Genomic DNA, 108,057 nt, shown 5'->3' on the forward strand with positions numbered 1-108,057 from the left:
TCAACTTGCAAAATTTCTACAGTAGGAGAACAAAACGCACCGTGCGCAGTTCGAATTCAATGATTCACGTTATTGTGTTAATCTTACTTTTAACATTTCTAGCTACCCTTATTCAATCCTATTGGTTTAAATACGACAATTCTAAGCATGGGACACAATTTAATTTCGGTTTGATATGGTGTGTTTGGATTAGGGTATAAATTTTGGAGACTAGATTTGAATTGATTTATAGGTGAAGATTATTGTTTGAATTAAGAAAAAGATAATGTGATTTAAGTTAAATTGAATGAAAAGTTTATGAAAAATTATGTATGATATAATTAGTAAAATTTATCTTATTTTTAATTTTAATAGATTAAATTATATGATTCCAATTTCATTCTTCATAATAAATGTGATGTAAATTTAAATGTAAATTAGAGAAATAATGTTAAAATAAAATTAATGTTATTATTTAAAATTAGAAAATTATAATTTATTATTAATGTTGTTATTATATGTTTATTAGCATTATTACTATTACAATTATAATATTATCATTATTCATTGGAGAATGTTGTTATTATTGTTATAATGAGAAGTATTATTAAGTTTTGTAATCAATAATATAAAAATACAATAACGGATCCAAACACAACACGAAGGAGAGTTAATGAACCATCAGATTCAATATAGTTGATAATGGAAAAGTTTGAAAGAGAAATCATTTGCGAAAAATGAAAAATCACAAACACTTGTGATTATACCATAAGTTTGAATAGTTTAAAACGAGGAGTTCCTTTTTGCAATAAAAAGAAGAAATAATGTTATAAATTAAAAAATCTTTTGATTTTGAGGTGGAGAGTTAAAATTGAAAAAAATAAGAATTCACATGTAAGATCTTCAGTGATCTCTCTCGAACAGGGAAAGGATATTGGAATAGATTAGAAGGTGAAAAGAATCTTCAATTTTTACAAACACCATTTTCTTTTGTCGTGGTAAAAGAAATCATTTATACCTGCCACTTCACGAAAAGAAAAAATTCAAATGTAGCAGGACATGAAAAGACTTCACATTCTGAATAGTTTTTGGTTCTAAAAGAACAAGAGGAAATGACAAATGCTACTATTTAATTTGTCAAACGAAAATATAAAGAAATAATAGAAGAAGAAAAAAGCAGCTTGATGTTAAAATTATTTACTTTGAATAGTATTTTTTATTTTTCGTTTATTAAATTTGATTTTTGGTTGACACTTCAAAATATCGGTCACAATGCAAACAGTGTCTGAAAAGAAACCTATTGAGAATAAAATGTCTACAAAACAAGAAGTGAGATTGGTGAGTGGGGATTACTTTGAAGAGTAATTTATAATGATTCGATTTATTATATTGGAATTTTGGTGAAAATTTTATGTGACTTACAGAAGAAATGAACGGAGGAAAAAGCTATGAATAGGCGAGTTATGCTTCTGTTCAGTGAGTACGTGGTTGAATTGATAATTGATGAGAAGGGCCCTAAGGAGTTAAAATTTATATTGAAGATTGCCACAGGCAAAGAAATCTAATGAGATGTAATATTAATAAAAGGGAAAATAACTGATTGAAAATAAAGTAAAAAATAGAGGGAAATTTATTTCATATTTTAATTTTAATTCTCTATTATTTATATTCATTGTAACATCTAAAAGACATTTATATTTTTTTTTATATTTTACAATTTTTTCATAATTCCTATTTTTATCCATTTCATAATACAAAACACTTATTTATGTTCTTAATTCTTTTAGAGGACTTACACAAAGTTTACAAGTATTGACTACTTTTCACTCAGTTAAATAAGATATCAATTGAAAGGAACTATGAATCTTCTCTTTCTATTAGTTAAAAAAAAAAAAGATAAAAACAGGAACAAAACACAGCTGTAATAACCCAGATTATACAATTAGGATGAAGATACTCTTATGCTCTTAAGAAGCTGTTCAATAGGTATTCTTACCCATCCCTGTCAGTCTCCCACCCACCAGCAAGTACACAAATTCATAGAGGAAATAATTGTGTGTTTGATTTGGATGTGGATCACGTGTTCATATTTAATTTTACCTTCATCCGACATCAAACCAAATTAATAAGACTGGTGAGCATCTGAAAGTAAAGATCCACAGAGATGAGAAATAAAAAAATAACCAATTGAAATCTTTGACAACGAGATGTAACAGGACCAGGAAAAAAAAGAAGAGAAAAATAGTGAGGAAATCATAACTCATTCATAATCTTAATCTCAGATTAACTTAGAATTAGCTGTCATTGACATTGGCATTGAGAAATTTTTGTTATGGATAGTTTGGTTAACATAATATGGTAGGTGAAGGCAGTATTACATAGGCATGTTATACAAAATGTAATGGTTACTTTCTAAGATGCGGAAAACAAGCATAGAGATCAGCCTTGGGATGCTTGGCTTCAGCATGTTCCCGGCACTTAACCTCTGAAGTGGTACAAATGAATGTCTGCATGCACACCTTGCACTGCACTCGTTACCCATTGTCCCCGAGATTCATCAATTTCAACAGCCACCAACAACACCGCCCACAGAAGTCATCACACAGGTAAACGGATTCAATAATTTGTCTACAAAAGAGTATACTCCTAATACACCTTTTTTATAAACACTCACTCTTGTTGAAATATATTAAGCTACTTGAGTGCATGTTTGTATATATACACATGTAGAATTAATTTTGTAGAGTCGATTTTAACCAAAGGTGAATCCTGTTTTTGTTTGGACAGCAGATGATAAAAAAATTGGTTTTAACAATTTTGTTCAGAAATTTGCAATCAAAGTTGTTTTGGTTATGTGATTCGAAAGACGTGTTCTGTCTTACTCTTCATCAAACAAACATAAACTTCAATTCAGGGGTGGATTTGGAACAAATACAAGACTTTATTTTAGTGTTATGCAAAGCTACTTCCAAATGCTTCAATGAGACCGACTCCACAACACTTGGTTCAAGTTTAATTTGAACAAGTACCAAACAAATTTCAGAGAGTGAGGACAAATAAAGTAGAGTAGAATAAGCAGATATGATTAGGAGAGGCAATTAGGGACACAATTTGCAGAACCAAAGTCCTTAAGCTTATCATAATCATGATTGTATCTACTAGAAAAGTGAATTGAAATAGAAAAAAAAAATAAAGAAAGAAAGAATGGGATTGGGTGGGGGTGAAGGGAGTAGGTACCTGGATGTTCATGGCCTTCTTGTTGGTCTCTAACTGGCTTCCTACAGAATCAGAAAATAGAAAGACAGATCTAAAAGGAGAGAAGGAAACAACGAGAATTTGAAGAGAAAAAAAAAGAAGAAATACCTTTGGAGGATTTACTTTTCTCCATGTTTCTCTCACGCGCCATCTTGGATTTCTGGCCATTGCCTCCTCCCATGGCTGTTCTGTTATGATCGGAAAAACACAGAACAAACAATGGATTGATGAAAGTGAGAAGAAAGGAAGGAGTGAAGTGAAAGTAGCTTAATTATGAAGCTTTTTTTTTTTTATCACTGTCAATGCTGTGACCTGGAATTTAAATAATCCCCCATGCCACCTCACCGACCGTTCTAGAACTATCCTCTATATAATTAATAATTTTTATCTAGATGAAATAATACTAAAATATATAATAAATGGGTGGTAGTGAGTGGTTTCCTTGGAATGGAGAAAAAAATTAGCAAAATTTTGCAATACATAATTTCTAAGAAAAAAAATATTAGAATGGTCAAATGACAAAAAGATTATAAAATTGTAAAGTCCAGCTTCAAAAATAGGACTTTTTGTTCTCTTATTTTTTTTTTAAAAAAAATACGTTTTACAATTATTTCAATCTTTTGATTTTTTTTACAGAATATGAAAATCGTATTTAATATATACGACATATAATTTTTTTGTATTTAAAGTGATATTCATCAACACAACTCTGCTATAAAGAAGAAGAAAAAAATAATAGAGATAGTGAAATTAAAAGAAAAAGAAGTAAAAGCTACTCACAATTTAATTACGAATATCGTATAATATCAAACACAGGTCCTGTATTAAAATGTTGAAATCGTATTTCTTAAGTAAAATTAACTCAAATTTGTAATATTTATAAGTCCACTTTAATAATCTTTTTGAAGAAACTATATTAAAATAGTAAATTTTTTGAAGAAAAAGATAGACAAGATTCTAATCCTATCTTTCTTTCTTCTTTTTTTTCATTTTCTGCTTTCCATTGATCAAATAATCAGAGTCATAAAAATTCAAAACATACTTTTAGTTGGCTCCTTTTCAAATAATTGTGTAAAGACAATATTTCTGCATTGCCATATTTAATACAGGACAGACTTACAAAATCCTGGGACAAAATATTGACTAAGTTGCTCACATTTTTTATAATTTTGTTGACTTCTCTGTCAATGCAGAGGATGAAATCAAACAAAAGGGACGACTATGAGATGGATCAAACAACATGTCGGAAGCTGAAGTACAATTGCCAAATACATGAAGTATTAGCACATTTTTATCAACAAGGATGAATGAATTATACGAAATATTGCAATCAAAATGTTTTCATTGCTTGCTTCTGTTCCTCCTCTTCGGCTTTAATCCAGGCAGCCTAAAAATTACCAAGCAAAGCAGATTGGGCAGAGTCAATAACTTTTTGCAACTGTCAATGTAAAAATGAAAAAGCATGAAAGGAATTTAGAGTTACACCACTAGATAGGACTAACCTTTTCTCGTTCAAGCTTAGAGACACGAGGTTTAATGGAGTTTCCTAGGCTCAGTCCTCCCCAAGCTTCTTGCAACTCTCTCTCCCTTGCTTCACGACGAGACACTGAAAGACTAACCGAGTTCTCTGGCTGCTGAGCAGCAACCATCTTTTCTCCCTCAAGTCTGGATTTATTTTTTACCGACACTTGGTTCAGACCACCTTCATATGTTTCCAAATGGAAGTTTCCTAAGCTCAATCCTCCCCATGTTTCTTGCAACTCTCTCTCCTTTGCTTCACGACGAGTCATTGAACGACTAACTGAGGCCTCTGGCTGCTGTGCAGCAACCATCTTTTCTTGCTCCAGTCTGGATTTATGCTTAACCAACACCTGATCCAGACCGCCTTCATTTGTTTCTAAATGGATGTTTCTGTGGCTTTTCTTAACTTGGCCCCATTCTTCCTCCAGATTGCTCCTTGTTTTCTCCTTCTCTAGTCTAGAGACGTGCTTTACTAAAACTTTATCCAAGCTCTCACAATCTGGAACATTTGTTGCCTCATGATTCATTTTTTGTTTGTAGTTTTCGCGGCTTCCCAATGACAAAGCATGCAGCTTCTCTCTTTCCAATCTGTGCACTGGCCTTACCAGTATTTTCTCCAACCCATCTTTGTTTTCCCCTGAATTGAACCCTATATTCGAATTTATGTTTTCTTTCTTATACAATGTTTCATCAGAATAGAAAGTTGAATCCAGTTCACCAGATGTATCTGGATAAAATTCTTTCTTCAAACTTTTATTCTCGTTGATTCTTCTGTTTTTTGCTTCTTGGACTTCCTTTTCAAGTCTTGAGACATGTTTCACTAAGACCTTATCTAAGCTTGGTACTTCTATTTGATCCTTTTGCCTGTTTGGCATGCTGTTTAGAACTGTTGACATCTCCTTTCCGGACTTAATTTTTGCATCCTTGATGTCTTTCTCTAATTTTGAATAACTCTTCACTAGAATACTTCCCAAATCAGGTACATTCTCTGCTGGAGTTTCATCAACAGAACTACGAGAGCTATCCCTGACTGGTTCTGTCTCAATCTTTCGGGCCTGTTTGGCTTCCCAAACCTCTCTTTCAAGTTTTGTCACGTGCTTAACTAAAAACTTGTCTAGGCTTGGTACTTCTGGCCCAATTTGCTTCTTTCTTGTCACATCCAAGGCTAACTTTCCCAATACCACCGATGACATTCTTCTCGCTGGAAAATTAGTCGCTGAAGAGGATGAATACTCAGTTGAAGAGTCTAGATTGAGCAGTTTGGCATTCTGCACTTCAGCCAAGGAAGCATTCAAACCATAAGTTGCAACTATGGTGGCAAGAGAAGAAAGTTCATCTTCTTGAAAACATTTTAACCTCTCTATCATCATATCCAAGAGTTTTATTCTGTTCTCAAGAGACTGTCTCCTCCTCCCCCTGCTTTTCCCAAGAAAAGGCTTCTTGGAATCTAACTCTGGGGAGTTCAAGTCACTCTTTTGAGAGGCTGACCCGGACTCAGATTCATACTCTGAACAGAACTCAGCCAGGTCCTGATTACTTTCACCCGTATCTGGGTTTTCACTAATTTTTCTTAGCAGTTCTTTGAATTCACCTTTACTAAATGAAGTGCACTTTGCAAGCCTAATAAGTGCAGTTTTGACTGCGGCAGCCACTTCTCTGTCCACCTCAAAGGCAGTTTCAAAAGATGCAGTAACACCATGGGTATATGACCCTTCTCCATGAACAGAGGATGTCTCTGTTTGGCAAAGCTTCCTAGGGCAGTTTGGCAAGTCAAACATAATAACACCCATGGCCTGGGCTGTCCCAAAAGCTTCTTCCGCACTTTTTTCTGCCTTTAAGAGTTGAGCCTCGGCCTCATCACTAGGAATCCTGAAAACAACAATACCAAAAACAGACATTAAACCCAATATAAAATTAGATATCGACAATGATCAGCAAGGCTGTTTCCCGAAAACTTTACCTGGCACCACTTAAAATACAGTATACAAATTAGAATTCAGCAACGCTAACTACAGCTTGCAGAAAAATTTTACCTGGCAGAACGTAAAATACGACACCAAGAGGCTTCCACTAATGCAGCTCTTCGGGTCTCCATTGCCTTATGCGCCGCTTCTCTAGCTGCCATTTTCTCTCTCAGCACTCTTGAATAATGTGGGTTAGAACTGCCTAGAGTCTGATCAAGCGTCAAATTTATACCATCTACTTCCTGAAAAGGTCAAATGTGTGTTAGCATAGGAATTCAGAAATAATAAACGAAATACTATTAGTAACAAATATATGTGTTTATGGCAAAACCTGAAGCATCTTAATTTTCCTATTCATGTAGGTATCCCCTTTTTTGCGTGGGAACCAGTTAACAGGCGAAGTTTTACGACGAGGAGGCTTTCTAATTTGTGATTTGCACTTGTTAAGAGCACTTGATATAGATTGACCGGACTCCCTGCTAAATTTATTCTGCACCATTCAGTAAAAGAAAACACAGTTCAGCCAAACAATTTATTTACAGTACAAATAGATAAATAACAAATAAATCAATAAATAGAGCTGCAAAACATGAAAATTATTTATTGAACTCTTCTAGAAAATAATGTCATAATCAGCCTGAATTATCAAATTATTTGATGATAGCTGTGCGTACTTCTTCAAATGAAACTACTTCATTGAAGCAAGTTTCCAAGGTGGCGTTACTCCTCTTTAACAGATGACTTCACACGGCTACTTAGTGTATGTTCGCAAAACTGATTTTGGTTAAAAAAAATATATTTTGAAGTGATAGGATAATGCAACACGTATCTAACTAGGCACTTAAATTATCCTGATTGATGTAATTGTCGTTTCTAACATGAATTTGCTAGATATTTTCAAACCCTGGGGTTCGTTCTTTCAGATCATCCTAAGTCTCCCAATTTCAAACATTATACTGGATAAAAGAAACTCCTCATTAAGATCAGTTCTAAAACAACACTGATCTCTGGAATTACTGGAGTCTAAATTGTTAGTTTCCACCTGGATATTAGGTAATTCTACGACCTACAAGGCCCTCCCTGTTACTAGGGCTTCGCAAAGAACTAGTCTTGGATCAGTGGCTCAACCAGGTTAGTGTTTTGAATCAGTAAACACCAATCAGAAACAAGGAATGTAGAAAATTATAAAAACAAAAAGACAACCGATTTGCATATCGAAATGGAAGACGAAAAGGTTTGAAAGCTTACCTTTCCGATCTTGGAATTGACGGAGGCGGTAGGAGAATTAAGAGGAGGAGCAGAGGCATTGGGGGAGTGATTCTCTGAGCCGGAGTTGCACCCAACTTCCATCACATCAGAACTCTTGAACACTACCTGTTTAGTCTTTACTTTCACTCTCAGATTCGCAGAACTCTATCAGATGCACGGAACTTCTGAGTTTCAGATTCGACTAAACTAAGAATAAGATGAAGTAACGTTTAGTTTTCCCGCAATGAAACCCTCCTTTTACTTCAGAGAATGGCACATAGAAAACTAGCCGTTGCCTTGATCTATAACGGCCATTTAAATTATTAATTATTTTCCTTTTCTATCCTTACAATTATTTCAACATATTTATATTTAAATTAACTTGAACATTATATTCCTAGATTATACTGTGCAATATCTTTATGGAAACACATAAGCTACAAATTTTCTCCTTTTTTTATTACTTTATTCTTATAATTAGTGGAAATTTAATATTTATATTAATTTTATGAATTTTAAATTTAAAAAAGTACATCACATATCACCAGGGGTTGGATTTCCCTATTGTAGTTTCACTTTATCATACCTTATCTCATTCTTTTTCTTCCTTTTTTTTACACATCACATAAGTTTACAATGATTTTTTATATAAAATGACAAAATCTCATTGTATATTACTTTAAATAAGTCAATATAATTATGTTTTTTTTTATTTCATAATTTCTTTTTAAGAATTTGAAATTTGCCTGACATGGAAAATCAAATTGTTATTTGTAGAAACTTTTAAGAGGAGAAAACATTGCATTTATTTCATTCCTGCTTAGAAACGAAAGCAAATTTATTGCATATAAATCCATGCCCACTCACTGCTAGTTGGTGGTTTTGAAAGAAATACACAGTTATCAATAGATGGTGTCACATATTCGCTTGAACAATAGTTTTTATATTAATTGTTTGAACAATAATTGGTTAGGTGCACCCTTTCATGTTGTTATTTATTTCTTGAATTTTTTTAAATAAAATATTTTTTTACTTAATTATATTCATATTTTATAATTTTTTATATTAAATTAATATCTATTTTTCCTGAATTAATTCTCTATTAAAACTAAGTTCTTTAACTATTTTAACTAGTATTAAAATATCGAGATTAAAAATAAGATTCTATTAATTAAATTTCTTAAGATAGCAAGTTTTAATCACTTCCATATTTCAATAGATAATTTTATTAGTAATATAGCTCGAATACATTTACATTTATTTGTTTGTTCACATTTGGCTTATATTTTTGGATACACACCACTTACACATTTCACGTAAACTATGGCGAAATCCTTCCAAAACATAAACCATATTAGATGAATCAGTTATACTGTATTAACATGGTTCCAATGTGGATGAACAAATAACAAAATCGTTCTACTACATACAAGGGAACTCGTAAAGCTTTTCTCTCGAAGGGTTAAGAATAAAGGGTGGAGAATGCAGAAACTTTTTTTAACATTATCCTATTCACCACAGATACAACATGAATACTACTATAGTGAGAACGATATTCAGAAAAGGATCTTGTAGTAGTAAGCTATGATATAAAAGTTCACTATATAAACGTATACCTGATTATACAGATCGTTCTAATGGACACCTTCTGGTTATCATGAAAAGTAACTGTTCCGATCACAAGCCAACACCTCAAATGTAAAACTGAATATCTTCTTTCTCATCATACTAGCACGGGATTTCGTGACATCCTCTCACTCCAATTTGAGAACAGTTGATTTCCCCACTTTTGTGCCATCAGAAACAAAGACAAGGCAGAAAGCAAGAGATTTTTACTCATTCATATATTCATTGGAGACAGACTTTGGAGCTCATGCCTAACCTAGATTATAATGGGCAACTTCTTCAATGTACAATACAGGATGCTGAAATGTTGTCAAGATGTGAGGTGAACAAAAACTTCAGTTGTTAATGTAGTTAAAGAAACTATGTACAGACTGTTGTATCAAGACAACGAAGTGCCCATGTTCCTCCAATCGTCTTTTCAGTCACCACATAGAAACTTGACGGCCTCTAAGGAAACTATCATATCAGTGAAGAGAAAAAAATCTAAGTATTTCTTGAACTGTTGCCATGAAACTGGGGATCAGGTTCATCCTGCAATCAAGGTTATGTGATAAAGACAGTGAAAACAAAGCATAAATTATTTTATTCCATAGTATATGGAGATAGTACTGTATGTATATGGGCTAGTTCGTACGCAAACCTGAAGGCTATATCCAAAAGTAGTTGCTGGACGAAATTCCAATTGCCCTCCCTACATGATCCAACAAAAATTAGCTAACTTTCATCATGTTGAAGTTAATCGAGTAATTTGACTTCCCAACATTGCATTAAAAAAAAGTACTCTACCAGTCCATGAATTCCTTGCTGTGTTCCAAAAAACCCATCATGGCTTGGAGCCATGGAATTCAAAGGACCCTACGAAGATACGAATATCAATTTATATTTCTTCTGTTAAAATACAATTATATATGACAAACTCGTATCTGCAAATTATAATCATCATTAGGACAACTTACCAGGCCTTGCATGCTCTGTTGATTAACATAGTAACCATCATGAGGCGGCTCCATTAAGTTCAATTGTACCTGCTACAAAAACCAAAATTATTAATCATGGCATTGACTCTTAAAGTACATGATATATATGTAATCATTTATTCACCGACAAGTATAATATACCAGTCCTTGCACATTCTGCTGGGTACCATAATATCCATTAAGGGTCATTGCATCCGAGCTGAGATTATCCTAAAAGAATGAAAGCACGAGTTACAAGAAGCATAACAATTTTCAACGTATCAAATGCACTCTGGATTTGTAAAAACTAAAATAGATCAGGATTGAAACGTAAATAACACAAACCATTTGCTGCAGGCTATCTTGAGCATTAACAAGTATAACATCCTGCTCTAATTGTGCCTATAAAAGAGATTTTCAAATCAATTTCCCGATCTTCACGAAAGCCAAAATAACATATATGCAGATCAACCACAAAAATCAGAACGGACCTTTCTTTTCCTAGCTGCGTTCCTCTTTTTATTTGGTTTCAAAGCGAGAGGACCCTGATTCTCTTCTGCTTCACGAAGGCCATAGGCATTATTGCTAGTTTCTGCACCGTTGTTATTGGAATTATTCACCAGCACACAGTTCTTCAAGGCGTCAACAAGTGCACGAAAAACAACATTGTAATTCTCTTCAGATAATGATCCTTCTTCACTTAAATCGATAGCTCGTTTACACAAGTCATTATATCGCTGCACCCTAGTTTGTATCCTTCTTGTCCTATCAGCCATTGATTCCTTAATTTTGGCATCTTTCGTCCACCTCTTCAAGATATACTGAGATGGAACACTTGAACAACCACAACGTTGAAGAACACTCAAAGCATGCCTGCAGAGGAAACCTTTATATTCAAACAATCGACAAAAGCAAGAGACCTCTGAGCTCATTTCATTCCAAGTTACCAAAAACTCTTCATCCTTCTCATAATCTTGAACTATGAACTTTGCAAGAGTTCCATCTTCAACCTCTATCCTAGATTGACAACCAGCTACACCCAGAACTTCAACTTGAAATTTCTTAAATATTGCATGTGTATAAATTGTTGACATTTGCTTTTCCCAAGGTGAAGGAGATTTAAGTGCTGGCTGCTTGTGCAATGATTCAAAATCCGCAATGGCTTCTTCATCATACCTATTCTGCAGAATTATCCCATACTGTTTTACAAACTCCTTAAGGGTAATTTTCTTGTGAATATATTTGTCAAAGAAAGAGCTCGTACTTTCAGAGCGCTGAGGTGTAGACATTCCAGCTAAAAAGGTATCCCCCATGTAAGTCGGCACCCACTTTTTCCGGTCCTCATACAATGACTGAAACCAAATATCATCTTGGAGTTCACATATACTGACCATTTTCCACCATCTCATGTCAAACTGTTCATCTGTCCATGATTTAAAAATGCACTTGTTAAATTTTTGTAAGAAGTTGTTGTGTTGTTTGATCACAAAAGAGAGATTTTCTGGTATCCTCTCTAGTATGTGGCAAAGAGAAAAACAATGACGTACATTCGGAAAGACTTCTTCAATAGCTGCCTTCAAGGCTTTGTCTTGATCGGTGATTATAACCTTGGGAGCTTGCCCACCCATAGCTCTAAGCCATGTCTTCATTAACCAAACAAATGTCGGTTTAGTCTCATCAGCAACCAATGCACATCCAAGCAAAATAGGCTGCGAGTGGTGGTTCACTCCAACAAAAGGTGCAAACGGCAACTTGTCATTGCTTTTTATGTAAGTGGTATCAAATGAAACCACATCATTAAAGCTGAGATAATCATTGATACTTTTTGCATCAATCCAAAATAGATTTCTTAAGCGCTGCTCTTCATTTAAATCTATAGAATAGAAGAAGTTGGGACTCTCCTTCTGCACATGCTTAAAATACTCAAGCATAATTTGGGCATCTCCCTCTTCCAAAGCCAAATACTGGCCTCTGTCAAACTGATAGTTTATATCACTCACATAAGACCCGATGTTTTGACAGCCTCCAGATTGCCTTGACATTTCAACATACATCTTTTTTGTGCGTTCACTAACAGCATGCAAGATATCAATATTATTCTTTTCAGCTAATTTCACATTTCTATGAATCCGAAAATGATATGCCAAAGCTGGTAAAAGTTCATGATTATGTTCCTTTATAAATTCGTGAATGATCCATTTTCCATCTGGCTTTCTCTTCACGTGCATGCAAGCTTTGCAGTCTGTTTTCTTTACGCTTGGTCTTCGACTGCTGCCACCGTCAGACTCAGGCGTAACTCCATACCTAGAGCATGCAAATTTAGCATCAATAAATTCTTTTGTTTTCTTTGAGCGTCTGCTGTTTTTTATTGAAGTAGTGAATCCCATAGATTTGGCATATTCCTGATAAAATAAATATGCTGCTTCATGGGATTCAAATTCAATGCCATTGTGCGGCTCAAAATCCTTGTCTCCTTCAAATAATGCAATGTCCCTCTTGGGAGAAGAATCGAGTACACCACCCCTGTGCTGCACTTCATTCAGTGCATCACCCATATTTTCACTTACGGCACTACCATGCACTGCTTCCTGAATACCTGCTACACTATAAATTGCACTTTGGATGCTACCTGTCTCTGAAAAATACAAATAAAAAAGTTTTTTATCACAGAAAAATGTAGTCATCCAAATATTAAATTTACAGTGATTCTTGACAGGATAGGGGATGCACACATTGCAATATAAGCATGTCACAAGTGAAATTGTAGGTAACTTAAACTAACTCAGATAACAATGTCACAAGTGAGATTGTAGGTAATTCAAGGACTGGTGTTATAAAATAAAAATTGACTTTAGACAAGTAAGAAAATACAAAGGTTCTAGATGTTTCCAGGTCTGGGCACCCTTTCCAAGAAGTGTGCAAAATCATAGAACAAGAAATTGTTTTTTATCCTCTGAAACATTACTACTTTAGATATCATGAAATACTCAGTGTGAACACCCCCTTTCAGTAGAAATTCAAACATTGTTAATCACGCAGAGGGAGCCTAGTCCATTATATTAAATCCCAACCCCAATGACACTAGAGAACAAGAGTTGAAACAAATCAACTACGCAAGAAAGTCACAACTAAACGAACAATCCAAACTACAGCACCAGTAACACTAAATTCCCGTAGGAAAATAGATAATAGAAGAAGCTAAGCCAGCTACTGCTGTAGCTAAACTGAAAAACTTGTTTACCAGTGAGCACAGAATGATCATTCGACAGAAAACAAACGACGCATTGAGTGAGTATAGTTTGATAGTGACAACTGAGAGAGCAAAACGCAGTTTCCAGCTCTTCGTTGAGAAATCACATTTTACCCAAGCTTTGTAGGTTTGGGTGGGTCTACTTTTCTTAGACTACAAGTATATATTTTCTCAGTGAATTTAGAACTTTTATGTGAGAAATGTGCGTGAAGTGAATGGAATTAGAAAACCTACATGTGTTTGAGCAAGTAGGTTTAGTACGTGAGCATTGACAGAACATAAAAAACTTTGGTAGAAAAAATCACAGAAAATTGAAAAGGGGAGGGATAAGCAGAAGGGAAGAGGGAGAAGGGAAAAACCTTAAGAGCGGGAGATCACGAGGCGCGAGTGGGTAAAAGCGCGAGTGGGAAAGCTAGGGTTTTGAAATTTGGGGAAAACAGTTGAATTGTGGATGGGATCGGAGAGCAACTCAACTCGCTTGGTTCACTCGCTCGTCTCTCACTCTGCACTCACGGCGCGTCTTATTGCCACTTTCTCTTTTTCTTATTTCTTTTTTCTATTGTTTTGTCTTCCTTGCCCACACGCGTCCCTCGCTCTATCTTTCTCATCCATACGACGACGTAGCGCGTGACACACGCTCGATCTCTTCATATTTCTGTGTACAAACTTCTCCTCCCCACTCTGCACGACATTGCGTTTAGCTCACTCACTCTTTGTCCTCTCTTCCGTCTCTCTTTCACTTATCTCTATTAATCTATTAATTAAAACTAAACTAATTTAAAAAAATTCTTTATATTCAAAAAAATATGTAAAGTAATTTAAAAAATAATATAATGAGTAAGATTTAAATACAATGAAGACGAGAGAGAATAAGAATATTTTAAAATCAGTTTTATAATTTTTTTATTGAAAACGAACATAAAAGTAAATCAAAATTGAGTAAAAGAAACTATTTCAATTATTAGAAATCACTACCCTGATCTTTGCTATGCAGTTCAAAAAATAAAAGGTGCGTAATAAGAATAATATGTAAAGTTATATTTGTACGTTAATTCTATTCTTTTATTTTCGTGTTACTTATTGTATTTACATTGTTTTTTTACGTTGGAAATCTCATAGATAAAATCAATTTTACTTTAAAATTAGTTATACAAGATTGAGCTAAATTTTAAGTTATTTTTTAACATGAAATCAAAATCATAAATTAGAGTCTATTTTAAGAAAATTTGTAATTTATTTAACCTATTATTTTATTTTTTATGAAACTATTAATTAATCTCTATTTTCATGCTCGGTAAATATATTATTTGACGTGATAAAATGTATTAAAAGTCTTCCATCAATTATAAATATGGGAAAAATATGTTTTTGTCCCTTAAGTTTGATCCAAATTTGGAAATGATCCCTGGTCAAAACTTGGTTACTATTTGGTTCCTGTACTTTCAAAATCATTGTTTTTAGTCTCTATTTTTGGATGGAGTTAAAAATAACAAACGACATGCCACGTGTTATTTAATTTTTTTATAAAAAAAAAAACTAGCGTCGGCTAGGCCGACGCTTTTCACAAAAATTGAAAAAAATATGTTTTTGATTTCTGAAGTTTAAACTTAATTTGAAAATGGTCACTGGTTGGAACTTGATCATTGTTTAATCCCTGTACATTAAATAATAATTATATAATAATAGTAATATTACATAATAATAATAATAATAATAATAATATATAATTATTAATAGTATTATTATATAATAACAATAAAACTAAGTTAAAACTTTTTCTCTCACCACTTTAGTTTTTCTATTTCCTTTTAATCTTTCTTTTTCATCAAGTGGCATCGAAAACGGATTTCCTCCAAATGTAATCCTTATTGATATTTTATCCTGGTCCATTTTTAATTTGTTTGCAGCTTAAATGTTTTTCAGGTTTCGAAAATATTATTGTTTTTAGTTTAGTTCTTAGAAAAACTTATTCGGTGTATAAACAAATAATATGGTTTTAATCTTCTATTAGAGACTAAAAATGCAAATGGTATAAGAGAAAAAATATGGATTAGAATAAAAAACAACTTGATTCACTATATTTAATTATATTTTATGACATAACTACTCCAAATGTCGTGAATGTTTATGAAAATAGTGTTTTATGGGACAGGTCCTTAAAAATTTATTCTTAAGCTTACAATATGAGGAAAAAAATCTAAAAAATCGAATGTGGTTACAAAGTTGTTGGTAACTTTTATGAAATTTAGACATATTTCTGTTTTTGGATTGAAAGGTAAAAACTTGCTTCAAGAATTTTAGTTTTTTTAAAGTATTTACAAAGACATTTTAATGTTCAAGTCACTTTAGAACTTTTACTTCATTTTAAGTGAGATTCATTATACTACATATTTTTAAACAATGCATGTTATATTTTTACAAGTTTTCAATACGTAATTTCTATAAACATCTTTTATTACTAATAATTTATTATTTAACTTGAATTATAACATCTCGGTAATCTTTATTAAATAAAATCAAATGGGTATTACATTTATAGTAAGAGACATTGCTAGAATTAATTAACAAATTAATTCTATTATGTGCCTCATCTGAAATATTATGATGTGTCTAATTGGGATTTAATAAAATATAAAGATCTATTGGTTATTGTGAAAAGTCTAAATAAAATAAAATAAAGTTTAGTCCAACTTGATGGATGTTGACTTATAAAAAGATATTAGGGTTCTGTCTCTGGTCATAAGGTTCTCTCACAATAAGTCTGGGGTCATAAGATTCTCTCACAATAAGCCATCAAGAAAGAGAGTGTAAGAGGAGTAAAGAAGGCAAAGAGATAGATTTGATAGATTGGAAAAATGAGGTTAAAGAACAGAGATTGAAGAACGCACTATTATTAGATCTATCATGGATCAAGATTAATATCCTATTATGATTTATAGGCATGTGTGTGATTTGTGATCATGTGCGTGAATGTGTGATTATGTGTGTGAACATGTGAGAATCATGAATCTTAAGATTCTATAATGAAGTATTATTGCACGGAAGCTATAAAATAATTTAGTGACATATCATGATAAAGACACTATACAAATGAGACAAACTAAGGTAATTTAGTGTACATAAACAATATTTTTATTCAAAAGTAACATAACTATGACCAAATTATAATATTCATTAAATATTAAAATACAAATATTGAAAAATTTAGAAGATATGAATTTCAATACCCAATTTACGCAATATTTAGATCATAGTATTTCACTGCTCTTTATCATCAATCCACTTTGTTGCCACCCATTTCTCTCCCTTAATCACCGGACAACTTCCATGTAGAGAAGTCTGCAGAAATATCCAGAAAACCAGAAGTGGGTTTGACAACAAAATAACAACTTTGCACTAAGTTCTGAAAATTACTACATTTCTAAGTTTTTGCATGTATTTGATTTTCCTTTAGCTTAATGAAAATTTCTATGTCCATGCGTATTGTAAAAGTAACGCCAATCATATTCATACATCTGAAAATGAAAGATTACCTTATCAATTTCCCCGTTTGCTAACAGTGAATAAAATAAAAGTCCATCGCCCTGTCGTGGTTTAACCTTCAAACCAATGCATTTTCGGTAATCATAATCCGTATCAATATGCAGACCACCCTGCAAATTTGAATACTTAAACGATTACTTAAAATCAAGTCAAGATTTGACAGTGTAATATATTAGAGTTAGTGACAGTAATTAATTTCCAAATCCACCTCATAAGGGAACATTGTTTCTCCTCCAGCTTCAACATTTGATAGGTATAACAGAAAGGAAGCCATCTGCATGATAAACCAGTAAAGTCACACATTCAGAAAAGAATAAAACATATAGCCAACATTACTGAGCAAGTTCCACAAATTGTTTTCCATACTCATCATAGAGAGATCCAGCAGACAAGGGAATTGCTGAAATGACATGATAAATTTATACTTGCATATTCCTATGAAAACATACGAACGAAGTGTTTGACAAGTTGTACTCATTAAGAACTTAGTATACCCTTTGGCTCTTAACAGTGCCGTATTCATCTGGGTTGAACGCATCATAATGAGAATCATATTTCTGGCCAACCTCATACTTCAATATATTGAATTTCTGCAAAATTGTGACAGCATTCCGGCTTTACTCATACATGAACATTTACAGTGCTGTGGAAGGTCACAAAAATACTTAGGAAAGTGACATACTTCCCCATGGCTCCTTGGAATCATTGTAACTTTAGCAATTTTCCTCTCTAACATGTCTAAGATGCCAGATTTGTCTCCTGATGCGCTGATAAATGTGCCTGAACTGTTGCCAGGGAAAAATTAGCATATAGCAGCAACACAAATGTCTCACCTTCATCGTCAATGTGTATCTACTCTAACATATGTAACATTCTTAACTTTATTATGTATCAGAAGTTATTTACCAAAAATTGAGTTAAGCGGTTTCTAAAGCATTTATTTACAATATAACTACGAGCAATATGTAAATATGTATGATATAAAAATATAGAAACATCGAATCTTTAAGAGGGAACTGTTTAACAATGAGATTGATAATGTCACATGTAAATAATAAAAAATAGTTCATAATTTTTATTTCAGTAATGTTTAGAAGAAATATTCTTAATTTGAATTTACACAATAACACTTGTATATTTAGTATGTTTTATGGATTTTCATACAAACTTAAATATGGATTCTGTGTAGGTATCAAACTGTAAATTTGTATCAGATATGTATTTTCTCCTATTCACGTATCAATCCATCCATGTATCATAGGTTAGGCCATCTTTCTCACTGTGAGAGGTCCAAAAAGTTGCTCCACATATATTACAATAGATGATAGGAAAAAGGTTTGCTCAAAACAGTACCTTGTTCTAGTGTCTTTTGTGCTCTCAGCAGTTTCTCCTGTCCGCAAAGCCAGTTTTGATGGTTCAAGTTTTGGCTTTGCCATTTCAATTATTTGCCCACATGCTTCCACACTAGTGAAGTTTGGAAAGTAAAGTGCCCGTGGTCTCCAACTTAAAATCTGCAAAAGAAAAAAAGGGAATCACACTGAAACAAATGAAGTGACGATCATAAGCAGAATTGAGTACAAACTACATAAAACAGCAATTTCTATTTGGAATCTTTATGTCAAATAGATGCCATCCACTTTTAAACCAGTGATGAGTTAATTAATCAAATGTACCTTGGATGGCTTTTACTAACGCCATGTACAATCCAGCAATTGCTAATCCTATTCCACAAAGCCGATATATCTTCACATTTGCAATGTCCAACAAGTTAACGTATCTTCCTATTTTTGTAAGAGATTTTAACAAAACCTTTCCCGAAAAAGTGCCTCCAACAACTGATGAGTTACTGCTAAATTGTTAATGATATCACAAGTGCAGAAAAATTGACGAACAAAGGCACTAATGACAATCCAGAAACATCAGTAATTAATGGCCAATTATTCATTAAAAAACATATGAATTATGAACCATCATGCATTATCATATCATCAAAACCTTAATCAGGTAAATTCATCAGATAACATACATCAAATTATGACTAAACCAAAATCCACTGATCCAACCCCAGAGGAAAGAAAACAAAGGGAATTCACCTGAAAAGGGATTGAATCAAAAAAGGATTCCCCAGATTCACCATGCTCAACAGGTTCACATACTTTCTTCTCAGATTCTTGGAGTATTCTTGACTTTGATCCCACATCGTCCAAATCCTGAAATCGTTGCTAGTGAATAATGAAAGCACAAGAACCCAAGAAAGAAAGAGCAATATAGAAACCTGAAATAGGAGAGGAGATACAAAGAAGCCAGCAACGAAGAAAAGGGAGCAAAGGAAGGAAAGTGCAGGTATCCCCAACTTCAGTTTGGAACTCTTCATTTTGCCTTTCATCGTTTCTCGTCACAGAAAAAATAAATAATTAATTAAAACAATGCAAGCTTCTTCTTCTTCTTGTCCTTTTCTCTGTACTTTTTCTCCTCAAGCGATTCTGCAACTACCCATTGGGGTGTGAAGGAAGACATAACTGTGAAGATTACTAAAGATTTTGGCTTTGGTAGCAGGTCTTTGTTTCTACGCAACATGTCACCAAATGCAACTATGGCGGGAGGTTTTTTTTTTTCTTTTTTTTTTGTTCTGTTTCGACATTCAGAAACATTTTTGTTTTTGTTTAAAACATATAAACAAGATAATGTGTAGGTTGATTCTGGTTTAGATGGATCCATATCACTTAAAGGACTGATTAAAAGTTTTTATATCTGTCCTGCATAAAAAATAATATAGTAAAACTCAAGGCTATTTTTAACCATTTTTTTTCACTGAACTAAAAAACTAATTTTATTATTTTTCTTCTCTTCAATTTCTTGTTGATCAAATAAATTCAAAATAAAATTTATATTTTGTAACGATCAAAAATATTCCTTACAGTCGTATTTGAAAAAAAAAAAATCTTAAGAACAAATTATTTTTTAAGTTTTGTTAATCGAACCTTTTTATATTTTCAATCTATTAAAGAATAATGATTAATAATTATTATGAAGGTGTTAGTAATTTTACTTCTAAGGTCCATTTTATTTTTTGCCTTTAATTAGAAGGGATGTCCCAAATCTGTTGGGTCTAAGGGCTGACCTATAAGGTGTCAAGGTCCTACAGTAGTCAAGAGTCCCCTCTTACTCTCATTTGCACACTTTTCCCTCTCATACACTCATTCTTCCTTTCGGAACGTTCTGCTAGGGTTACTCACGGCTCTTGGTCAAGCTAGCTCTAAGCTCAGTCGCCCGTCCCAATTCTTAGATATGCTCTTGGAGCTGTTGGTTCCGTTGGTTTCAGACTCGAAGCCCGATATTAGCCCTTTTCCAGGTAAGGGAAGTTAGGGTTTCATTAAAGCTTTGGTTTTCATGATTTCTCTGATGATATTTCGTGATTCGTTTGATTGTTTACTACTTTGAGCTTATAAAATGTCGTATTGTGTTGATTGGGCTATGTTGTTGGACTGTTGCACGAGAGAACAGTGGTGGGCATTGGTTTTCTCGCCCAAGCGAGCATGTCTCGCCTATGCGAGATCAACATAGGCTCGCCCAAGCTACTTTACGCGCATAGTCGCTCAGGTGACCTACGCTGTTTTGAGCGAGCGAACGTCTCGCTCAGGCGAGAGGGATCTCGCCTAAGCGAGATCCCCCGCGTAAGGTTACTGTTCCCCTTTTCGAGCCCTCGCCTAGGCGAAGGGGGCTCGCCTGAGCGAGAGTCTCTCACCTGAGCGAGGAGCTAGGCGAGGGTAGTGCGTTGTTTGGTTGTTTCTTCGATCTTGAATGGTTACTACTCGCTTGAATTTAATTATTATGTTAAAAGCATGAGACAAATGATTATGCATGAGCGATGTGATTCATGGATTGTAAATGATAGGTTTTGGTATGAACTTGGCATGTGATTTAAATAAGATGGTTGGTATCAAATAGACATGGTAATGATATGAAATACAAATCTATATTCATGGTTTGGGAAGGATGATTTGGTATTAATTCAACATTTGGATATGAATGAGGATGATTTATAAATGTTGGCATGAGATTCATATGCATGATGGATATTACTTGACTGCTTTTGTATGACTGGTATGTGGTCAGTACGTAATTCCTTGAGCTCTGTAGGTGAGATTTCAGGATCGTACATCAGTGGTCAGAACGTAATTCCATGATCTCTGTTAGTGGGTGTTAGTGGGTGTTCATGGTGGTGTCCATCTATATAATTTGGTAAGGATTCAAAGTAAGGTTGTCTCCTGACACTCTAAGGAGTCAGTTAGTCTCACTTAGAGCGGACTTACTCTTGTGGTGAGAGTAGCATGAGGCCTGAAACTCATTAAGGACTAACTTTGTGTGTGAGGGATTGAAACATTGTAACACTTAGCTCGGGGGTGAGCATGGTAATCCACCACAAGTGCAAGCATCCGTTGAATCCGACCAAATTATATGTATCCGGGATGAGTTGAGTTAGAGTATAGTGTATTGCTTGAGAAAGTTGTTTGGATGATATATAAATACTGCTTGGATTGGATAATAGTATGTGACTGCATGATAATTTGTTGTCTACTCTAACTTACCATTTGCTTGTTTGATTGCTTGTATGTTGTTCTTCTATTTTTGTGATGATCATCAATTTATTGATGGGAGCATATGCGAGAGGTACTCGAGGTCAACAGGGAAGAGATGATTCTGCTGCATAGTCTACTTGGGCTGGACCTCATATTTTAATTGGGTTTTTCTTTAAGGCTATGGCCCATGTACTAGTTTGTCCTTTAAATTCCTATATGATACTGTTAAACTTTATGTCTTGTTTTTTTTTGTAGCATCATGGTATGCCTTGGTTACTCTACGAAGTTGTATTTGTACTCCAGGACTGCATTACTATATTACTCTATGCGACGTTTCCTTCTAATTTTAGATTATTAATTAAATGGGACGTTACATTACCGTGTATAAGTTAATTATATTAATTTTTTAACTATCAAAATATTAATTCTTATTTTTGTTTGTGTGTTATTTTAGAAATTCGATCAAGTAATTATTCTTTTTATCTTTTTATTTACACAATTTTTTACTAATTTACATATATTTATTTATCACGGCGTAAAAAGTAATAAAGACAAAAAAAATACAGTCTATAAATATTTTATTAAATTTTTAAAAAAATCTTAAAAATATCAAGGACACTAAAAAAGAAATAAAAAGTGTATAAAATCTTTTCAATTATTTAATTTTTATTTCCAAAAATAATTACTAGACATTTTTATTGAATAAATGTCAAAGTGTATTAGGGTATCAATTTGGACAATCACTTTGCATTGATAAGGTAAGGGGTCGTTTAGGGTCGACCCGTCCTTTGATTTATAAAATGTGGGTCGATTGATTTGTCCCGAATTTTTAATAAAGATCGAAAATTTATTCCGCATAAGAGTGAGTTTGCAGGTCAATTTATTTTTTTATTTTTTATTTATAAAGTTTTTAATGTTTAACAAATTGGAAAACTTTAACAAGTTCACAAAATTAAGCAAAGAATAACAAGTTTACAAAATTAAGCAAACATTTTGAAAAGTTAGATGATAAATTTATAATTGAACATTTTTTTATGGGGGTTACCATTACCAAGCCGGACCATGCAGGTTGCTGGCTTTTACAAATCAGCGCACTCAATGTCATGGGTCGTCTCATGTTTTTTTGGCAGGTCGACTCGTTTGCCCAAATCCATATTGTCACCCTTAAGGTATTTTTCACATTTTGCGGTCTGAATCCCGTCAAGGTTTTGTCTTTAAAAAGCATTTTGAATGATTAAAGGATGAAAGAGTATTTAAATTGTTTTTGACAATGACTCCTAAGTGATGTGGGATCATAGAACCTACCAGAACAAATATAATTCTCTAAACATAAGAAGAAATTTAATTGTTTACTTAAAATTGGGTAGAAAGTTTTTCACAAGTTTTATTGAAGACTCGCCAAATTGTTATATTCTTGGATCTATATTTTATCATTTGATCAAAAGTTATTATTATAATCGATAGTTAGGATATAAATATTTATACTTAAAATTGAAATTCAAACACCATATTTTGTTTGTGACGTAATCCACATTGATTTTCATCACAAAAACAATTGATATCACTTGCAATATAAACCAATTTGTTTCAAATAAACATATTTAATGCTTAGACATGAGCTTATTAACGGGACATTAAAATTTGGGAAACACAACAAGAATAAGACATGAGCTCAACCCACACATAAGAGATTCACGCAATTTTCAACCAAAAAACTTAAAATAATAGATTTTCATCTTTTATATTGGTACTTAAGTTTCTTATTTTTATCTAATATGAGACTTAGACTCATAATTATATTCTCGACCATTGTTAATCTAATTATATCTCAGTGATTCATGTTACAACTAAAAGTTTCCACTAACGCATATCGATCTAAATATGCTCTTAATCGTCCACGTTTGACTTACAATGTGGAAAATGAACTTTTGATGTTAAACAACATATTCGTATACCCAAGGTAGGTGCATGTACATGTTTTATTCTTGTAAGATTTTTATTTATTCTGGTAAAGTTCATGTTCATTCATCAGATTGTAAACTGCATAGATTTTTTTAAACAACTATATCCTTCAAGAAACTGTTAATTTTGGTCGCGTCACAGTGAATAACGCCACTTGATCCATTAATTTAACTTCTCACTCAACGATTATTACATATTAATTTTTGAGGAGAAAGTAAAATTAAAGAAGTGTGTGAATAATAAGAGCAGCTACAAACTAAATCTGCTTTCTAATGCACTCACCCACCCACTTGTTCATTTCCACTTTTATAAGTAGCTCAACTCTTTTATGCTACGCGCTTAACTCATTGATGGTGTTAAATTGGTGCATTGAAAAAGAAGAACAAAACACGAGACTCGTCGTAGCATTTATTCTCACACGGAGTACCCACGATTCAATGGAACAATAATTAAATATTAAAAACCCTTTTTCCAAGTACAATGCCACAACACAACTCCATATCCTCCTGCAGATAGGAGATCAAATAATTGGAAGAAAAATTCCACAATTTTAGAACTCCCTCCTATTTCTAGAAACGTTTTGTATCCAAAGCAAGGTTTTATAGCCGCAGATTCATTTCCACACCACAATTATACACAAACAAACCTTTTCGCCTTTCACATCTTAAATCTCTCTGTTTCGTGCCTCACACGTGCAATGGAACTTATTCCACACTATTATATTACTGTCATTATAAATACCCTCATAGCCTCTCCACACTTTGAAAAGCCTAAACCTTCACACATTAGTTTTTTTGTACCATAATTCACTTATTACTTATTCCGTTTCTTGCAGCTAATGGTTAGAGGAGGCATCACCAAATCAAACTTGTTGCTTCTGGGGTAAGTTTTCGAACCTCGAACATAGTTTTTACCATTTTTCAACATCATAGTCTTTCTGTCTGCTCTTTCAGATTTTTGTTCTTCTTTTTTGTTTTTGCGGAGAAATTGAAAGATCAAGCCTTTATCTGCAGGGGAGCTAAGAGAGCAAAGAGTGGACTCAGCAAATTCTCTGCTACTGCACGAGCTTCTGCTGCAGAAAGCTCTGGAGAAATCTCAAAGAGTGGTGGTGGGAGGGTAGAGGATTCAGCGTGGTGGGTCCCACACCCACGCACAGGAATTTACTTCCCCAAAGGACATGAGTGGGTGATGGAAGATGTTCCAGAGGATGCAGCTCGTTTAAACCAGACATTTTGGTTCAGAAACGTTGATGGTGTTGACATCCCCAAACACCAACCTTAATCACTGTCCCACAACAACATTCTACTGATCTCGTATCATGTAGTCGTGTCGTGTCACACATTGTTAATTAACCCTTCTCCTAGAAAGGATAAGAATATATTATTATAGTCAGAATAACAACATGTAATAATTTCTCGTGGTTGAGGGCAACACGGTCGTGTTCTTACACTTCCCGACCATGCATGATGCTTATATGTATCATAACAAGTTTATTATTATTAAACTATATATATGTATCTGCAAAAGTCTGGTATCGTACCCTTTTTTTTTTGGTCTGTTTGGTAATGGTACAGTTACGGAGTACGAACGAAGAGTCCACATAGTTGTGAGCACTTGATAAAGGAGGCAATATTGATCACTAAAAGTTCATGATCGCATCCAGATATGATTCTAGTTTTCGTTTTACATCACCAACTTTTGTGCTATAAAATTGTCCTGAAGGAATCATATGAAAGCCTCGTTTGTGGTGCAGCTTGGGCTTTGTGTTGCCCCATTACATGAGGCGATTGTTTCTGAAGCCGGAGTGTGGAATATTGAATGTAACAGGAAAAATGCGTCTTTAATCATCAAAGCATTTATGCTAGATTCCATTGTTATCTATCTCACACTACATTTCTTCTGGTGTAGTGAAGAAAACAGATGATGAATATTAGCTCATTATTACGCAGTCATTTTTGTCCCATCTATTGCTATGCTTCTATTTATCTCACTTCATTCAAAGGAGACTAAAGAAGAAAAAGGCCAAAGATAATTTACTTGTAACAGTTTTATTTTATTATATTTTTCAGAACGGCCCTCTCAGAGGCAAGAAAATTACCATTTAGTGCGTGAGATGACAAATCAAATCAGTTTATTTAACTTGTCACTTCAGTTAGAAACAGATTATTTAATTTTATCATAAGTGATTTGTGAACAAACTTTCATTATAAACTTGATATAACTTTATATTTTGATTACTAAATTATTTGATGATTTTTTTTTTCAAATTTAAGGATGAACTATATATATATATATATATATATATATATATATATATATATATATATATATATTACATATTTTTAGTTAATTAACAACATAAAACGATTCCCATTTTTATAGTCTCTCTTGCGTTTTAAATGTAATAATATTTATTAAAATATTATAATAAATTTGTAATGAAAATTTTAAGTATAAGATTATGTTATTTATTTACGAATACCATGTCAAGTTTAAATAATGAATACGATAAATATATAAGTGTATATTGTATCAAATCGGAATTAAATCAATGGTAAATAATTAATTTCACTATTTTTTAGCAACAATTAAAGGTTAAGTCCAGTACGTGTATTTTCTTTTTCTAAATCCATATTTTAACAAATGAAAGAAAATATATATATATATATATATATATATATATATATATATATATATATATATATATATATATATATATATATATATATATATATATATATACTCTACAACAAAAACAATGATTAATAAAATATTTTCCTTTAAAATAAGCAAATTAGCTAACTTAATATAAAGAGTTATCACGAAGTTGAAGTTGTTTTTAATTTAATAGTATATGTTTTCTCTTTTTTTAAATGAGGTAAATAACAATAAAATATTTACATTCATTCTGTATTTCCTCAAAATATAATTTATTCCATTCACTTTTTTTTATCAATACCAACAAAATAAAAATATACCACCTTATGCATTTTATCAACCGTTATCGTAGTAAATACTAATAAAAATTATGAAACACTTTTTTATAAAAACAAAATATTCTATAACATGTACTTTAAAAAATATTATTATATATTTTTTCGAAACTAATTCTGATTCTCCAAACTAGTCATTAACATTTATAAGGACATAATGGGAAGAGGATTTCTTTGTCTGTAATGTGTAGGCAAGTTTGGCGTAATTGATCGTTCAGTCATGATTAATGCCATAAACGTCTTTCCTTTTTCATTTAAAAAAAATAAAGAAATCAAGACTAAAGAGTCAATTCTCTATCTCTTTGTCAACAGATAAAAGCCGGTTATTTAATTCAAGAAAATAAATTATATTTTAATAAATACCGACCACTTTATTAAAAATACAAGAAATTAGATATATTCATTTATAAAAAATTATACTATGATTCTATTTTTTTAAAGTGATTTAGTATAGACCATTAATTAATATATCAATATTTCCTTAAAAAATTAATGAACCATATTAAATCGTTAGAAAAAATAAATAATAAAAGTCAAAAAACGAATATCATACCATCATTTTTCTTATTTAAAACGTGAATACACATCTTTTGAACTGCGTCATTCACTTGTTTACTGTACAAAAACTCAAATCCTGTAGCTACTGTTTGATTGATCCTCTCACTATTCCCACATAATATAATAAATGATGAATAAGTAATATTGATATTAAATAATAATACTGTAAGAAGTAAGATAAGTAATACGAAAATAATAAGCGATAATATTATTTATTTATTTTGATTAATTTTATTTATCCAATATTATTCCTTTATCCTATCCGATATAATTAAATTTACTCCGAATTTCTTGTCAGGGATACGTTTTTTTTTCAGCGTAGCCACACCGGCTAAGAGAGATATGTTGTTGAAACTCGAAAGCTTTATGTTATCAAATATTCGAAATTGTATTGTCGTTTCGTAATGTCATATCAGGCCAGTTTTATCGACACGCAGCGCAGGTGTTTCGGACAATTTTTCCCGGTTTTGACTTAAATAGTGATTAACACTAAAAATGAAGGCTTATCTTCTGTCAACATTTCTACAACCTTATCCTCTTCCTCTAAGTCTAATACTCCATATGATGATGTTAAATAAAGTGAAGGAGGAAAAAATTAAAATGGAAATATTTTTATGAATTAAAATAAAATACAAAAAAAATTATATTGTATTTAAATTATTTATATTATTTGATATATTTTTGTTTTAATGTTAAATTAAATATTATTATAAAATATGTTTGAAATGTTAAATAAATTTAACAAAATTTGATTAAAATAATTAAATTTATGTATTTTAAAAGATAAAAAACGAAATCAGTCAAAAATTTTAAAATAAATTAATTTTAAAATTTATTGAGAGTTAAGAGAAAAAATATATTTAACCCTTATTATTATAATAAAAAAATCATTATTGATAATCAATTTTAAAATTAGTATATTGTATTATGTAAGATAATATTTCAAAGCATTTATTATTTTAACATCGAAACGATTATACTGAATTGATGGTTAATAGCCCAACTGATTGGAACAAAACAACAAATATATGATTACAAATTAATTACATCTACCATTTCCATTATCATACAAGTACTTTTTTATGCAATTTATTCCTTTTTTCTGTTTTTTTTTTGGCGTCCTTTGAATTGAAATATTTTCTTAATAATATTTTTTATGATCTAATACATTTATAGATTAGTTTTAATCCAATTTTATAGACTTACGTGATGCTTAAAAGGTGTTAATTATTTAAAAATAAAATTGTAAGAAAATCATATACACAAAAATTAGTTGTGAATTGTGAAAAGTATAAGAACTATATATACATTAGGGTAAATATATTCATTTATTTTATTTTAATTAGCAACTTTGTAATTAAACCAGTACTGTAATAATTAAATGATTTAATTTAATAACATGGTTTTTGGTGGTTTGACGTGACCGTTTAAACTATTATACCTCGCTGTTATCCACGACCACGAGTCATCAATAGTAAATTTTAATATTAATACATGGTCTTTCGATCAATAATAACTTTTAGATTTTTATATATATTATAAATTTATAATAATATACATTAACATTATAGTTGCAAAAAAATAAAAATTACTTAAAATAATAGTAAAACAATATTCGAAAGTAAAATTAAAACAGTTTTTGATAAATACGTTGCAGTTGTCTATCATTCTCGTTCTTTCAAATGGCCCAATCCTTAACTATAACAATATCTTAGTGTCTGACAAGTTACATTACAAAGTATTATTATTAGACAAAATCATTAAAATATCTTTTTTTTTTTTTTAGTTTCTCTATTTAATCGACGATTTCAATTTCTGTGAACTTTCTTGGAAAAAAAGAGATTGGATGAGCGAAGAATCGCAGACTGTTCCGCTTCTTCATCGAACTTGCCATTGCCTTTGACCCTTCTATCTCTCCCTTTCCCTTTTCTCCATATCTTCATAACTCTTCATTCGCTCGTCGAATCAGGAACACTGAATCGTGATTCGCTGTGTATGACGAGCGCTTCAGAGCTATTCCACACCAGAAGGCATCGATTGGGACGAAATGCTATCGATCTAGGGTTCGACACAGAACTCCAAGCCGCCGATTCTTTCCGCCGTCGCCACCACGTGCGCCGCCTCCGTCATCACCCGGTATATTCATTTTCCTTTTGTTCTTGCCCAATCCCACAGATCAGTTACCGCAATTGAAAGTTGAAATTCCTGAAGATTTGTATGCATAGTATCTGTCGAATTGTTATTAGGAGCGGCAAGTTGATATGATATTAGTGTTGTGGCTGTGACGATTAGATTTTTTATGAGGTGAATTTTTTGGTCGTTAGGAGCGTGCATCTGATAGAGTCGGTGGGCGGTATCGACGGTCTTTCATAAATGATAGCGTTGATTCTGAAGAAACCGTAAGAGGCAGTCTTGGAGGAAGTACCAGTGAGAGGCTACCCGTGGGCGTTGTTCTTGCACGGGCCAGACTCCTTCAGAGGTTGAGAGGGGAACCTCTGTCTAGAAACAGGTGTGCTTTGACCTCTATGTATGTTAATGTATCTATCTATCTACATTATGTTATTGCCCCACCCTGAAAAAAATATATTAATTGTTTGGTACGGAAAATTTTTATTTATTTTCTTTTTTTTTTATTTGGAAGTTTTTAAAATGGGACATTATCATGTAACCTTGTAAGCATGCTTTTCATCTATTTGCTGATATGGATATTGGATGACATTGTATTAGTCTGTCTTCATTAATCGTGGTCGTGATTTTACTTGTTAAATGAGTTCTGTTATCCCCGTGACACTAAGATCAAGTTAAATTCTGTGTTGAGATTATCTCTTTACCGAACATTATCTTATCTGATTATTTAATATTGATAAGTGTGGCTATGGTGTTAATGTGACAATTCTTTCTTGATGTCGTTGCTTAAATGTCCAGTTAACAACCTCTTGGGCATACATTAACTTATTTCCTTTGATGCAAAACAATCCTTTGGGAAAAAAAGAAAATCCTTAATTGCATATGGACAGTTGGTTTTGTTGTCTTCGATGCATTATCGTGATATGTGTGCAAACCATGTTCTACGTATTTTCTCTAATACAGAACATGTGGAGACTACTCTTTTGGTCAATGTGTTGATGCCTATTTTGCACACTGAGCCGATTACTCTGGATTCAATTTTATGTTTAGGGAACTAATCGATGGTAATTTTGCTATTCAAATGAATACATGCAATTATTTGTCTCTTGGTTATTAGCTAAGGGTATGGCATTAGTTGAGCTTCTCATAGCACACAATTGCTTCATGTAGAACTTATCATTCATGTAATAAGAAGATTTTTTTATCTTCTTTCATAGACCGATGTATTGTGATAGATGCTCCAATTGATGTCGCCGTCGAAGTTCTTAGTGTATTCTTGATTATTATTGTTGAAAAGATCAACAGATCAACCCTTGCCCTTTAATTGGCTGATGGAATTATGTTTGATTTGTTTCCTTAGGCAACATGGTATAGATTCATTAGGTGAGGATCGGGAAAGTGAATCATCAAATGAAGTTGCAACTGGGGCCACTCTAGTTACTGACTTGACTTCACAGATGGGAAGGTCCCAGTTCTTGCAGGAACTAAACAAAAAACCACCTGGACTTACTCAGGAGGCCATGGACTGTTTGAATCAGGAAGTTTTTAGCAGCAGCGAGATAGGATTGGATTCCAAGGTAATGCAGGACTGTAGTATATGCTTGGAAACTTTCACAGATGGAGATGAGCTGATACGTCTGCCATGTGGCCATAAATTCCACTCTGTTTGCTTGGATCCATGGATTCGCTGCTGTGGAGACTGCCCATATTGTCGAAGACCTGTAGTTCTTAATACTCACTTATCATAATACGACCATGACTGATTGCTTTTTGAATTAATTTACTTTGTCTTTTTTTTTTTTTCGTTCTTGTATGAAAGGATAAGAATACTGTAATGGAGCTGTTTTTTTGTAACCATGTCGTATCTTATCACGAAATTATGTAGTTTTTCTTTCTTTCCTGGTGACAATGGGAAAGATATGGGTATCTAAACCTATTGTAAGACGTGTTCTTGTAACCACTCCCGTACATAGTAATTTTAATATTTGTATTCCTGACCAGAAAGTTTCTTATTCATTTGTTTAAATATTCATTTATCAGGTTTAGTTATTTGTATACGGTTTATTGTAACATGTAACATGTTTGTTTGACGAGTTAATAAAAATGAATGTTGTTTAAACCATTTCATTGAAAAAATTATCAAGTGCCAATAATTTGTTGTAAGCATATGTTGAATATGGATCCAAAATGTGGAAATTGAAATTTCATAAATATAGCCTAGTCATAGCCCAATAATATGTATGTACCTTGCTCTCAACATGGACTGGACTTATCGTTAGTAAGTAAACGGAAGTTTTCGAGATGGGGGTTTCTTCCTACACCCCTGAAGATTCTTCTGTATTTTCAAAAATGACATTATTGACCCTAATAATTTTTTATCTGTCTCAGTTGTTGGGATAATTAAAGTGAATTTACTGCAGTTGATATTTATTGCAGTGTTGCACCTCCAATCCCTCACATCCAGTTATTCTGTGTTGTCTGAGTGGTCCCAACTTTCCATCTCTCTCATTTGAAAGTGCTATTTCCAGTGCTAGTGGTCCTTGTTTTTCTGAAGTTGTAGCAGTGGTCCTCCTTCCTTCAGCTGCTCCTAAGTCATTGCTCCAAGGTCATCCACACGTGACCCGTTTCAAGAAAAAGCGAAATGGATTTCAAAATTCGTTTGGTATTTTTTAATTTTTTTCCAGAAACGGAATTCGCGATCCGTTTCAGAAAAGTATGAAAAGGATCTCGAAACCTGTTTCATAAGTTTTCATGTTTTGTTTATGAAACGAATTATGAAACGGATCCCAAAATTCGTTTCATAGTTTTATGAAACGGATTACGAATTCCGTTTCACAAATTTTAAATTTTTTTCCATAAACGAAATTTGTGATCCGTTTCAGAAAAGTATGAAACGGATTTCGAAATCCGTTTCATAAGTTTCCATGTTTTTTTTTATAAAACGAATCTCAAAATTCGTTTCATAGTTTTATGAAATGGATTACGAATTCTGTTTCACAAATTTAAATTTTTTTTTCAGAAACGGAATTCGTAATCCATTTCAGAAAAGTATGAAACGGATTTCGAAATCCGTTTCATAAGTTTCCATATTTTTTTTTTCTGACACGAATTATGAATTTCGTTTCACAATCATAATAAAGCTATGTTGTAATGTAATCAAAAGAGAAAAATATAAAAATAAAATAAATGTAGACAAAATCAATGTCTAAAGCGCGACATTGGTTTGTTTAATATTCGCATGTCTGTAATCTGGCGATATCACCACTACGTATCCAAATAAAGCGTGAAAAAATTGTGCATGGAGACTAGAACTTGTAGTGAAGTTAATTCTGGGTCCACTATGCCCTTATCCTCTCTACTGCTTATACTAATTCTGGTTTCGCACCAGCGGAGGTGGGGCTTCTGGTGGTGCGTTCACAGGACGCCACAACCTGAAATGTCAAAATAAATAAAAAAAACGAAACAGATTTCATGAAAGCAAATTTTGTCAAGAAACGGATTGATATCCGTTTCATACTCTAGTGAGAGAATTCAGAGTGACAAAGAGTTTAAAAGTAGTTATTATAATGGTTTCTAATTGGCTTCCTGAACCCGTAACCGTGGCACCTCCGGTGACCGACTAACACCATTGGCGCGCAGGAGGTTCTTCTCCACCACTGCATGAGCCTTTATCGTTGTGGACTGTAACAGTTTCCTCTCCGGCTTCGAAAACCAACTTGGAAACGCTTCTTTGTGAGCTGTTTCGGTGTAATGGTCGTGTTTCATAAAGTCCATGTTGATGGCCAAGCTGTTCCTTATCATCTCCGTCACATTGTTGTTGTTGTTGGGAGCCTTTAAATCTTCAACACCTAGTTCGATGGTTCCGTCTTGACATGTTTGAAGTATATATGGTGTATAGTGGTTAAAGAAGTAGAGATGAGGAATGATGAAGGTGTTGGTTGTGCAGGCATTATCGAATGGGAGATACAAAAGTTGCATGCATGGGGCAGCGGTTAACAAGTACAAGGAGAGGAAGTCGTTGGCGTTCTTTCAGTGCCCCAAAGAATACAAGGTGTTGAGAGCCCCGGATGAAGTTGTTAGCATGGATGGGACGAAACAATATCCAGATTTTACTTGGTCACATTTCCTTCACTTCACGCAAAACCACTACAGAGCAGACCAAGCTACTCTGCCAAACTTCATCAACTGGTTCCTATCTTTCAAAACCACAAACTAGCTACTTTTCTCTAACCTACAAATCCATTATGATACAAACTGTGGATGAAGTTGGAAGAAAGAATGAGTATCCGTTTCTTATCTTTTTATTTTTTCTGTTTGGGATCAGTTTAACAAAGTTCAGAAGAAAGAAGAAAGAAGAGAGAATGAGCCAGGTCAATGGTTTCAAAATATTGGGGGTGCACTGCATGAGCAAACAGAAGAGAGAAATAATAGTTTCAAAATATTAAAGCTGCAGGAGGTGGAATGTTGGAAGAGAAGAAATTTACTGTTTAATATTTACTTTTTTTTAGTGCAAGGATAAAACTGGAATTAAAAAGAATTTTGGGGGTATATATAGTGTTTCGAGTGAGAAAATGTAAGATGATCGTATTTTATAAATAAATTTATCTCACATTTACTGATATACTATATTTTTAAATTAGATATATAATACGTTAACGTAAAATTCTTATTTTTATTTTCAAAAAGTATGAGAAGGTGCAAAATAAAAAGAAAATACAAGCATTTGAAGGAATCGAACAGTTTATTTGATCTATATTACTTTTTTATTTACGCATATGGATGTTATCATTATCACAAGAATTTGATACCATTATTGAAAAATGATAAATTGAGGAAGTTGTTATTTTAGAAGAAAAAAAAAACATGTGATGTTCATAAGACAAATTTTAAATGAAAATTAGAAAGACACTTATTAAAAATTAAAAATATGATTCGTATTAAGATAAGTAAGAAATTCCTTTCAATGTTTTAGTCGGGTGACGATTTTTCTAATGAATAAGGTTGTTTTAAAATTAGGAACGCCTGTATAAAAAATCAATATTAATGATTGAGGTTATACTAAAATTGTCTTAATAAGATAAATTTAAACACTCAGCTTAATCGAGCATTTATTGTTAAAAGAAATTATCCAATAATAATTCACGTCATAATTTTAAATAGAAAACGTATAGAAAATGTTAACGTCTTATTTTAGCGAATTTACTCAAAATATATTAGAGTAAATTTAAATTATAAAATCATAAATAATTCTTACAAATATAAATGAAGTCAATGAAAAATCTTCTAACGTCCCCTATCAAATGCAACTCAAATTACGTGAAGAAGGAAGTCATTATGCTGTGATGTGATGTGCACCTTATCAAGATACACCGTCCAATTCACGTCAAACAGCTATTTTTCAAAATTTATTAGAAAAGTAATATTTTGAAAATTTGACAATTTTTTTTATAATATTATATAATATTTTTTAAATGATTTATTAGTTTTTCATTTTCTCAATCTCAATATTCTAAAACTATCTAAAAAATAACACCTCATATTATAAGATAAAGTTATTAAAATTTAATAGTTAAAATATCATTGTTTAATTTTATATCAAATTTTAAAATATAAAAACCGTACTTATATAAGTTACATTTCAAGTTAAAATTTGACAACTTGCAATGTGTAATGTTCAACAAATTAAAAAATATGTAATGAGTCATATCCCGATATTTAAAAACATTACATCTAATATTTAATATGTGAGATTTGATGTGATTATTTGATTACAATATTTGAAAGCTACCTGCGAGTTTCACACTTCAAACAGCTTTTAACTTTTCTAGATATACACGTGTGTGTTTTTCTCGCAATGTTTGCAAAATAGCAAACAAAAAAATAGTTTACAATAAAAAAAATAAAATATTTTTATAGAATTTAAAAGTACAAATAACCATCTACTATGGTAGGGTTGCATACACGGGAACAGAAAATGTTGTCGGCAAATAGATTGAGTTATAGTTGTCATCTCCGAAACCTAAACAAAAACAAAACCTAATTCCATTTGCTCAAATAATTTATGTCTTTCCAAACTTCAATCCCAACAAACAGCAATAATCATTATTCCTAGTCGTGTCTACCGCTTATCTCATTCTTTCTGCAAACATATAACTGATTGCTCCAATAAACTACAACATAACAACTATTTTCAATTTCTTTGGGAGAAATAGAAAATAACGTTAAATCCCTAGATTAAAGATATAGTTATATGGTTTTCCCTCCTTTGTTTAATGGAGATACTATCAGGAATAAAAAAAATTAAGTAGCAAACATTTTTGAAGAAAATAAACTCCGTTTAAAAAGTTACATAATTTTGAATTTTGTGTTTATTTTAAATTACTTATCACCTTAAAAAATTAAAAAAAAAAATAGGTACTTCTTCCACTCAGTTGTACCAGTGTCGTATAACTATAAGGAAAAAATAAGTCACGAAAAAAAGTATTTTTCTAACTTAAAATCCACAATAATATCTCTAATTAATATTATTTTATACTTTTAAGGTAATCTTAATAAAATAATAACCTTTGCAAAAAAAAAATATTATCAGTAATAATGTGAATCTTATGGAATTATTATTTTGTTTACATATTATTTTTAATCAATGTAAAAAAAAATCTTAAAAATACACTTTTTGACAGTAAACACTCATTTAAGTCTGCATTTTAATCTTCAAAGTTTAATACGGATTTAATTGGGATGTGAACTTATAAAATTTTAAAAGTCATATTATAATATGAAATATTACGGATCATATAATTACAATATGGAATATAAATATAATGGGTGTTGGAAATTTGTAGGGAGTGTGAAAGATGAGAGATATGATAGATATAAAATATATGTTACCGGATGAACTTTTTATTTTATTCATATACTCTATATATATAACAAAATATAAAATATGAATACTTGGTTTGCACGAAGTTGAAGTTGACCAACACGATGTTATCTTCAAACCATTAGAAAGTACTATCTATCTTAATGTTAATGAGTGAGTTGAAAGATTTTCCTTATTTATTTATCATAAGTTAAATCAAGCTAAGAGTGCACTCTTTGCCCTTCGTGGGATTTTACAACATGATCAACTGAGTGAATGAATCTAAAAAATAGTCGTCAAATGACTTTATGTGATTTTTCAGAAAATAAAATTACAAAATTATTGATCTAAGAATTTTGCCTTCTCAAATGCGAATTTATGCGGGATGCATACTTAAATGAGTATGAACTTAAGCGAATGTCTACTCTACTATATATCAAGTGAAATACGATAATAAAAACATAAATAATTACAAATAATTACTAAATAAATGTTAGTATTTTAACTATTATATTTTCAGGAAAGATATACACGGACTTTAGTGAATTTTGTCTATTTTATTATTTGTAATAATTAGGAATATTTAATGATCTTGTAGCACTTTACACGAAAAAAAAAATTTAACAAGCGTTAAATGATACATAATAAAAATTAAAAAATAAATATTTTTTATGATTTTTTTATGTTGTTAATATAATTTTTAATAATTTTAGCATGTATCTAAATAAATAAATAAGAAAATATATGAGGCATTTAATTAATGGAACGCGGGATCGTGTTTCCCATTCCAAGTTTGTAGTATAGACGGAAGTGTTTGTGGATTACGCGTTAGGAAGGAAAGACAAAAGCTAAAGATGAAGTCAACCTGTGTGTTGTTTACATCTAATTAATGAAACCACAGACATTCTAAAGTAACTAAACCAACAAACCAAATCATTCCTCAACTTTCAGCTACATTATGAACTACATTACAAACTAAATTATTTCCCACATCTACCTACTTTTTCCATCATTTATTATATATTTTATCTGTTTTTTTTAATACAAGTTATCACTATTTTGTATGTTTTATGTTGTATCTTCAATAATTCACATCTTACAATTTTAAAACAAATCAAAATAGATTATTTTATGACTTAGCTTATTTTATTTTAGTAGAATATGCTAATTGTTATAAAATAAAATAAAATTAATATCAAATTGTGAAACTTTAGAAAATTGATTAAGAGTAGAACATATTTTAATATCAGATATTTTATTGTTACAGAGTCAATTTATAAATAGAATTTTGATAAACTGAATTTCATTTTATAAGAATTTCACCTCTTTACAATATTTTCTCTAAACTCCCTCTATATTAAGTTTCTAACCTCACATTTCATATTTTTAAGATTCGATTATATCTTAGGACTACTAGTATTAAGGACAACACATATATTCATATATATGATGAAATTTGTAAATAGAAAAAGTTTTTTTTCTTCTATTCTTGTTGAGCAAATCTTTGGTCCTATTTCAAGTGATATTTATAGAGTTTACATATGATTTTAGGTAGCTCAACTTGAATCTCTAATGGTTATTAGGATGTTTTTAGATCATTAATTTAAATATTCTTTGTATAGTTAGAGTTACCTGTTCTTTGTGTAATTAGAGTTACTTATTTTGTGTGTAGTTAAATTATTCATTTAAATGTTTTTTGTGTAGTTGTGCATGCCACCGTTTAGCGTCCTAAAGCTAAAATGCTCTCAGACTTGTAGTAGTCACCAACGCTCAATGCCACTTGGTCAACGCTCAACACTAAATCACTTGTAAACTTGGCGCTCAACAATATAAATTGGCACTCAATGTCCTGGGGCTAAAATGCTCCTAGACCTGCACAACAAGGCTAGTGCTCAATGCTAGTTCACCATCACTCAATGTTGTATCAGATTACAACAAAGGTACTTTGTGATTATGAAGGAACTTATACTTCAATTGATTAATTTGGTACTTTTCTCTTAGTGCATTGATTCATAACAGATTTAAAACATTTGATCTTATACCAATTTGCTAAATTGCTCATATTCTAAATTATTCGTTCTCAATCACAAAAATCAACACAAAATCACATAAGCATGAAATCAATCTTTCAACTTAAGCCTAACATACACACTAAACATATTCATCATAATAGTCCAAATCCATTCTCAAAATAAAACAATCATGAACATGCCAACCATCAAATTTATCAGACTCACGCACACAAAAACAAGTAGTTACCTAACTTGACAAAACGGCTCCACATATTCAAACACCTCTAAGAATACTAAAACACTTATAACTCCACATGATATTCTATATATACATAGAAATATCACAAGAACGTTTAGGACATACTAATATGATCAGTGATCAACCAAAATTCGTATAGAAAATTAAAATATCACATCAAACGAAAAAAAGTCTCACATGCAACAAAAAACATAAAAGACCAAAAAAATGGTTGAAATTTAACTTACACGAACGAGAAATTGATTGGTCCAGATTGAAAATATCGTCGTGAGAATCACTTATACAATCTCATATCTTCAAAGTCGAACAAAGGAATCCCTTAGAGAGAAGTTATCGAACTCTGAAAAAGTTAATTCCTAAAGATATTGTGTATTTAAAAATAACAAAACTTGTTTATAATAATTTTATTTATACTAAAACCTTATAATATTTGAATAATCGAATTTTACTATTTTTACTACTACCACTTTTAAAACATCACTTAAAAATATATAAACTATTTAGTTCTTAAAACTATTTTTGTATTATGTTAATCTTTTTACTTTTTTTTTTTCAATAACAAATTAATACTCTTTTTATTAAGAGTTTACTTGCTCTTTAGTTAACTTAAATGTTTGGCTGATATGATTTCTTTAGATGTCCTTAATGTTGGCATGGCTTTACTTTAGATGATAGTACTTTTTACACTCAACCACTAGTATAAAATATCACCATTATCGTTGCTAACGAAATTATAAATAATTATGCTAACGTTTAGTGAATTTATCTTCATTATTTTTTTTTTAATTTTACGGTAATATTCTTAATCATTTGAAATGGATTGAATCGATATTTCCAATACCCTTAACTTTTATTCTTATAGACAATTTTTTTTAATTACACGTATGAATGATTTGTTTATTTAAATGATTGACTCTGTGCTACGAATCATATAAAGTAACGTTTAACAGTAAGTTTCGTATGAAGGTAATCCCAGATAAATTATTTTAACTTAATGAGACTAATAAATGTTTGACCGTTAAATATGTTAGTTTTCAAATGTCCAATGTCCAATGTTTTGAAATAGGTTTCAAAGAACACCAACCACCAAAAAAATCTTAATCAAATAGGCTTAAAATTTGCGTTCAACACCATGAAGTGAAAAACATTAAAAAGAAAAAAACATAGTTACCCGTCATATCCATTTTACACAAGAATTGTCCTCACCAAAGTCAACAAAACATGTAAGAGAAATATATCAAATGACATTTAAATTTTTTGAAAATTATAATTCAACATTACTCATTGTTATATTTTTTCCACTAAGTTAGCGTACTTAGAGAAAAAACCATATTTAGCATTTAACCAATATAGCGTAAATTACTTAGAAAAAAACATAATTAGCCTTTAACCAATATACATTAAGTTTGATATAATCTTTTTATTATAAGAAGGATTTGAAATTTTTGAAATGATTTAACTTTAACAACTTAGATTGTAAATCATAATTAAATAAAGTAAAACGTTTTTGTCGACTCATATACTCATTTGTTTTCAATGCACATACACTTTTAAATATAATTTATAAGATTATCATGAATATGTAGGAACCTATGCAAGTAAAAATATAAACATATAAAAAGTGTTATTGTTTTGTTTCCGTTACTGCGGAGTATTTAAAATTTTATTGATAATTATTGTTTCACTATAAACTACTTTTATTGTAACCTCGTATGTTTAATATTTGTTTATTGTATTGAGATGAATTACTTATCGTTGATTTTTTTTTTATGAAATTCAAAATTTAGACTTTACATAAAAATAATGCAAGCCTTGAATCGATGTTACGTGGTTAAAGTATTATAAGTTGAATTCACATTTATATTTATATTAAATCTTAATTAAAACTGTAGTCAATGATAATGCCCACAGGAAAGGCCTAAACTATCATTACTTGACTATGCACGTTATGTATGGTTTTGTTAAGATAAGAACAGATTAAGATGGGTCCCAACATATGAGTTAATTTTAAACCATTTATCAAAAAAGACTTAAATAGTTGTAATTTTCTCAAAAATATTTGAAAATTTATTTTGGTCTCTGTCAATGTTATTATTTTATATTTATTACATATAAAAAAATTGGTCGCTAAAATTTATTCTTTTAAAATTCAAAATATGCGTACTCTGCACGTGTTGATTCGTCAAATAATGTTTACGTTGAATTTCTAAAAACGAAAGGGTTTATTCAAAACTTTATTTCATAAAAATACTATAAACTTATACTAATAATAATAATATTATTATTATTATTATTATGAAGAAAACCTTATTTTTGAATGAGGTGTATAGTAAAAAGGGAAAAAGAAAAAGTAATTAATTTAGGTAAAGAAAAAGTGAAAATTGAAAGCAGAGTGGAAGAAAAAGGATGTGTGTAATTGTAATATTGTGTAGTATACGCGTCAACTCAACCAACAAGAACGACAACAATAAGCATATCAAAATCAATATCATATCATATCTTTCCTTCAACCTTCTCTCCACTCTTCCTCTTCCAAACGCGCCATTCTCATTTCTCTCTCTTCTCATTCTTCTTTACTCTTTTCTTTCTTCTCTGCAAATTCCAAACCTAATCTTCCCAACCGATCAAACAAATTCTCATCACGCGCCTACTCGGATTCAAACAGATCATGCTTCGTCTGTGTTACAGTCCTCTCGATTGCTGTTTCCGACGCCGTGGTGGCCGCGCCGCCGACGGACTACTCTGGCACACAGACTTGAAGCCCCACGCCTCCGGTGACTTCTCCATCGCCGTCGCACAGGCCAATTACAGTCTCGAGGATCAGAGCCAAGTCTTCACCTCCCCCTCCGCCACCTACGTCGGCGTCTACGACGGCCACGGCGGCCCCGAAGCTTCTAGATTCGTCAACAAACGACTCTTCCCTTATTTACACAGTAATTCATCCGACATCCATAGATGAATCCTTTTCTTTTCTTGAGTTTAAGATCCAGAAGCAGTTCAACCCTCACTCATTTCTTTCTCTCAATTTCATTTACTATTATTGTTGAAATTAAAATATTGAATGGCTTTGATTTTTCAACATGAGAGTATATTTATTTAATTCAGTAGCCTCTTTTTTTGAAGAATATTTCTGGGAGATATGGTGTTGATATTCTGGTATCGAGTAGTGTTTCTTTATTATTATTATTATTATCAATATAATTATATAAACTATTGTTTGTCTTCTGAGATGAGAGAATAATTTTTTTAATTTAGTAATTTTCGTTATTAAGTACGAAGAATATTTTTGGAAGGTATAAATTGTGGGATATTGATATTCTGGTATTGATTGACTTTTTTGTTTCCTTTGTTTTGTGATATTTAGAAACTGAAAGGTGATATGCTAACTGTTGTTGTCTTCGCAATTATGCTTCCTCAAATAGAAGAGGCAAATGGTTTTTCGTCAGTAGGAAGAGACACTTGTAATTGATTGGAAAGTTGCTATCAATAGCCGCCTCTTCCCTTCCTGATTCCCCTTTTTTTAGTTTTTACCCAGTTTTACAGTGGTCATGTTAATTCGAATTGAATTTGTAAACGAAGAGTTTGAACTAAATAACCACCATGCTTACTTGCTTGTTTTTTATTTGTAGAATTTGCCACTGAGCAAGGGGGTTTGTCAGTGGATGTGATAAAAAAGGCATTCAGTGCCACAGAGGAGGAATTCCTGCACTTGGTGAAGCTTTCCTTGCCCATTAGTCCTCAGATTGCTTCTGTTGGATCTTGTTGCCTTTTTGGTGCAATTTCTAATAATGTGTTGTACGTTGCCAACCTCGGAGACTCTAGAGCTGTTCTTGGAAGGAGGGATGTACGTAGAAAGAACAGTCCAGTGGTGGCACAGCGTTTGTCAACTGATCATAATGTAGCTGATGAGGAGGTGAGAAGAGAAGTTGAAGCTCTCCACCCTGATGACTCACACATAGTGGTTTATAGCCGAGGAGTTTGGAGGATAAAGGGCATTATTCAGGTATAACAAACTCATAAGTTGTACCTTTTGGTGTCATCATTTTCTTCTTTACAAATTTGTATATGATTTTAAACTTCATGTTGAGTATATATATAATTACACTGTTAATATATCCATGAGGTGGTCTATGATCACGTTTGCTAAATGTGTCTGGTTGTAGCATACTCTCTTCCTTGTTATTTACAGTTATCACCTGACCCAATTGATCTATGTTCCGTGTTCCTTCTTTCAAAGTGTTTTTTCAACTTCCTTGCATGGTTTTTATAAGCTTGATGTATTTCTGGAATTCTACCCAAAGATGTCAGAGAATTTGTGGTTTCCTGTGACTGGTTATAACTAAAGACTTCGATGCTCTGACAAGTGACCCCCTTTGTTGCCTTTCGTGTGTCTTTTTGCTTCCATTTGAGTGAAAGAGAGGTTACGCCTGGTTTATCTCATTTTTCAAGCATGGGGTCAGGATAGCTAATATAGACAATTTTGGTGTTGCAGGTTTCAAGATCTATTGGTGATGTGTATTTAAAAAAACCTGATTTCTACCGAGACCCTGCTTTTCAGCAATTTGGAAATCCTGTTCCTTTGAAGCGTCCCGTGATGACAGCTGAACCTTCAATCATTATCAGGGAGCTTGAGTCGGAGGATTTATTCTTGATATTCGCTTCCGATGGTCTGTGGGAACAATTAAGTGATGAAGCAGCAGTTCAGATTGTTTTCAAGTATCCAAGAGCCGTGAGTTTCCACTGTTATTCTTGAGCTGCATATAATGATAAACTTGGTACATTCTTACAAGTATTTTGATTTGTGTTCCTTTACTTGCAGGGAATTGCCAAGAGACTGGTGAGAGCCGCTCTTCAAGAAGCTGCAAAGAAGAGAGAGATGAGATATGATGACATCAAAAAAATCGACAAAGGAATAAGACGACACTTCCATGATGATATCACTGTGATTGTAATCTATCTTGATCACCATGCGGGATCCTCTAATGGTAGATTCAAGCAAACTGGTGTTGGCTATACAACTGCTCCTGTTGATATTTTTTCCCAAAATGCGGACGAAGCAGAAAAGAGAATGCTTGGTACAATTGCGTGAAGAGTGAAATTATTTCAAAGGATCATACACTGACATTATTCGGGGCGAAAGTATTTATAGGTGACGTTTAATATTGTTGGTAAACAAAAGAAATTATCGAGAGAACATACAAATTACTGCATAGATATAGTAGCTTGGAGTGACTGACAGATTCTTTCTGATGCAGATATGCATATGTATAGTTTTGAAGTCTATTTTTTGGGTTTGATGGTATCAATTTTGTTTTTCTTTGGAAAGAAAGAAAATAAAATTACATTGATTGTTTAGTCATGGTATTTGTCTCTCGGTAACGTTGATGGATGATAATGGAGTTTGAGGGGTGAGTCAGATACTTTCAGAAGCAAGCACATTCTTGTTGACATGGTACTAGTATTGATCACAGCCATGATAAGAAGGTTCTTTTCAAATATTGGTTGTTATTTAACAGGCGGAAAATTTGTGATTGACGCGTTCTAAAGTATGCTGGAACAGGATGCATTTTATTCATCAGATATTTGACTTTTATTGAGTTTGGAAACCAAAAAACTTTTGGTTATTATCTTATAGAATGTTGAGTTGGCATTTTATTGGGCTTATCGTGAATAAGAATTAGGAGTAGTAATTAATTGAATAAACTAACAAAGCTTATATTAGAAACCAATGGTATAGACAGAGTGGATACTTTGATGCCTTCTTAGTAGACCAATGAAGTATAAAAAAATAAGTTTTTATCAATTTCAACGTTAAATTATAGTTTTTATATCAGTAATTGTATTATTATCTGTTTAAAATAAACAATAACAATGAAATAGATTATATTTTAACATATATGTTGAGAAATGATAAATTTAAACTTTCATTATATTGAAATTTTACAGTGTTCAAAAATAAAAAATAAACGTTAAAAAAGTTGCTTTTGTCCTTTAATCTATAATAATATATAAAGGGGATTCCCCTTTTTGTGTCCACTTTTTAAAATACCGATTTTACCCTTTAAATATAACAATTTATTAAATTTTTTAAAATTGACCGTTACTTTTACAAAAATTTTATAAAATCAGATGTCTCTGCTTCTTCTTTATTTATTAATGGTTATTCTTTTATCTGTTCTGATATATTTCACTTTATTTTTAATAAATATAATTCTAATATATATATATATATATATATATATATATATTAACTTAATAACATTATCATATTATCACCTACTAATATAATATCACGTATATTTAAAAAATATATACACACAGGCGCGATAGCGCCTGTGTTACGCTAGTTGTAATTATGTAGATGCAATTTAATTATTGATTTATAGTTATATTTTTCATAGTAACCAATATTTTTGCATGTTCGGTACTATTTGAGTATTATCTAATTATTGCTTTACAGTTTTCAATTCTGACTGTAACATTTGTTTAGGTCAACAATAATCCTTATTTGATTCGCTCTTAGTTAACAAATTAATAAGTATTTAAACTAAATAAGTTAAATAGGATATTGTGTTACGATATAATTAACAGGTTTCGTAACACACTGTAAAATTTCCTACTTATTATAGTTTGCGACAATGTAGTATGAATAATAATTTGGATTTGTTAGGAAGTCAATTGCAATGTTGGGCCCCAAAGTCAATGCGGGTCTGGCCTCAATCACTTTCCAAATACTCGTTTTCATTTAAATTGGTGTTTCTCAAACTTGGAGTGAAGTCCTTCTTCCTTGTGTCACATCATTTGCAAGAATTCTAATTTTCAACGTTTGATAAAGCACTTCCTTAGACAATAAATTTGGTTCATTTTATCCATTGAAGTTAGACAGAAATTTCCCAAAATAAGCCGAAAGATATCTTCTACCAACTGATTGATGATTTGTTTGGAAGAGAAAAAAAATAGTGAAAAGAAGAGTAAGTAGGTTAGAAAAGAAGGTAAGAGAAGTATTTGAGAAATATAAATTATTTAACTAAAATGAAATAGAAAAGAAAAAAGAAATAAAAACATTGTTATGAGAATTCATTTTGAAATATATATATATATATATATATATATATATATATATATAATCAATTTTACACACACAAACACTCACATTATATTTATATTTAATATTTATTGAGAAATTAAAAGATGTTCAATAATATATTATATAATTGTTTTATAAGTATTTTTAAATGGATTCATATTCTGAAATTTTCTTTTTATATTTTTCTCTTTTGAAGAGAAGTTCATCTAGTCTAAACATGTTTATGAGATTTGAAATAAAAGTTATTTTCAAGCTTTTCTTCTAACATAAAACTGAACTTTTTTTAGCCCACACTGTTTTTTCAATTTCTTTTAATGTCTTCGAAAGAAATAAACATTTTTCATTTCTCCCCTCTTTTCACCATTTCATGCTTCTTATGTTAACCAATATTTCTTTTTACACTATACTAATTAAAAGTTAAGTTAATAGTTTTATTCTATGATGTTTTAAATTGCAATTTTTAAGTATACAAATTATTCTCCCAACCGTTTTACAGGGAAGAAATCATACTTAACTAATTAATTAATGTTAAACAATTTTTACTATAATAAAAGGTCATGGTCAATCTTTAAAGAATGTCCAGTTACTTCAAGGAGTAGTTTTGAAAACATTAGGCCCAAATAATGAATGGTAAAAATATAAACTATGCAAGTTTATAACACTCGCATTTTATAGTGTTTCCTTACTTATTAGCTGTCGAAATAGAATTAACATTTAATTTTTAATTACAATTACTGATTTTGTTTTCAATATACAAACAATTTGTGAGATAATTTCATAAGCTAATAATTGGTTTCAAATTATATAATTTATTATAAAGGTGTTAGTCGGAAGGACATCTTCTGTATTCAACATTTTATTTTAATTAATACATTTTTGTTTCTGTTTAAGGTCGAGTTTTTATAATTTTTTTACCTTCCATTTTTAAAATTTAAATTAATATCTTTCCAAATTATAGTCTTAATTTAATTAATATAGAAAAAAAATAGTTATAATAACAGAGACAAAATATAATAACAAAAATAAACATCGAAATAAGAAAACCAAAAAATATAATAACTAACTCATTTAAAAATTCAAAACATTAATAATTTCACTATATTTTAATGTAACTTTCCAACAGTTCGCAAAGTAGCACTTGGGGTACTGATTTTTCTCCAGATCGAACAACCAGTTATGACTCTATATGCCAACCTTTCAAGCCAAGTGTTACAGACATGGATTGATAAGAACGAAAAGACTAAGATCCTATTTAGATAGACTTTCACATGTTTATAGAAAAAGATGATAAGATGAATAAAACTTATTATATATATTCTTGTTATAAACTTTATTTTCTACAAAATTCCTCATGAGGTGCATAAATTAATTTTATATTATAAGAAAATTCTGAATCATTTTGATATCGAATTTCTTTTCCTGACAGCGTTTATTGAAAAATTGATCTAAATAGAACCTAAGAGAATGGACAAGGGGATCACGAAGTTTCCCATAAAAGGCTCCAGAGACTTATTCATGGTTTAACTTGTGACCATTTCTTTGCTATGCGCTCAAGTAACCTGGTTTTCTCCTCCTCAGCAATATGTGGATCAAGGTTGCCAAGGTCTTGAACAAAATTGCATGCCTCATCTCGCAACTTCAGTTTACAGTACCAATCAACAATGGAATTGTAAGTATTCTGGTTTGGCCTACATCCTTGCTTGATCATATACCGAACTACATCAATAGCCTCCACAAACATTGAATCAGCTGCGTAAGTTGCTATAAATGTGTTGTAAGTTACAACATCCGGAGCAGGAGCAGGATCTTTCATTTCTTCAAATATCCTTTTTGCCTCCTCCATCATGCCATTTCTGCAATATGCATAAATAACTACGTTGTATGAGACAACATTGGGTTCAATACCTTTATGCAGAATCTCCCTCAAGATTTGCTCTGATTTTTTAAAATTTTCCGAACGACTGTACCCATACATCAAGCTATTATAAGTAGTCAGACTTAGAGTCAATCCACTCTCGTACATGTAGTTTAAAATCTCATTGGCTTTGGATCCCTTCTTATTCCTCCTCCCATAAATGGAAAGCATTGCATTGATAGTAGTAATATCAGGCAAGATTCCTCTCTTCCTAAACTCCAAAAATGCACGTTCAGTTTCTTCTACAAGATCAACCTTGCTATTTACTAGAACAAGTGTGTTCAAAAGAACAGTATGGGTTTTAATTCTGCCAGAGTATATTTCCTCTGCCAGAGCCTTCATCCTTTCAACCTCTCTTCCATTGGCATAAGCATGGAGCAAAGAAGAATACGTTGCCTCATTAGGTTTACATCCACCATCTTTCATTTCAGCAAGTACTTTCTCAGATTGTTCCCAAAGCCCTCCTCGAGCCAATGTTGCCAAAACAGCATTGTAAGTAGAAAGATCAGGACTAACTCCAGCCTCCAGCATTCTCTTGTAAACAGACATAGCTTGATCAAATGAACCACACCTGCCATATGCACTTATCAGAGTGTTGAAGGTGTCCCTCTCCGGCACAAACCCAGCTCTCTTCATTTCTTCAAAAACTCCTGAAACTTCAGAGTCCATTCCGTTTTGTCCAAAAACTGCCAAAAGTGTATTCCAAGTAACAATATCAGGGGAACACTTGCACACCTTGATCTCCTTGAAAACTCTCTCCATTTCCTCAAACTTTCCTCTGTCACCATACATCTTAATAAGCGCATTAAAGGTGCATATATTAGGCTTGCACCCCACCTCTCTCATTTCTCCAAAAACTTCCATTGCAAGCTCATCTTTCCCGGCCTTCACAAACCCTGACAAAAGCGTAGTATAAGTGTAAACATCAGGCTTAATTCCTTTCTTCACCATTTTCCTTTTCAGGTCCAAGGCATCCTCCAGCAAGCCACCTCTAACATAAGCCGACACCAACGAGTTGTAAGTAACAACGCTAGGCCGAAAACCATCCATCTCCATCTGTTTCAGAACCTCGATGGCTTCTTTCGGCCTCCTGGACTTACCATAAACATCCAACAACACGTTATAAGTAACCACATCAGGTGTAAATCCAGCCACCTTAATCTCCTCGAAAAGATCGAGGGCCTCTTCATACAAAGAACCTGCCCTACAACAACTTATAAGGGTATTATAAGTACACAAATCAGGGGCAAGGCCACGGCACTTCATATCCTGAACAAGAGCAATGATCTTAGTCCAAGGCACGCCCATCTTCCCATAAACATTCAAAATTGCATTGTAAGTAATCAAGGTGGGTTCACACCCCACCTCTTTCATTTTGCCAAACACCTTGAGTGCATCCCTGTACTTTCTATTATTTGCATAAGCAGTGATGAGGGAGGTGTAGCCATACACATCAACCTCAACCCCGTCGGTTTCTAGATCGTGCAGCAGCGACGCGGCGTGGGAAACCCTCCCCGTTTTACCGAGAAGGGTGACAATCACGGCAATTACGGAACCGTTCAAGAGCGAAACGAGGTCGTTTCGGGTTCGAATAAAGTCGAAGACGGACAATGCGAGGTCGAACTTGTTGTTAAACCCTAAAGCCTTGATTATGCCGAGAATGTCCGAGGAGAGAGAGGAGGAAGCGGGTTGGTGGAACAGGGGAGGGAAGATTAGGTGGAAGCGATTGGAATCGAATGAAGGGTGGATTAGGGTTTGGAGAATTCGGTTAGCCTGAGGGGAGAGGCGGGGAGTGGGGTGGGTGGAGGTGGTGACGTGTAGAGGAGCCGGAGAAGAGGGTTTTTGGTTAAAAAATAGGTCTTGAAGGAGAGGGGTTAGGGTTAGGTTTTTGGGGAATGTGGCGTTTGAGGGTGTGGGTGTGGGTTGGGGTGTGCATGGTGGTGGGTTTGGGAGGATGAGAGGGACAGAGACATTCTGTGCCATGGAATGTGATGCAGTGATGAGTGAAGTGTGTTTCTAAAAGCAATCAAACCTCAATCACAGAGTTGAATTTTGAAGCCAGAGCAGAAAAATCCTCACGATCACAGGTGAGTTTGGAGCCGAGAGATGCAGCAAAAAATAATTCCCACAATCGTAGAGATCCCTCTGCACATCCTTAAGAAAGGATCCATGGAAGACTATGAACTGAACGTAACATTTATCTCACACTTGTAAAATAATAGATTTAACTTTCTCTAACTAACTGTAAATTTAAAAGATAAGGCACACTTATAATAGTTGATTAATAAATCAACTGTTCAAACTTTGGAAAAATCGAACTTTATGTAATTAATGTTTTAATTAATACGACTTTCTTTAAAAATTTGAATGTTTTTAATTAAGTTTCTATTAATTTTTTAGATATATAGATTATTACAAATTTTTATCCTTTTTAAAATTTTTACATTATTTAATAAAAATATTACAAAAAACTCAATTAAAAATCTGAAATTTATTTAAACTTTTCTTAATTATTGAATTTCTTTTTATTCCTAAATTTCTATATATCCTTTTTTTTCGTCCGTCACCGGGAAGGAAACAGCCCATAGTGTTACAAAACCCAGCCCAAACAATACCAGGCTTTGAATCTTCCATAATTTGCAAAAAATGATAGTCCATAGTTTAAAATATAAAATGAGTGGGCTTTTGTGGGATGTAATCCAGTACATGTAAGCTAGCCATACAGTGTCATGATTTTGAAACATCAAACTATAATATACATCAAAGCGGGTTTCTCCTTGCACCTCCTCCGACCACTTCTCCGGTACCCAAAAAGTTTTAAAATTCTCACTTCGTCCTTCGAGTAAATGTAACTATTTTTTCTCTCATTTCACTGATTTACCTCCAAATTCTTTTTACAACGAATGTCGATATCCGGTATCTTATTTTGTTCTACAGATATCAATATCTGGTACTTTATTTTTATTTCAAATTTTACCCGTTACGAATATTAACATCCGATATTATAATTATTTTTATTTATGAATGTTGATATTTTATATTCAATTTTGTTCTACGGATATCGACATCCGTAATTTTATTTATTTTTCTTTATCAGATATCGACATCCGATATATGTATACATTCTTTCTTTTTTCTTTAACTTTATTATTTTATATTCTAATTTATATTTTAAAATTCACTTTTATTTTAAATTTTTAATTTATTTACTATATATTTTAAAAATAAAATAAAATATTAATACATATTTATATTTGAATATATATCTAATTTATTTTTATATGATGTATATGACATAAATAAATTAATTAAATAAAAAAATTAATTTTCAAAAAAAAAAACAAAATTTAAAAGAAAAACAAAATATATGTATGGGACGTCGACATCCGATAACTAAAAAAATTAAAGTTTTGAATGTTAACATCCGTAGAATAAAATTAAACACAGATGTAACTTCTGAAAATAAAAATAATAATATATCAAATGTCGCAATTCGATATATAAGAAAAAACTAAAAAAAATATATCGAATATCGATTTTCGTAAAATAAAAGAAGTAACAGATGTTGAGATCAGTTGAAAAAAAGACTTGGAAGTGAGTCGGCTAGAGGGAAAAAAATAGTTATTTTAAGTGAGTGGGAAAATGAGAATTTAAAATAAAATTAAGATTTTAGAAGAAGTGTTTGAGGTAGAGGGAGAAGCCTCGTACTTCACCTTTATTTCTTTGTTCATAAAGAGGACACTAACCCATATTTTAAATTTGATTTGTTATTTCTATGGTAGAGTCTCATATTTGGTCCCTAAAAATACAAGCTTTAATGATAAAACCTGTGTTGCAGTAAAAGAATGGCAGACATGCATGCATTGTGCATTGAGTGCAGGTGATAATAATATAATAATAATAATAATAATAATAATAATAATAATAATAATAATAATAATAATAATAATAATAAAAGTTACCTACCTGCGGTCTAAATTCACATCTATGATACCAACATGCAAATCAATACACCTCTTACGGATGGAAACCTTCATCAAAATTTTTTATGTAATTCAATGCTGTCAACCCACATAATAATAAACACAAGTCATACACACCTATCATTCATATCAACAAATTTACAATTTTACTTTCTCTTACATATATTATATATTATTAAGATAAATACAATTTGAAAATAATACTAATAACACTTATGATATTATGTAGGTAAGTTTTCTTCTTATAATAATTTTAACTCTTCTTATACCTATTTACTACAACCTTCTTAATGATTAAAAAGAATTGTATATTTTTGTTTCTTATACATATTTTCCGTATAAAAAATACAAGGATATTATTAGAATAATTTAATGAGATCATAAATAGTTGAACACGGTTATACACGATTTTTTTTCTAACGAACTTTTATATATTTTTGTAGACGCAGGTATGTAAATATGATATTGGTATTTAACTGATATGAATTAAGAAAAGTAATTGAATAATAAAATTTCATTCATAAACCAAAAAAAAACCCTCATCTCATAAATCAAATAAATTTAATGAAACTAAATTAAATTTTTAATATAGCATGGACATGAAACCTTAATCTTGAATGGAGTGCATTGGTTGTGCATTTGTAAAGTTGACATTATTAAATATATTAAAAATAATTAAATTGACCTTACATTTGAGTTGTGATATTAATAAAGAAGTACAGTACAGAGAGTTATTTAGGAAGCATGTTAGAGTTGCTAATACCCTCCTTAAATTGCATGATGGTGTACAGGTACAGAATATGAACACACCCTGTTCTCGCATGGCGGACAATAAATGAGACCACGCTCTGCACGTGCAAATGCCCATTTCACGATCCTCTCAACGACATATATTGCATACTCAATTTTCTACTATGCATCACACGCTACTGTCAGTTCACCATCTACACCATAAAATTATTTTAATTTTGATTAGGAGAGCAATCTTGGGCAAATCATTCAAATGGTGCAAGATTTTATAAATATAGGAGCAGAAAGGGATATTAAAAATATGGTAAGTATTAAGTGCATAGGGTGGTTCTCTCCCCTGGTGGCAAAGGCAAAAATAGGTGAGAGTGAAATATGATGTTTAGAGTGGGATACTGCATTTGTGTAGTGGGAAGCAATGGTACCACATGGACAGCGTCATAAATATGTATGCATCAATTACAGGTCTCAGCAGCAGTATAATAAATTTGTCTCCATCTCCGTGCATTCCAAGCCTCCTCTGCCGACACTCCTTCCACCATTTCACTTCAGTAATACTACTATTTTAAGGTTTCAACTTCTCACCCTCTCATGCACCATTGTGCTACTAACACTGTCAGAGAAACCACACTCACCAAAGTCAAGGCATTTGCCTCACACTTCACACTCCTTCACTAACATCATGCCTCTGCATCATTTTAGAGTTTCATCATCTTCCAAACAGAATTGAGTTTTAAGGAATGCATGTATCTCAACACCACTAGTTTTTACAAATTAAAAGGAATATTTTTTGTATATGTGTACATTTCACGAGGTAAAAACGTAAATTCCTTTTCTTAATGCTAAATTAGTCAATGGAAGAATAAGAAGAGCTCTTGGGTTTGGTAGGAAGGCTCCAAGCATTTTCATGATTAAATTAAAAGTTGTGTAAGTCAACCTTGGAATCTAACTTGTTCATGCAGGGAAGGAGACATGTTTAAGGAAGTCAAACAAATATTACTCGGGCACTGTCATCTAGAATCTTGTTTTTGAATTCTGCACTGTGTAATTTTTAAATATTTGGATCTTATGTTAAGATAAGCAAGGAAAGCATCACCAACCCAAGAACCTTAAAGAAATTTGTTTGGTCCATGAGTGGTGAATGATTAGGAAATATGGTAAGGATGATTCTGTAAGTAGAAAAAAGATGTCACATTTTGTGGTAAAGTCGATGTACGAGTTTATATTTTGCGAAGAGTATTAGGAAAACTACTTATGGAGTAAAATTTGAATGTCCTACCACTAAAGAGCAGAGTAGGTACAGTTGTTGAATTTGGTAGGAAGTTTGGTCCAATGTGGCACGAGCAATTGAAGTTTGGAACTCAATTCTGAGACGGCTAATTAATTTGGATCTTGAAATCCATTTGACCCTGGGCTATCCATTGTTTATGTTATTACAGCGCCATGGTAACAGTGTGTGCATGTGTACACAAGTACCTATAAACTAGGCTTAGGATTGACCACATATTTTCCAAGTTTACCGTTTTAGGTACACTCTGAAGGGACCAGCTGTGCAAAATTTTGGTTGGGTTGTCTGTTTCGTTGTGTTAATTACATTCACATCTTTAAAATGGTAAAATAATTAAAAAGCTACCAAAGCCACCTGGACTTCACTCCACCGCGATTAGGATGACACAGTTTTAGACCAAAGTTAATTACGTGGCTTTTTTTTTAAAAAGGGGTCACTTTGACCAAGAATTAGTAAAAAAGGATAGTTTGATTTTTTTTTTCAAAATAGGGTCAAGTTATCGTGGTAGAGGACGACATTAAAGGTGAAGTCGTCCTCCACCGTACCGATTTCTTTTTTTTTTTTTCCAAAAAACGAAACCGTGCTCTCAGAAACCGGTTTCTATATATTTTAAAAGTGAAGTCGTCCTTGGACCTGACGACTTCACTTTTTGGTTTTTTTTTTTTTTTTTACACATTCAGCTTTATATATATATATAAAAAAAATTATATTATTTAGTTTTTTTAAAATATTTGTTTAAGTAAAAATATGAAAAATAGTTTTAAAAAAATTCTAAAATACTTAATCGTTAAACCTTAATACAAAATTAAGAAGATAAAATGATACAAATTAAAAAAATATTAAAAAATCCTTCGATAATTATATTTGAATATTTAATTTGTTAATGTTTATTTTATTTGTGGTTTAGTTAGTCTACTAACTATCAAGTATCATTTAATAAAATACTAAATTTGTAAAATCGAACGAAGAAGTAGAGAACGTTTTGACCAAATCAGAAGAAACTGGCGAAAAAATCACCATTGAGGATGTCACTTTATTTCTCTACTGTAAACAAATATTTAAAAAAAAAACTAAATAATATATAATTATATATATATATATGTATATATATATTTATAGAAACCGGCTTCTCAGAGCACGGTTTCAGTTTTTGAAAAAAAAAAAAAGAAACCGGCACAGTGGAGGACGACTTCACCTTTAATGTCGTCCTCTACCACTACGACTTGACCCTATTTTACAAAAAAAAATTCAACGAACCCATTTTTACAAATTCTTGATCAAAGTGACCCTTTTTACAAAAAAGCCTAATAACGTTCTTCCAATCTCAGAATGTTCGTCTCGTTTTTCCATTTTAACTGCTGCTATGAGATGAGATGTTCGAAAGTAAGTTCATAGAATTTACGAACCCATCCAACCTAACATGAGTCACATTCCAGTTTCTCTAACCACGCACAATTAATTTAGCTAGCATGGGGATGGTGATGGCCATAAATGTGTACACATTTGACCTCGCCCCCACAAAGATGTGAAAAGATAAGGATATTACTATTTTAAAGCGAGGTTTTCTATCAAGTACAGGAGTAAGAGCATATACCCCCATATTTAATCTATAGTTCAATGTAGTTTTAAAGTCGTTCAAATTTAATGGTTGGTACACCCTTAAAAGAACTTTTTTGTTAAAGGTAAAAACTGTTTACCAAAAGAAAGGGAAAGCTCAGAAGATTAGTTTCCAGGTTAATACATTGGCTTAGACTACATGAAACTGAAAATGGGCAAACAAATATATTAATGCAACATTTGCGTGTTAGAGGCTAGACAACACGATTCAACAAGTTATCGCTAAAGAGAAAAGGAGGAATACAGATGGAACTATTAAAATTAAGAATTTAAGGAAACAAAGCTTAACTCATATTGACTGCTTTGGGAATCTTCCTCTACGAATATTGTTGGAGAAGATAAAGAAGTAAAAAACGTTATCTGATAAAGCAAAAGAAAACCATAAAGACTGCCTGAGAATTGAGCAAGAAAGCGAAAGAAGGTGGTAACATCACTTGGGCTTTGGAAGCACCAAAACTCGTGGTTGGTTGTTCCATAATCATGTTCAGACACACAAAGAGACACGCGCGCGCCTTTCATCAGAAACGTAACCAAATTAACTTTATTTATTCCCTACTCACTGTCTTCTGCACCCTATACTTAAAAAATTGTTATATTTTCCCTTTGGGTCACCATTTTCTTCCCTATGCTCGATTCATTTGACCAAGACCGTCGGAAAATGAGCGAAGCTTCCACACATGCAGTAACATGCGGAATGACAAAAGTTTTTAACTACGCCTTGCACTGACACTGACTAATTTCATATGCTTACAACTCAGTAATTCGGGAGTCATAAGATGCACATTTACTAAGTTTTAAAAAATGAGTAAACAATCGACATTACAACTTCGCCTGTCTCACCTTTATAAATATAATTTTATACGAACATTTAATTAATCAGTATACGATTGATGATGTGATTCAACAAGAGACACACTGGACTGGTGTGCACACAAATAAGATTGAATCCCAGAATTGCAATTAGTATACTACTAACTCCATAACAATTGTTCTTGACGATTCTAGTCAGTTGTACCATTCCGTTTTTCTTTTATATATATATATATGTGAGAAAATACTCAAGACCATACTCTCTAATGAGAAATTAAAGTAAATTATGGTTACTATTTACAAGCACACAGCAGCTACGTAAAAAAATAATGTAAAGCATTCATTATCTGACAATTTCATTATCAGGAGCACTGACAAAATAACATCATAAAACAACCGGAAATATAAAAGGGCTGTTTGGTACATCAATATAGACTGAGCATTGTTCCTGTAACCCTACTCCATTATCTCGGCAAAACACCCACGTTGCCTTTTCAAGCACATAACTTCCACACCATGTAGAAGTTGTCAGCGCCAAACTGGCTGAGGTCGATGGTGGACTCTTTAATATTACCACCATCGACGCTTAGATATGTTGCTAAGTAACAAAAGTTTAATGGGTCCACTATACCAGAGTTTCGCCACCTTACCTCGTTTATGGAAGGTAAACTAAAATTAACCTCCAATTGCTCTATTCCGAAGTGGAAAAACGAGCTCCAACTCCATAGTTGGATTCTGCATTGAGTATAAACATTCACTCAGGTGTGCATAATACCAGTGAATTTTTATGCTCTATTTACAGAACTATTAAGAGGCATGAACAAACTTCCACAAAAAGAACCAACTGAACCCCCTACTCTAACATCTAAACGTTAGTAGTCAAAAACTAGTGACTGCTATTAACAATTGCCTTGAATTGATCCTACCCCCAACGTTAGATTTCCATCTTCCAGATCATGTTATCAATACTGCAATTATGTGATTTCTCCAGTGCAACGACTTTGGCTCGGTGTACTGCTGATGAGTTTTTTCCTCTTTCGTCCTGAGGAAGTTCACAAGCTTCGCTTACAGAACCCGTTCGCAAATCAGCTGGGGGAATGAAGCAATCAACTGAAAGACCTGGTACATTGAATGCAACCTCTTCAATCGTCCAGGCCTCTTCCATTTTTGTTTTAGTATGGCTCATGGCCATCTCCCCAAACCTGAAAAGGGTTACCACGGAATGCCCAGAGTGAGCAATCATTATACCTTCCACAGGCTTGTAATCACCGAGGAATGAATTGATTGTGGTCTCCCAATAAACTGCATCACCCCCATTAGATTGGATGCGCGTCAGATGAGAGTCCTCAATGTGAACAAGAAGACCAGTCTTCTGGCTAAAGTAGCCAAACAATACATGCCTTATAATCTCGGCAGGACCCTCACTCCGAGCCTTCAATGTTTCAGGGTCAGTACAAAGCTTCAGGATGAAGCAATCCTCACCATTGATGTTTTTCTCTCCTATGCATCTGGCATCAGCAAACATACTTGCAGTGGTTCTAGGATCAATACCCTGATCAAACAAATATACACACTTAGAAATTAAAGAGAAAAAAGGAACAACCAGAGAAAATCACAAGTTGCAAGTTTTAAAACAAAATCAACCTGAAGAGCACGCCGCAAAGGCCTCACGGGTCCCTTGGCCGTATGAGCACCGAGCCAAGGGGTGTGCCTCCAGACAAGCTTGCCATTGCAGCCAGCATGAACCTTGCTGCCCCCAACTACAAGCTCTACATACCACATGTCCGGATTCATCTGCCAGAGCACGAATCCGCCAGACTCCGCACACCTAGACGCATTTCGGTTCTTCACTACCTTAGTCGCAGTTTCAAACTCAGAAGCCACCATTTTAACCTTTCCCATCGCATAAGCATTTCGTATAGAGTTCTGCAACTTTAGCCCCCCAGACGCTGCTAGGTACTGCTGCAATATGTACTGGGCAGAAGAAGTTTCCTGCAAGGTTTCCCATGAACAAAATAAAACCCAAAAAAGAGTTAAGAATATTAACCTATCACCATTGAACTTCACTATTAACAATAAACACACATTTTATACTTTAATTTCTAAAAAGAAGAAGGTTCCTTTCTCCCCCTATACTGCAAAATAGTTAAATGCATCAATTTAAGAAAATTATGTGAGTTATTACTGAGTAAAACTATCTCATAAAACAAAACCGGGTTGAAAGGCTCTTGTTTCGTCCATATCCTAACTATTTTCATCCTAAATTTCTGTTCTCAGCAGGAACTCTTAGTGAAATTACAGAGACGAAGCACGTGACTGAGTGTGTCACTGGTTAACGATTTGAGCCAGACACTTGGAAAAGAGATAAAACTAGAAATCCCAAAGTGAATCTTACACGGGATCAAAAGACGACAAGGAGCATAAAACGTTACATAAGTTACCAGAAAAGCCATATTATGAGTAGCTGAAGAGAAAACGACCAAAAATCCAAAGCACAAGCATCCAAACAAAAGAGAGAGATAGAGAGAGAGAAGGAACGAATTCATTCACTGTAAAGTACCGAAGAAACAGCAAAACACCAAAGCATGTTCGAGAAAAAAGAGAAATAGGAGAAACGTTATGACTGAGAGGACTCACAATGGGAGTGTCTTTAATGCTGAGGTGAGGCAAGGGGTCGGTGGCGCACACGTGAACGGGAGCGAGTGGGGCGCCCATGACACCGAGAAGGAGTCTCAGATCAGACCTCTTGTAAGACACGGAGGGGGCACGTGAGAGCTGGCCCTTCATCCAGTTTCCGAGACCCGACCCGATTCGCTTGGGATCCCCGTTCTCGGTGGCGTCCGGGTCGGGCCCCTCGATAAGAGGCGTGAGCGTCTCACCCAGCGGGCGGAGACTGGCGGATCTCGCGACGGAGGAGTCCGGGTTGTGCTTCTTGCGGCGGAGGAGACCCGAAATGGGGGAGGCGGTCCGGGCGGGGCTCTTGGAGCGAGAACGCGACGGGGAGAGGCCGCGTACAACCTCGTCTTTGAGAGCGGAGAAGAAAGACTGCTTATTTTCCATTGGGGAGAGTAGAAAAGAAAAAGAAAGAGAGAAAGAAACCACTCCTAGAAGGGTGAGGAAGAAGTGGTGAGTAGTGAAGAGAAGGGAAAGAGAGAAAGAGAGAGTTTCATAGATATAGAAAAAAGAGAGAGAGAGAGAGAGAATGAGAAAACGGTTTTGGAAGAGTGGGAGGAAGTGAGTTTTGTTTGGAGCAGTGTGTGTGGGTGGGTTTGTGGGCGTACGGTTCCGCTGAGAGAGAGAGAGTGAGAAAAAGCGAAACAGAGAGAGAGAGAGAGAGAGAGAGAGAGAGAATGGTATTTTATTTGCTGCTTTATGGGAAGGCTGAAAGGTTGTGATAATATTATATAGCTCTTTTTGGTCAGTTGCACTAGCAGTTGCAACCGCGGAATATTTACCTTTTTTTTTTATTTTCTTGTTATTTCGTACACACATGAATTTCATTTTCATTATATCATTTAAACGCTCTTTCCTAATGTAATAATACGTATCTCTTCCTAACACACCTTTCCTCTTTTCTCTATCTTTTTTTTTGTTCGGATTTAAGGGGAAGAATTAAGAATAAAAAATTAGTATTGAGAAACGTAAATAGAAAAATATATTAATATTAACAGTTGCAATTCAATAGCTTTCAGAATCAATTAAGAAATAATTAATATAAAAATATACAATAATTTAATATGTTTTTAAATGACGCTTTTTTTAGTTAAATTTCGTTTGCGTGTGTATCTCTCTATTATGTATATAATGTCGTAATTTAGAATATTTCTTTTTTATCATATGAAATATTTAAACTAATTAGTTTTTTTTTTAGTACAGAATTAACTACTACTTGATAGTTCCAGTTTTTAAACATATTTTTAACTTTATTAGATATAGTATAAATTAAATTAGGATTAAATTTGAATTTAGGAGAGATTCAAGGGTTGCAAAAGCCTAATCCATCTAAAGTAATTTCCATCCCGAAATACGGGAACATAATTCATGACATCCAAGGCAACAACAGTTGTTCTGGTAATGTTAATTGCATTTTTTATAGTAAAAATTTACTATTAAAGAAATTCATTATTTTTTATTATTTTAGGAGAATTGCTAAATTCTCTTATAATCAGTAAAATATATTCTGAATTTCATGAAATGAATGCATATTGTGCAGTTTGGGTGCTGATGATAGATTAATGACTTAACATACTATAATTCATGATTCTAAAATTAATGCATAATGATTTCGAGTATTTCTTTAGTAAGAGTAATGAGTTAATTTTAAGTAGGATTTAGAAACTTTTATTATACTACATACAGTTGTGAGGATTAGTAATATTTCTAAAAAAAAAGTAAAAAAAAAATGGTGAAAATGATATATAATTTCTCAATTTCATATACAGTTTTTTTATTTCGAAACTTGTGTATTTATAAATTCATTAAATATTGGTGAAAATATTTTATGGGTTTAAATTGATGGATTTTTGACAGCATGAACAGTGAAAATAATTTCATTTTTTGTTATAATAGGGACACAAAATTTAAGAAGTGAAATCACATCAAATACCACGAGGCCAACTTTAAATATAGTGGCCCATGTATACACTCCCGATTATTAATATTAATGATTTACCACATATTAAAAAAATTACAAATTTCAAAAAATATTCTGACTAACATGTATTGTCTTCATAAGTTCAAAAGAAAAATATTGCGTACAAATTTTCTGGTAAATATTTACAGATATTTTATTGTATTAATGTCAATTGAAAAAGTATTGAGAATCCTTCCCATATCTTCTCAATTCAGGAATCTGAAATATATTAAAAATATTTTGGATACTAAAATATATATCAAGGTAGAAAAATCTCAAGCTAAATAATTACATCATAATGTGGCCAAAAAAATTAGTACCTAGTAACGTGATCTCTTTTTCCTGTGTTAGTATATTTAGAATTTAATTCACGTGTTGCTGAGAGACTAAAAAACAAACGAATAAAATCTCTACCAATATTGAGAACCAAATAAAAAATCGTCAGACCAAACACCTCCACAAAATTTGTTGCGAAAGATTTCTTAAAATATCAGGTTTCTTATTCCCGGTCTGGATCCAATCAAATAATTTTTTTAATTAAATATAATATAGTCATGTCGTGAATAAAGAATACTTAAAATGATCATATATTTAGTCATTTTCATAGCTAATTCATGTTTAACATGTATTTGCCGGTTAATTAATAATCATTTTCTAGCCAAACTCATTGATTAAATCTGTTACTTTAGAAGTGATGGGCTTCAGGTAAAAGATAATTACACAATAATTAGTCTTGTCGCTGAAATTCTGCGTTAATAAATTTAATAAATTTTCATATGATGAAAAATTATTATGAATTTTAGGATATTAATTTAGTTGATTGTGATATTAAAGTTTATAATAATGTTTAAAGTAATCTTATTTGAAAATTTTAGATTAACATGTTGATTTACATATAAAAAATGACAAATATTAGATTAATATTAGCATTTTTTCAAATTCGTAAACAATAAAATAAATCTTTTAAGTTAAAGTATTAAACATCACAATGTTCGAGTTTTTAACTTTCTATAAAATTAGATATTTTATTTTAAATAAAATAAATAAATAGGAGAGACAAAATCGATTATTCAAGTCTATTTTAATCTGTCAAACAAAAATAAGTCATTAGTGATAACATATTCTATACAAGACGAGTTGATGGGTCATAGACTAGCCGACCCATCACCTTTTTACTTTTTTATTTGTTTCCAATTTTTTAAATTTGTTTATATATAGTATAAATATTAAAAACATATTTTATTATATAAAATATTTTCTAAACATTCAATTGATTAATTAATATTTTTAAATAAATTAATTGATATAATTATTATATTTATATGTTAAATTATTTTATTATGATTAATAATTGAAATTTTATTTTTAAATATTAATGATTTAAATTAATATTACTAGCATAAATTTGTTGAATATGTGTCTTAAGCGAAAAATAGTACAAGTCATGAATATTAACATAAAAACTACAAATATGATGAAGAACAAGAGAAAAGAGAATGAAACTCATGGTAATTTTTCTTTTATTTTTTTTAAGTTTAATATAAGTGTTACTATTAAAAAGTCGTTTAATAATATTATAAAAAGTAAAATTGGAAATTTAAAGTTTATAAAAAAGTTACATACTGACATGTAGCACATGATTAACAAGTTAACACAATTAGAGTATTACTAACAAAAATTACCTAATTGTAATGAATTTTTCAAAATAGGAATTCAATTGAGTCATATAAAGATGAAAGGACCTAGTTGAGATTTCGTTACAAAAATGAAGACATCTAAAATTATTTAACTAATTATAAATTATGCATACAAAAGGGAATATATATGAAATAGAGATAAAAATATTAGTAAAAGAAATTACGAGTACATGATAAAATAACTAATTCGGATTTGAGAAATTCATTCCTCGTGTAAACTATTTAAAAATTTATATTTCTATCTCATTATTTCATTATCGGATTAAATTATTTAAGCAAATGAACATAAATTAATTTATTATAATTTTAGTTTTTGAGAAATTATAATCAATCGATTAATATTATATAATAATTTTGTAAAGATGTCTAGTTAAAATTAATTTATACATATAATAAAATATAGTTATTTGTGATTATCAACATTGAGTTAAATGTTTAAAACAAGTCTTAAATATCAATTTCTTATAATTAAATATGAACTAAACAATTATAATATGATTATCTAAGAAAACAATTTAAATAGTAAACAATTTTAAAAATAAAAAATAATTAATTACTATAATAACTAATTTAGATATTAATTTATAAATTTATTAATATTTAAAATAATATCTATTACAAATTAAAAGTTATAATAATTTTATGAATTAAGTCACCAACATTGGTTACAGAAAATTTTGACCATATAAATTTTCATGACATTAAAAATCAATTATCAATTGTCTATACAAGTTTAAGTTTTATCATTTAATTTCATCAAGGAAAGAAATTAATCATTTAAAAGATACACGAAACCAACATATTACAGCTGAAATTTTAGTTAGACAGAGTCATCTGTTTTAAAAGATTGCAGACAATCAAAATTGAATAAAAGCAGTCCATATTTTTCTTGTTTTTAAAACCTAATAAAAAAAGATAGATATTTTTTTAATCCAGTACGTGTAGTGAAACCTTGTGATTTTTGTTGTTGTTTGAATTTTAAAATATTACTTTATATCTAAGAGTCTGTTAGTTGTAACTAACTGGATATACCTATAGAGTTGTTGAATAACAGAAAGGAATCTTGTTGGACATTTTGTTTAGAGTTTAAAAAATATATATATAAAAAACGAAATGAGTGAGATGATTGTAAGGTTGTGAAGATTCGTTGTTGTTACTGAAGAAGTGAAATTTTTGAAGGAGGAGGAAAGGTGGGTGGCGAGACGATGATGGTGGGGGCGAACGTTCAAAGGAGAGAGGAGAGGGAAAAGGAACTACACAGATCAATCATGCACAGATTCCTGTCTAATTCTTGATCAAGACCAAACATCATCAACCAGACCAAGGTGGGTCCTATCAACTCATACACCACCACCGTGTAACATGAGCTCAAATATAATTATAAAATTTAAGTTTAATATAATCTTTCAACACATCCTTTTACACTAAAATATATTCATATCATGCGTGAGACTATAAATGGGTGATCTAATAGCGGTTCGAGATAGCGGATGGAAGAGAATGTACCAAGATAGATTCATCTCGTACGTAAGACAAGAAATTAGTGGATGGTCCGTCAGCAACCTGATATCGGGTGAAATAGAATATCTAAGAAAGCTCGCTAGAATAGGTTCTAACTTGGTTCTGATATCATGTTAGAAGTGGGTTTTAAACCTAACTCAATCCCATAAAATCAGCTTGTAAGGTGAGGTTTCATATATTCTAAAATTGTCCTATCTCTAGTATATATGGGACTTCCAACAAATTTTACTCCATCCAAACATTTCTTTAAATAACTCTTACGAAGTATTGTCTATTTTGGAACATAAAACTCACTCTTAAATGATATGAAACCATTGTCAGATCATCAAATTGGGTTTAGTTAGATTTTTCTCCCAATTTATTAAACTAATATGATAGATGTGGTTCTAAAATAATATCAAGTTATATCATGCGTATTTCACTACTCATAAAACACAAAAATAGATAAACAAAACATCTCATTCAAACTTAAATACTTATCTTATATTTCAGTCTCACACGATGTAACATGCAAGCGAGCTAGTACTCATGCATGCATAGCTTTTAAAAATGGACTACAAAAAATAATAAAAGTGAATACTTTTAGAAAAATAATGATTTCTTTAAATAAAACTTAAATAATAACTTTTCTATTTTAAAATATACCATTTTAATAATAAAATATTCAAAATCCACCTACAAAACTTCTGTTATTCTTATTAGTTACTTTTTAGGTTCTTACATTTATAAAAAAATTGTCTTTACATTAACTAAAACAGTAATCAATTGACAATAAAGATATATTTTGTCATAATATATAACTTATAGGTAAACTAAAACAAAATTTAAATAATGAGAATGTTTATATATGTAATATATTAGTGAGACTGTTTATATACTACCATTACAAACCAAAAAATGAAAAAAAAATTGTAAATATTTAAACTGATAAAAACCATAAAATCATTAAAATTTAAGAGTTAGATATACAAATTGAAAAACACACATTAGTAATAAGTTTTTTACCATCTCATAATAAATTCAAAGATTCTCAAATTAAATTGATATTAACACTTTTACCATTTTAGCTTAGAAAAATGCAACCTGGCAATGTAAAGAAATATCTAAAAAATAATTGTTCTCGACCAACATTACATTGGAAAAGTCAAAATAAATCATGGCGCAATTTGCAAAATTCACTCCTTTAAGTGACCTACATAACATAAGGTAGTAAAGTAGAGTATGACTATTTAGATGAAGCACATACAACATATTCTTAAGTCATTCCATAACCAACTATATTTAGCAAAAAAAAAAAATACATAACCAATACACAAAGATATTAATAAAAAAATAGAACAACATATTATATATAAAAATTTATTAAAAAATGTGTTCCTTATATTATTAATTATTTTTTCATGTCAAAATTGCTTAGTTTAAAGAGTAAAGTTTTGTTGTGACTTCTTATAAACTTTCTTTACACATCTACTCAGAAACAACTATTGTAAAACTACACCCTCAAATCTGCATAATACAATATAATCCACAGAACCAAACAAGAGTTAAAGAAAAGAAGAAGAAACGTACAAAAAAATAAGTGAAAAAATAGTATATTTTGAAAATTGAAAAGATTTAAATTCATTTATTATTTAATATTTTTAGTTTGATTAATTATTTTACTATAGTTAAAATATAAATATTAATAAAATATTATTTATACTAAAGAATATATTATGTTATAATATATATAATTGTTAATAAAATATTTATAAGATCATCAATTATATATTATCATAATCATGTCGGGAATATTATTTATCGTATAAACTATTTGATAATATTTCAAACTTAATCAATAATATCATAACATTTTTATTGATATATTTAGAACATGATATTATGTTTTAAAATTTTTATGTAATAAATTTTACGCGTAAATTTCCTTAGTAATTTTGATAGCTTATTGTCTTTTTTTCTTTTTTATTTTTTTATGGTATCTCTTTTATTTTTTGGCATATTATTAATTATTAATAAAACGTGATAATTATATGTAATATTTAATGTCATTAATTCATGCCAAATTTATTTTTGAACTTTTTTTAGATGCATTAGATTCTCTATCACAATGGGTCGGGTGGGATATGGATCATGTCTATTCGTTACCTAATAAAAAATAATTACTTGCTATCTATCTTTTTACCCGTTAGATACTCATTTAAAAAATATCAGTAATTTTTTTACAATTCGTGGGTACCCGTGGATATTCACATATCATTTAATATTTAAAAAAATTATATATTTTATAAAGTTTATAAATTAATTTTTAAAAGCATAAAATATAATATAAGTTAAATTAAATTTTAATATCAATTAAATTTATCCTAATAAAATATAATTTTAATTTTAATTTTAATTATATTTAAATTAATAAAATATAAATTTTATGTTTTAATTTTAATTTTTTGAGAATAATGAATATTGGGAGGTAGGTAGTATGATCTCGCAGCCAATCCGTTTATAAACGAAAATATCCGTTACCTACTATTAGAGTTGTCAAAACGGATAATCCGGCCTGACCCAACCTGACCCATCACGGGTTGGTTATTTAATGACAATTTTTATTATTTTTTAAATTATAAAAAAATAAATTAAAAAAAAATCACGTATTGACGTGTGACACATCCTTAACTCGGTTAGTGTATTACTAACAGAAAATATCTAATTACAATTAATTTTTTAAAATAAGAACTTAATTAAGACAAGAGACAAAAGAAGACCTACTTAAAATTTTCTTACGAAAATATAACTAATAAAATAATTTAACCTACTATAAATATTAAAACAAACTATATTTTGAAGGAAAAGATAAAGTAAAATCAAATAGACTTGTTTTCCTTGTTTGTTTAATAATTTTAAATGCATAAACATATTCGAAAATATTATAGTGTTTTATCTTGTTGAAGCTGTCTCTCGATTTTTATTTATCCTATTATAGCCCACCAACTATTTAAACAATCATATCCAATTGCATTTTTCAAAATTAGAAAGTGCTTTTGAATTTAAGAACGAAAGACAGCACGTATTGATAGAGTTTGAAATGTATAATTTTATTTATGGCATGGAAAACATCAAACACAAGAATAATCAAAAATTAAGCATAGTTTTCTAAGGCGTTGGGGCCCAATAAACGCGTTTTAACTTTATCCTTTTTCGGTGCATCCAACTAATCTTCTCACTGCTATAAACTAAAACCAAAAATATGCATACACACACAAAATTCGCTTATTTTTTATTTTCAAAAAGACACTGTTTGACTCTGCTTAACATTTTCCATTTTTTATATTTATTTTTTCCCTCCTTTCAACCAACAAAGTTTACAAAAGTAGCTTTTGTTTTGATAACGGTAACAATTTCGCCGGCATGGCTATGATGCGAATTTGATTTGAAGTCTCTTCAACTTTTCTTAAATTCTACAATTATAATCTTGAATATGATTTTGGGACAACAATTTTGTTGAGGATTGTACAATTGTTTAATGATAAAGATTAGGTGAACCAAATCATAATTTATGAGGTAGATTTATAGTAGAATAATGGCTAAGGAAAAGATTGTTGTAGTTGGCATCAATTGTCTCATGACAGAAATAAAGTGGATTGGGTCACAATCGAATAATGACGTTTGAGTTGTTATACTCTTAAGTAAAAAGAGTTGCGTCCTGACTATCAAGTATAACTTTTAATCTAATACTAAGCACTCGATCCTAAGAATTGATATTAAAGACAATATCACGAGTTGTTTAATTCCTGATGAACAAGAGAGAAAAAAATTGAAGGGAGAAGTTGTAATTAATGACAATAGTTCTTGAATTATTACTCCAATATGTACATTGACACAATTTTAAACATACAAAACTCAGGATTATGGTGTTAGTGTATGTTCAATTAGCACATGCTGTGTTGTTTATCAGTTGAGATGGGACCATTAGTTTAATTAAACACATCACTTTTGATTCCCATCGTCCAAAAACAGAAAGCATCGGAACCCCTACTTTGCTAACGAACCCAATTAAGAAAGTTCATCTATGAATGAACTAGAATTTTCTATGCTAATCATATCATTTAATAACTGTATGAGTTCTCAATTCTAATCTTTTGCTTAAAGAAATATTAAAATAGTTTCTCTCTCTCTACATATTTTGAATCCAAGCTAATAATGCGTTATATTTACTAGCAATTAAGAAATGCATGACATGTATAAGAACAGATTAAAAATGCATTAATATAGAGACAAAAATATTAAACAAAATCCTTTTATATACACGGACTAACTTAATCATATCTATTTCCAAAAAAACACAATATGTAAGAGAGTATCAATGTTAATGTTGTGCTCAAATTAATCTTTAAACCGAAAAAAAAAAAAGAAATTTACATATTTCACTAATAAGTGCTTTATGATTTGGGATTATTAATATACTTAAGTGTTAAGATGATGAAAATAACATGTTTTTTAAAAGTCTCAAATCGTTTAGGACAACTAAAGAAGTGAGTGTTAGTGACTATATAATGGATTCTAAGTCCATGAAGTTCTTTTTCCCGAATGAAAGACCCTTTAAGTTTGTGTATTTGATTCTTCTTATTTTTTATACTCTTGTAATAAGAATGGTTAAAGTGATTTTCAGAACCGATGGTTAAAACTGGTTCAGATGAGTGCCCTTGAGGGAGAGATTGCATTGACTAGAAATGAGAAAATGGAACATTACATAAAGATCCATAAATTCATCGTCTTAAAGTTTTGGGTTGAAAGTGGTGTCAATGTGGTTGGACTTAACTCTGATTGTGAAAACCCCTCTATAAATCTTACAAAAAGGATTATGGCTCTATTAAATATAAAATGTGTGTAATTAATTTATTTTGTGTGTAAAGAAAATTTATATGATTAAAATGTCAGAAATACTAATCGACTATAACGTTGGCATAATGTTGAAAATTGGTGTATTATAAAGGCGATGTGGGACATGCAACTAAATGAAATGATTGCGGATTAGTGGGCCAATCTCATTCTTATCTATGCAGTGGACAAAATTGTTGTTCCTTATCGACAAAGGCATTCTCTTCCCAACAACCTTTTCCTTCTTCATCTTCCATATATTTTTGTTTATAACTTTGAAAAAGTAGGATTTTTCTTTTTCCAGTACCCCTTCACTTAGATTTGATGTTGCACCCTTTTATTTCTCAACCTGCATTAACACTCATAAACTTTTTTTAATTAAAACTCTCTCACATTGTCACCATCAGTTAGAACCATAAGTGATCCAAGTGAGGCCAGCTTAGGCATATGATTATTAATTATAATTTGACGCCTGCACATAATTAACTTCACTAACTTTAACTCCTCTTCAAATTTTCACTTATATGTGACAATAATAATTAATTCAAAGCTATATGTGACAATAACATCGTATAGATATTTGTTTTCATTTGTGCATTCTTTTGCAAACAACGAATAAAAAAGTGTTACATTACACTCAACTGTGACGTTTTTAATGGTTTAATTAAGCTACACTATACTATGATGTTAGACATGAAACAATGATTGTGTTGTGAATCGTGCGAAGAAATGCACGTGAGTTATGTTCATTTCTTTATAACAGGATCTAAGGTGGTTAATTAATGGGGGTTTTTTTCTGAAGGTAGGTTTCTGAGTGGTAGTAGTACTATGATTTTTTATTACACTGTGATTTTTTATTTTTATTTTTTTTCCTTTTCCTTTTGGAAATGCATGTTATGTTAGTGAGTTCTGTGTAAGTGGCATGTTGAAATATTCTTTCCCATCTTGTTGCAACTATGTTTGTTGGTTTTGACTAGAATAGGAAAAGGAATCCATGTTGTGGTTCTTGTATTGTGCAGTGTGGTATGTATGAGAGTAGCATAATAATTTAAGAATCAGCTGGAACATTAAAGCAGAGAGAGTCTTCCATTTGGGTCCCAAAACCATATGCTATCATTTCTTTCATCTTCCCACCAACCTTCCTCTTTACGCGCCACACCACGTGCCACGCAGGTTTTCGGTCTTAAAACAAAAATATAATCGCAAAAATCTTCATCAAGCATAACCACTTTGACTTCACTTGTATTCTCGATTGAAATTGTTAAAAATTCAATTTTAAATTTAACGTTGTAAATTGACCTTATCTCTAGTCGATGTAGAACTTCCAACATATCCATTCACACCGAAATATATTCATCTCATGTGTGGGATTAGAAATTAGTGGGTGGTCCGATCCAATATCGGGTAGAACAAAATGTCTAAGAAAACTCTCTAGGATAGGCTCTAACATGGCTTTGATACCATGTTAGAAATGGACTTTAAAACTAACTCAACCCCTCAAAATCGACTTGGAAGATGAGGATTGCACCTACTTATTGTAAATTGGTTTTATTTCTAGTCGATATAAAACTTCCAACAAATGGATGATTCAATAGTGAGTAACATAATAAACTCGACAAATAATAAATTTTACTTTAATATATATGATAAAGATATCATGTTTTTTTTTTGGTTTTAATTCTATTAATATAGAGATATCATATATTTTATTTCTCTTTATTATTATTAAATATTTTGTATTATGATGATATATTAGGTTTTATATTTTCTCTTATATAATAGGATATTGTATTTTATATAATAATCAAATTTGAATAGATCAATATAAAAGTTCTTATTGATTTTTTTCGACTTATAAATATTTTTTCTTCTCATAACTTTTATATATATATAAATTCTAATTCACAATTTTGATATCAAGAATAAATTTTTAAGTAATTTAATTTTACAAAATTATTTATAAAAATGGATTTAGCAAAGAAGTAAAAATGTAATTAAAGCGGGTGATGTTGTTGTTGATGTGGTGGGGTCGGCTTTACAACTAATCTTGAAAGAGGAAAGGGAGAGGATGTGGCCAACTTTTTCTTCTTTCTTTTTCTTATTTTATTTTTTCTTAATTTTTTCAAGTTGTGTAGCTGTCAAGTCTGATGCATGAGCAAAGGGAGGGACCAACGTGGTTGGGTTTTTTAGTTACACACATTTTTTTATTTGGATTTCAAAGTTTTAATCTCACATTCAATGATGACGAGCGAGATAAAAGCATGGTAGCTTGATATTTCTGCACCTTATTACTTTGCTTTTTAGTTAATGTTTTTTGTAGAGATATTTATGTAACAATTGTTAAGAGCTATCTCTAAATGGTATCTTACTCAGATAAGTGCTGTACGGCTGATACATTAAATTAATCCATTGTAACACTTTTTATCTGAAGATGGCAAATTATAATAATATATATTTATAGAATTGGTGCTTAAACACAGGATATACTTTATTTTTTTATTGAATTTGTGCTTAGTTGCACCGAATGATCTACCGACATCTTAGCCAACCATTAATTATGTTGTTCAAGAATACAAGCGGACAATCTCTGAAGTTGTTGATGTTACAATCTCTCCGAGGTGATTTAAGGGAGATCGCGACCAAATAGCCTTCGTCGTTCATTTCAATTGAACTTTGTTTCCATACTTATGGGGACCTCCACCAGACCGCACGATCTATTGGATCATGATTAAGAAAATCTTAATTACGAGCCTATGTCAAAAACTATAAGTAGGAGTTCAAGGTAAGTTGGGGAAGACTTTTACTTCGCATTTATTATAACATTAATTGCATTTACCCGAACGAGCTTGAACTAACTTTAAGTATCGAAACCTTATAAACATATACCCCGATCATATGGGCAATCCAGCGAGTGACAACTAGAAGAAATCGAATGGGAGAAAGAAGGAGAGATTGAACGGTGAAAAGTTATACAGAGAATTTAAGGACAAATTGAGTGTTGAAGATAGATGTTTGGTTATACCGGTAAATATGTTTTTATATTTTTATTATAAGTTGTCTTTAATTCTTTTGTCCTAGTTTTTATACACATTCTCTTGTGGAATTTAAGTTGATCACGGTCTCTCGCGTGGACTCAAAATTTACGAATTGTCTGCGTTTCAAATATCAAGTCTCCACCTTAATTTGACAAAAACCCACACCTTCAGAACTATTTCTTCTCATAATAACCAGTCTAAATTAAACTGTTGAAAAATATAATTAGGTATGTTAATTAAGAGTCCAATTTTACTTTGTTGAAAAAAGTATCAATGAAGATGGTAGAATTTGAAAATTAAAACCATATAAAAAGTATATAAAATATTGAAGTAAAAGTTGTTTAATGATTATACAAAAACTTCAAAAAGTCAAACAACCTTTCCCTATTTAATAATTGAGTTTACTGTGTCCTTTTCTTACAAACAAAAATATTGTAATCTTATGTGCCATTTATAAGATTCACTAATCTGAGGATAGTTTTTTTTTTCATCCTCTCGCAACAAAACTCTTTTCCTTTGATATATATAGAATATATTTTCACATTCTGATTTAATATACAAAATAAATTATTATGGTGAATATAATAGGATTAAAACTATACATTTTCTAAAATAAAATTTTGCTCTTAAAGTTTTTATTTTTATAACTCTCTGTTTATTATTTTGTCTTCATTTCAAATTGGGCCTAATTTCTTGTTGATACATTATACAATAGTGGGCCTACGAGGACTCCCCGGTGATTATCTTCCAATATTTCTTTCTGCCCCTCCATAACTTTTCTTATACTACCATATTTTTTAAAATTCTCATTTTTTCTGTTATTTATAAATCGTGTGATCCAAAATGAAAATTACATTTCAAATTATATAATCTAAAATAAAATTATAAAAAATTACATAAAACTCATAATCAACATGAGTTATCCATTAAACACCCCCGAACGTGTAAAAATGAATAAGAATATTGTGTCATTGAATTAAAAAATACAGAGAATCCAAAATATAAAACGAAGAGATAAATTAATTTGGAGTTTTTTATGGCAAAAGTGTATGAAGAGAAGAGATAATTTTCACATTTCTCACACTCGTGGAATTTGAAGAAGAAACTAACAGGGTGCATAAAGAAAACATATGTTGGGCTTGGACATATTCCAAAACGTGACCCATTGACAGGCTAAAGAAAAAAAAAGACAACTGAAAGAAGAATAATCAATAGCCATGGTGACCGCAAGAGAAACTTGAAAAAAGAAAAAAAAGAAAGAAAAGAAGAAAAAGTAAGAAAGATGGAAAAGAGATAAGTGTTTGAATCAGAGCGTGGTTTGCATTGTGAAATACATACTGCAATCTATTTTTGTTTGTAAATTTTCGTTTTTCGCTTTGGATTCCGTAAGTTTTGATCGGAGATATTCTCCAATCACTCTGTGCTGTGCGATCACCAATGACCATCGACATCCAGACCTTGGAAGACAGGTACACTTCATCAACTCAACAAAATGCGTTCTTAATTTTTCGTTTGTCTTCGTCAATCTTTTGTTATTTTCGGATTTCCGTTGGCTGTGTAAAATGTGGCTGGTGGTTAGTTTCAGTACTTCGCTCTTAATTTCCATTGAATTGGCCGTTGCTTGTTGAAATGAGGAACTTAATGTTCTCAAACGAATTCGCTTTTTTCGGTTGTATTGTTTAATACACTGAATAATCATTCCTGCTCCCTTTGCATTGTCTTGTTGAATCAAAATATCTGGACTGTAAAGAGAAAATATGAGCAATGGCAAACTTGCTAGTAATTTGTGTCACTCCTTATGCTTAAATTCATTGATAGTTTTCGTAATTGGCAGTGAAGTCACTGTTTACTCTTTTTTCTTTTTTGGCTTCGGTGTTACTGATTCCATTCTAATTAGCTAATATTGATTTTGGTTCCAGGTATATTGATTCTTGCAGGAGACAGGGTGTTTTGCCTAATTCTTCTATTTTGTCAAGTCTTTTCAAGGTCAGTTGTCATTTTCAATCACAAAATCTACTGCTAGATCACTGGAAAACATTTCACCAATTTTACATCAAATATATGCTGCTTTGCTCGTCCTGGTTAGTGCGTCAACTACGAGCTACGCACACACACACACACACTTATAAATGTATAATGAGTGACTCTAGTAAGAACATTTGGTTATTCTAACAAACGAGAACAGTTAATATAGACCATATTAGATCTTATTTAAACAGCTTAGATTAAATGACTATCAATTAACTTATAGTGTTGATCATCCATGTAAGATTATTAGTATGTTTAGATTTCCCTCAAACCTCTGTTCAACGTGAAAATCACACATTCCAAGTTACAAAAGTAAAATCATCAAGGCTGGTACTTTTAAAGTAAAGTTGTCTATGCTTAACCCAATTCAATTCAAAACATGCCATCTGTGGTCCAAATTTGTAGTTCTATATTCTTACAATTACTGAGCTTTTCACATGAGTCGGCCCTGTGTATAAAGCAGTGTATATGTTTATTACTCCATTTCTTACTGTGTTTAATCTCCCTGAGTAGGGAGCAGCGAATGTATTCAATTTTATATTTATTATGGAGACAAGAATCTAAGAATGATCATGATCAAACAGGCTGAGGTAAAAAAGTCCAATCATGAACTGTGCAAGCTGGAGATTTTAATTGATGACCTAAAGGATGTTGATATTGCTCCACTTCTTGACTTGTGCATGAACTTCGATGCTTCTGAAATAGAAGCTGTTGATGTACGTAATGAATCATCATGTGTATTAAATGGAGAACATGCATTGTCATTGATGCGTGCTGTTAATAAAAAGCTTCGAGTAGTCCATCTACAGGATCTGTCATATGGGAAAGACTTCTTACGGTATATTATGGTATTTATGATGATTTATCTTTGTATAAATGACATAGTTTATGATTTCTTGTTTGTTTTCATCTCCTTAACAAATTTCAAATGGTAACACGGAATTCCTAGCCTTTGAAATTTTCTGGCAATTCCAAACAATTAACAATCTTCTTGTTATTGAATATGGGAGTTAGGTTTTTGAGTGACTAGAAAAATATCTTGCCAGGTGTTTTTATATCAATATGTCTGACATTATTGTCCTGCTACTTGCTCTTTTTTTTCTCTAAGGATTACCTTTGTCATTGGTAGCCAATTAACATAAATTACATGTGGTGCTATGTTCCTATTAATGACATATACCAAACTGGCTTATGTTTGCCAAAAAGTCTAAAACGTGAATGGATAATTCATCATTGGGAGAACTGGCTTTTCATGGTTCTATTTTCTGATTTGATAGGTTTTGTTGTATATTTTCTTTTTCATGACTATGTTGGATCTTATCATTAGGAATATTTCGCAAAGAGGTTTGGCATGCCAAGTTTTGACATTGAGATGCTCACGTTTCCGGAAGCTGAACTTAATGGGGGAGTTCATGCATATGCATACCCTAAATCTGGATTTCAGTTCTTCCCTTACCAGTTTCCAGGAGGAATGTTTCAATTGTATGCCTAATCTAATGCGCCTGTCAATGTGTGATACAAGGATTACAAATCTTTGGACAACTGTTGCAGCTCTCTCTAAGCTTCCTTCTTTAATTGAATTAAGGTTTCAATATTGGCAGTATTGCAATGATTCTGGGATATCTTTTACCTCATGTAGTGGGAAGTCTGATGACACTGCTGATTTTAGCCTGCTTGATAGAATTCCTTTTATTGTTGAACCCTTCACCAATACAACTGAACTGGCAGATCCCAACATTAGTGCTGAAGACCCACTAAGGAATTTTTATTCCTTGGATGAAGAAGTTGTAAATCATGATGTTCAAAGCATGGCTGAGGATTCGTCAGATGACAGTGAAGTTGACTTTACTAGTCATCATCATAGATACTGGTTGTCAGATGTTTTTCCTGGGTGGAGTTCTGAAGTGCCTCTTCTTTATGAGGTAGTCAACTAAGCCATTTTCCCCTGCTAGTAGATTTTCTTTACACTCTGTTTCTTTTGGATGAATTAGAGTTGAAAGAATTAGAAGGATGAGATAGTCAATTCTCTAGTTTGGATTGTTATACTCTCTCATTGTGGAGGGATTTGTGTGGGAGACAGGTTTATTTATTTATTTTTTTAATTTGGCATTATCTTGTAAAAGATTTGGAATCATCATTGTTTGGTCAAATAAAAAAATTATACAAAAGGTTATTTTATGTCATATATTAATTTTTTTTTTCACTCTCTTTACCACTAGTCCTCATAAGTAGAGGTAGAATTCTCTGTTATTCTTTTTCATTTCTATTCATCCAAACAACATATATTTTCAACTCCATCTCTATCTTATTTCTTCCATTATCCAAACAAAGTATTATAGTGGTTTCAATAATATAATAACAGTGACAAATCTCTCTTTGTAGCTAATATGTTTTTCATTATTGTAAGTGATAGTAAATTGCATGCCACTAGTTAGTGAAAAAAAGATAATAGTTTGGGTTCTACAATAGCGGTGTCATTAGAAGTTCAGGCTTGTGAGGTTATGGTGTCACCCGGTATTTAATATTCCTTTAGCTATTGTTTAGAATGCCATTTGGTTGTGGTAATGAATATGGCTTGGATACTGAAATAGTAATATTAATTTGAAGTAGGCTTTCTGTTTAGCCTATATCCACATTGATTATGTGGAATACTGTATTTTGAAAGTTTAGTAAATGGCACTATTTGTTGAATTTGGACTATAATTATAATATGTTTGGTTTAAGGAAAACATGAATGAAAGGCTTGATATTGAATTGGTTAGAAATGATTTCATGTTACTGTAAGTTTCTTCTGATCACATTATCCAAGTTGTGGTTTCTTGGTCCTTCTTGATCTTTAATTTTAGTGGTTCACGTTACAGAATGAAGAGGAAGAAGATTCATCTCAAGGCACTTTTGTGGAGCCTATTACTGATGTTTCTATGAAGTATATGTCTCGTCATGCATCACCAATATGCTATGAGAAGCATTACAGAGAGTTCATGATTGCTTCATTGCCAAATCTGAAAAGTTTAGATAATATGCGTATCAGAAAGATTGACAAGGAAAGGGCTACTGGAATATTTTCTCAATACTTTGAATATCTTCCATATAAATGGAAGCACAAAGAGAGTGTTGTAAGTATCTTACAGAAAAGAGAAATAAAATCAGGTCAGAGTAAGGTGCACTCTTCCAAGAATAGGACATCATATCCTTCTAGACAATCGCAATATTTTTATGCTAGGTCTCTCTCTGCTGCTAAATTGGGATCCTCAACTTGGCCTTTCTTGCATCCCCTTTCTCTATTAGGATGTGAATTGGACAAGGGCTTTCATCCAAGGCAGTTTGAGTACCATCCATCTGACTCCAGTTTGATGGTCTTTGGAACTTTAGATGGTGAAGTAGTTGTCATCAACCATGAGAATGAACATATTGTTAGTTATATTCCATCACTTGGAGCAATGAATAGTGTTTTGGGTCTCTGTTGGCTCAAAAAATATCCCTCTAAGGTATGTGCTTATTGCATAAAAATTGATCTTGTAGATTATGCTTAGTATGGGTATTAACTTCTCTAGTGGATGCTGGCAGCAACATGTATTGGCAGTTCATCAGATTTTACATAATGTGTTGTTTGTTATACATAGCCTTCTAGAGTGGCAGTAACAACCTTGCCAGCTGTAAGGATAATTGGGTATTTCGTTACGGAAATAAAAATGGGTGTAAAGATTATTTATCAAAGGCAAAATCTATTCTATTCTGCATTGTTAGTTTTATACAATTTAATCCAGCATTTCTTTATTTGGTTGTCAGTTTTTTATTCTTTTATTTTCTTGTTATTGCATGTCAGCTTATAGCAGGATCAGACAATGGTTCCTTGAAATTGTATGACATCCACCACATACCAAGAAAAGTTACTGGCATACATGGGAATTTTGGCTGTGTTACGTTTGATGAATTTGACCAGTTGACATCTGTTCATGTTAACTCTACGGATGAACTGTTTCTTGCGAGTGGTTACTCAAGAAATGTTGCTTTATATGACATCAACAGTGGGAAACGCTTACAAGTGTTCACAGATATGCATCGTGGACATATTAATGTAGTCAAGTTTGCTAATCATTCCCCATCAATTTTTGCAACTTCATCGTTTGATCACGATGTGAAGATGTGGGACTTGAGACAGAAACCAATACACCCCTGCTTTACAGTTTCAAGCTCCAGAGGAAATGTGATGGTTTGCTTTTCTCCAGATGATCAATATATTCTTGCTTCAGCTGTTGATAATGAGGTAATTTTCATTCAGTTGTGTGATTGATTTCTGGTGACCGCATTTGAAGTGTCAGTGGTAATACAGTAATGTGATTAGTTGGTGGTTACCGCTTGATGGCTCAGTAGAGTAGGATTTGAAACAATGAAAAATCTGATTCAGCTTTAAAACTAGTAACTGGTTCCAATGGATTTCTGTTGTCTATGTAGTAAAGGAACTTAAATTGATTTAGTACTTGTCTGTCTTTCAGTTTAAAAAAATTTCCAGAGCACATTTTTTGTGTCCAGACTGACATGAGTTTATTCAGGTTAGACAATATCTGGCTATTGATGGTAGGCTTCACTTGGTTTTCGATATAGCTCCCACTGAAAGTTCTCAAAATTACACCCGTTCTTATTACATGAATGGGAGGGACTACATCATAAGTGGGAGTTGTGATGAGCACGTTCGTATTTGCTGTGCTCAAACAGGGAGGCGCCTGAGAGATATATCCCTTGAGGTAAATCAATCTTCCATTTTTTTTTTCCTTTATACATCAACAAAAGGTTACATTTACAGGAGGCAGGGATAGACATCTAAAGCATTTTTTAGAAAATTATTTCTCTTTTGAAAAGATCCCTAGAAAGCTTCCAAAAAAATAAAATAAATCTGAAATCAACCACTACAAATATGCACTTACATGATAGAGCTGGACCATTTTTTTAAAGCTAGACTTCCCTCACTTACCTGTATGTTTAATTTCCCTTCCATATTTTCTTTTTCTATGAAACAAGCCGTGCCTTAGAATTTAGAGAAATAAGATTGATTTGGTGGGGTTTAGAAAGAAGGGTGGGAGATGTTGGAGATTCAACTCTCCCTCTAACAAAAACTAACAACTAATAATTGTCGATAAAAAAAAAAATTGTCTCAGAAGCCTTCAAAAAAAGGAACACAGACTAACTTTGGCTACCGTGTTTTCATTCTATTGAATTATTGTTTCATTGTGGTAAGATTAGTGGTTTATTTGTATGCAGGGAAGAAACTTAGGAAGTTCCGTGTTTGTTCAGTCTTTGAGGGGTGATCCTTTCCGGGTAAGTTATTTTTGAAAGCTTTTCCTAGCCTTCTCTTAAGGAAAAAGAAAAGGCTTAAACTGGTTATTACGAGCAATGTGTGGTTTTTTATAGTTAAATGTATTCTACTATATAGTTTTTGGATATTTTATGACTTTTCTCTTTCGTTTTTTTACTAGGTTTTCTCCATAATTTCCGCCTATGTTTAATTGTTTCCGGGGTGAAACTTTGAAACTTTCAAAATCTCAAGTAGCTTGAATATAAAGTTTCTTACAGTATTCTTGCGGATTTTTGTTTTTCTAATTAAAGATGACTTCCAGTTGCTTATTATTATTATTATTATTATTATGGCATGATAGCTATTCTGAAATTCCTTATATTATGACAGCCACCTATATGTATGACCGTTCGGCATCTGTGTTTTGCCTATAACCATTTTCGAAAGATCTAATCACGGCATGAAAATTGAAATTGCTGTTTTTTTTTAGTAGTTTATACTTGCAAATTCCTCACTGTTTGTTGTGCCTTGTTATTGTGAGCTTCAACATGATTAAAGGTGATTGTCTAGTTGGGAAATGCTCTTCAGAAAGGAAGGAAACAATTATTTTATATTTTCATTTACGGTGCATCATGTACTTTTATCCTTTTCCGCCGCTGATCCGAAAAATATTCCCAGCTTGTTGTTTCTGTAATTTGAGTTTTCCTTGTTTCATTTAAATGGGTTGTGTACAGGATTTCAATTTGAGCGTGTTAGCAGCTTACATGCGGCCAGGCTCCAAGTCTAAAATTGTCAAGGTTGTACCATATTTTATTGTTTCTTATATGCATTGTTCTATATAGCACGACAGTCTCAATGATATGTTCGCTGTTTTCTCAGTTTTCTCTTACCTGTCTAGAGTGTGAATAATATAAAAGAAGAAAAAATAAATCGAGGTTGATGGATCCATTGAGTTCGAGCATCTGAATGTGGGAAGATAATGACTACTATAGTGATAGTAGAATGCTACATTTCTATTTTAAATTGACCAAGTTTCATTTTCAAGAACTAAATATTTTACATACATTAAAATATTTCTAAAAAAATATTCTTTTATAGTTTGAAGGATTCTATAAGTAGTGTTTTTGTAGTCATTTTTACCTTTGATATTAATTGTTCTTCTGTTATATTTGAAAATTAAATGCATTTTATATCTAAATGTAACAAAGCTACATTTATTAATACAACAGTTAAGTTTTTCTCCTTCATTCTTTCGTCACAGGAATAGTATTCTTTTCCATGTTCATTTTTTCAATTTACACAGGACTGGACTCGAAGATTCTATTTGAACTTTACTAAGCTGGAGATAAGTGTTCTCAAATTTGATTTTTTGTTTATTTTTGTAGATCAACTTACTAGCATCTAGTGGCCATACCAACAAGGATGATTCTGATAATCCGCACCCTTGCCCATTTCACAGCATGGGAGCTTGATGTAAGGTACTGTACTTGTTGTATAGAGGTTAGTTACAGTCTGTTTCATAGAGTTATATTTTGGAGCTAGCATACCCATAGTTTTGCTTGCTTGTAATGAAAATTTAACTAGTCTAAATAAAAAGCATGTGTAATGACTCAATAGTTGCATTCAGTGTTTGTAAAAACTTTTGTTGTATAATGATGTTATATGATGAAACCTAACATCTCATGTGGTTGTTGAAATTCTTTTTAAATCAATGCCAGCTGGGAATAAACTTTTTAAACATGGTGAAATAAGATGGAGATAAATTGACCAACCATTGTACTTTAACTCAGAGCTTCAAAATTTTAATTGAACAATCTGAAATAATTGATTTTGGTTGTTATAATTTTTACTTACAAAATTCAAAATTAAAATTTTGTCTTTATAAAATTTGTTAATTTTGGTTTAGTGTCTGGTAATAGTTTTTCACTTTTAAAATTTTAATTAACTGATTTTAGTCTCGTGTATATGTTTTAAGATAAATAAATAACATTTATTTTGTGGGTTTTAAGCGTATTTTCTTTTTCATGATATTTGTTGACATGGATTTGAATCTTCTTCAGCTATTTCTTTCTCTAACTCTTTCCAGTCACTTTTTTGGTCCAATGTTTCAATCATGTAATGATCTAAAATAATTATATTAGTACTAGTAAAAATGGGACAACACACTAAATGAAAATGAAATTATCAGTCTCACATGCTTCTTTTTCCTTGTTACAAGAGCTTCTTTAATTTCCAGCTTTGCATTTAGAATTGGAACAAACATGTTCAAAATGTTGTAACAGTAATATTTTATACAAATTATAAATAGGAAAATTTGTCGAACAATCAAGGTCACTTTTGCAACAAACCCAACTGCTCCAGTTATTTCAATTTTCTTTTTACTGCAACCTGAGTCAAGTGCTTCAACACGTTCCATCTCTCTTGGCACCATTTTCATGCCACTGTTGCATAATTTTGCATCATTTTAAAGTTAATTCAAAATAAAAAATTATATTATGACTTTCATTTTTGGACTCTTATTCTTTATTATCTAACATGACTGAATGTAGATAATTGGTTCTTTTTCAAAAAAAATATAGTAATATATTAACTAATAATTCATACTAAGTTACATAAGAAAATAAGAAAATAAAGAATGAAAATAAAAAAAATAGTCATAACATCATTTCTTTCAAACTAACATATCTTTGTAAGTGATTTTTTTTTCTGTCATTTTTGCATGTACATGATATTTAATTTTACTTTACGTATATGATTATTTTTTCACATTATAACGGTAATGAATGCAGGATTTTTAAAAGGTAAATCCAATTAAGAAAAAGAAAAAAAAGTATGTCGCTGATCATTTTATTATTGTGTTGTCTAGTTTTATTTAGAACTAAAATTTAATTATATTATAAATTATTTAAATTCAATAGCTGAAAATGATAAGTGGACATTATATTATAACAGTAATAAGAATTATAGTTTAACTTTTTGTATTACATAAGTAATTATTTAGTGTACTGTAATACTAAAAATCAAAAGTGATATTTTCCAAATTTATAAAAACAAAAAAATACAGAAATAATTTTATAAAGACAAAAAATCAAAACTTTCCTATTTTAATAGGACTACAAAATTATACAGAAATTATTTTAGTTTGAATTAAAGTAATTGGAGTGGGATAGAGAGTTATTAAGTTGTAAAAAGTATAAATGAGTTGTAATTGTGAAATCCATTTAACCAGCTTACAAGAAGTAGAATAAAATGTTGATATGGAAATGCTCTAATATAATCTGAATAAGGATAGACATGGAAAAACAAAAAATAAATAAATAATTGATAAAATAAATGAAATAATATAATAAAAAAATATGAAATAAGTGAAAGAGCATTGAATAGAATAGTTGTGAAGTTGTTGTTGTGGGATACAGCTTACATGTAACAGAAAGAGAGAGAAGAGGACAACACACACAAAGTGACAAACAAGTGTAAAGCTTCATAAGCAGGTTGTCAGAAAACGCGTTTTTTCCTGCTTCTATACTCTATTATGTCTACAATTTTTATTTCTTTCATATCAAAGACGAATAAATTTTAATATAAATAAAATAAAAAGTTAAATATATTCTGTTTCTATTATTTTTATCCTAACCAATATAATATATAATTTGAACGTTAATATAATTTAACAAAATTAAATTTATAAAGATTATATTTATTTATTTTAAAATTTTAAAATAAAATTATATTAAAATTTTGAAATTATAATTTTATTATTAAAGTTTAAAAATTAAAAATGTTTAATTCTAAAATAATTAATTCAGTGATAACGATTAATAACGTTTTTTTAGAATTTTTACCTTTTTGTGAGGTATGACTGTTATAAATTTTGGTCAATTTAATTTTATTTAACTTAGAATTCTTTGCAATTTTATGGTCATAGAGTTTCCTTTTAGCATTTATATCTAACATGTTTTTTGTTTGTTTAACTTTTAAACTCCGTCAGAGAAATTAAATAATATATTTGAAAACTGAGATATTAAAAACAACATATGGAGGAATTGAAAAGAGATATAGAAAAATAATTTTTTTTAATAAATATAAAAATTAAACAAATAACTTAATTTATTTTTGAAAAATAAACATAAATTCAACCTTTTCAGTTTGAAGATCAAATTCGTTTGATGAATAATTCAAATAAAAAAAGAATTGTTCTGAAATGATACCATAAACTTATATTTTTAGTTTATAAACTATAAGTGAATTCAATTTATTCTCAAAACATCTTAAAAACACAAAAAAAAAAAAAGAAATTAAACATTGTTTTAGGTTTTGTTTACTAGAGGGAAAAGAAATACCATAAGAGAACGTAAGAGGAATAGATGAAAAATAAAATAAAAATATTTAATTAAAAATGATAATAATTAAAATAAAAATTAATTATTATTTTTTGAATAATGTCTATATATAATTATTCTACACAATCAATGATTTACTAATTTTTTATATATTAATAACAGTTTACTTCTTTAAACTTTATCGTCCAAAAGATCAACGATTTTCACTATCATTTTTTTTATATACTCGTCTATTCTCTTTTCTCGAGTTTCAAACATACCATTAATTTTTTAAATATTGCATTTAAAGACTTAAAATATTTCTTTCAGATTGTTGTTAGTTTCCAACAGTAAATAAAGAAAAGATATTATTTTTAAACTGAAGAAACTAAAAAAAATGAATTTAGAGAATAGAAATAATTAAAATTCATTTGGAATTTCAGAAACAAAAATCATAATCAACTAAAATAATATCTACTCTTGTCGATTATTCTATAAAATAGAACTCGACTTGGTTGTAAAAAGGCTACTAACTAGTATCCCCCATTTTTATATCACTTTATATTGCTACCAACTTCATAAAGAAGTCACTGTCTAGTAGCTTCCATTCAAGCTTCATCACTATAAGTATACACACTCTCTTGCAAGTGCCATCACAAAACCTCTTCAGAAACAAAGCAAAATGAAGCTTCTCTTCGCTACTCTACTGCTTTGTTCTCTTCTTCTAAGCTCCTCTTTCTCGGAGACAGCCATGGCTTATGAAGAATCATGTAAGATTTTCAGTTACTGCTATACGTAAAATAAGAACTATTTTCTGAAACTAAGTGTGATGTGTGTGTTGATGGTAGCTTATTGCAGCAGCAAGTGTTCGGATAGGTGCTCTGTGGCAGGGGTTAGAGATAGATGTCTGAAGTACTGTGGAATATGCTGTTCGGAGTGCAAATGCGTTCCTTCTGGAACCTATGGGAACAAGCACGAGTGTCCTTGCTACAGAGACAAGCTCAACAAGAAGGGCAAACCCAAATGCCCTTGATTCCTTCAACTCATGTGTGTTGTGTTGTGTACGTTAGTTCTTAGGTTAAGTTTTGGTGTTGAGTTTTATGTTATCTGTGTCAGCTATTTCTAAGCATGTGTTGGATTTTGCATAATCCTAAACATCAGGTTTCCAATGTCTGTTGGATGTTAGATCTGAATCCGAATAAATTAGACATTCCGCGCAAACTGTCTTCTGGATGAATGTAATTAGTTAAAACTATGATTTAGATTTTATGACAATTAATCTATGTGGTTGATGGAGATTTAAAATTCATACCGAGAAAATGAACTCCATTAATATTTTTTAAGATATAAGTGATGATGCATGTACACAACTACAACTACTGACATGTCAAAGAAATATTTTTCTTAAGGTAAAATACCTCGGATTCTCCCACATGTGATTCCTAGATGGAAGTTCAAAATTTAAAGCACCGTCATGATGTCATGATGTCACTGCGCACTTGCACGCATGTGACATGTCTGTAACATTATAGTAAAAACTACCCAAACAAGGTGCCAGTACCGCTCATACTTGCCATGCATCTTGCTAAAAGGACATTTTTAGTTTAAAATGCAATTCATGAAATTTTTTTTTTCAGTTAATTCACCTGAAATTTCAATTTATCTCCAAATTTGGTTAATTTGAATTAGGATTTGGACTGTTTAGTAAAAATGGTATTGAGTTTAGTGTTAATAAACAGAGAACAAGTACAGAAGGTGTTGGGCTGGTATTGGTGTGTGTTGTGGTGGGATGATGTGAGTGTTGCAGCAGTGGAGGTAGCAATGATGCGTGTTAGGTGGTTTTGGTAATGGGAATTGTGTTTTTGAAAACTTTTTTTTCTTGCTTATGCTATTTGTTGAGAAGTTTAAGTGTTTTTGTCCAAAGCAAAGCAAGATCTTAGAAGTAAGAACGTCATTCATCAGGAAGACAAGACAACAGTGAAGGTTAAATAAATAATAAAACACAGCGTAAAATGGATATTTTAAAAATAATGGAGGTGCATAAGAAAACGATCAGAAATCCCAAGCCCAAGGCCCATGAAAAGCCCGTTAACTTAGAACAAAGGATAATTCAACACACTGTTTAACTTTTTTTTAAATAAATAATATCCAGGCCATATTTAAGTGATGTATTTCTTGAAATAAATTATTTTAAGATAAATAGTAAATTCTAAGTGCTGAATAGAAGCTGAAGTAGGGATTAAAAAATTCATTCATTATCAGTGTCGCTCGTGTGAATATTTATTTTAAAAATATTTATAAATATTTTAAAACTAGCCGTAGATATTTACAAATATTTTAAAAAATATATTTATAATTCTTTAAAATTAAATTTAAATAAAATTATATAACAATAATGTAAATTAAATTAAATTTAACAAATTTAAATTTAATTTAATTTAATGAAATATAAATTTTATTTTTTTCAAATAATAGATACAGATATGATATCCACACTCGATCTATTTATAAATAAGTCTTAAAAAATCTGATATTTATTACTCACAGAATAATAAATACTCACAAATATCAACTATACAGATTTTATTTGTGAATATCCGCCACACATATATTTTTATACCGTGATTCTTTTGATTATAGTCTCTCTTTTTTCACACAGCTTTGGATAATTTGTCAAAGTTAGGGATAATGATCAAGGAGTGTTATATTCATTTCTTAAAAACAATTATTAAAATTCTTACGGCAAAGAACATAGAAAATATAAGTATATTGTCTTTTTTCTTTAAATAATGATAAAATAAAAAGCTAATTTTAAATATATGAATTAATTCAAAATTTTCTTTCCTCCAAAAATGAGTAGATAGTTTTGAAATCCTAAAAGGCAACGTTGATGTAGTTGGATCTTGCAGTAACCTACACCATCGATATTTCCCTTGTTGGTGTTTTTAAGTGAAATCTGCGGCAATTCTTAGATCTTGAATTGATTCAAAAGATTATAGGAGAAGGGAGTGCCGACGAACTGAGACGGCGTCGTATCGGTTAGAGAGAGATCTGGTGTGAGAGTGGTAGCGGAAGATGGAGAAGGGTAAGATCCAAGAGGTAATTGAGCAGCAAGTCCTCACGGTGGCGCGCGCCGTCGAGGACAAGATCGACGACGAGATCGCCGCCCTCGAGCGCCTCGACGCCGACGACATCGAGGCTCTCCGTGAGCGCCGCCTTCAGCAGATGAAGAAGATGGCGGAGAATCGCTCCCGTTGGATCTCCCTCGGCCACTCCGAATATACCGAGATTCCCTCCGAGAAAGACTTCTTCTCCGTCGTCAAGGCCAGCGAACGAGTCGTCTGCCACTTCTACCGCGAAAACTGGCCCTGTAAGGTTCGTACATATATAGATACATCCTCACTCACCTTTCATTTTCAATTCATTGGAATTTGAATTACCTATTACGTTGATTTCTTCCTCAGAATTTAAGCCGAGTTGAAAAGGAACATTAATGTTATTGTTCGCGATTCGCTTGCAGGTTATGGACAAACATTTAAATTTGTTAGCTAAGCAACATATCGAGACTCGGTTTGTGAAAATCAACGCCGAGAAAAGTCCGTTTCTGGCTGAGAAGCTTAAGATCATCGTTCTTCCAACTCTTGCCCTCATAAAGAATGCCAAAGTCGATGATTATGTGGTATGTGTATATACGAGGGCTGTGATGTGTTTGCCGGGAATGCTGTGTTGGATAGGGTTTTTGCTATCTGTTTATTCGTCTGTAATTAGTCTATTTGTTGATGCCTTCCAATCTCAATTGTCATGTATTTGTTTATTGAATATCACCCTGATTGTTTTAAAAATCATATCTATCATGAAATTTGATTGTTTGACACTTAAAGTAGTCATGTAATAAAGTTGTATAAAGGTTAAACTATTAATGTGCTGTTTGTTTCTAAGTCAGAGCACCCTGAATGGGAATCCATGGTTCGAGTAGGGTTCCTGTTCAACAAGCTTTGGGGATTTTTTAAATGGTCTGTTTACTTATTTCAGTAAATAGTCTGTGATTAACAGTATGAAGAGATTTTCTATTATCACAACAAGTTTATTCAATTTTATCCTCACTATCTTAAAAATTGCACTCTCATCATGAATTGTGAATTGTCGGTCATTTAGAAGGTTTTACAATGACACTGAACAAAAATTGAATTTTGAATTGTATATTCAATTTTTGCAGAAGCAATATAATAATGGTGGTTTGTGTGGTATTAGGTTGGGTTTGATGAACTTGGTGGGACTGACGAGTTTAGCACAGAGGAGCTAGAAGAAAGATTAGCTAAAGCTCAAGTAATCTCTTATGAGGGTGAATCATCATTAAGGCCCAGTGCCAAAACTACAAGAAGTGTTCGGCAGAGCTCAAGAGCAGACTCCTCAGATTCTGAGTAACATGCATTTCCTGATGATTTTTATTTCCCATGTTCTCCTGAGCACTCTGATTTACACTCTAAACTCAGTCTTGCGCGCCATGTGTGTACCTCTGTCTGTAAGAATGCATCTTGATTCTAGTTAGCACATGTTTCTTGAGATCAACCCTTTTTATAGTATAATGTTTTTGAGATAGTTCCCTGTTTATGCTAACTTCATTCATCTTTGTTTTTGAGATAATCATAATCGATTAATTCATCATTCTAATCTATTAATTTAGTCTCTAGCGCTTACAAAACTAAAATTGTTAAAACACATTTTAATCAATTATATTTTAATATACTAAAACAAATTTTAATCAGTTAAAACATAGTTACAAACAAACACATTCCAATAAATTAAAACCGAATTGCCAACTATAGATGGCTCCATGCTACTTTCATAGGCTTCTTAAAACCTAAATCAAATTAAGGTAAAATACATTTAGAAAAACAAATTTGAAAACCTAAAACCATCATCTAAGACCTCAATCAATAATATTGACTTGGGTGTGCATCACTTCGCCTTCTCTCCTTAACTCTTGGATAAAATGGTTCGAAATTGATTATCAAATTCACCTAATGCAGTACACAGATAAGATGGTAAAATTGCGAATCATGAAAGAAACATGATATTCACATAAAATGAGTTATTAGTCAATTACTTTGGATTTTCGATTAGGGTTAATAAATTAATAATTACTTATTTAGGTATTTTTGCAATTTTAAAAGCTTTTATGGATAATAAGTAGCTTTTTTAATGAAGTTTTTAACACACATGTTTTAAAGTTACAAAGCTTACGTTTTTTCAAAAATATATGAATCAGTGTGATTATGTTAAGTAATATTGAGAACTATTTGTACAAAATAATATTTTTTGAAGAAATATATGAATCATTTTTCATAACTTTTTATAACTAGATTAATATTAAATTAATTTCAGATATTATATCGATAAAGTTATGAAATAGTTTTTAAAAAATTATAAAAGCAAAAGATTAAATAAGTTATAAATAAGTCAAACAAGATAAATTCAAACTTAATTATTTTTTCAGGCTTAAACTTATGTTTTTAATTAAACATAAATAAATGGGTTAAACTTGGAAGGAAAAAAAAAACTATGCAAGAAAGGTCTTAAGGGTATGTTCTTAAAGCATCTTCAATACGAGATGCTTAGCAGTTATTTTGAATTGTTTAAAGATATTTTTCCATTTAAGAGGTTTTATGTGACACTTAATTTTTTTTTAAACAACTTCTCAATCAACTCTAAGCAAATCAACTTTAATTTTAGAAAAAAGTAGTTTTGCATTCATTGAAGGAAGAAATTTTGTTATATACAATAATTAATAAACCTAAATTAAAAAATAAAAAATCATGAATTGATTAAAGTTTTAAAAATTTCTTTTATTGAAGCAAATTTAAGGATAAAACTTTTAGTGATAATATGGCACATCAAAAATCAAAATTTACATATTACATTTTCTAAAATCTCTTAGCTAAATATCTTATTAGTTCGCTATGGTAGATGCTACCATATATTAGCTAATCAAAACTCTCACGGTTCGATATAAATTTATAATCATTATACTATTTTATCTAACGGTTAGATTTGTTTCAATTGTTTAATTACAATTCTACCATTTAACTCTGATTCATTAATTTTGTCATCAACCTTTTGTTTTTTTGTAATTGTATCATATAAATTACAAAATCAATCACATTTTACCACTAAATAATCATGAAACTCCTTCTCAACCTATGATTTTCTGTTTATCAACTCTTACCTCACGATGTAACCCACCATTCCTCTCATATATTTAAATGTATATTAAGTGTTTGGTCAACCTTCTTAGTATATTTGAATATTTTTCCTTCTTATATGCAAGCTTCGACTCTCCTAGACTCACATATTGAAATTCAAATTTAATGAGAAAAAAAGGTAATTTATGTGTATATATTATTATAGATACTATTATTCAGTGAATTTTCTCGTGATCATAACTACAAATATTTGTGTTAAATTATTTGTTATAACGGCATCTTAAAATGTGGAATAAATAAGAATTTGAAACACTTCGCAATTTATTTTCTTAGTTAAGTAACTAAAGATTTCAATTACAACAGAATAGCGTCAACATAACAATATTGAGCGAGAAATAAGACAAAAAATCATAACAGATAACGTAAAAATCTAAAAACTCTGGTAGATAAAGTCAGAAATGAGATATAATTGTTCTACGAATAAGACTTAGACACTAAGAACCACCACATAGATTCAATGTTTCACTGTGCAAAGACACAACTACTACAAACACACTGATAATAATAGAAGACGAGGCCAACAAATACACAAAGCAGCATCAGAACTATCATGGCCAAGCACCGATCATTTTTTTGACAACAACACATATCTAATATAGTAATATATAACAACCCAGCATAATTAAAACTCAATCAAACAAAACAAAACAACAACCCAGACACAGAAATTCTTCAGACGCTGTTTTCTATCCTCTCACTTGCCCTTTTGGGCAACATTTAGAACCTTCTTTCCATGGAGACAGCTACTCAGTTTGTCACGATTGGATAAAATGATGGCACGAAGACTTTCATACAAAAGGCCCTGCAATGAAAACAGAACCTTAACCATGTATATTTGTATTCGACAATTATACATAAATGAGGTTTAAATAGAAACATCATAGCAGTTTGGAGTTGTATATGTTATTTTTTTATCTGACAGATATTCAAAATGTTCTTCCAGAGAGAAAAAAAAAAAAAGATTGTGTGCAACAATGTCAAACCTCAGTGTATTGCAGAGCTCTCTGAAGAACGTAATTTCCGTATTGGTCCTGAACAACTTGTATAAAGTTAGGGCTCTCCATTATCTCCTCCACTATAATAGCAGCATACTCAGTTCTCGAATAGTGTAAAAGGTCTTCCACTACATTGCTGGCATACTTGTCTGTGGACAAACCAACAAATTTATACTGAAGTTCTGATACCAACATTGCATTCACTTCCAATATATTCTTTTTAACTAAAAACTGCACCACATAATTTCTGTGAACAATAAAATGAAACAAAACGTTAGAAATTGATCAAAGGGAAAAAATAATTCAAATCAAGAAAACGAGTATGAAGAGACAAACCCGTATTGATCTTTTGCCAAGTTCTCAGCATTTGAGATTAGATTGTCGATCAGAGCATAGAAACCTGGAACATCATCGTGCTGGATAACTTTTTGAATACTGCAGCATCCGCTTTTGTTAACTGCAATATCATAACAGTTACGCGCTACAACCTCCAAAATAACCTGCAAGAAAGTTTTCCATTAAGAAATGTGAGCAAATTTATCAAGAAATTCATTATTTCTTGATTAGTAAAAACTCAAGATTGTGAATTACATTTTTATGCTCGGGTGGGAAAACCTTCAGGCACTGTAGAATAACATAACCACCATTATTATTTTTCATAAGTGCAACAGTGACACGGCTCATAGCATATGTTATTTGATCTATCGCGATCAGAACATCTTCAATCTCAAGAATCTGCTGAATAACCCGACCCCTGTAACAAGAAATTGAGGTTCATTAGCAAACAACAATTAATACATAAAATTAAAGTGCAGAAGTTTCAAGAGCTGTACCCTAGATCATGGATGCACAAATCTCTGAGCATTGACAGGTCAGTGGTAATCAAGTAGATAAAATAGTTCTTTTGAGCAACGGTGATATTTCTTGATTGAAAAAGCTTGAGAATGACGAAGCTGCCATAAGGGTGTTTTATTAACTCGTGGAAATGATGCTCGAGTTCTTTGACTATGTGGAAGTTTTCCTGGCGTGTGCCCTCGTCGATCTTCTGTTGAACTACACGAGATCCACGTGGGTCTTTTGCCATTGAAAGCCATACTCCGATAGCATGAAGACGACGATGGTGATGGTGATGGTGATGGTGATGGCGCGTGGGAAGCGTGGCGTTGGCAGAGTGAATATTCCTGACGCACTGCAAACAAGGTTCATGGTAACCATGGAAAGCATTAAGATTGGAGAAGGTGAGTGATTCCATTCGAGACGCAAGGTTTTCGACTTCAGAAGAGTCTTGCGTTATTGAAGAGGAAGAAGAAGAGCTTGCCATCTGAACCTGCATAACAAGAAACAACTGAGACTACCACGAAAACAATTTGTAACAAACTTCTTATATAGATTCCCTTTTCAGTTTATTTCTCATCATATCAAATAATTATACCAAATATTTTTTTCAATTCGTAGTAGTTCAAGTAAATATTTTTTCTTTGTGAGCTTTTATCTTCTTTTTTTTTTCAAATTTTATTATTAATTTAATTTAGTTTTTTTTTTAAATATGTTATATTGATTTTTTTTTTAAAATAAACAAAAGCTACCAAGACTATGAAAATGTCCGTTGGATAAAATATTCTTTGAAAATGGTATGTCTTTTGAAAATATTTTGTGATCTCATCTAAGGTTTAATTAATAATTTAGTTATTAATTATATTTTTATTTTTGAAAAAAAATTAGTGTTTTAAGTCAAATTAATTTTAATATTGTTATAAAATGTTATATATGGAACTAATTTTGACACATGTCATTTTTAAATAAATCCAAAATTTTGTAATACTTTCAAAAGATACTAACGTTAATTTGACCAAAATAACAAGTTAAGTTTTTTTTTTCTTAAATGAAACTTAATAAAAAAAATATATATATTAAAACCAAAATGAATTAAACATTAAGTGTAAAAACAAATTTACTGATTAAATCTTCTTCTTTTTTTAATGTTTCAAAACATCAAAATTAATATCATGTCGTAAAAACACGATAAAGAAATAATATTAAAAACAATAAAAATTTCAAATTACTTTTTTTAAAGAGTGCACCACTAAACTTCATTCATAAATTTAAAAAATTATCCAAAAATTGTTTTTTTTTTAAATATATATATATATATATATATATATATATATATATATATATATATATATATATATATATATATATACATATTATATTCAAAATTTATGACACTTTTAACTAAAAGTTTCTAAAGAGTTTTTATAACAATATGCAAATTAACTATAAAACATCTTAATTAAATTGTTTTTTTTCTCCAATTTCAAATCATCATAAACTAATTTTTGATGTTTTTCTAGTCCAAAACAAAATAAAAAAATAGTAAGAAATACTGAAATAAGAGATGAATGGTGCAGTGATACCTGAGAAAACGAAGGTTGATGCGTATGGTTGATTTCATTATAACGGATACCATAAGGCATTAAAAATTGAAGGTGTCGCACATTACTCTGATGCCGATTCACCCAACCCAGTTTCAACTGTTGCAGGTTTCTTGAAGAAGAAGAAGAAACTGAATTTCTTTCACCACTCTGTTCCTGTTGCTCTTGCATGAAGGGAAAAGGATGATCCTCCTCCTCCTCCTTCTGCGCCATTCTCATCCAAAATCCAAACTCAATTCAAATCACTTTCATCATCTCTTTCTCTATATATATATATACATCTCAAAGAGTATATTTTGATGGGGTATCTTAGTGTATATTTTCTGTTGTTATTTTTCAATTTAAATTTTAATGTGCTTAGATAGATAACCAAATATCTTTATCTTTTCTTCATAGTTGTGATTTTTTTAGTTTCTTTTTTTCTAAATAACCATATTCTTTAATAAAGTATATTTACACACATTTTCAAAAACAGTTATTAGATATAATATTATTAATATTTGTAAAAGATTAAATATGTAGTTAGCAACTGAAAATAACAATGTATATTAAAAAAAATTAATCCCTTAATAAACATCAATACTCTCAATGTATTAAAAGTTATATTATATACCATTAAATTTCGTGTTAATTATGTATATAACATAAATTTTACACTTAATTAATTGTCTTTTTGTATCTACCCTATTCTTGATATATATATATATATAGAGAGAGAGAGAGAGAGAGAGAGAGAGAGAGAGAGAGAAAAAGAGAGATTATGCTAGATAAACAAAACTGAATTTTAAAATCTCTTGTAATATTTTTATATTTTTTTTAGAAGAAAATCATTACAATCTTTATATTATTTATTTTTGTCATTAAAGAAAATTTGTTTTTTATTTTGTCCTGTGCATTTGTTCTCAATGGCCATAGATTGTCTTACCCTTGTCCTCCTCTTGATCAATTATTAACTCAAATCCTCCAATAGTTATGTAAATTTTCCTGGAAGTTAAAGAGAAACGTGAATTTTTAGATCATAAATTTTTATTATTTGTCACATTAAATTATTTAATAAAAGGTAATATGATATTTTTATAGTGATATAATCAATTTGGGAAAGTTAGACTCTCATCTCTCCCCCAAATAATAATTTAATAGAAAACTTAACTAAAAACAATAGAATGATTTTCCGGAAATATTAATTTTTTAGACTAAATTATATCTACTTTGACATCTTTGATTTATTTTTTTAAAAGCTCCGACATCTATTTTGTATTTTCTATAAATAAAATTTCTGTAATCAATTTTTATACCTTTTCTATTTTAAAAATCTCATAAATTAAAATAAAAAAATTTCATATTTTGTTATATTTAAAAGAAAAAAATTTAAATATTTTTTCATTTTATTTTCCATACTTTGTTAAATGCAAATTTATATTTAAAACAGATTAAAAAAATTCATAGAATTCCGCTTGGGCCGAATTCTAGCATCCAATTGTCGTATGTTCATTTTTCGTAGATGATTTAAGGGACTCTAGCCGGATGGATTTGAAAAATAATATAGGATAAATTAGAGTTGTTTATTTTAAATGATTTGGAAAGTGAGAAGTGGTAGATTTTGAGATTAATGTTTGAATGATAGGATGAATTCGGTAAAATTATATATTTACTCTTATGTATAAAATTAATAGAAATAAATTGTAATTAGTTAAAATTTATTTAAAATAAAACTTAGATGATTTTTTTTATAAAGAAAAAGTGTAATTGATTTAAAATAAAACGAGATTGGATAAAATAATTTAATTGGATATTTAAAAGTTAAATAGATTTAACGAGACACTAGTGGTGGTGGTGTAAAAAAATTACGAAACTTATCTGATATTCTTTTCTCAATTCCTACACAATTCATCATTTTTATTATGTAAGTTTTTTTTTTTCTTCTAATTATTATAAGATTTTAGTTGTTATGAAATATATTTTTAATGTATTTTTAGATTAACAAATGTGTACATATTTTTTATTAGGTAATATGTTACTATTATATTTTAACTATAATTTACGTTATTGTTTTTTATTATTTTTAATTAGATAGACTAATTATAATTATTTTGATAGAAAATGAATATAAATTATTATGAAAAAATAAACAAGTTTTTATTTTTCTCATTATAAATACGGACCAATCAACATGGCGGGACAGGTCAGGAAAGGAAATCCATCTTCAATTTGTGGGACAGACCAACCTGACCTACACTTTGCAAACCAAAATGCGAGATAGACCAAAATGAGTGAGATTGACTCGATTTTTACCATCTTAATATTTATAAGTATAATTCCTTTTATACTTTTTTTTATATCAAAATAACAAATTGGTCCACTTTAATTTTAGATCAAATTAGTAATTAAGTTTATAACAACTTATATAAAAAATAACTAATTTAATTTCAAATTAGAAAAAATACAAAATTACTTTATTTTTTGAAAAAAAAGTAAGATTAAATTAAATCAAAATTTTAAATATATAAACTAAATTAAAAACAATCAATATGACAATTTATGTTTTTTCTTTTTAAATTAAAAAATAAAAAATAAAAATTTTACTAATTAACATGTGATATATACCAACATAACATTAATTTTAACTTAATAAAAATCAACAAATTAGTCGATTATAAAAAGTAGGAAAACTAAATTAAAGAAAAACAAAAGTTAAACAAAAAAAATTACGAGGACAAAATATATAACTAAATCTAATTATTAAAAGTGAGTTTGTGCATGAAAAATTATTTTCTCTTCCTTATTGATTTATTCTTGAAAAGATAAGAAAATAGCACAACTTTAAAAAATAAATATCTTTCACTTAATAAAAAATAAAAAAGAAAGTTAAAAAAAGTGTTATCTAACATAATCATATATCTAAACAATATTCATATATTATGATTGATTATATATCATCAATATTCTTTTAATGTTTATATTACAAAAATCATAAATATTTTATTATTATTTATGTTTACTTCGTACTTATAATAATAATTAATTTACAAATTTACAAATAATATTAAAATTGCAAACAAATTTATTTAAGTTCATTTTCTGTTATCTCATCCAAACAATCTCAATCACAATCTGAATTTTTATTTATTTTACTTTATTTTCTCAGTTTTAACTCCTCAGTTACTGTCATCAACCCAAACAAAACCTTCACACATTAACTAGGACAGAGTTATCAGAGATAAGAAAAATCATAGATAAGAGAATTAAACCTAAGAGAAGGAAAATGTGGTCGTAGGTTTTCAATTGGTGGAGGAGGAATCCATCGCTATCGTGTGTTGTTCTGACCTTATTTTTATCACCCACATACATTTACTCTGTTTTTCGTGTTTATTGTGGCTGCAAGACAACGTCACAGAGAGAGAAGGGAAGGAAGAGTGGGTGTTGGTGGTTGTCTTCCTCATGGCAACCCTTTCCTCCATCCTCTCCCTTTCTTCTCTTCCTCTTCTCCGTCGCCACCCTTCTCTTTCACCCTTTCACCCCTCTGTTTCTCTATCCTTCTCTCGCACAAAACCTCGTTCTCCCTTTCTCCTTCTTGCTTCCTCTGCCCACTCTTTCGACGATTTCACCTCCAAATCCAAGGTACCCTTTTTCCATTCCTTTATTCCCCCCATAAATATTTCTCTTCTTGCTATTCTTAGCATAGCTTCTCTTGATGTGGCTGATTATTCTTTCTCCCCTCTATCGGAGTGCGTTTTTTATTACCGAGTTCAATTTTTAAATAATTTGTTTTTAATTTCCTGGCGTGAACTATTTTCTACACAAGCCCTTTTCACAGGTGCTGTGAAAAACAATTAGAGTTGAAAAAGAGTCTTTCTTTGCAATAATCTAGTGTAAACTTTTTACCTTGTGGCATTTCATCCGATATATCTATATGTATTGTTTAGCATTTGACGTACAAAGTGTAAATTGCTTCGGGATGTTTGGCAAGTAGAATAACGAATTTGACCATTGAGTGTTGTACTTGTAGAAATCAGTGCTCACTGAGTTGATACAAGAGATAGAACCGTTGGATGTTAGCAACATCCAGAAAGATGTTCCGCCGACAACAGCGGATGCCATGAAAAGGACTATATCTGGAATGTTGGGCTTGCTTCCATCTGATCAATTTCACGTTATCATTGAGGCCTTGTGGGAACCCCTCTCCAAGTTGCTGATTTCTTCAATGATGACTGGGTATGTTCAATTATATATTTTCTATGTGGAATCCGTTTGGCTATTATTTTATGTTTTTGCATTATTGTTTGTCTTCAAATCTCGTATTATTTTAGTCTCCTGAAACCTGTAATTAGTGTCACTTATCCAACAACTTGTGTACATAAATGGATTAGCAGTTTGAAAAATGGGGTGGGGATATTTTCCAACAGCTTGAATGAATATACATTAACAAGTGTCCCACACTATTTGAGATTTCTAAAGTATGTTATTGTGTTCAGTTTTTATGCATGACCTAGTAATGTTTTATTGCAGGTATACACTACGCAACGTTGAATATAGGCTTTTCCTTGAGAAAAATGTTGATATGTTTGATATAGAGAAGCCAAAGGCAGAAACTACGAAGATGGACTTACAAGGGTTAATGCATGACAGTGTAAATGTAATTGACTTTGGTAGAAATAAGAATTTGTCTTCCAAAGTTGAAAAGCATCATGAGGATGTTGACAATCAAGACCTTGGTGAAATATCTGCAGAAGCTCAGCAATATATTTTCGATTTGCAATCTCGTTTGTCTTCCATGAAAAAGGTACATTGTAAAATTAGGGATGGTTTCTTGATATTTGAACTGAAAGAGTTTAAGCATAGGATTCATGATTTTTTTTGTGCTTGATAATGTTGATTTGCGTTCAAGATCCTTAATTGCAATATGTCAGCAATATATTTAACTTATTTTTCTCATTCGGATTTCTTTTCCATTTTTCGGGACACTTTTAAAGGAGCTACATGAAGTAAAGAGGAAAAGTGCTGCTCTTCAAATGCAACAGTTTGTCGGAGAGGAAAAGAATGATTTATTGGATTACTTGAGATCTCTTAAACCTGAACAGGTTTTCCCCTTTTCTGGAATTTCCGAATTTCCTTGCATTTGGTCCCATTCCCCTTTAGTGTCTTTTGCTATGTTACATCTGTGGCACATTCTCTTAATCATGAACAAGATTTTTTCTAATATAATTATTTTCATATTTAATCAAGTTATTTTTCTTGCTTATTTTAAAATGCTGTCAATGATATGATATTTGGAAATCTTTTATTCATTTAACCGAACCTAAGTGGTGAGAAGGTTTTTTGTTGTTCTGAAGGTTGTCAAGTTGATATTCAAATTGTTAATTGTGAAACTAACTTTTCAATCATAATCTGTGGAGTTTGATCTAATCGAATTGTAATGTTTAGAGATAGATAATGAAAATTTACTTTAAGTCTATCGTATAGGTGATGTTTAATGATTTTAAACTAGAAACAGGTAGAACAAAATTATTAGTATATTTGATTTTGTGGAGCCTTTCTTTTAGAAGAATGGAAACAAAGCAAAGAAATTGCTCAGTAGAACACATGCATTGAATGAATGAATGACAAATAAAGCAGTGGAATAATAGTGAAATATTGTATGTTTAAAAATTCTCCTTTAATTCCTTTTCATTTTACAATTTTAGCTTATAAAACTTTTCATTTTCATGAGAGAAAAAAAGAAAATGAATCGTGTAATTCATATCCATGATACAAAATTGATTAGGTTCATTTTTGTATAGTAAGATACAGAGTCGTGAGATTCATCCACAATAGTTAATTGAATTTATTGAATTATAGGATTCTAATCTTGAATTGTAAGATTCTCATAGCTTTGTGCCTTAGTCCTCAATACCTGCATTATTTTCCATTGCGACACTGGACGTTTGATGAATTCAAGTTTTCATTCAAAACATTTGAAGATCACATTATTCCTTGTTAATTATGACATTGTTGAATTGTGCATGCCTTGTTCATTTAACTATATTTTCATTTTTTTTTTAATTTATGTTATTAATTTAGTTGGGTGTGTGGCTAATGAGCAGGTAGCTCAGCTTTCAGAATTTTCGTCCCCTGAGCTGAAGGAAATCATCCTCTCCGTTGTCCATGGTCTTCTTGCTACCCTTTCTCCTAAAATGCATTCTAAACCTTCCACCATGTCAGAAAATACAACAGTTGGGCCAGCAAATGTTAGGAGTGAGGATTGTGCTGAGGTTGTTGAGAACTCTGCTCTTCATTTTCAGCCTGTTATTTCATTGACTCGGGACTATCTTGCCCGTCTGCTGTTTTGGTTAGTTCCTCCCCGCTTTTGATCACATTCCTTCATACATCTATCTTTTTTTTTATTCGCAAGAACGACTAATCAGGGTTAATACTGCTGTAAAGGAGACAAAGAATGGTTTCGATATTTGGAATCTTAACAAGTTATGAACCGAAACTAACATTTTCTTACTGTTTCCTCCTAAAGGTGCATGCTGCTGGGACACTATCTAAGAGGTCTGGAGTGTAGAATGGAATTGATGGATTTGCTTTCCTTGACAAGTGATGCTGAGAATGATGCCTCTGGAAGTCAACCAATTGCTTGAATGAAGTTCGAAATTCAGTGGTTCGATCTGTATATAGATGTGAGTTTTGCTTTCAACACCAGGAGATTATGATACAGACTCAAGTACTGATCACTTCTGCTAAGGAGTTATCTATGCTTACTGTACAACGTTGGCACTTACCAAATCTCAGTCTCTTCCAGTGTCATCAGACCAATAGTAGAATCGAAGAGGGTTGACATTTGTTTTGGCCGGGTGATATGTTATAGAACATGGAAATGCTGTTATGCTGTACCAATTTATTTGTTAGGTGATCTAGATTTTATATTTCTACTTGTCTCATATTTGAGTCTTTGTCCGGGTAATATAGACATTGCGAAGATCAAATGTTTAAAATTTTCTGCAATTGTTTTAGTGAGAAAAATAAATTCACTGGCAAGATCAAAATGCTACTTTCTGTGTTTGGAAATACGTCTAAAGAGGTACGCATGCCAATGGTAACATTTTGTCAAAAGTCTCAAGTTCCTGTGTGGAGCTGTAAATTTTACTCTGATAAGTTTTTACGTATTGATTTTAAAATAAAATGTGTATTATGAATTTTATTTAAGTTAAAATTAATATACATATAAATTAAAAAAATAGAGGTTAGTTGAAAAAGTTTTTATAAATTAATTTATTTATGAATTAATAGACACATTCTGTTATTTATCATTCATATTTCTCTTTGTACACATTTTATCTTGATATCTTTTGAACAGAACCACCTTAAAAATGTCCAAAACTACTGCTATATATGTTCTTGTCTGCTGCAAGCTTGCAACGATGGAGGAAGACTCTTAAAAGGAACATATGTTAACACAAAATTTGTTGACATCAAACATGTAACAATTGCAACGTACTTGAAATGAAAATTGAATCAAACCATCATGTTCACCCTGTCTCACGAGTTGGTCGTTCCCACAACCCAAAAGTTCAAACCCATCGTTGCAGTTCTTCACTCTCGCTGTTCATGTTCCATTGCAGAACCCACCAACCTCGCCGACCTCCTACAAGGCAACCTTCCGTATTCTTACCTTCACCAAATCCACACACGCATCTTCCAACTTGGTGCACACCAAGACAACCTCGTTGCTACGCGCCTCATTGGGCACTACCCATCACGCATTGCTCTTCGCGTCTTTCACCATCTCCAAAATCCAAACATCTTCCCCTTCAATGCCATCATCAGAGTCCTCGCCCAAGAGGGTAACTTTTTTCACGCCTTTTCGCTGTTCAACGATTTGAAACGGCATCCACTTTCGCCCAACGACTTCACTTTCTCTTTCCTCCTTAAGGCGTGCTTTCGGTCTAAAGATCTCCGTCACGTAGAACAGATTCATGTCCACATTCAGAAGATGGGTTTCCTCTCTGACTCTTCTGTTTGCAATGGCTTGGTTTCTGTGTACGCGAAAGGGTACAACCACTTGCCATCTGCCCGAAAAGTGTTTGATGAAATTCCTGACAAAAGGGTAGTCAGTTGTTGGACTAGCTTGATCTCTGGTTTTGCTCGGTCTGGACAGAGTGAGGAGGCTTTGCGGCTTTTCCATGTGATGATTAGTCAGAACTTGCTTCCCCAAAGTGATACTATGGTCAGTGTTTTATCAGCCTGTTCTAGCCTTGAGGTGCCAAAAATTGAGAAGTGGATTAACATTCTTTCAGAATTGATTGGTGATGGAGTGAGTACTAGAGAAACTTCCTGTGATTCAGTTAACACGGCGCTGGTTTATTTGTTCGGTAAATGGGGGAAGATTGAGAAGAGTAGAGAAGGGTTTGATCGAATTTCTGCAATAGGAAAAAGAAGCGTGGTTCCTTGGAATGCTATGATAAGTACATATGTTCAAAACGGTTATCCTGTGGAGGGTTTAAGTCTTTTCCGTATGATGGTAGAAGAACTACCCACTACACCTAACCATATCACAATGGTTAGTGTGCTTTCAGCATGTGCTCAAATTGGTGATTTGAGTTTTGGAAGTTGGGTTCACGATCACCTAATATCTCTAGGACATAAAGACACCATTGCCTCAAACAAGATTCTTGCCACATCTTTAATTGACATGTATTCAAAATGTGGCAATTTGGATAAGGCAAAGGAAGTTTTTGAGCATACAGTCAGCAAAGATGTGGTCTTATTCAATGCGATGATCATGGGTCTTGCAGTATATGGTGAAGCAGAGGATGCATTGAGACTCTTCTACAGAATGCCAGAATTCGGTTTACAACCCAATGCTGGAACGTTTCTTGGTGCTTTAAGTGCATGCAGCCACTCTGGACTGTTGGCAAGTGGACGCCGGATATTCAGAGAAGTGTCCCTTTCCCCTAGTCTAACATTGGAGCATTACGCTTGTTATATTGATCTTCTTGCAAGAGTAGGATGCATAAAAGAAGCTATGAAGGTTGTGAGTTCCATGCCTTTCAAGCCTAACAATTTTGTCTGGGGTGCTTTGCTCGGAGGCTGCTTGCTCCATTCTAGAGTGGAGTTGGCCCAAGAGGTTTCCAGGAGGCTTGTTGAAGTAGACCCAGACAATTCTGCAGGCTATGTTATGTTGGCAAATGCACTTGCATCTGAGAATCAATGGAGTGATGTCTCGGAGCTGCGGCTAGAAATGAAAGAAAAGGGAATCAAGAAGCAACCAGGAAGTAGTTGGATTGTTGTGGATGGAGTTGTGCATGAGTTTCTCGTTGGCTATTTGTCACATCCTAAAATTGAGAGCATATATCATACATTGGGTGGATTGGTGAAGCATATGAAAGTAGCAAGCCATTGCCAGCTTGTGTGCTGTTGTTAAATAAGCTGTGATTGCAGTAACAGGAAATTGCGCAAGTAACTTCTTGTCAAAGCTTGCACCTTTGGTTATCTGTGCAAGGAATATTTTGTGGGAATTGAACTTCAATTTTGGTTTTTTTGATCTTTGACCATTTATCAGCGTGACGACAATTTTCAGACTAAACCCCTGGGTGGTTGTAGATTCTGTTGTGAATAACAAGTAATTAGTTAGCATCCTCCTGCATGAGATGTTCATTCTATGGTCACATTCCACTTATACGCGACCATTTAAAGGTAACTAAGTTTTTTTTTTTTTTCATTTATGAATAATTTATTAATTATATATATCTTGCATTCATATATATATAAAAAAATTCAGTTTTTTGTCAATGTTGGTAAGTGAATAAAGCTGTAAAATTACAACTAAAAAAATGTGTGATATTATTTATACATTCTACTAGAAGGTAGTATGAAATTTGTCGAATTTATCAAAATATTTCTTAAAATAATCCATAAAATACATATACTTTCAAGTGCCAACATAATTTTTACTAGTTATAAAATTTTGAAGGTAAAATTAAACTTTTAGTTTTTTAATTTATTTTATATATTGAGTTTGGCTCTTCAACTTTTTACACATTTCAATTTAGTCCATGTTAAGTCTGTAAAATGGTTTATTTTCGTCATTTCCATTACAAAGCTTACGAAACACGATAAGAGTATGATATGATCATTATATACTCACTTACGAATATGAGTTGAATTATTTTCGTGCTTGCAATATTTTCTTTTTTTAAATAACGATTGAAAAAGTTATATTTGTGGTTAGGCAATTTTTTTAAAAGTTCCTACTTGTTGGTCCTCTAGGCAGTATATTAGTGATTCTGTTCGGATTTTGTAAAATGCTTTTTGAATAGTTTAGTTATGTTTTCTTTTATGTTTGTCCAGGAGTGCAGAGGCTTAAGGGTGAGAGTGTGTTAAGTCTCTATTTTGTCGTATTTTTCAAAGCTAATAGCATTCATTTTGACCCTTGTTTAGTTCTAGTTTTCTCTTTTTTGTTCAGATTTTGTCTTTGTAAAAATCTTTGTTTGAGTGAAAATGTGTTAATTTTGAGTTTTTAGATAGATTTTATGTTACAAGTGTAAAAGTAAATTCTGACAGCTTTGATTTGTGCTGCATGTTTAGTCCGTAACTTTATCTACAGTTATTCAATTGATTTGATTCTTTTTGCATTACATTCTTGATTCAGTTATCTTTCTTGAGTGTAAGAACGTAATTTTTAAAGGTTTTTGGTAATTGCAGTTTAATTTTGAAAATGCGACACAGTTTGCAGAGGTGCTAACCTTTTAGAGTTTAGTGCAGATCATTTTCTTAGCTGGCTGGTGCAGTGAACTTGAGAGGAGAAGATTGTGTAATTCGGTGCTGTGATAAACCCTGTAGTTCCAGTCCAGTACAGTTAAGGGTAGTCATTGCTGAAGTGTGAACAAGACTTGAAGTAGGCTGGAGCGGAGCTGAAGAAACTTGTTTTACTTGCTACCTATTAGTCTTGTAATTGTGTTTTAACTAGTCTAACAGATTGTATATACTTTTGACCTGTCATTGGCAGTTGCTATGACTGTTGTTAGGAAGTTTTATAGGTTTTCCGGTTTTAAATCACAGCAGTATATACAAGGCTTGTTCATAGACAGATTTACTTGTTTGCAATACAGCTTCCTTAGTATAGTTTTCAATAGTAGTAAAAGCTCTACTATTGAAGTTCTTTTGCTGCCTTAGATCCCAAAGTGAGCTAGCTAGCAAGTGCTTCAGAATCTTTGTACTTTCACACCAGTTTACATCAAATTCAAGTTAGTTTACATGTAATTTTACTTTTCTTGCAAACTTTTACAGATTCCTCTACTGCTTTTGCCTTTACGTTACTGTCTTTTGCTTTCTTGCACATTTACATTTGAGGCTTTTACAATGCTTTCTCGCTTCTACATCAGAATTCATTTTTCTGTTCATGATCATGTGGTTTTTACTTTTGTAGCATACTAAACTCAGTTATGGATTCATGTTGAGGCTTAGTGAGTACAAAGTGACCACTTATACACCAAGGAATCAACAATGATCCTTGGCCGTCAAAAGTAAAACCTAATGACATCAATTGAGAGTGGTTTTCTAAGCTTTTACATGCTTTTCTTTACTGCATTTAGATGCTTTCTTTAAATTTTCAGTTCTGCATTTGATTTCAATTCCAGCACTTGCTTTCTAAGTTGTTTTTACTTTCAACCATGCAATTTAATCATTTGAAACTCATTCCAAACATTTGAAACACCAATTTTGCTTTGAATGTTGAGTTTTGATTTCTGCTGCAAAATTCCAGTTCCAATTACTGTTTCATGATTGTTTCTACATTAGATTCATGCTTCTGCATTCAATTATAGATATAGCTCTTAGTTTCCAGGTCTTGCACTTTAGTTAGGTACTGTTTTACACTTGTATGCATATTCATTTCATGAATTAATTGGAAGATCTCTCTGCTACTGCACCTTTGTCTGTTAGTAACACTTCACAGAAGAAAAAAGCTTCAGCCACCTACCAAAACTAATGAACACATTTAACTATTAAGTTATGGGGACTGAAAATGTTACATGATTATTTTTAATTCAGAACAATAATACAGAAAATATTAATTTATTTAATTCACATAACTTGTATAGACTTCTCCCCACGACTGTCTCTTACCCTATATACATATCAGCTATACCAGAAGATACAATTTTTATGTTAATTGTGTAAAAATGGCAAACCAATTTTAAAGCTTTAGTGTTTTATTGAAATTTTTACTTTTCTTTACATCAGTAGAAGACAGAATGTTTCCTGTGATCGAGGCACGTCTTCATTTAAAAATTGTTTACTTACTTTTCACTGTAAACAAGTTATACAAATTAAAGTCAAGTTTCGTATATTCAAACGAACAACACTCGTGCTTCAAATTACTAATTCATCTGAAAAAATAAAAGTAAAAGCTTCAGTGCTTACTTTTCTTCCCTTTTACAAACCAAGCAAGTTGGGTGCATCTAAGATTTAACATTCAAAGTCTTCACCTATCTGTTTGTAAATACAATTAATTTCTAGTTTAAAAAATTATACGAAGGTTCAATAGAATAATCACTGTTTCATCTCTAAGATTATTCATAGCACTGTACCAAAAATACGAAAGTTCACATATTCATAGCACTATTTAAGTTTGAGGAATAAAAGTTACAGTGAATGGACAATTTTACAATAAATGCTTAAAATGAATTCTCTAAGATTGTCCCCTAAAAATATGAACATCAAACACTAAATCTTCTTTGTTTATTAACTCAAAGACGCAAACGTTTCCATTTTGCAACTTACATGCTTTCGCAAATGGGCCCCAACCTTTAGACAGCTTTGTTGGAACATCACCGATCAGTTTTACCCGCCATAATTTATTCCTAAATTGTAACATCACAACCTGTTTCTTGTTGAAGTATTGTTCCACAAAATCAAGTGGTACACGCTGCATCAAATTATATTTTCATCAGCTCGATATGATACATCAATTATAACTATCAGCAAAACTATAACAAATAACTATAACCGATCACATATGGTGATAATAGCAACTTAATTTGCTTCATAACTAAACCTTACCGGTCTGCAATCTCCCCTATCATTTGCCCTTATATGGAGGGCGAAAAAGGGATTTTCGGATGCGAAATTTTCTGCTTCTAGCATAGCTCCATTTGTGAATGACATGACAGAAAAACCACATGAATTTAGAATGAACCCTAACCCTACACAATATTCAAATATCTTGGAAAATGTTATAAAAGTATTTAAAGCTATTCTTTACCATTGATGGGAAAAGTATTAATACATTTCAAGCCTCGGATTTTCGTAAGGTCAACATCTTCTCTACCTGATTCAAAGGAAGAAAACTACAGTCATTACTTTACACAAATAGTACAGAGTAATTTGAAAGAATGAACAACTTAACATTACCTTGTGAAATTGGAATTATTGACACTTTAAAACATGGAGTTTGGCTATCGGTTAGCTCAAAAATGCAAACATCCCCAACATTCAAATCGTTATTTGATGCAAAAGCCCTCCATCCCTTGATAATTCTGCCATGCTTTAATGTCATTTGCCAAGTTCTCCCATCTAAGACTTGGAGGAGGATATCTTGTGTTGCCATTTCCTTCAAATACTTTTTAACAAAGACGGACGGAATGACCTGAGTTTATTCTCACAAAAAGTTAGGAAATATAAACATAATGTAATTTTTTTCTGCTTCAAACAAAAACATTCAAAACTATTTTAATGGTTAAAAAGAAGCTTGTTATCTCACCAACACATATCCATACACGTTTGAATCCTTCATGGCAACCATAAAAGAAGGAGTTTCAGATCTGATAGAACAACTACTATTCTCTGAAACAAATGAACATGATATGTAATGAAAAAATCACTTAGAAAGCTCAAAAGATCCATATAAAGAAAAGGATGATCATGAAATAGATAATGAACGTTTCCTTTTTAAATAACTCCACAAATCTACAAATCTAGTACCTTGAACCTGATCAACTTTATCTTGGACGTGCTGAGGTAAACTGGAGCTTTGCCCAACAACTCCACTTGAGTGTGTCATTCGTTTTTTAGAAGGCCCAGGAAGAGATGGTGATGTTGGAGTGCTGTTGGAGGGATAATTTATTTCTGTGCCACTTGCATCGAATATGTGTACCTCCAATGTACATGTTTGTTGGTATTTGAATACCACAAGATGACCGTAGCCGAGGGAATAATAAGTGGCAAATTCCTTCCAACCCTTTTCCAACCAAACATGACCAGCACCGTCTTTAGTCCAACATACTTCCCATTCAATGCCATTGGGAACCTCGAGAAACACTGGGTTTGACAATATAGCACCATATTTCATAGTGAACTTCTTTGGAATCATCTGCAAAACTTTATGTTAGAACACACGAAGAAATTCACAAGTTTCCTACATTTATATACCATGACAAAAGTTTCAACGGAAACGGAAAGGAACATAGAGAAAGTGTAGGTGAAGGAAATAATGCTCACAATCTTTCCCTCTTGAAGAGTAGTATGCACAATAATCTTGAAGAAGCTGATCTCAGAGGAAAGAGGATCAATTTCTGGGCAAGTGGAACTCATGACTGATGTGAGTTGGTTGGATTAAGAGGTTCCGTGCAACTGAGGAGGTAGCTAGCACTAGTGGAATCAGAAACAATGAATCAGTCGCCAAGAAAAACACATAAAAATCACAAAAACAGCTAGCACGGTAGAGTGAAAATGGTAGACCTAACATAGAGATGGCACCCACATTCATTGTAAAGCAGAAAAATGGAAACAAATTCAATTCAGAAACATTAATTATTTTCACACCTAAGATCACCAAAATGCACAGACA

At 31.5% G+C, this 108,057-nt stretch overlaps 17 protein-coding genes across 25 annotated transcripts; 8 read left to right on the plus strand and 9 right to left on the minus strand.

Annotated features, from left to right (window-relative positions):
- Positions 1-2,221: 2,221 nt before the first annotated feature.
- Positions 2,222-3,565, minus strand: LOC114189690 (uncharacterized protein At2g23090-like). Its single transcript, XM_028078331.1, has 3 exons — positions 3,343-3,565; positions 3,217-3,257; positions 2,222-2,504 (listed from the first exon to the last, which is right to left on the minus strand). The coding sequence occupies exons 1-3, from the start codon at positions 3,413-3,415 to the stop codon at positions 2,385-2,387; spliced, it is 234 nt and encodes a 77-aa protein (XP_027934132.1). The 5' UTR covers positions 3,416-3,565; the 3' UTR covers positions 2,222-2,384.
- A 708-nt stretch (positions 3,566-4,273) lies between these two features.
- LOC114190243 lies at positions 4,274-8,227 on the minus strand. Its single transcript, XM_028079050.1, has 5 exons — positions 7,968-8,227; positions 7,051-7,209; positions 6,789-6,961; positions 4,737-6,624; positions 4,274-4,621 (listed from the first exon to the last, which is right to left on the minus strand). The coding sequence occupies exons 1-5, from the start codon at positions 8,067-8,069 to the stop codon at positions 4,565-4,567; spliced, it is 2,379 nt and encodes a 792-aa protein (XP_027934851.1). The 5' UTR covers positions 8,070-8,227; the 3' UTR covers positions 4,274-4,564.
- Positions 8,228-9,443: 1,216 nt separating this feature from the next.
- On the minus strand, positions 9,444-14,337 carry LOC114191958 (protein FAR-RED IMPAIRED RESPONSE 1-like). Of its 4 annotated transcripts, none has more exons than XM_028081435.1 (8): positions 14,159-14,337; positions 11,041-13,184; positions 10,895-10,951; positions 10,712-10,780; positions 10,550-10,618; positions 10,380-10,448; positions 10,234-10,284; positions 9,444-10,124 (listed from the first exon to the last, which is right to left on the minus strand). In XM_028081435.1, exons 2-8 carry the CDS (start codon positions 13,102-13,104, stop codon positions 10,077-10,079), a joined length of 2,427 nt encoding a protein of 808 aa, XP_027937236.1. In that variant the 5' UTR covers positions 13,105-13,184; positions 14,159-14,337; the 3' UTR covers positions 9,444-10,076. The 4 variants fall into 4 exon arrangements, with proteins under 4 accessions (XP_027937236.1, XP_027937234.1, XP_027937235.1 ...); XM_028081433.1 differs by having other exon boundaries at positions 10,228-10,284; XM_028081434.1 differs by having other exon boundaries at positions 10,550-10,621.
- A 2,570-nt stretch (positions 14,338-16,907) lies between these two features.
- Positions 16,908-19,962, minus strand: LOC114192302 (probable prolyl 4-hydroxylase 9). 3 transcript variants are annotated; one of them, XM_028081987.1, is made up of 8 exons: positions 19,639-19,962; positions 19,436-19,552; positions 18,696-18,853; positions 18,025-18,127; positions 17,837-17,932; positions 17,551-17,616; positions 17,333-17,452; positions 16,908-17,138 (listed from the first exon to the last, which is right to left on the minus strand). In XM_028081987.1, exons 1-8 carry the CDS (start codon positions 19,726-19,728, stop codon positions 17,058-17,060), a joined length of 831 nt encoding a protein of 276 aa, XP_027937788.1. In that variant the 5' UTR covers positions 19,729-19,962; the 3' UTR covers positions 16,908-17,057. The 3 variants fall into 3 exon arrangements, with proteins under 3 accessions (XP_027937788.1, XP_027937789.1, XP_027937787.1); XM_028081988.1 differs by having other exon boundaries at positions 19,436-19,528; positions 19,618-19,962; XM_028081986.1 differs by having other exon boundaries at positions 16,910-17,138; positions 19,618-19,962.
- A 4,482-nt stretch (positions 19,963-24,444) lies between these two features.
- Positions 24,445-25,836, plus strand: LOC114190860. The gene is made up of 2 exons (XM_028079913.1): positions 24,445-24,766; positions 24,898-25,836. The coding sequence occupies exons 1-2, from the start codon at positions 24,723-24,725 to the stop codon at positions 25,163-25,165; spliced, it is 312 nt and encodes a 103-aa protein (XP_027935714.1). The 5' UTR covers positions 24,445-24,722; the 3' UTR covers positions 25,166-25,836.
- A 3,407-nt stretch (positions 25,837-29,243) lies between these two features.
- On the plus strand, positions 29,244-31,566 carry LOC114191493 (probable E3 ubiquitin-protein ligase RHY1A). Its single transcript, XM_028080679.1, has 3 exons — positions 29,244-29,571; positions 29,760-29,944; positions 30,923-31,566. The coding sequence occupies exons 1-3, from the start codon at positions 29,431-29,433 to the stop codon at positions 31,308-31,310; spliced, it is 714 nt and encodes a 237-aa protein (XP_027936480.1). The 5' UTR covers positions 29,244-29,430; the 3' UTR covers positions 31,311-31,566.
- Positions 31,567-41,189: 9,623 nt separating this feature from the next.
- Positions 41,190-44,051, plus strand: LOC114191494 (probable protein phosphatase 2C 63). Its single transcript, XM_028080680.1, has 4 exons — positions 41,190-41,625; positions 42,322-42,695; positions 43,185-43,421; positions 43,512-44,051. Exons 1-4 carry the CDS (start codon positions 41,361-41,363, stop codon positions 43,779-43,781), a joined length of 1,146 nt encoding a protein of 381 aa, XP_027936481.1. The 5' UTR covers positions 41,190-41,360; the 3' UTR covers positions 43,782-44,051.
- Positions 44,052-47,139: 3,088 nt separating this feature from the next.
- Positions 47,140-49,919, minus strand: LOC114191495 (pentatricopeptide repeat-containing protein At5g02860-like). Its single transcript, XM_028080681.1, has one exon. The coding sequence runs from the start codon at positions 49,675-49,677 to the stop codon at positions 47,293-47,295; it is 2,385 nt and encodes a 794-aa protein (XP_027936482.1). The 5' UTR covers positions 49,678-49,919; the 3' UTR covers positions 47,140-47,292.
- A 6,535-nt stretch (positions 49,920-56,454) lies between these two features.
- LOC114191660 lies at positions 56,455-59,510 on the minus strand. The gene is made up of 3 exons (XM_028080982.1): positions 58,777-59,510; positions 57,784-58,131; positions 56,455-57,691 (listed from the first exon to the last, which is right to left on the minus strand). Exons 1-3 carry the CDS (start codon positions 59,197-59,199, stop codon positions 57,074-57,076), a joined length of 1,389 nt encoding a protein of 462 aa, XP_027936783.1. The 5' UTR covers positions 59,200-59,510; the 3' UTR covers positions 56,455-57,073.
- Positions 59,511-73,123: 13,613 nt separating this feature from the next.
- On the plus strand, positions 73,124-80,915 carry LOC114192413. 3 transcript variants are annotated; one of them, XM_028082126.1, is made up of 10 exons: positions 73,124-73,366; positions 73,817-73,883; positions 74,510-74,763; positions 75,253-75,847; positions 76,787-77,413; positions 77,752-78,192; positions 78,479-78,670; positions 79,185-79,241; positions 79,953-80,015; positions 80,604-80,915. In XM_028082126.1, exons 1-10 carry the CDS (start codon positions 73,335-73,337, stop codon positions 80,688-80,690), a joined length of 2,415 nt encoding a protein of 804 aa, XP_027937927.1. In that variant the 5' UTR covers positions 73,124-73,334; the 3' UTR covers positions 80,691-80,915. The 3 variants fall into 3 exon arrangements, 2 of the variants coding, with proteins under 2 accessions (XP_027937927.1, XP_027937928.1); XR_003606101.1 differs by lacking the exon at positions 80,604-80,915 and having other exon boundaries at positions 78,484-78,670; XM_028082127.1 differs by lacking the exon at positions 73,124-73,366 and having other exon boundaries at positions 74,510-74,773.
- A 3,145-nt stretch (positions 80,916-84,060) lies between these two features.
- On the plus strand, positions 84,061-84,846 carry LOC114192219 (peamaclein). Its single transcript, XM_028081861.1, has 2 exons — positions 84,061-84,307; positions 84,386-84,846. The coding sequence occupies exons 1-2, from the start codon at positions 84,220-84,222 to the stop codon at positions 84,568-84,570; spliced, it is 273 nt and encodes a 90-aa protein (XP_027937662.1). The 5' UTR covers positions 84,061-84,219; the 3' UTR covers positions 84,571-84,846.
- Positions 84,847-86,393: 1,547 nt separating this feature from the next.
- Positions 86,394-88,159, plus strand: LOC114189907 (thioredoxin domain-containing protein 9 homolog). Its single transcript, XM_028078634.1, has 3 exons — positions 86,394-86,912; positions 87,058-87,216; positions 87,789-88,159. The coding sequence occupies exons 1-3, from the start codon at positions 86,613-86,615 to the stop codon at positions 87,960-87,962; spliced, it is 633 nt and encodes a 210-aa protein (XP_027934435.1). The 5' UTR covers positions 86,394-86,612; the 3' UTR covers positions 87,963-88,159.
- Positions 88,160-90,329: 2,170 nt separating this feature from the next.
- On the minus strand, positions 90,330-91,025 carry LOC114190269 (pumilio homolog 12-like). Its single transcript, XM_028079082.1, has 2 exons — positions 90,784-91,025; positions 90,330-90,602 (listed from the first exon to the last, which is right to left on the minus strand). Exons 1-2 carry the CDS (start codon positions 90,988-90,990, stop codon positions 90,495-90,497), a joined length of 315 nt encoding a protein of 104 aa, XP_027934883.1. The 5' UTR covers positions 90,991-91,025; the 3' UTR covers positions 90,330-90,494.
- A 78-nt stretch (positions 91,026-91,103) lies between these two features.
- Positions 91,104-93,443, minus strand: LOC114191430 (pumilio homolog 11-like). The gene is made up of 4 exons (XM_028080602.1): positions 93,213-93,443; positions 91,629-92,122; positions 91,411-91,549; positions 91,104-91,295 (listed from the first exon to the last, which is right to left on the minus strand). The coding sequence occupies exons 1-4, from the start codon at positions 93,441-93,443 to the stop codon at positions 91,104-91,106; spliced, it is 1,056 nt and encodes a 351-aa protein (XP_027936403.1).
- Positions 93,444-96,509: 3,066 nt separating this feature from the next.
- Positions 96,510-100,260, plus strand: LOC114191966. The gene is made up of 6 exons (XM_028081444.1): positions 96,510-96,848; positions 97,237-97,442; positions 97,737-98,010; positions 98,201-98,308; positions 99,311-99,555; positions 99,733-100,260. The coding sequence occupies exons 1-6, from the start codon at positions 96,669-96,671 to the stop codon at positions 99,848-99,850; spliced, it is 1,131 nt and encodes a 376-aa protein (XP_027937245.1). The 5' UTR covers positions 96,510-96,668; the 3' UTR covers positions 99,851-100,260.
- A 309-nt stretch (positions 100,261-100,569) lies between these two features.
- On the plus strand, positions 100,570-104,491 carry LOC114190290 (putative pentatricopeptide repeat-containing protein At3g08820). Of its 2 annotated transcripts, none has more exons than XM_028079118.1 (2): positions 100,570-102,905; positions 103,969-104,491. In XM_028079118.1, exon 1 carries the CDS (start codon positions 100,735-100,737, stop codon positions 102,631-102,633), a length of 1,899 nt encoding a protein of 632 aa, XP_027934919.1. In that variant the 5' UTR covers positions 100,570-100,734; the 3' UTR covers positions 102,634-102,905; positions 103,969-104,491. The 2 variants fall into 2 exon arrangements, with proteins under 2 accessions (XP_027934919.1, XP_027934918.1); XM_028079117.1 differs by having other exon boundaries at positions 100,571-102,905; positions 103,974-104,383.
- Positions 104,492-105,774: 1,283 nt separating this feature from the next.
- Positions 105,775-107,084, minus strand: LOC114189663 (B3 domain-containing protein REM5-like). Its single transcript, XM_028078294.1, has 5 exons — positions 106,972-107,084; positions 106,623-106,857; positions 106,474-106,539; positions 106,272-106,357; positions 105,775-106,137 (listed from the first exon to the last, which is right to left on the minus strand). Exons 1-5 carry the CDS (start codon positions 107,011-107,013, stop codon positions 105,901-105,903), a joined length of 666 nt encoding a protein of 221 aa, XP_027934095.1. The 5' UTR covers positions 107,014-107,084; the 3' UTR covers positions 105,775-105,900.
- Between the last annotated feature and the right edge of the window lie 973 nt (positions 107,085-108,057).

This window comes from Vigna unguiculata, chromosome 7 (assembly GCF_004118075.2).
Source record: "Vigna unguiculata cultivar IT97K-499-35 chromosome 7, ASM411807v1, whole genome shotgun sequence".
NCBI lineage: Eukaryota > Viridiplantae > Streptophyta > Magnoliopsida > Fabales > Fabaceae > Vigna > Vigna unguiculata.

Bases quoted from the DNA above. Each gene is read 5' to 3' on its own strand.
- LOC114189690 (XM_028078331.1), bottom strand. From the start codon at position 3,415: ATGGGAGGAGGCAATGGCCAGAAATCCAAGATGGCGCGTGAGAGAAAC. The intron at 3,258-3,342 runs GTATTTCTTCTT...CTGATTCTGTAG, and splicing joins GAAAAGTAAATCCTCCAAAG to GAAGCCAGTTAGAGACCAAC. The intron at 2,505-3,216 runs GTACCTACTCCC...TAACGAGTGCAG, and splicing joins AGAAGGCCATGAACATCCAG to TGCAAGGTGTGCATGCAGAC.
- LOC114190243 (XM_028079050.1), bottom strand. From the start codon at position 8,069: ATGGAAGTTGGGTGCAACTCCGGCTCAGAGAATCACTCCCCCAATGCC. The intron at 6,962-7,050 runs GTTTTGCCATAA...TGACCTTTTCAG, and splicing joins GGAAAATTAAGATGCTTCAG to GAAGTAGATGGTATAAATTT. The intron at 4,622-4,736 runs GTTAGTCCTATC...GGTAATTTTTAG, and splicing joins CTAAGCTTGAACGAGAAAAG to GCTGCCTGGATTAAAGCCGA.
- LOC114191958 (XM_028081432.1), bottom strand. From the start codon at position 13,104: ATGGGTGATGCACTGAATGAAGTGCAGCACAGGGGTGGTGTACTCGAT. The intron at 10,449-10,549 runs GTAAGTTGTCCT...GTATCTTCGTAG, and splicing joins AACAGAGCATGCAAGGCCTG to GGTCCTTTGAATTCCATGGC. The intron at 10,125-10,227 runs GTACGAACTAGC...CCTTGATTGCAG, and splicing joins GATATAGCCTTCAGGTTTGC to GATGAACCTGATCCCCAGTT.
- LOC114192302 (XM_028081986.1), bottom strand. From the start codon at position 19,728: ATGAAAGGCAAAATGAAGAGTTCCAAACTGAAGTTGGGGATACCTGCA. The intron at 19,553-19,617 runs GTTTCTATATTG...CAACGATTTCAG, and splicing joins TATCTCCTCTCCTATTTCAG to GATTTGGACGATGTGGGATC. The intron at 17,933-18,024 runs GTATGTCACTTT...ACAATTTTGCAG, and splicing joins TTCCAAGGAGCCATGGGGAA to AAATTCAATATATTGAAGTA.
- LOC114190860 (XM_028079913.1), top strand. From the start codon at position 24,723: ATGGTTAGAGGAGGCATCACCAAATCAAACTTGTTGCTTCTGGG. The intron at 24,767-24,897 runs GTAAGTTTTCGA...CTTTATCTGCAG, and splicing joins TCAAACTTGTTGCTTCTGGG to GGGAGCTAAGAGAGCAAAGA.
- LOC114191493 (XM_028080679.1), top strand. From the start codon at position 29,431: ATGACGAGCGCTTCAGAGCTATTCCACACCAGAAGGCATCGATTGGGA. The intron at 29,572-29,759 runs GTATATTCATTT...TTTGGTCGTTAG, and splicing joins GCCGCCTCCGTCATCACCCG to GAGCGTGCATCTGATAGAGT. The intron at 29,945-30,922 runs GTGTGCTTTGAC...TTGTTTCCTTAG, and splicing joins GAACCTCTGTCTAGAAACAG to GCAACATGGTATAGATTCAT.
- LOC114191494 (XM_028080680.1), top strand. From the start codon at position 41,361: ATGCTTCGTCTGTGTTACAGTCCTCTCGATTGCTGTTTCCGACGCCGT. The intron at 41,626-42,321 runs GTAATTCATCCG...TTTTATTTGTAG, and splicing joins ACTCTTCCCTTATTTACACA to AATTTGCCACTGAGCAAGGG. The intron at 43,422-43,511 runs GTGAGTTTCCAC...CTTTACTTGCAG, and splicing joins TTTTCAAGTATCCAAGAGCC to GGAATTGCCAAGAGACTGGT.
- LOC114191495 (XM_028080681.1), bottom strand. From the start codon at position 49,677: ATGGCACAGAATGTCTCTGTCCCTCTCATCCTCCCAAACCCACCACCA.
- LOC114191660 (XM_028080982.1), bottom strand. From the start codon at position 59,199: ATGGAAAATAAGCAGTCTTTCTTCTCCGCTCTCAAAGACGAGGTTGTA. The intron at 58,132-58,776 runs GTGAGTCCTCTC...GAAACCTTGCAG, and splicing joins GCATTAAAGACACTCCCATT to GAAACTTCTTCTGCCCAGTA. The intron at 57,692-57,783 runs GTTGATTTTGTT...TTGTTTGATCAG, and splicing joins CTTTGCGGCGTGCTCTTCAG to GGTATTGATCCTAGAACCAC.
- LOC114192413 (XM_028082126.1), top strand. From the start codon at position 73,335: ATGACCATCGACATCCAGACCTTGGAAGACAG. The intron at 73,884-74,509 runs GTCAGTTGTCAT...ATGATCAAACAG, and splicing joins TTTTGTCAAGTCTTTTCAAG to GCTGAGGTAAAAAAGTCCAA. The intron at 79,242-79,952 runs GTAAGTTATTTT...GGTTGTGTACAG, and splicing joins TGAGGGGTGATCCTTTCCGG to GATTTCAATTTGAGCGTGTT.
- LOC114192219 (XM_028081861.1), top strand. From the start codon at position 84,220: ATGAAGCTTCTCTTCGCTACTCTACTGCTTTGTTCTCTTCTTCTAAGC. The intron at 84,308-84,385 runs GTAAGATTTTCA...TGTTGATGGTAG, and splicing joins CATGGCTTATGAAGAATCAT to CTTATTGCAGCAGCAAGTGT.
- LOC114189907 (XM_028078634.1), top strand. From the start codon at position 86,613: ATGGAGAAGGGTAAGATCCAAGAGGTAATTGAGCAGCAAGTCCTCACG. The intron at 86,913-87,057 runs GTTCGTACATAT...ATTCGCTTGCAG, and splicing joins GCGAAAACTGGCCCTGTAAG to GTTATGGACAAACATTTAAA. The intron at 87,217-87,788 runs GTATGTGTATAT...GTGTGGTATTAG, and splicing joins CCAAAGTCGATGATTATGTG to GTTGGGTTTGATGAACTTGG.
- LOC114190269 (XM_028079082.1), bottom strand. From the start codon at position 90,990: ATGTTGGTATCAGAACTTCAGTATAAATTTGTTGGTTTGTCCACAGAC. The intron at 90,603-90,783 runs GTTTGACATTGT...TTTTCATTGCAG, and splicing joins GAGCTCTGCAATACACTGAG to GGCCTTTTGTATGAAAGTCT.
- LOC114191430 (XM_028080602.1), bottom strand. From the start codon at position 93,443: ATGGCGCAGAAGGAGGAGGAGGAGGATCATCCTTTTCCCTTCATGCAA. The intron at 91,550-91,628 runs GTACAGCTCTTG...TTCTTGTTACAG, and splicing joins TTGTGCATCCATGATCTAGG to GGGTCGGGTTATTCAGCAGA. The intron at 91,296-91,410 runs GTTTTCCCACCC...ACTTTCTTGCAG, and splicing joins TTATTCTACAGTGCCTGAAG to GTTATTTTGGAGGTTGTAGC.
- LOC114191966 (XM_028081444.1), top strand. From the start codon at position 96,669: ATGGCAACCCTTTCCTCCATCCTCTCCCTTTCTTCTCTTCCTCTTCTC. The intron at 98,011-98,200 runs GTACATTGTAAA...ACACTTTTAAAG, and splicing joins GTTTGTCTTCCATGAAAAAG to GAGCTACATGAAGTAAAGAG. The intron at 98,309-99,310 runs GTTTTCCCCTTT...GCTAATGAGCAG, and splicing joins GATCTCTTAAACCTGAACAG to GTAGCTCAGCTTTCAGAATT.
- LOC114190290 (XM_028079118.1), top strand. From the start codon at position 100,735: ATGTTCACCCTGTCTCACGAGTTGGTCGTTCCCACAACCCAAAAGTTC.
- LOC114189663 (XM_028078294.1), bottom strand. From the start codon at position 107,013: ATGGTTGCCATGAAGGATTCAAACGTGTATGGATATGTGTTG. The intron at 106,858-106,971 runs GTGAGATAACAA...GAATAAACTCAG, and splicing joins ACGTGTATGGATATGTGTTG to GTCATTCCGTCCGTCTTTGT. The intron at 106,138-106,271 runs GTAAGGTTTAGT...AATTTGATGCAG, and splicing joins ATAGGGGAGATTGCAGACCG to CGTGTACCACTTGATTTTGT.